We start from the raw sequence: 144,179 nt of genomic DNA on the forward strand, positions 1-144,179 counted from the left end.
ATGCTGGCATCATAGAATGAGCTTGGTAGCATTTCTTCCTATTCAATTTTTTGAAAGAGCTTGAGCAAGATTGGTATTATGTCATTTTTGAATGAGTGGTAGAATTCACCTGTGAAGCCTGGGCTTTTTTATCTTTGGGAGGTTTTTGATGACTGTTTCAAATCTCTTCACATTTGATTGCTTTGTTGAGCTTTTCTATGTTTTCTAGGTTCAGTGTAGATTGTTCATGTGTTTGTAGGAATTTGTCCATTTCGTCCATGTTGTCTAGTTTGTTGGCATGCATTTGTTTGGAGTATTCTCTTATGATCTCTCTTATTCCTATGGTGTCAGAGGTAATGCCCCTCTCATTTCTTCATTTCTGATTTTATTTATTTGCATCTTCTCTCTTTTTTCCTTGCCAGTCTAATTAAGCATTCATCAATTTTGTTGAACTTTTCAAATAAGTGAATTTTGGTTTTATTGATTGTTTTTTGTTTTTATTTCATTTATTTATTCTCTGTTCTTTATTATTTCTTTCCTTGGACTTGGTTTAGCTTAAGTTCACTGTTCTTTTTCTATTTCCTCCATGTGTGCAGTTATGTCTTCAATTTTAACTCCTTTTTTTAATGTAAACATTGAGGACTATAAATATCTCTCTTGGCACTGTCTTTGTTGTATCCCACAGGTTTTTTTTTAAGATTTATTTTTTATTTATGTCTCTCCCCTTCCCCTGCCACCCCCCAGTTGTCTGCTCTCTGTGTCCATTTGCTGGGTGTTCTGGGTCCACTTGTATTCTTGTCAGCGGCACCCAGAATCTGTGTCTCTTTTTGTTGTGTCATCTTGCTGCGTCAGCTCTCCGTGTGTGTGGTGCCATTCCTGGGCAGTCTGCACTTTTTTCGTGCTGGGCAGCTCTTCTTACGGGGTGCACTCCTTGCACGTGGGGCTCCCTATGCGGGGGACAGCCCTGTGTGGCACAGCACTCCTTGGGTGCATCAGCACTGCGTGCGGACCAGCTCATCACATGCGTTAGTAGGCCTTGGGTTTGAACCTTGGACCTCCCATGTGGTAGGTGAATGCCCTATCCGTTGGATCAAATCCACTTCCCTCCCATAGGTTCTGATATGTTTCATTCTTGTTTTCATTTGCCTCAAGATATGTACTGATATCTCTTGCAATTTCTTCTTTGCCCACTGAGTATTTAAGAGTGTGTTGTTTAATCTCTGTGTATTTGTGAAATTTCCCCTTTTCTGTCCATTATTGAATTCCAGCTTAATTCCATTATGATCAGAGAAAATGCTTTGTGTAATTTCAATCTTTTAAAATTTATTGAGACCTGTCTTGTGACCCAGCATATGTTCTATCCTGGAGAACGATCCATCTGCACTTGAAAAGAATGTATATTCTGCTGATTTGGGATGTAATGCTATATAAATGTTAGGTCTAGTTCATTTATTATGTTATTCAAGCTCTCCATGCCCTTATTTATCCTATATCTTATAGTGTAGATATTCTGTCCGATACTGAGGGTGGTGTAGTGAAGCATCCAACTGTTATTGTAAAGACATCTATTTCTCCCTTCAGTTTTGTCATGTGTCATGTGTCATGGCTTAGTATACTACTAAGCAGAAATACTTAGTATAGTTAATAATTCTTCTTGGTGAATTACTTAGTACTTAGTATAATACTTAGTATACTTAATAATTCTTAGTATAGTTAGAAATACTTAGTATAGTTAATAATTCTTAGTATACTTAGTATAGTTAATAATACTTAGTATAGTTAATACTTAGTAGAAATACTTAGTATAGTTAATAATTCTTCTTGGTGAATTGCCCCTTTTATTAATATATAATGAACTTCTTCATCTCTTTTAACAGTTTTGCATTTTGTGTGATATTTGTATCACTATCCCAGATAATTTTTGCTTATATTTGCATGGAATATCTTTTTTTTCCAACCTTTCACTTCTAACCTGGTTGTGTCCTTACATCTGAGGCGAGGCTTTTATAGACAGCATATAGATGGTTCATAATTTTTTAAAGACTTATTTATTTATTTATCCCCCCCTCCACGTTGTCTGCTCTCTGTATCCTTTCACTGTGTGTTCTTTCTGTGTCTGCTTGTATTCTCATTAGGCAGCTCTGGGAACTGATCCTGGGACCTTCTGGAGTGGGAGAGAGGTGATTATTCTCTTGTACCACCTCAGCTCCCAGTTCTTCTTATTCTCTCTCCTCTGTGTCCCTTGTTGCATCATCTTGCTGTGCCAGCACTCCTGCTCAGGGTGGCATTCCTGTGTGGGGCAGCACTCCTGCATGGGCTCTGAATGGGCCACCTTGGTGCATGGGTCAGCTTGCCTTCACCAGGAGGCCCTGGGCATTGAACCTTGGACCTCCTATATAGTAAACAGGAGCTCAACTGCTTAAGCCACATCCGTTTTCCCAGTTCTTAATTTTTTAATCCTTTCTGTCAGTCTATGTCTTTTAATTCTGGAATTCAGTCCATTAACATTAAGTGTTATTACTGTAAAGGCATTACTTACTTTGTCCATTTTATCCTTTGACTTTCTATTGTCATATCTACTATTGTCTAACTTTTTTACTCTTTATGTTACCCTTACTAATAATTTTCACTTCTACACTCTTCTCCAAGTCTCTCACCCTTGTTTTTCCCTTTCAGTTTATAGCACCCCTTTAGTATCTCTTGTAAATCTGGTGTTTTGGTAACATGCTATCTCAGCTTTGGCTTGTCTGTAAAGACTTTAAACTCACCCTCATTTTTGAAGGACAGTTTTGTGGATAAAGAATTCTTGACTGGCAGTTTTCTCTTTCAATACCTTAAAGACATCATACCACTTTCTTCTAATCTCCATGGTTTGTGGAGAAAGATCAGCACTTAGTCTTATTGAGGTTCCCTTGTATGTGATGCATTGCTTTTCTGTTGCTGCTCTAAGAATCCTCCCTTTATCTCAGGTATTTGTCATTCTGAATAGTAAATGTCTTGGAATAGGTCTGTTCACAAATATTCTGTTTGGGGTGCGTTGTTTTTCTTGGATGTTGATTATTATGTCTTCATAAGGGTTGGGAAGTTTTTGGTCATTATTTCCTCAGATATTCTTTCTGCACTTTTTCCATTCTCTCCTCCTTCTGAGAACACCAATAACACATATGTTTGTGTGTTTCATGTCATTCAATTCCCTGAGACCCTGTTCCATTTTTTTCCACTCTTTTCTTTCTGTTCTCCTGTCTTTTCCAGTTCAGATGTTCTATCCTTGATTTTACTAATTCTGTCCTTCATCAATTCAAATCTGCTGTTATGTGCATTCAATGTATTTTTTTATTCCCCCCCCCTTGTGGCTTTTTGCTTGCTGTCTGCTCTCTGTGTCCATTTGCTGTGCATTCTTCTGTGTCTGTATTTATTTATTTATTTATTTATTTATTTATTTATTTATTTATTTATTTATTTATTTCCTCCACTGCCTTGCAACTTGCTTGTTGTCTGGTCTCTGTGTCCATTCACTGCGTGCTCTTCTGTATTTTTTTTGCTTGTCTCCCTTTTATGCTGTGTCACCTTGCTGAGTCAGCACTCTGCGGTGCTTGTGGGCCTAGTGGCATTCTGCGGTGCCCGGGCTTGTGCCTTCACAAGGAGGCCAGAGGATGTGAACCCAGGGCCTCCCATATGGTAGACAGGAGCGCAACTGATTAAGCCACAGCCGCTTCCTCATTCAATGTATTTTTTTAAAGATTTATTTATTTATTTATTTCTCTCCCCTTCCCCCACCCCAGTTGTCTGTTCTCTGTGTCTGTTTGCTGTGTCTTCTTTGCCTGCTTCTGTTGTTGTCAGCAGCATGGGAATCTGTGTTTCTTTTTGTTGCGTCATCATGTGTCAGTTCTCTGTGTGTGCGGCACCATTCCTGGGCAGGCTGCACTTTATTTTGCGCTGGGCAGCTCTCCTTATGGGGCGCACTCCTTGTGTGTGGGGCTCCCCTACGCGGGGGACACCCCTGCTTGGCAGGGCACTCCTTGCGCGCATCAGCACTGCGCATGGGCCAGCTCCACACAGGTCAAGGAGGCCTGGGGTTTGAACCACAGACCTCCCATGTGGAAGATGGACGCCCTAACCACTGGGCCAAGTCTGCTGCCTCAATGTATTTTTAATCTCATCCACTGTGTGTTTCATTCTCATAAGCTCTGTCACTTTACTGTCTTTCTAATTGTTCTTTATATTCTCAGAGTCTTCTTAATATCCTTTATTGCTTTAGTCATAATTTCCTTCATCTGCTTGAATTAATTTAGGAGATTTGTGTGATTTTCATTGATTATGTGTCTTAAATCCTGTGTCTTGTCAGGATTTTTGGTTTGTTCATTTGGCCTGGACATATCTTCCTTTTTTCCTGGTATGACTTGTAATTTTTTTGCTGATGACTAGGCATCTGAATATGTTGATGTATTCATTCTGATGGTCAATTTTTCTCTCATGCCTACTTGTATGTTTCATGGCTCTTCTTTGAATTTTGGTGCAACTTACTCTAGGTCTTTGACATTGCCCAGCTTAAGTTATTAAAATAGGGTCAAAATAATTGTCCCAAACTCCTAGGGTCAGATCTGCCCCCAGGAGTTTGGGACAAGAGACACCTAAAAGCGTTTTTTTGTTTTTTTTTTACCTTGCCATTTCCTGGCCAGCAAGAGGATGTTGTTCATCAGTGACTCTTTCCATGGAGGTTACTCTATCAGCCTCTATTTGCCTATGTTTTTGGTCTGGCCAGAGCAGAGATTCAAAGTGGGCTCTGCTGGCCAAATTCAGCAAGTTAAGAAACTACTCTCTACCCTCTGCTGCACTGTCCCCTTTCCCAGTGAGGAAGATGTCTGTTCCCCTCTCAGTTGGCTATAGTGAGCCATGAGCTTTATTCAGGCTATTCGCCTGGAGGGTGGTTGATGGATGCCCTTCCCAGCTGTAGGGGTTAGCAACTCATGGCTTTCATTTCAGCCTCTTTATCTCTCTGTCTCTTGTTCTCTTGGGTGCTGTGCTGCATTCCTCTGGTCTGCAGAGTCCCATAGCAGTTCCCTCAGACAGCATTTTGCCCTTCCTCCATTGTTTTTGTGAGAGAATTGAGCCCTGCCTGCCTATTCTGATGCTATCTTCCCAGAAGTCCTGCCTCCCATTTAAAATCTCTCTTCCCATAGCTTCACCCTTCATCCCCTTGAAACCATTGATTAAATTTTTAAAAACTTTTTATTGTAGGAATATATATCCAACTTAAAATTTCCATTTTGACTACTTCAAGTACAGTTCAGGGGATTAATTACATTCACAATATTGTGCTACCATCACTAATATCTGTTATTCCAGAATTTTCATCACCTCAAACAAAAACAATGTACCCATTAAACAATAATTCCTTCCACCTCTCTGGCTCCTAGTAACTTGTAATTTACTCTCTGTCTCTATGAAATTTGCTTCATTTAGATATTTCATATAAATAAGGTCATACAATATTTGTCTTTTTGTGTCTGGTTTTATGATTCATCCATGTTATCACATCCATCAGAATTTCATCCCTTTTATAGTTGAATAATATTCCATTGTATGTATATACCATATTTTGTTTATCCATTCATCTCTTAATGTATACTTGGGTTGCTTCCACATTTTAGTAATTGTGAATAGTACTGATGTGAACATTGTTGTATAAATATCTATTTGAGTCCCTGCTTTCATTTCTTTGGGATATACCTTAAAAAGTGAGATTTCTGGGTCATATGGTAATTCTATGTTCAAATTTCTGAAGATCTACCAAACTGATTTCCACAGTATATGCTTCATCTTACAATGCCTCCAGCAATATACAAGGTTTCCATTTTTTCTGCATCCTTGCCAACGTTTGTTATTTTCTATTTATTTAATAATAGCCACCCTAGTGGGTAAGAAGTGATATAAAACTTGATGTGATATTTGAAAGAAAGTAAATATAAGAAGATAGGAAGAAATAAGCAAGGAACTAGCTGGAAGGTCAATCAGAAGTGGTTTTTCCTACTTAGAGTGGGAAAGGGAAATTAAAACCATTGAAAGAAGAATGCTTTTGGCTTTCTTGCATTCTTGCTCTGTTGCTTTCCTTCCCTATCTCCATCCCTAATCTAGTTTTTGGTTTTTGTTTGAAAAACAAATCCATTTTATTTATACGATTTAATTAAGAATACAAATCATCCAAAGTGTACAATCAATGGTATTTGGTAAAAATCACATGTTGTGGATTCATCACTTGAATAATTATGAGAGCATTTTCATTATTTCAATAATAATAATAAATAACAAAAAAACCCAGTCAAACAGACAGATAAGAAAATTCTTCACCTCTCAATCTCTCTGTTTCCTCTGTTGTATATAGTAGTTATTTCTGACTATTTTTGCACATTTATTTATTAAGCAGTTTTAGTGAGATGTATTCACATACCATACAATCTAGCCAAAGTGTATAATCAATGGATTTTAGTATAATCACAATGTCTTCATTTATCACTACAAAAAATTTTAGAACAATTTCATTATTCCAAAAAGAAAAACTCCACATCCTTAGCATTCCTTCCTCAGCCCCATAAAACCACTAATTTAATTTCAACTTTATAAACTGATTTTTATTTACATTTCATATAATTGGAATCATATATTATGTAGTACTTTGTGTCTGGTTTCTTTCACTTAGAGTAACGTTTTATTGTCTGCTATTAACATCTTGTAGTATTAACATTCATTTGTTCAGCTTCAAAGATAAATGGTCTTATATACGCAATTTTACCCATATTCATATTTCACATGTGGTTTTACTATGCTATACAGTTCCATGTTACAATTTTTGGCTTTCCTTTTAGTAGTATACATGATCTTAGACTTTTCCTTTAAGCCACTTTCATATCCACATAATAGTACTGATGGTTACAAACATTATGTTGAGCTTTCACCTTTTCTATTCATTTCCAAAGATAAATACACATCCTTTTTACCAATTCTGCACAAGTAACCCTCAGCTTTCTATTCTCTAAATTCATTCTATTTTCTGGTGACCCATACTCAAGTTAGTAACTCCATGAGATTCTATAATATATTTAGTTCTTAGAAGCACAATTATACAGTATGTGTCCTTTTGTGTCTTGCTTGCTTCACTCAATATAATATTCTCCAAATTCATCCATGCTGTCATATGCTTTAAAACTTCATTTCTTTTTAGAGCTGCATAATTTCTGTTTGTGAATACACCACACTTGGTTTATTCATTCTCTGGTTGATGGATGTCTGGGTTGTTTACAATTTCTGGCAAACCTGAATAATACCACTATGACATCAGTATGCAGATGTCTATTGGTGTCACTGGTCTCAGTACTTCTGGGTATATACCAAGTAGAGGTACTGCTGGGTCACATAGCAAGTTTATATTCAACTTCTTTAGAACTGCCAAACATTTCTCCATGACATGTCTACCATTCTACATTCCCACCAACAGTGAATAAGTGTTCCTATCTCTTCATATCCTCTCCAACACTTGCAGTTCTCTGTATCGTTAATAGTTGCCATTCTGATAGGTGTGAAATGATACCTCATTGTAGTTTTGATTTGCATTTCCCTAATCACTAGTGATGTTGAACATTTTTTTCATGTGTTTTTTTGCCATTTGTATTTCTTCTTTGGATAAATGTCTATAGAAGTCTTTTGCCCAGTTTTTAATTAGTTTGTCTTTTTTTTTTATTATCCCCCCCGCCCTTTGTGGCTTTTTGCATGCTGTCTGCTCTCTGTGTCTGTTCGCTGCACACTCTTCTGCATTTTTGCTTGTCTCCCCTTTTGTTGGGCACCTTGCTGAGTCTGCTCTCTGTGGCACTTGCGGGCTGGTGACATTCCATGGCACTTGTGGGCTGGGCAGCACCCCAAGGTGCCTGGGCCGGTGACTCTCCACAGCGTGTGGGTGAGCCTGCCTTCACAAGGATGCCCCAGGATGCAAGCCCAGGGCAGCCCATATGGTAGATGAGAGCCCAACTGATTGAGCCACAGCCACTTCCCTCATTTGTCTTTTTATTGTGAGTTGTATGATCTCTTCATGTATCATGGCTATTAAACCCTTATCAGATATCTGATTTCCAAATATTTTCTCCCGTCTAGTCAACTGCCTTTTCACCCTTTTGACAAAGTCCTGTGAGGTGCAAAAGTGTTTAATTTTGAGGAGGTCCCATTTATCTATTTTTTCTTCTGTTGCACATGCTTTGGGTATAAGGTCCAAGAAATCATCATCCATCACAAGGTCTTGTAGAAGTTTCCCTACATTTTCTTTTAGTAGTTTTTTGTTTCTGGCTTTTATATTTAGGTCTTTGATCTATTTTGAGTTGATTCTTGTATAGGGAATGAGATAAGGGTTCTCTTTTATTCTTTTGATAAAGGATATCCAGTTCCCCAAGTACCATTTATTGAAAACATGGACTTGGTAGGTTTGTCAAATACCAGTTGACATAGAGGTGAGGGTTTATTTCTGGACTCTCAATTCTATTCCACTGATCAATGTGTCTATCCTTATGTCAATAACATGCTGTTTTGAACACTCTAGCTTTCAACATGTTTCAAGACCAGGAAGTGAAATTTTTCTCATATTGCTCTTTTTTTTTAGAATGCTTTTGGCTATTCAGGTGCACTTTCTCTTCCAAATGAATTTGGTAATTGCCTTTTCTATTTCTGTAAAGTAGGCTGTTGGAATTTTGATTGGCATTGCATTCAATCTATAAATCAGTTTGCATAGGATTGATATCTTCATGATATTTAGTCTTTCAATCCATGAACATGGAATGTCTTTTTATTTGTTTACATCTTCATTGATTTCTTTCAGCATTGTTGTTTAGTTTTCTGCTTATAGGTCCTGTATTTTTTTTTTTTTTTTTTTTTTTTGAGTTACTGGGGCCAGGAACTGAACCCAGGACCTCATATGTGGAAAGCTGGCACTCAACCACTGAGCCACATCTGCTTCCCTGAGTTGATTTTTGTTTGTTTGTTTTGCTTGTTGTTTTTGTTTTTTTCAGGGGGCACTAGGAACCAAACCTGGGACCTCCCATGTAGGAGGTAGGCACTCAACCTCTTAAGCTATAACCACTTCCAGTCCTATACTTCTTTGGTTAAATTGATTCCTAGGTATCTGAGTGTTTTTTGTGGCTATTGTAAATGGAATTTTTTCCCTGACTTCCTCCTCAGATTGTTTAATGCCAGTGTACAGAAACATTACTGAGTTTTGCATGTAGATCTTGTATCTGTCACAAATTAATTTGCTAGCTCAAGTAGCTTTGTGGTAGACATTTCAGAATTTTCTAAATATGGATCATTTCTCCACAAATAGTGAGAGTTTTACTTCATCTTGTTTTTTGAGTGCTTTATTTATTTTTTCTTATCTTATTACTCTAGCTAGAACTTCTACTACAATGTTGAATAATACTGATGACAGTGGTATCTTGTCTTGTTACCAATCTGAGAGGGAAAGCTTTCAATCTTTCCCCTTTGAATATGATGTTGGCTGTGGGATTTTCATATATGCCTTTTATCATGCTGAGGAATTTTCCTTTTATTCCTCTTTTTTGAAGTGTTTATTTTTTATCAAGAAAGGATGCTGGATTTTGTCAAATGCCTTTTCTTTATCATCTAATCTATTTTTAAGCAGCTGACCCAAATGTATTTTTAAAACAACCAAATAACATAATTATATGATCTTTCCCCCAAGTTGGCAATTTTTGTTTGCTTTATCTCATTTTTCTACCCTATCTCCCAGTCTTTGGTCTCTGGTGAAAAGGTGCATTTCACAAATTCTGGTTAAAATCTGTTTCAGTCATTCAGAAATTGGGGGTTGGTTAATTATCTTCTTTTATGAGGAATTAAGGTTTTAACTCTGAGTTTTCTCCTGAACTTCATCACACTTATTAATCACACCAGTGTTTACTGAGAATAATTTCTAGGACTCATGTTTGTGTACTGCACAACCCTAACTTGGCAGCTATGAATAAAACACTATCCTTGCTCTCATAGAGGTTACAGATTGTACAAGTTGTATTTCCAATGGCCTATTTGGATGTCTCAAACACCTGAAATTGAGTGTGTTCAAAACCATACTCACTCGCATATACCCAGCAATCCAAGCCATGGTCCTGGGAGTCATCTTAGATATATATCTCTGTTGTCCTGCTACTGACATTCATTTACTATCTCCTGTTGTTTCTCCAGGAATCCACCCTCTTTCCATCACTACTGCCACTACCCAGTTCAGGCCCATATATCAGGGTCACCCACAGATCTGTGCACTCCGTGCACTTACCTCCTGACCAAGTGGGTAAATGGGGCCGAAAACTACTAAGCCCTGCTTCTGGCACAAGTCTACCTCAGATGGGAGAAAGGGTGATCTGTTGCTTTACCAAAAGGAACTCTTTCAAGCTGTGAGCTTGTGAGGGACTCTGTTGCTCAGAGGTGTTTCTCTCCTCTCATTTTTCAATACAGAAGGGGGTAACTTGGTGACTTTTTCTAATTGGCACAAAGATTTCTTAAAGAATAGTGGCTAAGTCTCTTCTGAGTCAGTGCGGTTACTTCCTAATTATTCTTCCTGTTCCCTTCTCTCTTCTAATCTACCTTCAAATGCAGCAGGTTAGGGTGCTTTTTATAAAACCCAATCGACCACAGTATGCCCTGCCAAAAAATCTTTACTTGGCATCCCATTGGCCTCAGAATAAAATAAAAATTGCTTTAACAGCATATAAGATTGTTCTTAATGTGGCCCCAGTTGCACTACTACCAGAACTTTGTTTTATACCCTACACCCATTTTACATCCTGTCCTCCATCCTTGAATGCTCCATGTTGTCTTTGCCTCTATCCCTTTGCAGGTGCTATTCTCTGCACCTTAAAGAGTCCTATGCCTTGTTCACTTGGCTCACTTCTTGTGTTTCAGGACCTTGTCCCTGTGTGGTTTGCCCCTAGCATTATTCCTGTCATATAGTTGATTGCCTGACCTCCCTGGAACATCATAGATCCTCAAGAAATGTGCTTTAAATGAATGCATTGGCTTTACACTCAAAATGTTAAAAGAACCTAGTCCAGCTTCTTCTGAGCTCCTTGCAGAGAGGGCAAGTCTCCAAGATGCTGTTCCAAAGAAAACATTTGCAGTACAATTTACCAAACCAATCAAATGATAAACATTTGGTAGAATCCCCAAAAGGTAAGCTGAACATGTACTTAGAAAACCAGTAAATAGGGACTCACATGAAAAACAAATTTAAAATATTTGATATTTTCAGAAAATGCATTGTATTATTATCATGGTCGATGTCCAAACTTTGTTGAAATTCCTTTTACTTATTTCAGGGTTTACATTAAAAAAATTGTTTTGCAAATAGTGGTGGAGATTGAGTGTATAAGCATAATCTCTTTAGAGGACAGGACTTCTAAAGCTCTTCCTTCAGTCCCAGTTGAGTGATGCATCAAATCTGGGTCATATTTTAATCTCCTAATTTACAATAAGTCTTCTGTCAGTTTCTAAGTCATAGAGTTGGCAAAATGTCATGATTCTAGAATGGAGTTTGAAGCGTGGCTGTTTAAGTGGGTAGGGAGAGTAAACACTTACATTGGGGCAGAACATTGGCTCTAAGCTTTAGGCTAAGTAGCCCAAGTGTTATTGGTAACTGGTGATCTCCTGGGATGCAGTCCCAATGGAGAGGAGCGGAAGGGCCGCCGTCAGCGCCTCTCACGCTCGAGGCCTGGATGAATAGTCTTCCTCTTACCACACGCCCCTCTGATAGCAGGTTATCCCCTCCTGACATACTTCTTTCATTTAAGACTGCTCTGGAAGCACACATTCCAGTCTAATTTTACCTTTGTAAAGAATCTAGGGAGTGGATGTATTTCAAGTGTTTGAGTGCTTGCTTCCCACATATGAGGTCCTGGGTTCATTTCCAGGTATCTCGTAAAAGCAAAACAAACAGCAAATGAACAAATGATAAAACCAGCTTGGGGGAGCCCATGTGATTCAGTGGTTGGGGGCTGGCTTCCCACATAGAGGTCCCGGCACCTCAAAAAAGAAAAAAAAAGACTCTAATGGGTGTCCCTTTAGTGAGATTTACAAAGACCCCAAAACTCTAGAGATGGACTTGATGGAATAGCTTTCTGATTCCTGTGAACCAAAATAAAAGGGGTCTGGTGATGCTGGAACAGGACAAGCAAAGGGATCAGAGGAGAAAATCAGGAAGCATTTGCAGATTCACTCATGACATCCATCAAAGGTGGAACTATTTAACTTAGAGAACAGAGAATTCAACCACAAAGACAGAAAAAAAAAAACCCAAACAAACATGGAAGGACAGCTTGTTAAATGAAGTTTTCTGCTGTTTATCAGTTTGAATATCTTCATCTTCCCTTTTACTGACAGAGACTTCTCTCTGGTGAAGTCATTTCAGTGACTAAAAAGCCTGGGTAATTTGTATCCGTTGGCCTTGTGTAGGATGAGGGCCCTGTGGGATGTCTGTCATTGTTTGCACTGCTTGCTTTGAGTGATGCAAGACCCAAGCAGCAACTTGCAACAGCACTGGCCTCTCTGAATGCCTCTGGCCTTATTCTAGACAATATTTCTTTTTGGCTAAGGGGTGGCAGGCTGCCCACACCGCTTTATTCCCAGGACCAAATGAAACCTTCCTTAAGCATTACTACATGTTAATAAACATAGTCAGTGAAACCCACTTAAAAAGAATGATCTGTTTATGAAAGAAACCTTTTGAAAAAGAGAATATTTTCCCCTGTGGGCCAAAGCTTAGGCAGAAAAACAAAGAACTCTTTCAAAGGCTTAAAACATGATGCAAGATGGATTCTGACTCTCTAACTGCAAAAATAATGATACTTTTAGCTCCAATCTGCCTTGCTCCGAAGACCTGTAAATATACTTCACAGGCAATGACTGAACCTTCCAAGTTTCTACTTTGAATGCTATTTGAACTGAGGGGGAGTGATGTTAGTCCCAGTTTATAGACATAGAAACTGAGGCAATAGAAATCTAAGTCATTTGTCCAACATCGTCTTGCAGGTGAAATCAACAACAGAACAAATGGAGGCTGAATGCTTCTATGAGACATGTACGTCTCCCACCACCAGCATTGACTGCTTTCTTTTTCTCTATTATCTTCTTTTCTCTTTCTTCCTCTTTGATTGTACTTCATGACTCATTGTTTTTTTCTTTTTAAGATTTTATTTATTTCTCTCTCCTTCCCCCCTGTTTTCTGCTCTTTTGTGTCCATTCGCTGCATGTTCTTCTGTGCCTGCCTGCATTCTTGTTAGCAGCACTAGAATCTTTCTCTTTTTGTTGCATCATCTTGCTGTGTCAGTTCTCCATGTGTGTGGCGCCACTCCTGGGCAGACTGTGTTTTTTTCATGGGGGGCGGCTCTCCTTACAGGACACACTCCTTGCACATGGGGCTCCCCTACATGGAGGACACCCCTGCGTGGCACGGCATGCCTTGCGCGCATCAGCACTGAGAATGAGCCAGCTCGCCACATGGGCCAGGAAGCCCTGGGTTTGAACCCTAGACCTCCTATGTGGTAGGCGGATGCCCTATCAATTGAGCCAAATCTGCTTCTCCCTCATTGGTTTTTAGCTCCTGACCAGCAGAGCATTGACACTTCTGTCAGAAGGTCTATGTTAGTCCAGGAGGTAAAGGATCTACAGCTTACACAGCTTGTTGTTATATCATGAACAATTCAATATTATTAGCAAAACTGATCTTGAGACGAATATATTTTAATCCTAAATTAGTTTGTATTTCTAAAGATACTCCAAAGTATTTAACTTTACATTTTAAAAATTCTCCCAAGCTTGGTTAACATTTTTCTAAAGAACCGGTGGCTAAGTAGGTCTTAATATCCATATTTGATTAGTCTCTTATCCATCAAATGTGTATTCATTCACTCATTCATTAGTAGTTTTGACAATTATGTATTCTAAATTTACATTTGGCATGATACTGGGCTTTGTAATGGATGCTGTAAAGTGGATTAAAATTCTGTCTTCTTTCCTACATGTTTCTTAAGAAGGTTATTTAGGGAACTGGAGCTGGTGTCTGGTTGTTAATTTTCTCTTAATTAGAGAATAGAAAATTAGCTTAAGGGAAATAAGTGTCATTCTGAGTGACCAACCACTATTGATGTACAATCTAAAATTATTTTGAAATGTATTAATTTGCTTTCTCTTGGACATGTCTAAATAGAAGAGTTTCCTCAGTTGAAGTATCCCATTGCCTTGGGGAGGATTACATTTCTAGAAATGCTTGAGAATAAGCATTTCAGCTTTGGCATGAAAATAGGACCAAAATAAATCTCTGAGACAGTAGTTGGAAGTGCTAAATTTTTTTATTTGAAAAGAGCTTCATGAGTATATTTTAAAAAGATTTCCCAAACAAATAAAAAATCAGAAAATAGAAATCTACACAAAAACTTGTGCATGAATATTTATAGCAGCATCACTCATCAAAATCCAAATGTAGAAACAACCCAAATGTTGGTAAGCTAATGAATGGTTAAACAAAATGTGGTATATCCATACAGTGGAATATTACTCAGCCATAAAAAGGAATGAAGTTCTGATACATGCCACAACATGGAAAAACCTGGAAAACATGCTAGTGAAAGAAGCCAATTACCTAAGGACACATATTGTGTGATTCCATTTATATGAAATGCCTCAAATAGGCAAATCCATAGAGAGAGAAAGTAGATTATTGTTTTTTGTGGGTTGGGGAGAGGAGAGAATAGAGAGGGACTGCCAATGGAAATAAGGCTTCCTTTTGGGGTGATAAGAATGTTCTGGAATTAGATAGTGGTGAACATACTAAATATACTTAAAACCACTGAACCGTATGCTTTAAAAGGTTGGATTTTATGCTATGTGAAGTGTGTGTCAGTGAATAGGAACAATCACCACAGCAAACTTGAAAATGGAGTAGATGAGGAGTTAGGTGAGGGGCCTCCATGGCCTCCTGGATCTGGGAGCTCTTCGTGTCCCACCCTTGGAGAAGGGGGTCAGCTTTGGGGGATTGCTCAGCACTGCCTGGGTGGGGCCGCTGGGGTCTGCATGAGGGAGCACTGCGGGAGCCAAGTGGACCTCAGTGGAGGGTTCACTCACCCAGCATCTGTATCTTCCCACAGGAAAGATGCCTGCTTATTCAGGACTTTGCTCAGTCCATCCAATCCCCTCCACCCTCTTTAAAAGATGAGGAGACTTGGAAGTGACCACCTCTGACTGAAAACAAATAATGAACAAAATGAAGTACATGGGGGATGGAGGTGGTTATAAAGGAAAGGACCAGACGTCAGTACTTGGGAGGAGCTTGATATAACCTACCTGAATCCCCTCTCTACTCTGACGTGTGAAAGGCTGGAGCTATCCTGAGGTTGGGATTATATAATTTACACCCGCAGCAGAGGATTCTTTTCAGGGCAATTTTCTTCTGGGTGGGGGTGGGGAACCATGCTGGGTGCCACAGCCACATTGATTCCTAAGGGGGCTTAGCTTTTCTGCTTCTTGCTGGTTCTTCAGTTACTGGTTTTCCCAAGACTGTCACTCCTTTGACCTTAGCCCCCACGATCAGGAGTTTTGAGGCCTAGTGGTGCAGTGGAAAGACATAGGATTAGAAATCCTAATCGGTGATGGTAAAATGATCTCTTATTGTCTGTGAGACCTGGACGGGAGCCTCCCAAACACAGGGCTGGGAATGAGTTGCAGTGGTGCTTCAAAGCACTGATCCTGCCCACCCTACAGGCCACTCACAGCCCGGGTGGCTGCAGGCCCCAGGCCAAGCACCTCTGCCTGTTAGCAAGCTTGTCCGGGGCTCTCAGAGGGCAGACCTAGCAGAGCGAGCCCACAGCACCCAAGGTGGGGCGTTCAGTCAGCCTTGTCAGCATTCATGGCCATTTCACTGCCGATGAGGTACTCTGCCACCAGGGCAACTACTTCAGCTGCCAGAGCCACTGCCAATCACAAACAAGTGGCCCATGGCATTTTGGGCGTTCATGTTCCAAGTGTCCAAATATGAACAGAGCTCGGCCCAAGGTGCAGATGATCAGAAGTGAGGCTATGGGCTGGGGAAGAGCTTGAGAAGGGACACTTGAAGGCCCTGGCCCATATGGAAGTCCCCAGTCACTCTTCTCATATGTATGGCACTTTGTCACTTATTGGTCATTTTGGTAGGATTCAAGCTTGCTGCAGGATGACTGCTCTAATGAGGCACACACCTTTTGCAAATTAGCGCTTCACCTTTATCTGGAAACACTTGACAGTTCTACTGGCTTCAAAGTAAATTTGCATCATTATAAAGAAATTCAATATTACCCTTGTCAAAAAAAGAAAGGGAAGATACCAAAATGATCCATTTCTCTGTGCTCTAATATGGAAAATGATTAGAGAAAAGAGAAGGCCTCAGTTTTCTTGTCTGCAAAATAAATATAAGAAGTCATAACTAATTTAGGCCAAGGCTCAAGGGAGGATTTTTTTTCCTACTTGCCATGCCCTAAATTCATTAGTAGTTTCTTTTTGTAAGACAAAAATAAAAGCTTGAGAATTCCAAGCAACAAACATCAGAAGTTTTTTGTCAATAAATGTCTGGTAATTTATGCTATCCAGTTCTAGGATATTTTTATCATCCCAAGATAATATTACTTAATAATCAGACATTGACTCTACTAGTTTCTCAGCCTTCTGCTGGTGAAATTTTTTCTTCCTCTGTTTCACATGTTGGTGAAGGGAAAATTTCCTTCTTTCCCTTCTCCAGTTTTGGAAGGCAGACATGGAAAGAGTCCTCCACTATTCAGCTCCAGGCACATAGTTTGTTTACTGCTACCTCCCAGTGAGGTGATCCACACTCAAGTCATCCTGTTTTAAATTTTTGTTTTCTCATTTGGGTTCTTGAGACATGAACTTTCTCCACACTCCTTAAGAAATATTACGAAGGAAAAATCATGTAAAAACTCTCGTGACAGAGGGCAAAATATGAAGACTGCAACAATCGCAACCTTTCAATCCCTCCCTTGTTTTATTTCTTATCAACTCTCTTGGGAATGCAACAGCCCAAGCCTTGAGGTGTCATGCCCTCAGGTAATATCAAGTCTATTCTTTTCCCACAGGGAAGGAGGATTGTCACAAGCAAATAGCTAGGGAGCCTTGGCCCACTAGGGCATGCCCCCAAGGATTCTGTGGCATGCAGCCTAATGGGAACCACTTTATGGGATTATTGTGAGAACCAAATATGGTTATATCTGTCATATATGCTTTGTACACGTCAAGTCCTGTTTGTGTGCTTTATTTTGGTGGTTGCTTTTCTTAAACAAATGTGGCTATTTCAAAGTATTAGACTGAGCTGAAATGAGAATCCTTGTGAGTGTGGCTAGAGGCCAGGCATTGAAGGGGATGGGGGGTGGGGAGCATGCAGAGTGGAGGCGGGAAGAGGTGGAAGAACTTGCCCGTCTCTCCTGCCTTCTAACTCTTCCCCCACTGGACCCAGAGGAGAGAGGTGATTTGAAAGCACAGCACAGAGCTTTTTTTTTTTTTTTCACCTAAAAACAGTTTCATTTTTGAGGACCACTGGAGCAGGATGGCTGCTCCAAAAGGAAGTGATGTTATCACAAGGCAATGGACAGTCGTATTTCAGCCAGAAACACCCACTGTGCTTGTGGTGCTCAGAGCCAAGAAGAATCCTAGAAATGATTTTCTAAACCACATTTCTTACACTGTTCTTTGGACCATATAGGCATTTTCATCAACTCTAGAAACTTGCCATCTCTTGGGGGAAATAAGGGTGGGAGCTGGGGAGAACATCTTTCAACTGAGCCAAATGAGAGTTTCAAAAAACGTTTAAGTACTCCTGCTTAAGTTCTTGGAATAACTTACATATGGGGGTCTCCTTTAAACACATCAATACCTCATAATGCATAAACACATGTTTCTTAAAAGAGGGAATCCTTATTAGGTGCTGTCATTATTCCAAATAAGTCAAGATTTGAGTCTGTAATCATCATTTCATAAAGACAAAGAAGACTGGTAGCCCTAGCAACTGAATCAAGACGTATGTATCTTCTTGAATTTTAATGATGGATAGTAGTGCCATCATATACATGTAAGTGCTGCTACACTCTGGGTAAGGAGAATGAGCCAGCTCTAGTATAATTAAGGTACTATGACCTTGATACTTCCTTCAACCAATTCATCAATAAATTGAATCCATTCTGTATGGGCTCGATCTTGGAGGTTTTCCTTTAGTTATGACCTTGGCATTTGGCTGTCCCTGGTATGGGTTCATCTATACATTCTTTCTGAGGTTGAAGAAGCATCCCTTATGCATAAAATGAAGGGGGTGCTAATTTCACTTCACAGCATAGGATGCTAGAAATGTCATGTTTCTATCTATTTCTCTAACTTTAATTTAACCTAAGTTCCAATTCTCCATGGTGGGTGGTAGATTCAATCTGTTATTGTCATTTGGAGTCTCCTTTATTGCGATCCCAGGGTCATATAAGGGCCAGATCCTTTCATTGTCCAGAGCATTTAGGGGAGGCCCTATGGTCTCTTAAGTTTACAATACTCACTTCTGATATTTAATTGTCCTGGCACGTTTCATCTCTTGAAGGCAAGAAGCTTGACTGCCTTGAGGCCAAGCTTGGACATGGGCTTCGACAAGACTAGGACCCAAGAGCTTGCCTTTATAAGTTTTATTTCGGAGACCAGCAAGGTTTTCACTGCTTTCCTGATCTTTGGAGGAAGCCCCCACAAATGCATCTCTTTCTGATAGACCCATATATTCAACTCCAGGCCCGTTTTTCTAGCCCCTCTACCTCTCAGACTATCTGGCATACTTCTCCTGCAGGAGCTAAGGTTTTCCATAAATACATAGCCACGGCCAACAGTGGAGAGGTAGGGTATTGATTTTGGGATACCAGGCACTGCTGCATTCAGCCCTGCAACACAAAACCTCTGAGGTAAGGAAAGTAAAGCCCTGACCACCCTCTTAACATAAGAAAGAGAAGAGCCCTTACCTAATGGGGACAAAATTAATTATCCTGTCAGTTGTAAATGTCACATTTGGTCCATACTCACAGAAAGCAATGTTAGATGAGACTGAGAAACATATAAACGAGTAGGGAAGGAGAACACATGAGCTTCTATTTAATCTATTTTATGCCAGATGCTGTGACACAAGTGTTTTGTGTTTCATTTAATCCTCGCAATAAGCCCATGTGGAAGGCATCATTATTCTCATTTTCAGAGAAGGAAACAGAGGCCCACAAAGATTAAATAACTTGCTGTAATAGACATTGATGACTGCTAATCCCACCTGCATTCCCACTCCGGTTTCCCTGGTGTGTCTCATAGAGGTTAGATGAGCTAAAGACTCACTTCCGTGGGATTCAGTTTTGTCTATAAGCCAAGCAAGAGGTGATGAAAACTTCTAGGGGAGGTTTTGCCACCATTTTCCCATTTCTCTCTGTCTCGAGGATGCCTGCTTGTCTTCAGGCAACTCGCACACCTGAGATGCTGAGTGGTGTTTTCCCCAAAAGTGAGTTCATTGGCTCCCATTCTCTCCGGAGTGACCTTTACTCCATCCTCACATTCCATTCCTACTGACACATCTGGGCTCAGCTCAACTATTACTTCTTTCTGTGAAACCTTTTCCAGTTACCTTGAAAAAAAGTAATTGTTCCATCTCCTGCATTTCCACAATGTTTTATCTAGACCTCCTTTATGGCTCTGAATGGAATCTTGCCCTCAATTAGATGTCTTCATGTTTGTTCTTCTCTGCTCTCATATAAGGCCTTGTGGGCAGGGCCTATATGGATATTTATTTCCCTCAGAAGAGCCTAGCATTGTGCCAGGAATATGTAGCATTCAATCAATAAACTACTGAAATATTGTCTTTTTATATTATATTCACCCTGGTTAAATGCCTTTTTAAAAGTGAAATTTAAGCCTAGGGTTTGTTTGCTATTATGAGTCTTTTATAGATCTTTTTGTATTTATTTTTTCATCTAAAAATATGGTGCACGAATACCTTCCTAACTGCCAAAAAAGAATTATCCTACTGGAAGTCTAGGGAATTCTCAGTTGGATTTTTTGTTTGATCTTGCTTTCTTGCTTATTTTTTAAAAGTAGTTCCCAACTAGCCCCAAGTCCTTTCCTCATATAATGCATCCTTCACATACCACTGCTGGATTAATCTTCCTTGGGATTTCCATCCACTGCTTAGAAACCTTCAGTGACTCCCTTGCCCTGGTACTAAAACCCTTTCCAACACATTTATCTCGTTCCGGCATCTTTACCCCAGTAATGCTGAGCTGTTCGTTTTCCATGTATACATAATGCTTTTTTATTGTGTTCCTTGGCTCAATGTTGTTTAATCTTGGAAGCAGGCTTTACTCTATCTCCTATGTCCCAATTCTCATTCATCAGCTCAACTATCACCAGCTCAACAACCAGCTCAACTATCACCTCTTTTCCTAAAACTGTCTCTGATCCCCCTGAGTTACAAGGATTGCTTTAAAACCCATATTTCTACCTGCTTAATATCTCCTTTATGGTTTTTATTGCAAGCTTGCCTTGTGGTTATGTGCATACATGTTTGATCCTCTCTGCTGTCACATAAGGCATTTTGGGCAGGGCCTACATATATATTAATTTCCTCTAAAAAGAAAAGCCCAGCAGTGTGTGACATATAGTAGCATTCAATAACTATTGTCTTTAATGAACAAATAAGTGAATACCTGAGCATCCAAGCCAACTTTGCATGTGTGTATGTGTGTCTTCTGAGTTAGAAGAGCACACAAGGTTTAGGATTCACATCTATCTATATAATACATTTAAAATATACAGAAAGCAAGTCAACTTTGCATGTGTGAGTTAGGTCATAAGGCAGCATTTGGGACTTAAAATTTTTCAGCCACAGAAATGGTGACATATGCCCAAGTGTGAGAGGCACTGGCTTAGAGGAAGTTCCAGCAGAGCTTCTTTTCAGTCTTGATCCATCTGATTTCAGGTACCAAATAGAGCTTCTATAATCACAGAATGACGGAGTGTGAATTCTGTAAGTGGCGGACTACAGCATGCAATAATGTGCCCAATCTCAGTGAATGAACCAATGGATGACAAATTACGAGCTATCTTTACCTACCACCCCCATTTGGTTCATTGTGAGAAATTGCTGTCAGGGGAAATTGTTCACTTGACAAGTGAACAAAGGTGCGTGTATCTGAACAAAATATGCTGATGCTGAGAAGCTGATATGAGAAGTAGCAGGTGCTGATTCTTCCTACCAGCTGACTAGTGAAGGTCATGGTGGGGCTAATGTCCCATGTTAAAGGAATATTCATTGACTCTGTGTTGCCTGGATGTCCCGATTCCTGATCTCCCATTTTTCAAATGTATCCTTTAATCTTTGATAGCCCAGTGCTTGGTTGTATTACTTTTCCATAGCAGACAGCACGTCTTCTTTTTCTGGCATGCTGGCAGAACCCCATTTTGTTTCAGTGTCTGCCCCTTGTGGGGGACATGAGTCAGGTTCTGTTTTGAAAAAAACCAAACAATCATGGTAGACCTATTCCCTTAACAGTGACTGGAAGAGGATTGGGCAGGTAGCCCAGTTGTGGCCAATAAAATGTGAAGGTAGGGAAGCGAATGTGGTTAAGCAGTTGGGCACCTGCCTACCACGTGGGTGCCCGCTTACCACCTGGGAGGTTCCACATTCGGTCCCTGGTGCCTCCTAAAGAAGACGAGCAAGACAGTGAACTGATGCGTTGGGCTGGCATGACGGAGTTGTGCAGCAAGCTGACGCAACAAGATGATGCAATGAGATGGACATAATGACACACAACAAGGAAACATAATGAGAGACACAACAAGCAGGGAGCAGAGATGGCTCAAGTGATTGGCCACCTCCCTCCCACATGGAAGTTCCTGGGTTTGATTCCTGGTGCCTCCTAAAAAAAAAAAAGCAGACAGAGAGAGCACACAACAAACAGAAGCAGGAGCAGACAGCAAGTGCAGATGACGAGGAGGGAAGAAATAATAAAATAAATCTTTTAAAAAAATGTGAAGGCAAGTCTTCTGGTGGGTTTCTGTGCAAGTTTCCTTCATAGTTAAGAGATGCACAAGGGGAAAATGTTTCACTTTTATGCCTTTAGGCTGTGGAGTGTGAGGAGGTGATGCTTGGAACTGCCACAGCTTTCCTGATACAACAAAGTCATTTTAGCCAACACACTGAAGACAGCAGAGTAGGAAAAGTGGAGGGAACTTGGACCTCAAATAATGTTGCTAAGCCATTGAATGAACCATTCTGGGACTTCTGTTACAGAATTTATGAATCCCCTTCTATCTAAATATTTATTAAATATTAAATATATGTTTTTCCTGTTTTTTCTCCTTATCATTGAAAAATGAAAGGGATTGATGTCATAATGCCTCTAAATTTCTTCCAGCTGTAACAGTTGATGATTCTTTCCTCAAAGGATCTATGCACGTTGCTTACAGGTAAGGCAATATTTGACAGAGGTAGAATCTGGAGGGGAGTGCAGGTAATATTGAACCTAGGGTCAAGTTGATCTGAGGTCCGGGAGCTAGCATCAGTGTGAGGCTGTGGGGCCTGCACCAGGAATTCTCAGGAAGGACAGACTAGTGTTCTAGGGAGAGCCTAAGTCCCAAAGTCTAAAAGCAAAATCAGAAATACACAGGAAAAGCCAGACCTGGAAGCTAATAGCGCGGAATGAGGGAAAGGCAACTGAGAAACATTCAAATGAATGTGTTACTTGCCTGCAGTCAGAGCTCATGGTACGTGTGAACGGCAGGGCCTTTTCAAGGTACCAAGCAGGGATGATCCACTGGCATTGAGTACTAAAGCACTGGCAATCTCCTTGGCTGCATGGGGGCTGTTTAGCAGGATCAGGAATCCTTCTGTTGTCCAGATTCATTGAATTTCCTCCCTGGCGGTCTATGCCATGAACTGCCGTTCCTGGTCTGCTATGTTTCAAGACCATCTCATGAGGCTTCTTTTCTTTCTCCTCCAGTTATCCCTTACTGATGATTTTCCAAATCTCCATCTTTCAGTTCTCAGTTCTCACTGCAAAGTAGTGCAATTTCTAACCTTTTCGGATGTCCTGATTTAAATTAGCCACAAAATAGAGTGCAAGAGGCAGGTGCTTACCTTGGTTGCTAGCATTTTCAGGTCAACATTGCCACCTAGTGGTAAAACAATCCTTAAACCCATGTGTGATATTTGATATGTCAAGGATTCTAAAATGGTGAAATTTTGAGCAAAAGGAATTTAACGATGAATAGGTTCAAAAGCATCATTTTCAACCTGAAGAAATGAAGACCCAGGGTAGATCACACGGTAACCCCTGTCCTTTAGGCGCAATTACCTAAACATTGAACCTATCATTTCTGATTCCCTTTTTCCCCAGGAATTCTTAATATCTTGCTGATGCTTGATTCTAGCAATAAAGTGGGGGAATTCTGATGTGCAAAATGCATTACTTGCTCTTAACATTTTGGTTGCTTCCTCAACTTTTCTCCCGTAAGTTTTAAGAAATTTACCTACTTCCTGGAGGTAATTACAAAATAAAACAGACAAGGGCAACAAAAATAAATTTCAAATAAACCAAGTTTACATGCTTATTTTTGCCTTTTTTTCTGAATCTTTCTCAACCCTTGCCAGGCTAATAGCACTTCTTCCTCTCTTACGTGCTCCATGACAGTAAAAATATTTTAATAATTCTGTGCCATCTGGTGATATATCTATGCATAGATCTATAGATATAAATAAATTTTCAAAAAATTTGACAAGTGAACAAAGGTGCATATATCTGAGGAAAATATGCTGATACTAAGAAGCTGCATTGAGAAGTACCCGGTGCTGACACTTCCTATCAGCCGACTAATGAAGGTCATGGTGGGGCTAAAGTCCTATGTTAAAGGAATATTCACTGACTCTGAGTTGCCTGTATGCCCCCTATTTCTCTACCACATTCTTTGTTTTATGAGGTTAAGGAAACTGGTCTGTCATGTTTGCTCTTGCATCCCAAAAACCTTACAAAAGTGCCTGACACTAAAAGAACAAAATTCTTACTGAATGAATAAATGATGGAATGGCCATAGCACGAGGGACAAAAATGACTGTAGAATTTGGCTCTTTCCATAGCTCAAGCTCCAAAAACAGGAAAAAATCTTTTGGGTAACTCAGACTCAACTTTCCAGTTACAAGCATGTTGGCTATAATATTAAAATGAACCTCATCTTAAACTGGCAGGCAACCTGCGGCTGTGGAAGGAAACCAGGCATTTTCAGTCAGCTTTGGCCATTGCAGCCCATTTTTGAAAACTCATACTCTCATACACACAGTGTCATTACTACTCATGTCCGTATTTAGAAGGGTTTTGTGCCTCAGAGGCCTTTTTATTAGTGCTTCTAGAATATGCTTACAACTTACCTGCGGGTCTTGTTAAACTGCAGGTTCTAATTCAGCAGACCTGGAGTAGGATCTGAGATTTTGCCTTTCCAGTTAACTTCCTGATGATGATGCCAGGACTCCTGGTCCTGGGATCATGCTTGAAACAGTGAGGCTCAAGAGAACAGTGAATTGCATTCCTCATAACCAAAATCTTTCTTTAGAATGGGTGGGAAAACTGCTTTGTTTCTGCATGAGGATAAAGGAAAATTATTTTGCCTTAAGCAGCACCTCAGCTCAAGCGGTTAATTCCATTTTGGCCAACATGAGAGTCATGCAACCATGTGAAACTACTACTGCTTGCACTATTCAACAAGACAAGTTCAGGAAATTTTCCACTCCAAAGAGGCCTGCACTCTGAAATAACTACTGACCCACTCTGGGGAGTCTGTGTTAACTGGATCTGGCGAATGGATTCCCAGTAGTGACCCTCAGTGGGACAGTTGTATTAAAGTTCTAAATTTGGTTACACATTGGAATCTTCTAGGAAGCTTAAAAGAATACTGACAACAACAACAACAAAATACTGGCCTAGTTTTAAAAGCTGCCAGGTGATTCTCATGTGCCTGAGTCCTGCTGTGAACCTAAAGGCCTTTAGCAGGCCAAGAGGATGCGGGCTTGTTCCTCAGTTCCTCTCTGTCCTACTCATCACCAGTTCAGACTGAAACAAAGATTTAGGAAACCCTGACTGGGGAGAGGCTTCACCTCTGAGATGCTCTGATTATTACTCATTTTCTCATGTCCCTTCTTCCCATCCGTACGCCACTGGATAAACAAGCTTTTTGAAGCAAGCCCAGCCCCTTCAGAATGTGGCTAAGGGCATGATCAACTTTGTATTACATTTTTTTTTTTCAAAGATTTATTTATTTATTTAATTCCCCCCCCCACCCCCGGTTGTCTGTTCTCTGTGTCTATTTGCTGTGTCTTGTTTCTTTGTCTGCTTCTGTTGTCATCAGCGGCACCATTCCTGGGCAGGCTGTACTTTCTTTTGCTCTGGGTGGCTCTCCTTCTGGGTGCACTCCTTGCGCGTGGGGCTGCCCTATGCAGGGGACACCCCTGCGTGGCAGGGCACTCCTTGCGCACATCAGCACTGCGCATAGGCCAGCTCCACACGGGTCAAGGAGGCCCGGGGTTTGAACCGCGGACCTCCCATGTGGTAGACGGACGCCCTAACCACTGGGCCAAGTCCGTTTCCCTACATTAAATTTTAATTTCACACTCACCTGCTCTCTTCTAGGCCAGCTGAGACCATTTGATAAGGTGGCTGCATAAGTTTGATGCATATCATTTGATAAGTGCTGGATCAGTTTTATCTCCCAGGGATTAAGAAGTGGATGGTTTGAACGCTGGCCGTAAGGCTTGTAGTGTCAGAAATGTCATCTAGGTTTTTCCTGTAGAACTTTTCATGTAGGATCCTGGAAGTTAGAACTAAATGGACTTTTGACTTTGAAGATAAATTAATTAGGATTAAATTTTTAGGCTGCTTCTGCTAGTTGTACATAGTTTTTTTAAAAAAAAGATTTATTTATTTATTTATTTCTCTCCCCTTCCCCCTGCCCCGGTTGTCTCTTCTCTGTGTCCATTTGCTGCGTGTTCTTCTTTGTCCGCTTCTGTTGTTGTCAGCGGCACAGGAATCTGTGTTTCTTTTTGTTGCATCATCTTGTTGTGTCAGCTCTCCGTGTGTGTGGTGCCATTCCAGGCCAGGCTGCACTTTCTTTTGCACTGGGCAGCTCTCCTCACGGGGTGCACTCCTTGAGCGTGGGGTTCCCCTATGCAGGGGACACCCCTGCGTGGCATGGCGCTCCTTGGGCGCATCAGCACTGTGCATGGGCCAGCTCCACACGGGTCAAGGAGGCCTGGGGTTTGAACCCTGGACCTCCCATGTGGTAGACGGACGCCCTAACCACTGGGCCAAGTCCGCTTCCCTGTGTATAGTTTTAATAAGGCAGGAATCCTTAGGCTGGAACTTTAGTGAGAAGCTGTAGTACAAATTTCCAGGTAAAGAAATTATTGGTCTTGTGGAATTGTGGTTAAAGGTCAAAAGAAAAATGACTTGTTTCTCCAATCCTGTCTTTTCCATGAGATATTTACTGACTTCAGAAAGACAGGAGAGAGGACAATAGAGGGAGGGAGAGGGAGAAATAAATTGAACTAAAAATGCGTAAAGGGAACATATGCCTAACCTTATCTTTTTGGCTCTTCTGTGTTTTTGGTCCTGTTAACCAAATCCCCTTCTTGAAACCTTTTCCCCTCTTTCCTGGTACTATGGCCTCCTGATGCCCCTTCAATTTCTCTAGATCCCCTTAAGTCTCCTATTCTCCTTCAAATGTAGAAGTTAGCAGGAATCCCTTTTTGCCTTTTTTCCCCAGCATGTCCTCACCTTCCGCTATACTCATCATTAGGTTGATGACTCTATACCACTGTACAAAGAACCTGGGTTTCTGCCAAGTATCAGACTCATATTTTCTTTGCTTACAGGACATTTCCATCTGTCCATCTTGCAGACATCTAAGATTCAACATGTCCCAGACCCTGAACTCATCACTGATTCAGTGAACTGCTGTGAATAAGACATTCTAATGGGGATAGCAACCAAAACCCAATAGAGTGTAATGTCAGGAAGGGATAAATGATATGAAGAAAAATAAAGCTGGATAAGGCAATGGAGAATGACCATGTTTGCATTTTAGACGGGAGAATCAGGGAAGCCCACTCTGAGGAGGTGGCTTGGAGCCCAGACTGTGGTGCAGTAAGTGAGAGAGCCATGGGGCTCTCAGCAGGGGAGGGGGCTAGGCGGAGGATTTCTCCAGATCTCCTCCTCTTTCTACCACCCAGTTAGTTGCTCCAGCAGGAAACTTGGTTGTACTTAAGTATCTGTTTCCTCATGCCGTATGCACCCAAAGTCATAAGACCTAAGATTTTTGTGACCTAAATAGTTCTCTTTTCATCATCTTCATTATCAGTACTTTAATTCAGACCATTGTTTTCTTTCTTTGCCTAGATAACTGCAGTATTTCCAGTAGTGATACACCTGATCCTCAACTGCTTTAAGACGAAGTGCAAACATCTCCACTGGGCACATGAGGACTTTGATGATTTAGCTCTTACTTCTTTCTTAAGGCTTATTTTCCTCTAAAGCAACACTCTATCCCAAACATTCTCAATCTCCCAGTCATACTTAGCGATTCTCCAAATAAGCCATATTCATGACTTCCAGAGTTTGTATGCTGCTACTTCTTGTTGAAAGAGTTTTCCTCTATTCTGTCTGGTAAACTCAGACTCATCCCTTTAGAAAGTCCTTCCTAACCTCTTCAACTGTTGCTAAATAGCACTCATCCTCTTAATGTACCTGTGCCTAGCTCTTTCAAAGGACTTAACTGTTTCTTGATTCATCTAGTTCAACCCTCCCCATTTTATTTATCATGGAAGCTTCAGCATATGACTAACAATAGGTCATTTAGTGAATGTATGAAAAAATAATATGCAATATGATTTAATACTTAACTTTAGATACTTTAAAAATAAAAGTCATAAAAATTACAGTACCTATTAAATGTCAGGTGCTGTTCTAAAGGGAAAGTAATCATTTGAATGTACTTGCTCTGTTGTATTAAGAAATTTATCTTACTCTTAGCAAATCTGGGATGAGTCTTATAAACTCAGACTTCCACATCAGGCTTGAGATGAATTCAATGAAATACACGGGACTGGGTCATATTTTAAGAAATGATTTATGGATTTCTTTTCTTTCTCTCTTTCTCCCTTTAATTTAAACTAGAAGCCTGGCTTTGTGTTTTATTGCCTCAGAAAAGATATCTAGAAGCAGAGAAAGCTGAAATAAACCACATTTCTTGAAATTTGTTTTCAAGATCCTAAGTCCTTAGGGAGGGAAAGGGAGTAAAAGAGAGAAGAAGAGTGATTTAGAAGAAATGGGAGAAAAAGCCGCTACTCCTCCAAAAGAGAAAAACATTCTGCTGGCCCTAGGAGGGAGGGAGGGGGGAAATAAGAGAAAATTTCTGGGGATGCCAGATCAGTGGAGACATGGCCTAGCAGCAATTTGGAGATGCAGGAAAATTTGTGGATAGATGACCAGTGACCAGAGGGTCCCTTCTACTATCCTAGGGATATTTTAGGATTGCAGAGGACCCTGGAGCTATGTCACAAATTCGGGTAGGTTTTGTGTGGACAGGAAACAACCTGATGGCTGAGTTAAATTTTCTCCCATGGTCAGATGGAAGCTTATAATAAAGTTAAATTACTTTATAGAAAATACGTAGTTGCAAAAGTTCTTGCATGCACATGGATGTTTCTATGCCCCCAGCCTGTATTGTTCTTCTCTAGATATATCTGTGCTTCTAAAAATTGCTCTTCAAAATAGTGTGTTGATTGAAGAAAGTTTTTAATAATATCTGGTCAATTCAAATTGGGTAAAGTCATCCTTAGAGAGCAATTATCATCTGACTTCTAGACTTAGAATGAGAGGGGAAAGAGGTATACACACGTAATTGCAGGCAAAATACCAGGAGAGTGTAAGCTGAATTGTTGAAGGGTACCACTACAATGAGATCCAATCTATTACTTGCCCAAGAATTGTAAAATGCTTTTGGTGCAGATCTCATGTAAAAGCAGAACCTCTTTTCAGTTGTGGTTGTCAGTAGCCTCCGGTAAAACAAAATTATTAGTTTAAGCTCTCTCAGACCATATTCCATGGTCACTGTCTCAGTAGTTATTGTGTCACTGAGTGAGGGACTAAAACCATATTTGGGGGATAAGCAGAGAGCCAAGGGGTCTTGGATTTTGACTGTGGACTATAGCGTTAGAATGTTTGTGTCCTAATTTCAGCTGGGTTATTTACTCTCTTTAGCTTCAGGCTGTTTATTGCTACAGTTGAGATAGCATTCCTATCAACCTTTCAGGGCAGGAATCGGAGGACTCTCCCATTTAATTTGTAAGTATTTAAAAAGAAGTGTTCCTATGGTTTTTTTTAGAGGCTGAATTTATTTATTCAACAAATGAATGCTCCAAAATGTTTAAGAAACGCTTATTGAATGCTACAATGGGCCAGCCATGCATGATGTAACGATGAATAAGACAGGTTCCTGCTCTCCAAGAACTGAAGAGTGTGGTGGTGGAGAGAGACATGTAAACTGGCCACTCTGAGCCAGATATGTGACAGGCTTTGTGAGTTCTCTGCTCAACAGTCATCCTCTGCATCTTACTGCTAACAGTGTATTGATTCTTAAAAATTTTATTAAATTTTTGGTATGAGACAGCAATATCCTCAAGAAAAGGTGATCCCCACTCAGGGGATGAGTCATTATTAATCTAAGCAATCTGTGTACTCCTCTTCCCATTTGTCTTGATTGATTGGAGTGGCCATGTGCCTAAGTCTGGGCCAGGTAGTAATAAGGTAGACCCTTGGGAGGCATACCTGGAAAGGAAATCAAGAGAGAGAGAAAACTAGGTAGAATGTGTCTCCTTCTCTTCCTGCTGTTAAATATGTTTTTTTTTGGGGGTAGTGATGGTTGCAACTTATAACCTAAAGCACAATTTTTCTAACTCACTGGGGATAAGGGAGTAGACAGATGAGAGTACACAGCCTTGACCATACTGGAGAAGAACGAACCAATCTTGTCACTGACTCGCTCCAGAATTCTTGTTCTGTGAGTTAATAGTGATAACAATCTCCTGATTGTTTTTAAGGCATTGAATGAGCCAGTAATTTAGACACCTGAAAAAATCTAATTGGAGTGTATTTCATTAATGTTATGTACAAATCCTTTAAAGAAGCACAGAGAACAAGAGGTAATTTGGCCAGGAGGAATCAGAAGGGGCTTCCCATGTGGACATTCATGAGGTAGGGAAAGCAGGGATGAGTGTGGCAGGCGGAAGGAGGGCAGGTGGACAGGCACAGAGGGTTGAGGGGGCATGTACTAGATTAGTACATGGTTATGAAGAGCCCAGGTAGTTTAGATGCTCTGTAGAATTGAGCCGTGGCATCTGTGGACTTAACATTAATTCATATGTGATCTTTAAAGATTTTACATTAAGAATATAGTCTGAAATGTACAGCAAGCTGTAACTTGTCCAAGACTTGTGTCTAAGCCTTGGCTTTGAGGCTGGGCAGTGGAGGGACCTCCTGGGGGCAGGGGGCAACCAAGTTGATTGCAGAGCAGAGCGCAGCTTCTGTGTTCTCTGTTTTTTCACTTTCATGAAACATTAGACGCTTTGTTCCTTTGTTAGCCCAGGTTTCTGAGAAGCAGACATCAGGACAGGATTAAGCATGCACGTGTTTTATTAGAGGAAACGCCTTGTTTTATGAGGGAGCCAGACCATGAGATAATTCTTATGCAGAAAGAAGTGGAGAGGGAGGGAAGGTTGGGTGAAGTGTCCTAGGACACTGTGCAGTCTAAGGAATGTTTGGAAAGGCCCACAGGGAGTCCCTGAGCCAAACATGAAGTTGGAAGAGTCCCCTGTCTCACAGGAACAGGCTTGCCTCAGTATCCCTGCTCTGCTTACAGCAGCCATTGGGAAGCAAAACATCACCCAAAACTTGCAAAGGATTTCAGAGCACAGCAGATGGGGACACTGTCTACTATCTTCCCTGTAGGTGGAGTTCTGTGGTATATTCTGAGTTCTTTTTTAAAAAATTGTATATTTTATTTTACTAGAGAAGTTGTAGGTTTACATAAAAATCATGCATAAAATACAGAGTTCCCTTATATTACCCCCAGTATTCCCTATTAATAACATTAGTATAGTAACTTTGTTACAATTAATGAAACAATATTATTATAATTATCATTAGGGTTCATTGTTTATGTTGCACTATACTATGGTGTTTTAAAAAAAATTATTATAGTGACACATACACACTATAAAATTTCCCCATAACAACATTCAAATATATCTCAGTGTCATTAATTACATTCAAAATATTGTGCTATCATCACTACTATCCCTTACCAAAATTTTTCCATCACCCCAAACAGAAACTTTGTACCAATTAAGCATTAACTCCCCATTCCCTACTCCCACCCCGGCCCCTGGTAACCTATATTCTAGTTTCTAACTCTATGGATTTGCTTGTTTGTTTTGTATCAGTTAGATCATACAGTTTTTGTCCTTTTGCATCTGGCTTATTTCACTCAACTTGTTACCTTAATGGTTCATCCATATTGTTGCATGTATCAGAACGTCATTCCTTTTTATAGCTAAATAATATTCCATTGTGTGTATACACCACATTTTGTTTATCCATTCATCCGTTGATGGTCACTTGGGTTGCTTTCATTTTTTAGCACTTGCAATGTCTCTATGAACATCAGTGTGCAAATATCTGTTCAAGTCCCTGCTTTCAATTCTTTTGAGTATATACCTAGAAATGGGATTCCTGGGTCACATACTTAACTTTCTGAGGAACTGCCAAACTGTTTTCTACAGTGGTTGCACCATTTTGCATTCCTACCAACAATGAATGAATGTTCTTATTTCTCACAGCCTTTTCAACAGTTGCTATTTTCTGTTTTTCTTTAAATTAAATTTAATATTTTTAATAGTAACCATTCTAATGGGTGTGAAATAGTATCTGTACTAGATTGGTATTGTTTATGAATTCCAAAAATATCTATTGGATTGTGTTTGTAAACTGGTCTGTTCCTCTGGGAGAATTAGATTGTATTAAATTCAGAGGTTTCACTTTTACTTGATTAAATTATGATTAAGGCTTTGGTTGGGCCCCATGGGTGGGGACTCACAGAGAAAACCACACAGCAGAGGAGAGAGTTGGAGTTTTGATGCTAGAGCCCCAGGAAGTAAATACACAGAGAAGCAAATGCATGAGGAAAGAGAGGAGGCTCCATTAGACACAGCAGTGGCCCCAGAAACAGAGACAGCGTGATAGTCTACAGCTGACCTTGTGGAGAGACCAGAGCAGCTGAGCCCAGAAAGAATTGATCCCCAGGGAGAGAGACAAAGACTTATCCCAGCATACAGCTGATATTGGAAGAGGCTGGGACCATGGAGCATTAAAAGGAAGAAGGAAGGCTGAACCCTTGCAGACATTGCCTGCTGTCTTGCTCCAACACGTGGTTAATGACTTTGGGTGAGAAAGTACCTCTTATGGTACCTTGAGTTGGACTCTTTAGGGCCTTGTGACTGTAAGCTTCTACCCCAAATAAATACCCTGTATAAAACCCAACAGATTTCTGGTACTTCGCATCCAGCACTCCTCTGACTGACTAATACAGAATCTAGCTGTGTTTCTTTGTGGTTTTTTTTTTTGGTTTGTTTTTAAGTCCCCAGGGCTGGGGATTGAACCTGGGACCTCCTGTGTGGGAAGCAGGCACTCAACCACTTGAGCTACATCCAATCTCTCTCACTGTGGTTTTGATTTGCTTTTCCCAAATAACTAATTATGTTGAGCATCTTCTCATGTGTTTTTTGGTCGTTCATATATCTTCTTTGGAGAAATGTCTATTCAAGTCATTTGTCCATTTTTAGCTGGGTTGTTTGTCTTTTTGTTGTTGGGTTGTAGGGTTTCTTTATATAGTGAGGACATTAACTAGATATGTTGTTTCCAAATATTTCTTCCATTCTGTAGGTTATCTTTTTACTTTATGATGTAGCTCTTTGAAGCAAAAAGGTTTTTAATTTTTCATGAAGTCCTATTTTCTATTTTGTTATTGTTCTTGCTCATTCTTTTGATGTAAAGTCTGAAAAACCATTGCCTAACTATAGTTCCTGAAGATGCTTCTCTATGTTTTCTTCTAGGAATTTTATAATTTGTTGTTGTTCTTTGAAGTTATTTTTTTTTCACTTTGAGAATTTTGTGAGTTAACAAAACAAGCATGTGTACCATACATTATTTCCATATATCACTACCACCATCTTACATTGTTGTGACACATTTGTTACAAATGATGAAATATCATCATAATATTACTGCTACCTTGCAGTCCATGGCTTATATTTGGTGTATTTTCCCCACAAACCATCTTATTATTAGATGGTGTATAATTCTTTTAATGTGCTGTTGGATTTGGTTTGTTAGTATTTTGTTGAAGATTTTTGCATCTGTATTCATAAGGAATATTGGCCTATACTTTTTTTTCCTTGTGGTATCTTTACCTGGCTTTGGTATTAGAGTGATGCTGGTCTCATAGAGTGAGTAAGAAAGTGTTCCTTCCTCTTTAATATTTTGGAAAAGTTTGAGAAGGATTGGTGTTAATTCTTCTTGGAATGTTTAGCAAAATTCAACAGTGAAGTTATTCTGATCCTGAGCTTTTCTTTATTGGGAGGTTTTTGATTCCTGATTCAATCTCTTTCCTAGTTATTGCTCTGTTGAGATCTTCTATTAATTCTTAAGTCAATGTAAGTAGTTTGTGTGCTTGTAGAAGTTTGCCCATTTCATACAGGTTATCTCATTTGTTGGTGTACAGTTCACAGTATCCCCTTGTAATCCTTTTTATTTCTGTGCTGTAAGTAGTAATGTCCCCCTTTCATTTCTGATTTTAATTATTTGTGTCCTCACTTTTTTTCTGTCAGTATAGCTAAAGGTTTGTCAATTTCATTGATCTTTTCAAAGAAAGAACTTTCGATTTTTTTGGTTTTCTCTCTTTTTAACTTTCTATTTAATTACATCTACCCTAATTTTTATTTCCTTCCTTCTGCTCACTTTGGGTTTAATTTGCTCTTCTTTTTCTAGATCCTCCTGTTGTAAAGTTAGGTCTCTGATTTAAGATCATTTTTCTTTTTTAATGTAAGCATGTAGAGTCATAAATTTCCCTCTTGTTACTGCATTTGCTGCATCCCAAAAGTGTTGATTTGTTGTGCCCTCATTTTCATTTCCCTCAAGATATTTCCTAATTTCTCTTGTGGTTTCATATTTGACTAACTCGTTGTTTAATTTTCACATATTTGTGAGTTTTCTATTTCTCCCTCTGTTATTTATTTCTAGCTTCATTCCATCATGGTTAGAGAAGATACATTGCATGGTTTTTGTAATTTTAAATTTATTGGTACTTATTTTGTCATCTTACATATGGTCTAGCCTAAAGAATGATCCATGTCACTAGAGAAGAATGTGCATTCTGCTGCTGTTTGGAGAAATGTTCTATATTGTGTTAGGTCTAATTGGTTTAGAGTATTGTTCAAGTCTTTTATTTCCTAACTGATTTTCTTTCTAGATCTTCTGTCCACTATTGAAAATGGTGTATTGATCTCCTCCTCCTATTGTATAACTGTGTATTTGTTTCATATATTTTGGAGGCTCTGCTGTTATGTACATATATATTTAAAATTGTCATGTTTTCCTGTTGATTTGATGCCTTTATCAGTATTAGTGACCTTCTTTGTCCCTTGTAACAGTTTTTGACTTAAAGTTTATTTTATCTGATATTAATATACCTACTTCTACTCTATATCGGTTACTATTTGCATGGTATATATATTTTCCAGCCTTTCATTTTCAACCTACTCATGTCTTTGTTTTTAAGTTGAGTATTTTGAACAGCATAGAGATGGGCCATGTTTTTTTTTTTTTTTCAAAATTAGTTGTGGGAGTCGACAGACCCGAGGGTATCGGGAATGAAAGATAAAGAAAGATTGGGTTCAGGGGATCTGCGAGCATTGAAGCCTCAAGCTCATCAGACAAGTTTATTAATCTCAGGGGTTTCTTTATATACCCCAAGCAGTTGTGAGAACCAGCAACTATTTTGGCTAACTATTCCCATTACCTCATTCTAAATAACACAGTGCACAGTGGATAAGATAGTTACCAAAGCTCATAATGTTCTATTATATTATTGAAACAAATATACTCATTAATCTTGTTGCCCAGGTTACTTGAAATATCAAGTCTGGGTTCTGCTGGAATGTTATGTTTTCCAGAGAGATTAGCCACCTGCACGTATATCTCTAGGGACAGCATGACCCAGTGGTCAGAAAGTAACTTGCTTCCATGGAAACAACATGCTTTTGTTTCCCACAATTAGTGAACTTTATTTCAACTTCAAAAACTAAAATAGTAGACAAAAGGCAGTTTAACAAATTATGGAGAAAATTACTTTAAATAATCTTGTCCAGGCACATTTATCTTATTTAATCCTAAGAACAAACTCAGTGTTTTTCTCCAGTGTTGGGCCATGATTTTCATCCATTTTTCCTGTCTTTGCCTTTGACTGGAAGAGTTTAATCTATTGAAATTTAAAGTAACTACTGATAATGCAGGACTTTCTTCTGCCATTTTGCTTTTTGGTCTTTTTAAGTCTTATATGTTATTTTTATCCTCAATTCTCCCATTAAGACCTAATCTTATATTTATTTGATTTTCTGTATTGTACTATTTTGAGTCTCTTCTTGTTTATTTCTGCACATATTTTTCATATATATTTTTTGTGGTTATCATAGTTCTTCAGTTAACATCCTAAATCTATAATAATGTTTGAATTGATACCTACTTAACTTCAATAACATACACATACATTGTTCCTTTACCCCTCTGTTTCCACACCTTTTTGTTTACTTGCTACAAATTATATATGTATACATTGTATATCCCAAACCATCGATTTAAAGTTTCTTTTTATGCATTTGCAGTTTAGATCCTATAGAACAATGGAGTTACATACCAAAAATACAATAAAATTTATAATTACTCATGCAGTTACTTTTACCAGAGGTCTGTATTTATTTATTTATTTTGAGGTAATGGGGCAGAGGATTGAACCCAGGACCTCATATGTGGGAAGCCAGTGCTCAACCATTGAACCACATTGGTTCCCCTGAGTTGGTTTTTTCACTTGATTGCTTGTTGACTTGGTTTGTTTGTTTGTTTTTATGAGGCAAGGGAACTGAACCTGGGACCTCCCATGTGGGAAGCAGGCACTCAATTGCTTGAACCACATCTGCTTCCAGGTCTTTATTTATTTGTTTGTTTTTTATTTTTATGACACTTTGATCCATTATCTGGTGTCCTTTCCTTTCCATCTGAAAAGTTTCCTTTAGAATTGCTTGTAGCATAAGTCTAATGGTTAGAAATTCCCTTGGCTTTTTTTTTTTAATTTGGGAATATCTCAATCTCTTCCTCTTTTTGAAAGACAGTTTTACTAGATATAAAACTCTTGGCTAGTAATTATTTTCACTTAGCACATTGATTATTTTATCCCACTGCCTTCTTTCTTCTGTGGTTTCTCATGAGACATCAGCATTTAATCTTATCAGGACTTCCTTGACATAATCTGTTACTTTTTTCTTCCTTATCCTTGGCTTCCAACGGTTTGACTACAAGGTGTCTGGGTGTAGTTTCTTTTAAAGTTTATTCTATATATGCTCTTCAGTTTCTTGAATGTCCATATTCATAAATTTCATTAAATTTGGAAAGATTTCTGCCATTATTTCCTTGAATATTCTTTCTCCCCCTTTCTCTTTCTTCTCCTCTGGAACTTCCAGTTGACAGTGTTCCATAGATCTCTTAATCTCTGTTTATTTCTTTTCAATCATTTTTTCTTTCTGATCCTCAGCCTTCATCATTTAAATTATCCTGTCTTGAATTCACTGATTCTGTGTTGTGTCAACTTGAATCTGCTTTTGAAACTCTCTGGGAATTTTTCATTTTGGTTATTGTCATTTTCAAATCCAGTATTCTTGTTTGATTCCTTTCTAAAATTTCTCTATCTTTATTAAGGCTCTCATATTGTTTATTCATTGTCTTCTTGATATCCTTTAGTTCTTTCTCTGAGTTTTATCTTTTTAGCATACTGAAGGTCATTTTAAAAAATAGAGTCTTTGTCTCGTCTTCTTCATTGATGGTTTCTAGATTTTTATATTGTTCTTTTGGATGGACCATCATTTTGTTTCTTTGTTTGTCTTGGAATATTTTGTTACATAAAATATTTTAGTATTTTAAATTGTTAACTCTGGGATTTAGTACCTGAGCTATCTGCTCCTTAAGTTTGTATCCAGCTAGTGATAGATAGTGAGAGAAATTTCCTTGAGTTCCTGTAGCTGACAAAAACAAAGAAACCAATGCAAAGAACAGCCTTCACAACCATAGCAAATTGGCTCTGCCTTGGTTGTTGCTCTCTTTCAGAGTTTAACCCTCCTATCAAGATGATCAGCCTGAGGAAAATGTGAAATGCAGGGTCCTCTCTAGTCTCTTCTAAGCATTCATCTTGTCCTAACCCTGTGCTTGCTTGAGGCTTTAGTAATTCATTCATTTACAGGAATTAGATTGACCCCTCTTCTCCCTAAGAAATAGACTGTCCTGGGTGCTCTATTCTATGACTTACAGCAGGTAATCCTTTGTTCCAGGCTGCTTTGATTTGTTTCTTACAGTGCTTTAACTTTTTGTAAAGCAACTTCCACCCACAGGGAATGTTCTGGGAGGGTAAGTCAAAGACAAATTTCTGGTTCAGTCTTTTAGAGTCCATCTGATAGATTGTCGTCAATATAGAGGCACATCAGTATGTGCATAGAGGTTATTCTGTTCCCTCTGGAGAAGGACTAGGTACCCACAGGATAGCATCAGCTGGCTATATTACATGTTGGAAAGGGGGTGGATGAAGGACTGAATGTACCATGAGCTACTCCTGTTTTCTAAATTACTGCCCAGTTATTTCAACCTTTTAAATATTTTCCAGAGTTTTGAGGAAGATGAATTTGCCAGTATTTGTAGTTTTTCAAAGATTCTGTGGGGAAATTGTACCCTGGAGTATCCTACACTGCCATCTTAGTCAACCACCCAATGTTTTTCTCAGTTTCTTTTTGAAAATATGCTTTAAAAGGAAAACTGCCTGCTAGGATTTTTATGTGGAATATAAAAAAAGAGATTATTTTATGCATGTTGTAGGTAAACTTCTTAACCCTTTCTGTATCATCATTCCCTTTGATTTCCCCTATGTCTTCTAACCCCAGAGAAGTTCACACCTACCAAGGGCTCCTGAGTTATCATGACTCCTGGGCCTCATCTTTGGGTTCCTAATCCTCCAGTCTTTCTATGACTATGTTCCTACTATCTGCCACTGCAGTGTCTATATCACTCACTGCTAACTGTCATCTGAACTTCTGCCAGTTGTCTTCCTTCTTGGATTGACACCTTAGTTCCTGGGGTTAGCAGCTAAAACCACACTTTTTTCTTGAAAGATGACTTGGCTAATAGTACTTACTTCTTGCCTTCTGTTGCCTCTCTGGATTCACCTTCCCATCTCAGAGTTGCATCCAAGTCCTCCCTAAATGTTAGTTCCTAGAATATCCAAAGTCTGTGATTGTTTCTATGGTTAGGCATTGGCCATTGTCTTGCCCACTCAGTCAGTTACATTTTCTTCCCAATTTCTTATTCTATTTGAGTCCTTTTTCTGAAATTTGGGGTTGACAACCTAAGCTGTTACCTTGACTTCATCCCTAAAATATAAGCATACTATATGCACTCTTTGTATGTACAGCTCCAACCCCATACTCTTGTGATAATAAAAGTGAAACATATAACACACATACACAAATATTTTCATACATCCAGCAGCAAAGTACATATATAAGGTTAAAAAATTTAAAATGTGCAAAAGCAGTGAAAAGTAGGTCTCCTTCTCTCTCCTGTCCTTGGTTGTTTCACTTCTCCCACCTTCCTCCACCAGTCCTCAGGAAACTGCTATTATCAATCTTTTATTTATCCTTTCAGAACCAGCCTTCATAGCACCTTGGACAAAATGCATGGTTAAAAATAGGGGATTTGAATTTGAACAGCTCTAGCTTCAAAAAAGCTCTGCAAACATGGCATCTTAGTTTCCTAAGGCTGCTGTAGCAAAGTACTACAAAGTGGGGGACTTAAAATAGAAATTGTTGTCTCACAGTTCTGGAGGGTAGAAATCTAAAATCAAAGGGTTGGCAGGACCATGCTTCAATCTAAGTCTGTGGGGAAGAATCTGTTCCATGCCTTTTCTAACTTCTGGTAGTTTGCCAGCAACCTTGGTATTCAAGGTCTATCTGTGTCCAAATATACTCTTCTCATAAGGACGCCATTCGTATTGGACTAAGGGCTATCCTACCCAGTATGACCTCATGTTAACTTGCCTAATTCCAGTGGTAATGGTCCTATTTCCAAATAAGCTTACATTCTAAAGTACTGTGAATTTGGACTTAAGCATGCCTTTTTGGGGGAGCAAAATTCAATCCAAAAACAATGGGCAAATCATGTAAATTCTGAAGCCTGGTTTCCATAACTCTAAAATGGAGGCGATACTTTTTTTTCATAGGTCTGCTGAGAGGAGAAAACAGCATCATATATGTAAAATACTTGTCTGCCAGCCATGATCTTTGCCTAGCTCCCCAAAGCCTTCTAATTTACACTGTGATTCTGACTTTCCCTGTCCCACAGCTTTGACTCACTAACATATACTCAAACTAGGTACCAATTTCAAAGGGAAGGATCTGATTGGAGGGACCTCTAAATTAATTGTAGCCACTCTATGCAGATTAGGACCTATCTTTCTAGATAGAGGACTTACTGTTGTTGTTTTTAAAGAACTGGTAAAAATCAGAGTTTAGCTTTACCTTTAGCCAAACACAGAAAGAGGAGACAGAAGGTTATAGACTAAAGGAGAAGAGAGGGGGCATTTTCTGATTCAAATAAATCAGACAACATTGCCTCATCTGAAGTACCCCATAACGCAAGTGTTCTTTCCTTCTTTAAGGTGGAAGAAGTCTCTCTAATTGGGCAATCAATTTCCCCCCAGGCAAACTTGGGGAGTCAAAAGCCTACAGAACTATGCATTCTTTTTTTTTTTTTAATTTTTTTATTTAATTCATTAAAAAAAAAATTACATTAAAAACATGAGGTCCCATTCAACCCCACCACCCCCACCCTCCACTCCCCCCACAGCAACACTCTCTCCCGTCATCATGACACATCCATTGCACCTGGTAAGTACATCTCTGGGCATCACTGCACCCCATAGTCAATGGTCCACATCATAGCCCACACTCTCCCACGTTCCATCCAGTGGGCCCTGGGGGGATCTACAATGTCCCATAGTTGTCCGTGAAGCACCACTCAGGATGACTCCAAGTCCCGAAAACGCCTCCCCATCTCATCTCTTCCTCCCATTCCCTGCACCCAGCATCCACCATGGCCACCCTTCCCACACCAATGCCCCATTTTCTCTGTGGACATTGGATTGGTTGTGTCCATTGCACATCTATGTCAAGTGAGGGCTTAGATTCCACATGGATACTGGATGCAATCCTCCTGCTTTCAGTTGTAGGCACTCTAGGCTCCATGGTGTGGTGGTTGACCTTCTCCAACTCCATGTTAGCTGAGTGGGGTAAGTCCCCCACTTACCAATAAATCAGAGTGTAGGAGCTGAAGTCTGTTGAGGCTCAGGGCCTGGCTATCATATTGTCAGTCCAGAGATTCAAATCCCCTAAATATATCTTAAACCCCAACACCAACTACAATTCCAGTAAAGTATCATGAAAGTCTTGTGAAAAGAGATCCCATCTGAGTCCAGTTCCATCACACAGAAACACCAGCTCCAAAGAAGGGTCATCTGACATGGCAGTGAACCCCATCTGCCATGACCATAGAACCCTTGGGTATCTTTATCCCTCAAAAGAACCAATACCTGGGGTTGTATCTACTTTATCTGTCTCTGAGACTCTGCTCAGGTGTGCATAAGCGCAATCCTTCTGACAACCTCCAGACTCTTTTTTTAGAGACTCATAGTCGTATAAACTCATTTCTCCTTTCCATTTCTCCTTACAGTAGGTCAAACAGCATTTTAAAGTCATGTTATTATATGTAGACAGGGATATTCTGCTGATTTGCATTGAACCTTTAATTCAAGGTCATTTTCTAGTTGCATCTTCAGCTGGTATTTGGTAGTGATCCCTCGGTGCCAGGGAGGCTCATCCCCGGGTGTCATGTCCATGCTGGGGGGAATGCACTGCATCTACATGCTGAATTTGGCTTCGAGACTAGCCACATTTGAGTAACATGAAGGCTATCAGGAGGAAACTCCCAGGCACAATGCTGCTCTAGGCCTTGTTCTTATTGCAGGCGTATAGGCTCACAAGCATAGTCATTAGTATCAGGAGCCCACTGTTGGACCCTCATTCCTTCCTGGTTCTTACCGTTGCACCTGGGGGACTGCCGCTGCTCCCCTAGGGACCACGACAGAGCACCCCCGGCCAGGAATCCAGTACCCCCCCAGCTGTTGTTTTTAATTGTTTCCACTATGAGTATATCTAAACATTACCATGCACCCTGGACATATGCCCTGTATAACTCCCTGTCAACCATATATAGCCTGTCAATAACATCCCATACCAGTATTCCTCCACCGTCATTGTTGAACCACTCTGTGATCCAAAACTTCCTGTAAAGTGAATCCCAATATAATGTCAGGTTCCCTTAGTAGTAAAATGGAATATAGCGATGAGTTTAAAGGTTAGATCTAGAGTACATTTTGATTTGGAAAAATTTCTACATCCTGTCTTTTTCTTTTCTTTTTTCCTGATTATTGAGCTTCTCTTCACAAGAGTCTTAGATCACAGTAATTCATATATACAATATACAGTACTCCCACACACCCACCATAAAACCTTTTCCCTTCCACAGCGATAATCTTTTAACTTATTCATATCATATTTACTGAAACTGATGTACAGACTCCGAAACAATAGCTTTCAAACAAGGTGACATCTGTGCTTACAATGTGGTCCATACTTTAGGATATACGCTTTTCTAAATTTTTTAGTTATCCTATGTTTTACATTACGGTTTACATTATTAGTCTGTCATCCCCTGTATGTTTTTGGTGTAATATTACATGTTTTATATTCATCCTCGTGTACTCTCATGAAACTCCTCTCTTGCCCCCACATTTACCTTGGTTCCATCCATTCAATATCCATTTTCCCCTCCCCTTGGGGCCCACAGTGACAGCCAATCTCCATTTCCTGAGGAGCCACGTCCAGAGATACTTGCAACAGTGTTCAGGGCCTGACTTGCTCAACTGCCCTAATGCCCTGGGAGCCACCCTTTCTCTTGAGAGATACAGTTCTCTCTATTTGATGGCATTAGTCCTCCCCAGGATGTGGGACCACCCCAACTCTCACTTCTTGGGTCTCTACCCAATGGTACAACCCGCCCTGGCAAAATGAGCATTCAGACATTCCCCAGGAGTCTGTCCCACATCAGGCCATCCCCTCCGAGCATCCTAAACAGGTAACCCTCCTAATTATATTTTGATACGATTTTCTCAGCATTATACTCTCAACCAACACCTGACACTCTCCTCTGTTCGTATGTTGCCCCTCCCTCCCCCCAATTTTGTGGGCAATATTACCCATCCGCCCATCCCCAGCCCCCCTCAAACCCGCAAAGCCCCACCTAAAGGCAACCCCTTGCCCCCATTTTATCTCTTCTTTGTGCTCATACTTACCGCCAGCTCATCATAGATTCCACCCCTGCAGACGTCGGCTCACATCCTTCCTCCATCCCCTGATTTCCTGTAAGCCTATTTTCCAGTCTCTAGCTCTCTGAGGCAGCTTGTTTATTTCATATCATTGAGGTCATGTAGTATTTGTCCTTCAATGCCTGGGTTGCTTCACTCAACATAAGGTTCTCAAGATTCATCCATGTTATCACGTGTGTTTGTAGTGTATTTGTTCTTACAGCTGAGTAGTATTCCATTGTGTGTATATACCACATTTTATTGATCCACTCATCTGTTGATGGGCATTTGGGTTGATTCCAACTTTTGGCGATAGTGAACAATGCTGCTATGAACATTGGTGTACATATATCGGTTTGTGTCCTTGTTTTCAGTTCTGCTGGATATATACCCAGCAGTGGTATTGCTGGGTCATATGGCAAATCTATGGTTAGGTTTTTGAGAAACCGCCAAACTGTCCTTCAGAATGGTAGGATCCTTCTGCATTCCCACCAGCAGTGGATGAGTGTTCCCCTTTCTTCACATCCTCTCCAGCATTTGTATTCTTCTGTTTTTTTCATAGCTGCCAATCTTATGGGAGTAAGATGGTATCTCATTGTAGTTTTGATTTGCATTTCCCTGATAGCTAGAGATTTGGAGCATTTTTTCATGTGCTTTTTAGCCATTCATATTTCTTCTTTGGAGAAGTGTCTGTTTAAATCTTTTTCCCATTTTTAAAATGGGTTGTTTATCTTTTTATTTTCAAGATATAGGAGTTCTTTATATATGCAAGTTATAAGTCTCTTATCAGATATATGGTTGCCAAATATTTTCTCCCATTGTGTGGGTTCCCTTTTTACTTTCTTGACAAACTCCTTTGAGGTGCAGAAGGCTTTAATTTTGAGGAAGTCCCATTTATCTATTTGTTCTTTTGCTGCTCGTGCTTTTGGTGTGATATTCATGATGCCATTTCCTATTACAAGACCCTGTAGATGTTTCCCTACACTGCTTTCAAAGATCTTTATGGTCTTGGCTCTTATATTTAGGTCTTTGATCCATCTTGAGTTGATCTTTGTATATGGTGTGAGATGGTAATCCTCTTTCATTCTTCTACATATGGCTATCCAGTTCTCCAGGCACCATTTGTTGAATAGGCCATTCTCTCCCAGTTGAGAGGGTTTGGTGGCTTTATCGAATATTATATGGCTATATATATGAGGTTCTATATCAGAACTTTCAATTCAATTCCATTGGTCTGTGTGTCTCTTCTTATGCCAATACCATGCTGTTTTCACTACTGTAGCTTTGTAGTATGTTTTGAAGTCAGGAAGTGTGATTCCTCCAATTTCGTTTTTCTTTTTCAATATGTCTTTGGCTATTCGGGGCCTCTTTCCTTTCCAAATAAATTTCATAGTTAGTTTTTCTAGTTCCTTAAAGAAGGCTGTGTTAATTTTTATTGAGATTGCATTGAATGTGTAGATCAGTTTTGGTAGGATAGACATCTTAAGAATATTCAGTCTTCCTATCTATGAACAAGGAATATTCTTCCATTTATTTAGGTCTTCTTTGATTTCCTTGAACAGTCTTATATAGTTCTCAGTGTATAAGTTTTTTACCTCTTTAGTTAAATTTATTCCTAAGTATTTGATTTTTTAATTTACTATTTTGAATGGTATTTGTTTCTTGATTTCCTCCTGATCTTGTTCATTATTGGTGTACAGAAATGCTACTGATTTTTGCACATTGATCTTATAACCTGCGACTTTACTAAACTCATTTATGATTTCTAGAAGCTTTGTTGTAGATCTCTCAGGGTTTTCGATGTATAGGATCATATCATCTGCAAATAATGAAATTTTGACTTCTTCCCTTCCAATTTGAATGCCTTTTATTTCTGGTTCTTGCCTCAGTGCTCGAGCAAGTACTTCTAAGACAATGTTAAATAGGAGCGGAGACAATGGGCATCCTTGTCTTGTTCCTGAGTTTAGAGGGAAGGATTTTAGGATTTCCCCATTGTAAACAATGTTGGCTGTAGGTTTTTCATATATACTCTTTATCATGTTCAAAAAATTTCCTTGTATTCCAATCTTTTGGAGTGTTTTTATCAAGAAAGCGTGCTGTATTTTGTCAAATGCTTTTTCTGCATCTATAGATATAATCATGTGATTTTTTTCCTTCAATCTGTTTATATGGTGTATTACATTGATTGATTTTCTTATGTTGAACCATCCTTGCATACCTGGAATAAATCCCACTTGGTCGTGTTGTATAATCCTTTTAATGTGTTGTTGAATACGATTAGCAAGTATGTTGTTAAGTATTTTTGCGTCTAGGTTCATTAGAGAAATTGGTCTGTAATTTTCCTTTCTTGTGGTGTCTTTGTTTGGCTTTGGTACTAGGGTAATGTTGGCATCATAGAAGCAGTTCGGCAATGTTCCTTCTGTTTTGATTTTTTTGAATAGTTTCAGCAGGATTGGTGTTAGTTCTTTCCAGAATGTTTTGTAGAATTCACCTGTGAAGCTTCTGGCCCTGGGCTTTTCTTAGTTGGGAGATTCTTAATGACTGATTCTATCTCTTTGCTTGTGATTGGTTTGTTAAGATCATCAATTTCTTCTTTCGTCAGTATGGGCTGCTTATGTGTTTCTAGGAATTTGTCCATTTCCTCTAAATTGTCATTTTTGTTGGAATATAGTTTTTCAAAGTATCCTCTTATAATAGTCTTTATTTCTGTGGGGTCAGTGGTGATATCGCCTTTCTCATTTCTTATTTTGTGTATTTGCATCTTCTCTCTTTTTTTTCTTTGTTAGTCTCGCTAAAGGTTTGTCAATTTTGTTGATCTTCTCAAAAAACCAGCTCTTGGTCTTTTTTATCTTTTCAAGTGTTTTCTTATTTTCTATTTCATTTAGTTCTGCTCTTATCTTTGTTATTTCCTTCCTTCTTTATCCTGTTGGGTTACTTTGTTGTTATTTTTCCAATTCCATCAAATGTGCAGTTAGTTCTTCAATTTTTGCTCTTTCTTCTTTTTTGATATATGAATTTATGGCTATAAATTTCCCTCTCAGTACTGCTTTTGCTGCATCCCATAAATTTTGGTATGTTGTGTTATCATTATCATTTGTTTCAAGGTAGTCATTGATTTCTTTTGAGATTTCCTCTTTGACCCACTGTTTTTCTAAGAGTGTGCTGTTTACTTTCCAAATCGTGGTGTGAAATCTGGGCCTCTGTCCCTTGCAAATTTCCAGCTTCACTCCACTGTGGTCAGAGATATTGTTTTGTATGATTTCAATCTTTCTGAATTCATTACGCCTTTCTTTGTGGCCTAGCATATGGTCTATCTTGGAGAATGATCCATGTGCGCTTGAGAAAAATGTATATCCTGCTGTGTTTGGTTGTAATGATCTATATATGTCTATTAGATCCAGCTCTTCTAATATACTGTTCAAATGTTTTGTTTCTTTAGTGATTCTCTTTTGAGATGTTCTGTCCAGAGTTGATAGTGGTGTATTAAAATCCCCTACTATAATTGTAGATGCATCTATTTTTTCACTTAGTTTTTCCAGGGTTTGCTTCACGTATTTAGAGGCACCCTTGTTAGGAGCATAAGGATTTATGATTGTTCGATCTTCTTGACAGATTGTCCCTTTCACTAAAATGTAGTATCCTTCTTTGTCTCTCACAATTGTTTTGCATTTAAAGTCTATTTTGTCTGATATTAATATAGCTACTCCTGCCTTTTTTTGGTTATTGTTTGCTTGTATGACTGTTTTCCAGCCATTCACTTTCAACCTCCATGAGTCTCTGGGTCTAAGATGTGTCTCTTGTAGACAGCATATAGATGGGTCATATTTCCTTATCCAATGTCCCAGTCTGAATCTTTTGATAGGTGAGTTTAATCCATTGACATTCAGTGTTATTACTTTCAAGGAATTATTTGTGTTAGCCATATTTTGATTGGATTTGTGTTTGTCATATTTTGTTTGTATTTTTTTTCCTTCTATTTTTGTCTTTTTTGTTGCTCTTACACTCTCCTCCAACTCTGCCTGTCCTATTTTTTCCTTTCTTCCTGCAGAACTCCCTTTAGAATTTCTTGAAAGGGAGGTTTCTTGTTGGTATACTCTTTCAGTTTCTGTTTATCTGTGACTATTTTGAAGTCTCCATCATTTTTGAATGCTAGTTTAGCTGGATAGAGTATTCTTGGTTGAAATTTTTTTCCTTTAGTACCTTGACTATATCATACCACTGCCTTCTTGCCTCCATGGTTTCAGATGAGAAATCAGCACTTAATCTTATGGAGCTTCCCTTGTATGTGATGGTTTTCTTTTCTCTTGCTGCTTTTAGAATTTTCTCTTTGTCTTGAGCATTGGATAATTTGACAAGTATATGTCTTGGGGTGGCCTGTTGGGGTTTATGACCAGTGGAGTGCGCTGTGCTTCTTGGATATGTACATCTGTCTCTTTCAGTAGATTTGGGAAGTTTTCAGCCATTATTTCCTGCAACACTCCTTCTGATCCCTTTCCCTTCTCTTCTCCTTCTGGAATGCCTATAATACATATGTTTAAGCATTTTGCATTATCATTCAGGTCCCTAAGTCCTACCTGGATTTTTTCTATCTTTTTATCGACCACTTCTACTATCTTTTTGATTTCCGATGTACTGTCTTCCACATCGCTAATTTTCTGCTCTGCCTCTTCTAGTCTGCTGATATTTGCTGCAAGTGTATTTTTGATTTCGTGAACTGTGGTGTTCATTCCCATCATATCTGTTATCTTTTTGGGTATGTCTGCTATTTCCCCTCCAAGTGTTGTCTTCATGTTGTTAACCTCTTCCTTTACTTCATTAAATTTGTTGGTGATAAATGTTCTGAGATCTTTAATTACTTGTGCGAAGTTCTGCTCTCCTTCTTGGTTTTTAGTTTGTTCATTGGATTCAGCCATGTTTTCCTGATTACTGGTTTGGTTTGTAGATTTTTGTTGCGGTCTGGTCATCATTTTATCTTGACAGGTTTAATCAGTTCCTTAGCTTCTTTGTATAGTCTTGGGAATTAATTAGCTGCTGTTTTTGCGTAAGTGTTATATCTTCTCTTTGTCACTTTGTTCTTCTTATTCTAATTTCTTATTGCTGGTTGAGTTCTCTTTAAAGGAAAGTATTAGGGCCAGGGAGAGGCAATTGTGTAAGCAAGGAAAAAGTGTAAAGTAGTATTGGTGATAAATGTTAACAGAGCAACAATATGAGATCTGGGAGGATGGATATTAGATTCATGTAAGTTGTGTAGAGTTATAGCAGAAGGTAGAGTACCTATAATGAAGTAGTAGACTGAATATGGGAGGAATATGGTATGAATTAAAAAGCTAGTGTTTTTGTGAGAGAGGGAAAGAGAAAAGAAAGGCAATAGTTTCAAAAGTGGATAAAAGACAGAAAACAAAACAAAGGTATTAGAAATTAAGAGTTAGACACTTTGGGGATCAAAGAAAGGGAGGTGGAATATAGGAGAGACAGTAGATGATGGAGGATATCAAGATGTAGGGGAAAGGGGATAGTGTAGGTAGCCAAAATCAATTCACACAGAAATGAGGCAGTGAAGGATGAGGAAACCCAGCAAATGTGAGGTGTTTCCTGCAGCACCTGTTATATAGTTAAGATAAAATAGAATAAGAAGAAGATGGGGGACAAGAGCGAGAGAGAGAGAGAAAAATGACTTTGGGGGATACACTGGGAGAAAAGACTAGGGGATAATGCAATGTTAGCAATCAGAACATTAAAAAAATAAAATAAAAAATTAAAATAGAGTAAAAATAAAAACAAAACAAAAGAAAAAATGCAAACGTTGAGGGCTAGGACATTCAAGGACCTCAGATGGACCTCAGGGCGTGATGGATTCAGCGATGGAAAGTCTGAGATATTGAGGACTCAAGAGGTGTGAGTCTCTGGGGTGTGGGCCACCAGGGTTTAGGGGACTCAGACCTGGCAACCTCAAGTCCGGTTAACAGGAAGCCTGGGAGCACCACAGTGCATCACAGCCTTCAGGGATCCCCAAAGGTGGGTGCCAGCCCTATGGGTGAGGTCACAGCCACAAGCTCTATCCTGTGTTCTGTATCCCAAAATTCACTCACTTACTGGGGTCTATTCTGTGGATATATCACCAATTGACTTCAGGACCCCTCCCACCCTGTGATCCCCTGGAACAGCCACCTGGGGGCGCCTCTAGGCTGCAGTCAATTTAATGACTCAGATCAATAGCCAGGTCTGGGGAGGGGCTCCAGCCGGAAACGCTAATAACAGAGTCCAAATCCGAAATTCCCACGCTTCGCAAAATATTCCCCTAATCAGCTTCCAAACGTCTCCCACCCTACCAGACCCTGCTGGCGTCTCTTTATTGCTATCACTTTAAGTCCACTGTAGATCGGCAGCCGGGCTTGGGGGAGGGCGTGGTTCTAGGCAGAAGCGCTATTGTTTGTGTCCGCAATCAAAAATTCCCCCCCGCTTTGCCATAAAACTCCCGTTTGTCTCCCCAAATCGGTCTACAAGTGCCTCCTGTCCTATTAACCCCCCAATAGGCCGCTCAGGGCTTATGAATTCCCCAGTACAGCAGAGCCTCCAAAAAAAAAAAAAAAACGCCTCCGCCCACCCAAGGAGGGAACTTTCCCCTTGCAGCCGGGACCTCTGTGTTTATTTTATAGACGTATTTTCTCTGTTACCTTCCCACCAAATCATTGTCCAGATACCTCCTGACCCGCAAAAATCCCGGAAGAGCCTGTCTGGAAGAGGCTCCAAGGCTGCCCAGCCGCTTCCCTGCAGGAGATACTATCAGGCAAGTTCACTCAGCCACCATCTTGCCCCGCCCCTCCCAGAACTATGCATTCAGATTTTCCAAATAAATTTCAGACACTGATCCTGCTTGAAATGGTTGATGTGAAATTGATTCCCTTGAAAGTATTAAAGAGCTTTATTTGAGCAATTGTAATTATTTTTTTTCACTTACACATAGATGCTCACTGACTAGATGTGTCACAGCTGACAGAGACTGTTAGGATTTAACATATGAGCAACCACTTATTTAAAGAAAGGTAGTGTTGCATTTGACTTAGATCTTTCATGCAATCAGCCAGCATATAAATGAATGTAAAAATGAAAGAAAAACCATGTCATGGGGAAATGAACCTATTTGGATCCTTTATCTAATTTATATTCTTGGGCAGAGCTTCCTGGAGCTCCCTTGTTCCTGTGGGAGATAAGGATACTAGTATTTCTGTCCTTTGTATATGGTTGAGATTTAGTTCTACTGACTTCAAAGGGAGAAAAAGGTAGCATGTACATTGTTTCTCTTTTACTTAGGGCTTCAGAAGCTTGTCAGCCCCCCCCTTTTTTTAAAGATTTATTATTTATTTATTTCTCTTCCCTTCCTCCCCATTGTGTGCTCTCTGTGTATATTTCCTGTGTGTTTTCTGTGTCCGCTTGCATTATCCGGCGACACTAGGAAACTGCGTCTCTTTTTGGTCGCATCATCTTGTTTTGTCGGCTCTCTGTGTGTGCGGCACCACTCCTAGGCGGACTGCACTTTTATCACCTGGGGCGGCTCTCCTTGCGGGGTGCACTCCTTGCATGTGGGGATCCCCTGCATGGGGACGCCCCTGCGTGGCATGGCACTCCTTGTTGGGCCAGCTCACCACACAGGTCAGGAGGCCCTGGGTTTGAACCCTGGGCCCTCCGTATGGTAGACGGATGCTCTATCAGTTGAGTCAAATCTGCTTCCCTTGTCAGCCCTTTTAAAGAAAATAAAAGCCTTTGTGTTTCCTCAGGAGCTATTGTCATAAATGTAAACTCAAATTTCTCATAGTGTTATGTTTTAAGTTAGGAACAGAATATCTAGAACGTGCCTGTGCTTTTTCTGTATCCTTTAGCTATTTGTAACTATGTAACCCAAGGTGCCTGAGTTATTATAAGTAAAATTTATTTTGGCCATTTAAGTAATTTAACAAGTCATTCCTTTTTTCCTATTTTGGAGTCTTAGCTCTGGGCCCATATTTGGGAGGGTGGAAACTTCTTGTTGCCTTGCGCCCTAGAATTCCAGAGCACAAATATTACTGTTCTATTCCAATAACATTCTAATAATGTCTAATAAATATTCTAATAATATTACTTACTGCTCACGCCTCTACCTCCATACCTGGGTCTAGGTTTGGAAAAAGCTAGTCATTAGATGATACCCATAAATTAATTTCTTCTGGCCTGAGGACATTCACTAATGCTAATTCTTTGTTAGCAGTCTGTAAGCTCCATCATAATTATTCACAAATACTTTCCCACTCTTTGAAAATCTCACGGAGATGAAGGGGAAATTCTCACTTTATCATATAGCTTGTTTTATAATTTCAGAAAATTAATAGGTAAGGTATTTTTAAAAATTTCTCCATGTTTCAAAAAATGTTTCTATTACTATGTGCTCTTCAATGTCCCTTAATGGGGGAAAAATGTCGCCTACCTGTACCAAATGATGACTTATTCTAATAATATGAAACTTAGCTGGGATCAATATATGGAAAAGGGAAATATGTTTCTCTGTTTCTTGGGATGCTGACAGTTTGGCTGTTGAGAACACACATGGAATTGTTTGTGATGACAAAGAAGTGTTTGATGTGGTTGTGATTTAGATAAGTATTTCTGAATCCATTTTTATGCCACTGGACATATGTAAATTGAAGTTCACATATGTGACACATAGCTGTGTGTGTTATCATGGTTAAATTCTTTTGGAAGTAGCTATAACTGCACCATTTTCTCTCCTGTTCAAGAAAACAGAATGCAGGTGAATGAACATACTAGTATTTTAAGGATTTCCTTGAAATTATTCCAATTAAATTTTTAAAATTTATTTTATTTCATTCCCATTTGTTTTTATTTAAAAATGCCAGTTACTTAAAAACTTTGGTACTTCATCATTGGTAATGAATTATTTACAACATACTTCACAACTGAGTACCCACACAGTTCAGAAGGTGAAAGAAGTTTTTATACACTAATCACTACTGGGGTTCCTACTGCTATCCTTGGATTGGACTCCACAGACACACAAATAGAAGGTTATCAAAGAACTTATGAGGGCCTCTGCCTCAGAATTCCACACTCTACACCGGTAGAGTGCAATCCCCAAACCTAAACATACCCTGGTACAACGAACACTGTTGAGGCTCCAGAGAAATGCGATTCCACAGCTCCAGCCCAATGTCCTTGCTGTCCTGTGTCTGAATGCCATGAAGTTTTGCAGGTGCTGCTGCTGGTGTCAGAAGCTGGCAGTACTTCAGAGTATAAAGGATTTTAGCAGCAGAAATGCTTAGGTATGCCAATTCTGCTCACTTAGGAGAGAAGAATGGCTCCTTAGTTGCACTCAAACAGCAGGCTGGTCATTCAACTTGCTTTGTCACCTTAAACAGGGAGCAGAACTGACATACCTCACTCCCAAGTGGAAGCTTTGGGAGCTGAGCATTTCCATCATTGCTTTTTTCTCCTTTGCCGCAAGAGCAACAATCACTGCCCAGAATAGGGGCTATTCTGGAATGAAGAGGACATGGAGTTCAGTTAAAACCTACTTGCGACAAATATTACAGTAAGCAAGAAACAAACCTTTCAGCTGTAAATCACTAAGACTGTGGGATTGTTTTTAACCAAGCACAACTCAGTCAACTGATGTACAGTGTCATCAAAACACCACCAATTTTCCTTAGCGTTAAGTTAGTGCCTTCTTACTCTAGTGGGCTTCCAAAAGATACATCCAAAAAGATATGTCCTGCGAATGGGCCCTTATTTGGGAAAAGGGGCTTTGCAGATTACAATTAAACTAAGAATCTTGAGATGAGATTATCCTGGATTATCCAGGTGGGTCCTAAATTCAGTGATAGGTGTCCTTAAAAGAGAAAGACAGGGAGATTTGAGGCAGGGAGATGAGGAGAAGGCCATGTGAAGACAAAGGCAGAAATTGGAGTTACGCAGCCACAAGCTAACGAATGACTGGAGGAGGCAGGTAAGGAGCCTCTCCTAGAGCCTTTGGAGGGAGCATGGCCTGCCGACACACCTTGAGTTCAGCTTTCTGGCCTGCTGAACTGTGAGCTATTAACATTTCTATTGTTTTAAGCCAGCACATTTGTCTTACTTGTCCTGGCGTTCACTTGTGCATGAACACATTTACCATGGGCACATTCCTTAGCCTCTCTGAACTTATTTCCTCATCAGCAGTAATAGGAGGTAATATTTTACTGCTGCAGTGAGGATCAAGTAGGACACTGAAAGTCAAAGTGCATTGGGAACTTCAAGGAAGGACCAAGGTAAGGAGGCAGCTAGGTTCATCTAGTTTCACCTCTGCTCCTAACTTGCTTTGAGATCTTGCCCTGAGATGTAACTGAAGTGGGCCAACTTCCTAAGATGGAAAAAGTGAATCTGAAAATTAAGCAAGCTTGCTGAATAGTTATTGTTTGGAAAGTGTCTATCTCAATGCCTAGCATATAGCAGAAGCCTAAACCTGTTCTAAAGGCCTGATGCCAGAGGCAGTGGTTCGGGCAGAGCTTTGATCTCAGGTGCAGCGTTTCCTGAGGGGGTTAGGGTTAGGGGTCAGGGAGAAGGAGGAGGGGGGATGTGCTGCTACAAATTTTCTAATTCCCAACTGTGTTGACTCTTTCCCTGCCTCTCCAGACCCTACTCTGATGCCAAATGGGTTTGAGGGATGTGTAATTAGTGGAGGGAGAAGGCTTGTGTGCTTGGATGAATTTCTGTACATTCTTCATCAGAAAGGCAGGAAGGAGAAATGATGTTAAGAACTTGAGCAAAAGGTTTGAGTCATTTATACTTTGAGAGAAGAAATCCCCAATTTTGTCCCAATTCCTGAAGGACAGCAGCTTGCTCAGTTGGTGTGTTTTTTAGTAAAAAAGGGGGATTTTTACCTTGTTGTAATAATCACAATTTAAAAAAAATCCTGTACATACTATTTTAGTTTCCCAGCTGCTAAAACAATGCCCTTCAATGGGTTGACTTAAGCAACGTGGTTTATTGGCTCATGGTTTTAAGGCTGTGAGATGTCCAAAATTGAGGCATCAGAAAGGTGATGCTTTCTCCCCACATGCTGTAGTGTTCTGGGGCTGGCTGCCTGCGCTCCTTCGTCCTTGACTTTTCTGTCACATGGCAATGCACATGACAGCTTCTTCTTTCTCCTTAGGGTTCCATTGACTTCAGCTTCTGGCTTCTCCCTGTGGCTTCCTCTTCCATGTCCACTTTCCTTTGCTTTTATGGACTTCAGCCATGTTGTATTAAGGTTCACCCTCATTCAGTTTGGCCACACCTTAACTATTTAATAACAACTTCCAAGGTCTTGTTTACAAATGGGTTCGCACCCACAGGACCAGGGGTTGGGACCTGGACATGCCTTTTGTGGGGCACATGATTCAATGCCTGATACAGACCCATAACATTTATCACATTTTTAAGGTATTGCCATTTCTAGGAACTGAACTTGGCATTAAAAATAGGAGGAAAAAAAAAGACAAGATGCCTGTGCTCAAAGGTGGCAGTGGAGAAGCCGAAAAATGTACAGGTAATTATGATGCAGTATGTTGACAATACAGGAAGAATACTATCCAGTTTCTATTCACTTACAATAGCAGTTCCAGTTAATATAATTTATTTTAATTAATCTTCAGAACCTCTGCAAAGGATGTGTCATCATTTCCATTTATAGTGGCTGAAAATGAAACTCAGCAAGGTTAATCAATGTGCCCAAGCTAGTAAGTGAGAGAAGGAATTCAATCCCAGGAAGACTTGGTTTCAAGTCTGCACCCTTTTTTGAGAACCCAGCTGTCAGATGGGCAGCCGTGAAGGTTACTGCAGTGTCCTCATGGGTTTTGCAACCAGCCCTTGCTCTCGCCCAGTCACATGCCCAGCGCATGGTGACACTGCCAGTGCCATGCTTGTCCTTGAGACATTTGGTGGTGGTAGTGTTGGGGGAGCTGTTGGGGGGCAGTTTCATTGGCTGATTTCCATCCTTCCTGGGCCCAAGCACCCGTGAGCATGACCCAGTGGCCTTATTGGAAGACAGCAGCGTTGCAGGATATGGGATGAGGAGAGGGAGACCCGATGGGGTCCAAGGTGCCAGAGATGGGGCAGCTGACAGAGAACCATCCTAGGAAGGAGAGAGTGGGCGGGCAGCAGGGCTGTGCATGAATTGGGGCTCCAGATCCCCAGTGAAAATTTGAGGCTAAACTTAAGACATTCAGGACGGTGACTGAAGAATATTAGGCTCCTCAAAAGAGGCCCTTGTGGGGGATGGACTGGTAGCCACCCAAGAATAATTAGCCACCCAAGCTAATACTAGAGATGAATCCTTCTGCTTCTCTTTTATAGACACGAAGGGAATTTTGGGGTACTAAGCTTTCAACAGGTGTTAAGGAGTGCTCTTGTTCTTACATGAATGAAGCAGAACAACACTTTGGTCCAAAATAGTACTACAAATCAGTATACAATTTTATCCTTTTGGTTTTTAAGTATAATCTTTGTATGTACGGTGGTGAACACTGATTGTGAAGTGCTATGGAAAGTCCAAGTAACTATTCCCTTTCTGTGGATCATTTCAGGATTTTTAAAATGACTCTTGCTAGTCTTAATTACCATATGCCCACAGGATCACCATGGTCTAATTCTAGGAAAATTACATCGTTTTCTAAGGGAGAGCACATTCACATTTGATGTGGATATATAATATTTTCCACATGTGAGCACAAAACAACCCAAATCCTCCATTACAGGAGACATGATTGATTTAAATAAACTCAGGGCAAATAGCAGGTGATGAGGGTAAATAAAACTATGGTGAGTGCTCCTTACTGTCCAGTTTCCATTTAATAATTAATACAATCTTAGTAGCCACTTAGAGATACTCTCTGGGGAGTATACTGATAAGTGCAATAAGATGTACTATGCATGTCACCACTGCTTTTCCTTGTGAACTTGAGTCTACTTTGTGTGCTGTTTGTTGCAGTCAGGGCAGCGTTATGCTCTCACTTCTTTGCAAGGGCATGTGGCTAAGTGGTACAGTTGACAATCAGGGGTCCTAGGTTTTTGGGAGCTTTTCTTATGAGTGGAGTCAAAAGAACAAAGATTGTGTCTGATGATGTGTTCCATGTTGTACTTTTTAAACTGGAGTGTCTTGAAACTACTAGCATACAAGGTAGATGTACAGAAGGATATGCTGAATGTCACCAATGATCTTTTCAGGGAAAATAAATAAAAGCAATTTTACCAACCCTCAGAAGCCCCTAAGACTTAGCAGAGATTTCTTGCAATGTATCCTTTTCTTTTGCATTAATAAAGGAGGCAGAACAATTCTGTTCTGCTTTTTGAGGTTGGGGATCTGACGTGTTAGAGAAGGATATCTGTTTTCTTTCTATTAGTCATGTTTCCCTTCTTATTTCCTCAATGTAGACTCATTTCATTTAATTTCATATTCCTCTGCATTATTTATATTTTACTTAAAATTTGAAATACGTTTAATTGATTTTTTTGCTTTTTGCCTGCTGCCCTTACAGAATATAAGCTTCCTACAACAGGAACCATGTGTTTTTCCTCTTCTGTGTACCCAGCCCTAGCCCAGTGACTAGCAGATAGTGACAATCTACATTTATTGCTGACAATAGCTAACATTTATTGAATATTTATTATGTGCTTGACAGTGCTCTAAAACACTTGGCATTCATTATTTACTTGATCCTCACAACAGCCCTTGGCGATAAACAGTATTTTTAATTCCCATTTTATAGATAAGAAAACTAAGGCTTGGGAAAATTAAGCAAGTTACCCAAAGTCACACAGTCGGAAGGTGACAGAGCCATGATTCAAACCCAGGCCGAGTGGCTCTAGCATTTGCAACTAATGATTAGGTTATACTTCTCTACAGGGAGCAGGAACCTTGAATTTCTTGCTTCATCTTCAGCCCCAACACATACTAGGCTCTCAATAAATATATTTTTAAAGGATGAGTCATCAGCTTGAGGTGTGGTATTCCTGGTAGATGGGATACTGGCCATCAGAGATAGAGATAAAGATGAGGTAAGTCAGGGACTCTTTCTTCTCAGGCAGGTGGGCTAACACGGAGGCTGTACACCTCCCTCAAGCCTGTGCCTACCCCTTCTTCCTTTTTCCTACTCCCTTCTTCACCAATATGTGGGGTGCTGGCAGCGGGGGCTGCTCTAGATTCAAAAGTGTCAGCTCTGGGAGAGGCCTCTGGCGCAGGTCTGCCCATAAAACCAGGGATCTGATTCCTCCAATGCACAGCTGAGTCCTGGGTCCCTGTAGAGCCAGTGCGTCCCAGCCTAGTCGTCTGTGTCCAGGATCTCATCCTGTGCTGCACTAGTTGTTTAGCCCAAGAAATGTATGGACCCTATTTGACTATGATGTTTTCATTTGATGTCCTTCATGAGGAACTCTCTCTGGAGACAAGTCTTTGATTTCCTGTTCTCTTGTCAAACTAAAAGTGCTCAGAGATGTGTGTGTGGGTGGGGGTGGGAGTGGGGGACAGAAAACATTTGTATCAGCTTTAGAGACAGTTAAATCTAAAACAGTCTATTTATCTTGTTCTCTCTCATTGCTGCCCAGCTGCTAAGTTGTAAGAGAGTCCAACGGCAGCTATGGAAAAGAACATAACTCCTACTGAGTATGTGTGTGTATGTGTGTGTAGGCTTGTGCACCCTGGTGGGAAGGAAAGGGCAAGTGGGTGGAGGTACAGCTACAGGACCAGGTTTCAAGTATCAAAACACAAATGTGTTGCTTCAATTGGGACTGTTAAGCTTTGCAGCCCATTAACACACACAGTGGGGAATCTTTGCCCTTCCTGTACTTGGAGGTAACACATTCTACCCCTCCTTGGACAATCGGCTGCCTTGGGAATGCGGTTGCTAACCACAGCTGAGGGAACGCCTTTCAACTAAGAAGGAAATGAACAGAATAAAAGAGGCCTTTATTTGCCGGCAACTGACAAGCTGAATCCTGCTTCTGTTATTAGGGAATTGTTTTAGGATCAAGGCGTGATATACCTATAAAAACACTGAAGAAACAGAATTACTGTTTAATCATCAGGTTTCTGATAAAATTAAGGAAGCCTTGGGACTATTTCATACTTCTATACAACAAGGCAAGTAAGTAACAGTATAAAACTCATTTGGCAGTCAAATATCCTTAGCTCCTATCACATATTCTCATATGGGAGTATGTGAGCTTTTATTTTAAAACATCTGGTAAAGAAATTGCATTCATGCTTTTAGTTTATATAAGGACTTCTGTGTGTGTGTGTGTGTGTGTGTGTGTGTGTTTAACTATCTTCCTCTTTATAATTCTAAAGTTCCAAAGCTTTGAAAGAACCCCCTTGGAAAGATGACCACAGCAAACAAGGTTTTCCTTGTCTTGTTTGATCACTGTGCATGCCACCCTGGCACTGCTAAATCTCACTGGCACACCAAAAATCTTGAAAACTGTGATGTTGAATAAAGGGTAATAATAATGAGTAAAGTATCCAATTTGGATACATATTAACTATTTTTGCATGCTAAAAGAGGATTATAATGATCTTCATACAGGAATAAACTCTAGATTATTATTGAGAGAAGGGTACTTCATTTAATCATTTGCTAAAAAAACAGGGGAATAAAAGATGAAGGTCTCTTTCCTCTTGGAACCTACATTTTGCCAAGGAGAGAGTCAAGAGACAATTGACATGATAAATAAATTTAAAAATGCACTAAATTAAAAGGTGATGAGTGCTATGGAGAAATTGAAGTAGAATGGGAAAAGAGAGATCAGCAGTTAGGGGTGGGGAATATGTGGCAATTTACGACATGATGGTCAGGGTAGGTCTCCTTGAGAAAGTGGTATTTGATAAAACATTTGAAGGAGGCAAGGAAGTTAAAAGTGTGGCTGGGGGAAAAGCATTTCAGGCAAAGAAACAACTATTGCAAAGGCCAGGGTGCGAGCACAAACAGCATGTCTGAAAAAGAGCAAAGGAGCTGGTGGGGCTGGAGCAAAATGAGTGCAAAGGAGAGAGTCACGGGGTTTGAGGTCAGAACAGAGGGTTTGTAGGACCTTTTAGGTCATGGAAGGACTTTGCCTTTTACTCTGAAAGTAAAGGGAGCCATCACAGGGTTATGGCTTGAGGAATGACTTGATCAGACTTGTTTAAAAGAACTAGTCTGGCGCCTCGGGGGTGATCACCGGACATCGTGGATCCTCACAGGGCCCACTGGATGGAATGGAGGAGAGTATGGGCCATGATGTGGACCATTGTCTATGAGGTGCAGAGGTGCCCAAAGATGTACTTACCAAATCCAATGGATGTGTCATGATGATGGGAACGAGTGTTGTTGGGGGAGGAGAGGGGGGGTGGGGGGTGGGGTTGAATGGGACCTCACATATATATTTTTAATGTAATATTATTACAAAGTCAATAAAAAAAAATAAATTGGTCAAAGGAAAAATAATATTATATGTAAAGAATACAAAAAAAAAAAGAACTAGTCTGGTGGCTCTCTTGATGGTCAAAAGTAAGTTTACCAATTAGAAAGCTATTGTAGTAATCTAGGTGTCTTAGTTATCTACTGCTGTGGAACTGATTACCTCCAAATATAATGGCTTAAAACAACAGACACTTATTTTCTTATAGTTTCTGTAACTCAAGGAATTGGAAGTGGTTTTACTGGGTCCTCTGGCTCCAGGTCTGTCACAAGGTTGCAGTTAAGGTGTCAGCCCAGACTACAGCTATTTCAACCTTGATCAGGGGAGGAGTCACTTCCAAGCTTACTCACATGGAATTCAGTTCCTTGTGGGTTGTTGGACTAAGGGCACTGGTTCCTTACTGGATATTTGTCAGAGATCATTCTTAGTTCCTTGCCATATGGACCCCTCCATAAGGGAGCTTAAAACATGACAGCTTACTTCATCAGAGTGAGAAAGCAAGAAGAGTCAGAGACTATAAGACAGAAGTCAGAGTCTTTTAAAATTTAATCTTGGAAGTGATACCTCATTGGTTTGTTATAGTCTATTAATTAGAAAAAGTCACTGAGTCAGCCCACACTCAGGGGGAAGGGATTATACAAGGGCATGAATACCAGGAGATGGGGATCATTTAGGAGCATTTCGTAAGCTGCCTGACACACTTGGCAAGAGATGATACTATTATATTGGCAGTAGAAGTGGTGACAAAATCTTGGAGCTGTAATCCATGATCTATTATTCTACAGTAGATGATTTCAGGTACCTTGTTTAATACCTCTGGGTTTCATTTTTCTATTTATAAGTATTACGTAGAAAAATGAGAATCTGTTCTACTACTACCCCAAAAGTAGTTGAGCCTTAGTGTTAAATAACTTTCCAAGGTTTACATGTATTAAGTAATAGATCTATGTTTAAACCTTGGCAGTCCGATTCCACAACCTATGCTCTTAATCCAGAGAGGACACCTTTCTGGTCCTGGATGAATTGGCTGAACTTATTTTAAAATATGCAAAGTGCTATACAAATTCAAGTAAATTATGGTTACCAATATGAATTTTGTTTATTCCAAAAGATGATGCTGATGTCAATTTTCCTGGGTGGAGAAATTGAGGAGTGCAGGGGAAAAGATGGAGCCCTTCTGTCTTTCCGTGTGTCTCTCATGCGTTTCCATGGAGGTGGAAGCTGAAATGAATTCCTGCTTTAGCCTGTTTCTACACAGTATGACAGCACGTAGATGCTACCATGGCTAAATTACACGGATTTTGACCTAGAGCTCAATGTCTGGAGCTGGAGAAGAAAGGATAATTGGGAACAGATAGAAAATTTGACTTCTGTGGGGCTGGTCTGTTTTTTTTCTCATTGTGGAATAACCTCCATACAGTAAAATACACAAATCTTAGATATACAGCTTAATGAATATTTACAGTTGTATACATCTATTTAAACATCACCCAGATCAAGATAATGAAGATTTCCAGTACCAAAGTAGGCTCCCTTATCCCCCAATCAGTCTATATTACCTTCTTCCAAATTATTGACTCTTCTGAACTTTTATATAATCTTCTTCCAAATTATTGACTCTTCTGAACTTTTCATCATGGATTAATTTTGCCTGTCCTAAACTTCTTACAAAGGGAATCATAAGGTATGTAGTCTGATGCGTCTGGCTTTTTCACTCAACAATACGGATTGTTGCATATAGCAATGGTTAGTGTTCATTGTTATTTAATATTCCATTATTTGAATAAGCATATATCATTTTTTAAAATTGTGGTAACATTTATACAACACAACATTTCCCATTTTGACCATCTTCAACCAGTATTATGAAAAAATGAATAGAAGAATTATAGGCTTATAGAAAAATCATACAAAAAGCATATATTTCCCATATACCCTCTCCCTACTCCCCACTACCTACAGTTTTCCTTAGGGCTGGTTCTGTTTTTAACCATGAAGGCATGTGTCCCTGACAAAGGCAGAATTGCCTCATAGGACCCTGCAGTAGTATGAGGTCTGGAGTGAAATGAAATCCATGAGGTGTAAAGGAATTTAAGGTGGAAGTTTAGGAGATGGGCCAACCTAGCTAGTTGCAGTGTGGGTAGAAGCAAGTGATTCTACATAGTTACAGCAATAAAACAGAATGAGAATGTCCCAGAGACTTAAATGTTAGGTCTGTTCATGTGTCAGTTGAACCCTGAATCTTAGCAGAGTTGCAGCACTTACTCTCCAGTTCATTGGACTTACACAGGACAACTAACAAGATGATAATGGACAACCCCTATCCCAAGGAACAGAGTGTCTGAAACTGTAAGCAAGATAATTAGAAACAGAGTGGGTATCACCATCCTAAAATCCTCAAGATTGGGGAATGAATGATGGACTAAAATAGACATTATTTTTCTACTATAGACTTATTATTATTCTAGCAATGGAAGAATTTTTCTCATTGATATTAAGGCAGTGGCCACCAGAGGTTCTGCGGGGAGGAAGAGGGAAGAATAGGTGTAAATGGGGGCATTTTTGGGGTGCTGGAATTGTCCTGCATGACATTGCAATGATGGATACAGGCCATTACACATTTTGTCAAAACTTAGAAAATTGTGTGGGGCAGAGTGTAAAGTATAATGTAAACTATAGTCCACAGTTAGTAGTAATGCTTCAATATGTGTTCATCAACTGTAAAAACTGTAACTGTAACAAACTAATGAGAGACATTGTTAATGTGGGAACGTGTGGGAGGGGTAGGGAGTGGGGCATATGGGAATCTCCCATATATATATATATTTTAAAGATTCATTTTTTATTTCTTTCTCTCCCCTTCCTCCCCCTCCCCCCCGTTATCTGCTCTCTGTGTCCATTTGCTGCGTGTTCTTCTGTGTCCACTTGCATTCTTGTCAGCGGCACCAGGAATCTGTGTCTCTTTCTGTTGCGTCGTCTTGCTGCGTCAGCTCTCCGTGTGTGTGGTGCCACTCCTGGGAAGGCTGCACTTTTTTTGCACAGGGCGGCTCTCCTTGCAGGGCGCACTCCTTGCGTGTGGAGCTCCCCTATGCAGGGGACACCCCTGCATGGCAGGGCACTCCTTGCATGCATTAGCACTGCACGTGGGCCAGCTCACCACACAGGTCAGGAGGCCCTGGGTTTGAACCCTGGACCTCCCATATGGTAGGGAGAACCAAATCTGCTTCCCTCCTGTATTTTTGATGTAACATTTATGTAATCTAAAGCTTCTTTAAAATAAAAAATAAAAAACAAAAAACAGAATGAGACAAAAGCCTTAGTGACTACAGTGAGAGCTGTTCTTATATTATTATAGCAATTCCAGGTATCTCATGAGTAGCTTTATTGAATTATGTTGTTTTTTGTTTGTTTGTTTTTTGTTTTGGCATGGTAACTCTTTCCCCCTCATTTCATTTTACACTATCTGTGTCTTTATATTTTAAAGGCATTTCTTGGTATCATATAGTTGGATCTTTTTAAAACTATCTAGTCTGACAATTGGCCTTGTAGTTGCAATATTTAGGCTGTTAACAATCTAAATAGCAATATGACTGGTTTTGAATACACCATTTTGTCTTTTATTTGTACAATTTATTCTTTTCCCCCTTTTTCCTGCCTCCTTTTGAATTAATTTTTTTTTCAGGATTTCATTTTAGCTCCACTATTGGCTTATATGTTATATCTCTGTTTTATATTTTTAGAAGTTAGTCTAGGATTCATAATATGCATCTTTAAGTTATCACAGTCTACTTTCAAATAGTATTATTTTATTTCACATATGATGTCTACATCTTGCAGCACTATACTTTCATTTCTACCTGCCAACCTTGGAATTATTGTTCTAAATTTTATTTATAAAGATCCCACAATATAATGTTATTGTTTTTGCTTTAAACAGGCAATTTCCTTTAGGAGCAGTTAAAAATAAGAAAGAATGGTTTTTTTAAAAAAATTCCTATGTATTTACTGACTTTTTCATTCTTATTCCTTCGAGTGGCTCCAAATTTCCACCTGGTACTATTTTCCTTCTGTCAGAGGACCTACCTTTAATGTTTTATAGTATCAGTCAGGTGTTGATGAATTATCTTAGCTTTTATGTGTCTAAAAAATACCCTTTATCTTTCCTTCATTAATTTTTTTTTTGTTAGATCAGTGGTGGGTCTACAGAAAAATTGTGCAGAAAGTAGAGTTCCTATGTGCTCTCCCATCTCACACACACAGTTTTCTCTAATTATTAACATTTTGCTTTCATGTGGTACTTTTGTACCATTGATGAAACAATGTTGTTATAATTTTTGACATTAACGTTAGCCCATTATTTACCTTAGGGTTCATTCTTTGTGTTGTACAGTTCTTTGGATTTTTCACAAAAGTTACATATCCAACCAAAATTTCCCTTTTTACCCCTTTTTACATTTGCCATTTAGTGGTGTTCATTAAATTCTCAAAGTGGTGCCTCCATTGCCATCATCCACTGCCAAAACTTTTCCATCACCCTAAACAGAAACTCTTTACCAAACAGTAAATACTCATTCCCCTCCTGACCCAGCTCCTGGTAACCTGCATTCAAGTTTCTGACTTTATGAATTTTCATATTGTACTTATTTCATATAAATGAGATTATACAGTATGTTTCCTTTTGTGTCTATCTTACTTCATTCAACATGTGTCTTCAAAGTTCGTCCATATTGTACCATGCATCAAAACTTCATTCCTATTTATAGCTGAAAAATATTCCATCTTATATATAGCACATTTTATCCATTCATTCGTTGATGGATACCTGGGTTGCTTCCACCTTTTATCATTTGTGAATAATGGTGCTGTGATCATGGGTGTGCAACTATCTGTTCAAGACCCTACCTTCAATTCTTTTCAGTATATAAATAGAAATGGGATTTCTAGATCATATAGTAATTCTATACTTAACTTTCTGAGGAATTGCCAAGCTGTTTTTCACAGTGGTTGCTCCATTTTACATTCCCACCAACAAACAAGTGTTTCTATTTCTCCAACCCTTTATATTTTCCATTTAAAAAATACTAGCCACTCCTGTGGTTGTGGTTGTGATTGGATTTCCTTAATAGCTAATGATGTTGAGCATCTTTTCATGTATTTGTTGGCTATTATATATCTTCTTTGGAGAGATGATTATATATTCTAGATATTAAACCCTTATGTAGTTTCTAAATATTTTCTCCCAATCTGTGTATGTTGCTTTTTTTCACTTTCTTGATAAAGTCCTTTGCTGTACAAAAGCTTTAATTTTGATGAAGTCCCATTTATGGGACCTATGAGGTATTTGAAATTCTTTTTGGTACTGTCTTTGAAATCTAGTATGTATTTTATTCTCAGAAAACCTCTGAATTTGGACGAGGCACATTTCAAGTACTCAGTAACTGCATACTAGTGACTACCATATTGAACATGCTGTTTTGATGACTATAACTCTGTAATAAGTTTTAAAATCAGGAAGTGTGGGTCCTCCAACCTTTTATTTTTTCAAGGTGTTTTTGACTATTTGGGGATTCTTTTTATTTAATTTAATTTTAAAGAAGCTTTAGATTACATTAATGTTACATCAAAAATATAGGGGATGCTCGTATACCCGACCCCTTCCCCCTCCCACACTTTCCCACATTAACAACATCTTTCATTAGTGTGGTACATTTGTTACAATTGATGAATGCACATTGAAGCATTGCTACTAAATGTGAACTATAGTTAACCTTATAGTTTACACTTTGTCCTACGTACTTTTATAGGTTTTGACAAAATGTATAAAGACCTATATCCATTATTGCAGTGTCAAACAGGATAATTCCAATGCTATTTGGGGACTCCTACCCTTCCATATAAATTTGATGATTGGCTTTCCCATTTCTGTGAAGTCTGTTAGCATTTTGATTGGAATTGAGATGAACTAGCATATCACTTTGGGTAGAACTGACATCTTACTATTTAGTCTGCTAATCTAGGCACATGGAATGTCCTTCCGTTTATTTAGATCTTTACATTTCTTTCATCAATGTTTTATAGTTTCTATGCATTAGTCCTTTACATCCTTGGTTACATTTATTCCTAGATATTTGATTCTTTTAGTTGCTATTGTGAATGGAATTTTTTTCTTGATTTCCTCTTCAGAGTGTTCATTACTATGTATAGAAACACCATTGATTTTTTCATGTTGATTTTGAATCTGTCACTTGCCTTCACTTTTTAAAAATATTATGAACTTTATTTTTAAAGAGATTTTAGATTACAGAAAAGTTATATCTAAAGTGTAAGGGATTCCCATATACCCTTCCCCTTCCCCCTTCCACATCTTCCCTTTTTAATAATGACTTACAATAATGAGGTACATTTGTTACAATTGATGAATAAATATTGAAGCATTGCTACTAACCAAGGTCTATAGTTTATACTGTGGTTTACATTTAATTCCAGTGCCCTATGTCCCACCTAATATTCCTTCCCTCTCCCCTCAGAACCTCTGGTAATCACTATCTTTTTATCAGTGCTACATTGTTCTTCTGTTACTTCAATATTAATAAGTTTACTTTGTCTATGGTTGCATTTCCCCCTTATGTTTGTTTATTTCTCAACCTTGAGGATTTTGGGATGGTGTTGCCTTCTCTGCCTTAGACTGAGAGGGGATTTAGCTCTTATGGGGCAGATGGAAGGGACTGGTTTGCTTGCAGTTGTAGATACTCTCTGATTTTTGGGACAGGGGTTGTCCATCATCATCATTTTATTAGCTGTCCTGGGCCATTCCGATAAACTGGAGAGTAGGTGTTGGCAGTAACTCTTCTGAGATTCAGGGCTCAACTGACATATGAACACAGAAGATTTAAGTCTCTAAGACATATATTTAATGAATATAATGCTAATTATAGGTTCAAATAAAAGAGGTAGAAGAATCATATGTAGGGAAATTATAAATGAGTCTAACTCTTTGGGGAAGTAAGTTGTTATACATTGTTTTATACTCCAAGGTAAGGCCTACCGACAGGGTGCTGATTTCAAGGGGTTTGTACCTTGCCTATAGTGTCTGGATGGCTCTGGAGCTCTCAGAAACAACCCTATTTGAGAACATAGCAGGATTACCCAGGAAGGGAGTTTAATATTTTGTTGTTTATCACGAGGGTCTCCACCAACAGAGATAACACCATATGACAAGATGAACACATTCATATTCCATAGATGTCCCAGGTGCACCCTTTCCCATGTTCCATGACCCTCCCCTGCCATATTTGCCAAATCACAATCCCACAATTGTATTCTCAACCACAGACCTCCACATCCTCAGATTTCACCTGTTCCTTCCTCCAGCCTTTCCTCCAGTTCCATGGCTAGCCCAACCCATCTCTCATCCCTGCTACAAGCATCGACAACCCCACTCATATCCCTGCACCACCATCACCCCCATCCACTGCCAAACCACCCCCTTCCACCTTATCATAGGTTCTGTCCAGATTGAGCATCAGCTCACTACTTTGTACTCCCTTTCTGTCTCCTGGTGACCTATCTTCCAGATTCTATTTCTGAGAGTCTGCTTAATATCCTTTGGTCATGTAGGTGAGGTTATACAATATTTATCCTTTAGCGACTGGCTTACTTCACTCAATATAAGGTCTTCAAGATTCATCCATGTTGTTGCATGTGTCAATACCTCATTCCTTCTTACAGCTGAGTAATATTCCATTGCATGTATATACCACAATTTGCTTATCCATTCTTCCTTTGATGGACACTTGGGTTGCTTCCAACTTTTGACAACAGTGAATAATGCCACTATGAACATTGGTGTGAGTATATCTGTTCATGTCCCTGCTTTCAATCCTTCTGGGTATATACCCAGAAGGGGGATTGAGGGATCATGTGGCAATTTTGTAGTTAGCTTCCTGAGGAACAACCAAACTGTCCTCCACAATGGCTGCAGCATTCTACATTCCCACCAGCAGTGAGTGAGTGTTCCCTTTCCTCTGCAATCTCTCCAACACTCGTGGTTTTCTGTTTTTTTTTTTTCAAATAGCAGTCAGTCTAATAGGTGTAAGATATCTCATTATAGTTTCAATTTGCATTTCCCTGATAGCTAGTGAAGTTGAGTATCTTTTTGTGTATATTTTAGCCATTTGTATTTTCTCTTTGGAAAAGTGTCTATTCATATTTCTTGCCCATTTTTAAAATGGGTTGTTTATCTTTTTATTTTCCAGATGTAAGATTTCTTTAGGTATATTCTATATTAGACCTTTATCAGATAAGTGGTTCACAAATATTTTCTCCCATTGAGTAGGCTGCCTTTCCACTTTCTTGACAACCTCCTTTGAAGCACAAATATTTTTAATTTTTAGGGAGGCTCTATTTATCTATTTTGTTTTCATTTTGGAAAGATGTTTTCCCTTAGCATACAATTCTAGGTCGAAGTTTGTCTTTTCTTTCATCATTTTAGGATGTTCTATTTTCTTCTGGCTTGCTTAGTTTCTGTTAAGAACTCTTTAGTGATTTTCTTTGTTTCTATATTCTTAATATGTCTTTTATCCTAAGGCTATTTTTAAGATTTTGTCTTTATCCTTGTCTTTAAGCAATTCGAATATGTTGTCCCTTAGTGTGATTTTCTTTGTATTTCTCCTGCTTGTGGTTTGTTAAGCCTCTTAGATTTTTCAGTGTATATAGTTTCCATCAATGTTTGAATATTTTCGACCATTAATTACTCAATTTTTTGGTCCCTCTCTTTGTCCTTTTGGAATCACAATTGCATTTATGTTAAAGCTTTTGATATTATGTGACAAATCACTAAGGATCTGTTAATTTTTTTCAGTACTTTTTCTCTATATGCTTCACTTTGAATGGATGGTTTCTATAGCTATGCCATCAAGACCACTGATTTTATTTTCAGTAGTGTCTAATATTCTACTGATCCTATCTAATGATTTTTTTTTCATTTTAGATACTTTATTTTTCTTCTCTTTTTTATTGATTGATTTTTAAACTTAATTATAGGTCATATTTTCCTGCTTCTCATGTTAGTAAATTTTGTTTGGATCAGGTTGTGGACAAGGTTTATCCTTTGCATCATTTTAAAGAAGTTTTTTTGAGGAAGATCTAAGTCAGTCTTTATGGTAGTTTAATTAAATCCACTTCTGTGGTTCCACACATGCCCTGTGTGTTCCACAACGCCTTTGTATTCTTGCTGGTGGGAACTGAAATTATTCCTGGCCCTGAGTGAGTTCTAGGAATTATTTGTCTTCTGGACTTGAAGACTTTATGTACCTCTAAGACAGGGACCTGGTAATGTAAGACACTTAAATGATTTTTGAAAGAATTGAATTAGTGAAGGAAGCTTGGAATTAGGTTGAATCACATGAAATTGATAATATTTGGCTGAGTTTATCCTGTACGATTCATGTGATTCAACTTTACACATTTCTAATTTGAATCTGCCATGGGGAGAAGACTCAAGTAGAGGCAGCTTCATCTTTAGTGTGGGAGCTCAGCCAAAGATAGATCTTTTTATTCTAAATAAATAAAACTGGAACTGTGCATCTGGATATCTTAGGACTGATTTTTGTTGACTCTAGTCTCCCAACAGAAATTCTAGGTCTACGTGGGCTTTAGGTTTTATCTTGCTTTGGAGAGGAATATTCTTTCTCAGAATAGGTTTATAGTTTATTCAGGAGTCTCAGTTGAGCTGTGTCCCAGGACAAGATGTGTATAGGAGGAGATTTCATTTTCACCAGGGTGATCAGGCACAGTGACCCCCCTTTATGCCCTGGGTTGAGGATCCTTTAGCAGGAGTGTGGTTGAGTTCTTTGTGAGAAAAGCAACCTCACAAAGACATAATATCATTATTGGTTGTTGAGCATATGGTGTGGCTGCCAGGAGAGACAGAGGATTTGGGGACTATGATAGGGGGACACAGGACTGCATTATTTTCTGTTTGTTAAATGCAAAGAATGGAGGATTAAATTTGGTCAATACCACAGCAGAGCAAGATTAAAGAGAAAGACAAAGGTGTTGTGTTCACAGATAATTACCTGTTGTGGTTTTAGTTTCACTCTTTCAAAATATTTTGCAATAAAGAATACTTCAGATACATTTAGAAGAAAAGACACTTTATGGAAAACTAGATTGCAATAAATTTCAATTAGCATTATAGGCTAGATGCTTGTAAGGATTATTCTGTGAGCTACATCGAAAGGTGTAAATGAGCTAACATTTGACTCAATGGGGTTGACATCCTTGTTTCTCAGAGTGAAATGTATGGAACATGTATAAATCATAATATTTTAGTCAAATGTTTAGGAGTTATTATGGTCTCATGATCTACTCTCTGATTGTCTCTCTAAGTTATTGTAGCTTTTTTGATCCTCATCTTTTCACCTATTTGCTTTTTGTGTATAAAATTTTGGCTGGAATTAAAATAGCAATTATCTTAATGTACAATACAAAGGAATAAAGTCCAAATATTACCTTACTTTACAATGAGACCTTATTAATGATGGAAGTAAATAGCCCCAAGACACTCACCCAGAGAGTGAGTGAAGTGCTTAAGGGCCTCAGGCCTGTCAGGAAACTATTAGATTTGATGCCTTCCCCATACTCTGCCCAATGTATAATTTAAAACTCAGTTGGTTGGCTCATCTCGACTTGATTATAACAGTTCCCAGGCTGTGGGGAGTTTAGCCAAAGAGGTTTTCATTAATTTGCCTTCTCCCTGAAGACTTTAGGCCTGCTATTTCAAAGAAAGCTAGATACCATAATAAGCCAAGTATTTGGTGAGAAGTTTCTCCTGTGGGAGAAAGCCATTTGCTGAGATTCTAGCCTTTCAAATGTCAAATGTTACTCATCCTTGCTTTGGCTCTTATAAGCATGTGTAGTCCTTCTTTTTTATTTTAATTCAAGAATGTTTGCTTCCACTGGTAGCTCAGGGAACTTTTACTTGCTGTTTGAAATCTAACCCTAAAAACACGAAAAGTATGACTAATCCTACTTACTGGAATTTCAGTGTTTTCATCAAGGCCACAGTTTCCATTTCCAATTTTATATAATAAGGGCAAAATACCAACTGGCAAACACACTCTTTTTCTTCTTGGTTGTTGCACATCAAAATATCTACAGTGTTATAATAAAAAGGGAAGTTTCATAAGGGTTGTTTTTGCAAGTAAAAGAAAATTGTCTACGAGTGCATTTGAAGAGTTCAAGATATGATTACCCAGTAAAGGTATTTACCCAGGGAGGCACTTAATGTTTCAGCTGCTCTTCCTCTTCTGCAGCAAGGACCTTAGGTTATCTCTAGATAAGAGGAATGGTACATGCACTGGAGCCACAGCCAATGGAAAAGTTTTAGAATGGCCTACAAATACTCATACCATAACCATGACTTAGTTAATGATTGTGGTGGCCATTGGAAAGAATATCAGCTAACCAAAACCAAATTTTTGTCTTCTTTCACATAAGTCCTTTATCACTTCCTTATGTCATTAGTGCTCTAAATATGAATTTCTGTAGTGCTTTTGGGAAGTACCCATATCAGGAAGCTCTTGTAGAATTGGTATGAGACTTACTCGCCAGGCAGCTCTTTTAAGGTAAGATCTAACTAGCTTAAAGGGAATATAGATGTTAATTTGAAGTGGTCTGAAAAAGACATCCAAATCTTTCTGCACAAAAGATTTTTAAAATGTTGATCTCCAGGTTCCATTCTCAGAGAGTCTGACTCAGTGGCTCAATAAGTATTTACATTTTTTTCCAGCTGATTCTGAGGCATACTTATGATTAAGAACCTCTGGCTCCAATTGCCAGATTGGGTAACTGAGGCAAAAAAAGAAGTATTTTAAATTATGGGATCAACGATCTAGAGTCTGCTGAATTTGGCACATGAAGACAAAACTTTCTTCTCTTTGTTTGATCTATAGATCATTCTCCCATCTCTTGTTTGTATGCCTTCATTGACTTCTTATGGACTGGTATGTTTGTGGGTTAACTGATAAGCAATAAGCTGGAAACTTTCTAGGCAAAACAATGTCCTGTACCTGAATGTAGCACCTGTGGAGCTACTTAAAAATATTTTTTTTGTCCCAGATCTATTGAATCATAATCTTAAGAATGAAAGATGAAAGACCTCTATTCTTATATAAGCACCATGGTTGATTTTGATAAACAGCTAATTTTGAGAATCTGAGTTTTATTAATTGGTTGGGGAGGTTGATTGACTGGTGTTGACTATTAATTGAACCTAATTGCCTATACAAAATCATATTTATTGCATTAAAATGATGAAAAAGATTCATTTCATTCTTCTGTGATTAGGCTCTGCATTTGATCAACAGATATTTGCTGAAACACACTGTGTGTGTTAAATTGTTTGGTAATGATTATACGACCCATTGACAGGGTCAGAGGGATCTTTAACACTTGGGGTACATGAAGGCTTTCAGGTAAGGCTTATGGTGAATATTTTTTTAATTAGAGAAGTTGTAGGTTTATAGAAAAATCATGCATAAAATACAGAGTTCCCATATACCACCCTATTAACACCTTGCATTAGTGTGGCACATTTGTTACAATTGCTGAAAGAACATTCTTATATTTGTACTATTAACTATTGTCCATGGCTATATTAATGTTCACTGTGTTGTACAGGCCTACTTAAGATGAATCTTGAAGTATGGGTAGTATCTAACTAGTGAAGAGGAAAGGGAGATTTTTAGGTAGAAGGACAGAATGAATGAAGGAACTGAGAGGGAACTAGAATTCCAGGTTAGCAGGACAGTGTAAGTAGATTAAAGCATATCTAGTGGGAAATAGTGGACGATAAACTTGTGCAGGGTGGAATGAGACATGGGAAATGATGTAAAGAGGCAAGAACTTAGGAACCATTCTAATGGTTTTTTTGTGTGTGTACACAGGAGTGAAATGACACAATTTTATTTAGGCAGTGTGTGCAGCAATTTGGGAGGCAGGGCTGTGGTCGGAATGTAGAATGAGGTCTAAGATAGTGGCTGGGGAATAGGAGAAGGTCAGATTTGGCTAATATGTATAAAAGTAGCTTTAAGACAGCCTAAAGATACCTCTTTCTCTTGGAGTTTATTTAGACTTTTTGTTTGTTTGTTTGAGAAAAAACATCATACAGAAGAAGGAAAATAAATACCTCCACAATTACAAAGATAACTTCTTTGGTCAAATTGGTTGCTTGCTTAAAAAGGTCAGAGTCAGAAAGTACATTTGGATACAGTTTTAGCAAGATTTTTGGTTGTGTAATGGAAGAAACTTTTTCAATTTAATATGAATATTGAGCCATAGTTTGTTGTGCAGTCAGGTATTCAGGTATTTGAGTATTAGGAATTAAGTAAGTGAGAAAGATGAATATAATAAACTGTAAAATGTTCTAATAGTCTCTTTTCCCCCAATATGCACAAGGTTTGCAATTTTTAATGAGCCAAATACTCAGAGTGACACTTAAGTTCAAAGACAAAAATCCTGTAATTTTCCTAGCTTCCTACAATTATGCCCCTACTTCTCTTTCAAGATTCATTTCAAGATTACCTCATGGGTGAATCTTTTCTTGTCTGCCTCCTTCCCATGCCTCACCTCCCATCTGATGGCTCCAATTTGTCCTCATCCCTCTTCTCTTACTCCCAGAATCCTGAGGCCAAATCACCAAGTCAACAGAGCGCTTTGGTCACAGGCAGCAGATAGCCTATTAAAAACCAGAGGACTCTGCTGCCTGAGTGATGTAAGGGAGACCCCAGACTGGCTGGAAGCACTTCTGGAATCTGGATCTTGTGCAGAATGGGAATGGAATGAGAGTCAGAAAGGACTTAAAAAGATCTGTGTTGGGTATAGACGCATCAGGTTGCAGGATTGCAAATGAAAGTTGATAGTTCATAGGAATAGCCTTTCGTTCAATTCATGAGGAAAGTTCCACAAACACTCATGAAGAAGCTACTGTATGTCAGGCACTGGAAATATGGCACTGAATAAAGCTGAACACAGTCCTTGCTCTTAAGAATGCTTGCCTCGAAATGAGTTCAATTTATAAAAAAAGGGATTATAGAACATATACAAATCCATTTTACTCTTTGACCCTACACCAGCTATTTGAGAATAACTTTAGTCTTTCTAGAACAAAGCCCTCAGATTTAATTACATTCAATATTGTGGATTTTTTTACGCACTTAAACATGAAAATGAAGTTGAAAGGTGGACAGATGTGAACATCACAGACATGGGGCACCTGCTCTTAGATTTGAATGAAAGGACAACAGGTTTCTTTCAGCCTGGGGCCTTTTCTCAAATGGCTTGTCCAATTTCTCTTGTAATTTTAAAAAATTCATTTTAAACCCCACTCCCATGCAATGTTATTAAGTTCAGAAAATTCTTAGCTTAAATCTATTTCCAGGCACATATTAAAGAATGGACTCTCTTATTACTATGGACAATAACAAGTGAAAAAAATACAGTAATGCAAATTTGAATTTTTCTTTAATGACCAATGAAAGTTTCCATATAGTAATAAAAATCCTTTGACTGAATGATAGTTTGAAAATGTTCTTTGTGCTAATACTTCGGTTAATTGCATCTAAAGTTAACATGATCTAGAGGGGCGATTAAGTAGAATTACACTTGTTCAAATTAAAATACCTTTTGTCTTTCGAATTCATCTGTGAACTCCTACAATTCCTCCTTCATTCAGGTATCTGCACCTCCACTAGGAGAGAATGCTAGGAGACTCCACTCCAATAATGTGCGCTTTTATAGCTCAGGTTACTTAGACAGGGAAACATTTTACTCATCTGAATTCAGGCATCATCTTCTCTCCTTGAAAGCAGGTCACGAGAGTAGCTTGCCGGGGAATCCTTCCCATTGTGGTCCTTCTCTCCTGTACCTTGGCCACAGCCTCACTTGAATTTGAGCCTGAGATTAGAAGGAAGATGCTTTTCACCAGCCCTTAAGGATGTGTGGTCTAAATTTATAGCAACTATGAATAATCAAGTTCAATAAATACTTTTATATTTTTGAAAGGCAATGACAATTTTTTTCAGCATCAAACATTTCTTTGATATAGAAGCATATCCAGGAAGAATGTCATATATTTCATCCTTTCCTTTCCGGATGGAATGTTTAAAAGATGGCTGACACTGCATTAGAATGCTAAATTGTGTTTTGGGTTTGGTTTCACAGCTCAGTATCTGGAGTATATAATGGGCTTATCTAAGGGTTTAAAATTTTTTGGAAGATCATTTAAGAGATTGATTCTTGACAATGTTTTCTTCTCCCTGGGCAGTGCTGTTAATGAGATATTTTTTCCTTCCTGTGCCAGAAACGCCCAGCAGATGTCATTGTAAGGCAGATTTGTTTAGCAAGGCTTTTCTAAAATAACAAATAGAGTTGTTGCATGTAGGAGTCATGTGTGTACTGGGTAATGAATTAAGCAGCCTTCCCTGGACTACTCATGGGGCTACCCAGTTCATTACAAGGCATGACTGCTTCTTAGACACATAGACAGTAAGTAGGGTTTAAAATGAGGCAGTCTCATTGATTCTAGATCCCATGTCCTTAATACCTAAGGAAAGTACAAATAAGGTGTAAACACACAAATCTGTCATGTCCAATAGAGTACATGGCTGGTCCTCATCTGAAAAAGAAGAGGAGAATTATATTGGAACAGCCTTTTTCATTTCTTGGGTACAAAATTTAGGTGGAAAAGACAGTTTGCTTAGGGAAGGCCAGTATGCATTTGACTTATTTGATACAAATGTAAATGAAAATCAAACTATAACACTAATAGAAAAATTAATACAGTGATAAAATTTTTTTTCTATGAAGGTTCCATTCAGTTACTCTTAATATTGAAAGAGCTCTTTAGTCACTTGCTCTTTTTAAAAATTTTGACTGGATAATTTTGAGCTACAATCTACTGAGAGTCCCCTTCTAAAAAGCCAGAACAATACCTTATATGACATAGTGTTAACTAAAAGACCAATTGCTTAGAAAATGTTAATACAATGTATTGGAAACCCACTACTTTGTAAAACTGCAGGCATCAAGTAAAAGAAGGACACAACACCAAAGTTGGCAGGGTGAAGATATGACAAAATAGGTGAAAGATATGGACTTGGATATGCTCCAATCGAGTATATCCACTTAACTGGCTCACAAAATGAACCAATTTCTTCTGAAAAAACTATATTATCTGATGTCTATGCCATCCTGAAGGTAGCCTAATGGCTCCTCACACTTCTCCCAATAGAGTTGTATGCTTGCCAAGAGTCAATTGTATTTATCCTAAACCTGTTTATATGTTACATTTGCTATTTAAAGTGGATAATTATAATATTATGTAAACCAATGACGTATGACTGTAAAATATATGGGATTTTTTATTTCTATGAAAACTAAGGACACTCCTTGAAAAAGACTCAATAAATAGCAGTTATTAAAATTGCTATTAAATTGAAAGCGGATGAAACTAGTGTGAGAAGTTGGAGGGGAAGCTTAAAATCTTGAAGGAATTGGTACTTAGATTTCTACAAAAATGTCACTGAGTTCTTGCCCCACTTTGAAAAAAAAGTGAAACCAAATTTGGAGTGGATGCCTTGTGGCCTTGTGGGTATGGCTTATGCAGGAAAGATGAGGTGGATTTCTGATCAGATAGTATGCACTCAACAAAAGAGACCCTCTACAAATGATTGGTGAATAGATGTTTACTCCTGTTTTAAGTTACAATATTTATACGATGCTTGATTTTTTATTTCCCACTTTACTCAACTTTTCCAATGAACTGACCAGTTTGTTTCCCTCAGGGAATTCTGATGAAAATGTAAGAGGGTGGAAAGTGGCACTGGTCCAGGAGGGGGTCCACTTTTCTACTCATCTGTTACAGTACTCAGTTTAGTGTAGCTTCTGAAGTCATTGCAAATGTTAAGAACAGGTACATATTTTGCATAATTCTGACTTTATAATGAATAATTGAACCTCAGATACTTAGCAAAGTGATGAGAGTAGTGATGGTGGAGATGATGAATCTTTTCATTGGTTTTCTTCCATCAGGTTTAACTCTAGAGTTGTTCATGTTTAAAACAATTCTAAGGTGGAGATGGGGGTGGACTGTCTTTCAAAGGAATAAGCCTTTTGAGTGATGACAGGCTGAGGCCCCAATGGAATAGAGAAAGGAAGTTGGGAGAAGGAGGAAGAGGAAGGGAAGGAAAGCAGACAGCTCACTCCGAAGGTGAAAGAGCTTGGAATCCAGGTTTTTGCACTTTGATTTCTTTTGGGCCCTACTGGGCAGCAGACATTAGTTTATTTGCATGACTAGTTTAAGTTAAATAGAATCATAGGCACTGATTATCTAAAGTCTAGATCTATACACACCCCTCCTAGGCATTTTAAATTAAAGATTTTTTTCTTCCAGTATTTGGTCTTGTAAAGGAAAATGGCACGATCAGCTGGAGGATGATGGTTTGAGGAAACATTTATGAGAGTAAGCATACCCTGCAGTAAATAGAGCAAGTGGAAAATCAGATTTCAATTGCCGTTCATTCTCCATCAGAGAAATATAATCACCGAGGGTATATGTAGTTTACATTTCAATACGTTTCATAAAAGGATAAGAATAATTACTCCCATGTAACTTAAAGACTTTTCCATTGCTGAATTTAAGCATCTGGGAAGAATTCCCTGAGCAACTCTAAGCACATCTAAAATGGAATTGATCTTTGAGCTTTAAACCCAGATGCCAAGATTCTGACTGCTGCTTTTCTCTTTCAGTGGGATATTGTTTTGGGGTGAGATCTTACATAACCTTGGCAGAGAGCCCCTCATTTTCTGCTTCTGGGTAATTGCTGGCGCTGAATTTTTGGTGTTCCTGGACTTTGTTCCAGTTCAAAATGTAATGACCCTGGACAGCTTGGGGTGGGGAAAAAGAGTGTTAACTTTTAAAACTTTATTTTGATTGTCAGGCAGCTTGAGATAGTAAAAAGGGTGCTGATCTGGCTGTTAGGAGATTTTTGGTTCTCATCCTAATTCTGTTCTGCTTGGGTGATCTTGGTTATGAAGCTAAAATTTGAAGACCCTTTATTTAGTGCTTAGGAATCTGGGCAGAATTGTAAAATTCTGTGGAGAAAACCTGGACTTAAGTTGGATTTTCTTTCTCAGGAATTCTCTCCTGCCTTTCAGCTTGTTTTGGGGAAAAAAACATCAAAGGAATGACATCTGAAATCCACTTTATATGTTAGTTTGAATACTCTGATATTTCTGAGACTGTTCCTCGCTAGCTGCCCAACAGGTACACTTGGAATCTGCTTGGTTGATGGGGAAAGTGGGGCAAAGACTGGCTAAATTTCTAGTCCACAGTTACGACTCGAGACACTTAATAGGGCCTCAAGAGGTTTAAGCTTTAATTTTGTTGTTTCTTACTCTCTCCCAAAGAGATTCCCCATTAAGACCGAATAGAAGGTTCTGCTGTGTTTTAATGTGGTTGAAAAGATAGGTCTCCAATAATAAAGCTCTGGCTCCGTACTCAATGTTGTGACTAACCTGGTCTCTCTGTCTCCATGGAAACCTTACATAGATTTTTTTTGTTCTTTTAACTTAAAACACTACTGTTACAAGAAAGGTAGGGAAAAGGGTTGTGAAGGTGAAGATGAGTCCACATGTGTTTCTTTCTTACCTTTAGGGTTATGGGCTTTTTGATACCATCCTCCACAAATACAACTCCTGCTGCATTCAATTAAACAAGGAGAGATGATTGACTTTGGCAGCGGCAGGCGACAGCCACAGTAACACGGTATCGGACGACCCCTGTGGGAGCCAGGCTGCCCGCGCCCAGGGCGCTACACACATGGCCTTCTTTAGTTCTCACAGGGTCCCCACGAGGTCTGATTATTACCCACATTTTACAGATGAGGAAACGGGAGTTCTGAGAGATTAGGTAACTTGCTCAAAACCTTTTAAAACCACCAATCTCTTTCATCTTTTTGATGTTTCTAATCTAAATGTTACCAACACTCTTTTAAATTATATTTCTCCTACTGACTTTCTCCTTTTAAAAAATTTCTGTTTTTTTTTTTACTTTTTATTTTTTTAATTGTATTTTTTCCCCCCTTCTTCCCTTTTTTATTTGCCATCGAATGTGTTGGGCTGTGAAGTGAGAGCTGGTGTTTTCGTTTTCTGAGTTTCACGGAAGTTTATGCAGATGAACTTTATGCAGATTCTACAGTGTGAAATAGTATTTCATAAATAATTCTTCAAAATGTACTATCAGTATGATCCAGTACATGAATTCAAGTGTCTGTGGAGTCAGTTTATCACATGGACTAGGTTTTGAAAGAGTTTACTGTCCTCTAAAAAAATCCTATATGAGAAACACCACATTTACTAAAAAAAATGGAGAGGTTATTAATTGCTCACTTTACAAAAGCAACCTGTACTTAAATTACTAATAGGGACCTCTGAAATGTGATATTTCCCCAATTCATTTGCTGCTATGTGATTTGATTTAGAACCACAGTATTATGATGGAAAAAGAAAATCCATGGTTTTTCTTTCTTTTTTTTTCTTTCTAAACAAAAGAAGAAAAAAAGCAATGATTAGAATTCCAGTTCTGTGACTCATTGTTTGTACAGTTTTGAAAAGTTATTCATCTTTCTGAGTTTGTTTTTAAATCTGTAAAATGAAGATTATAATAGATTTCACAACATTAGTGAAAGGATTAATTGAACTAATATATGCAAAGCTCCTGGCTCATTAAGAATACTCAAACAAACAAACAAACAAACAAACAAACAATCTGGTTCCTTTCCCTTTTAGATTCCCTTAACTTACACTTGAGGAACAGCGTAATTTTACAGTAGAGCAGAACTGAGTCTAGGTATCAACTTAACCAGTGCATTTTCCACAAGCCCATACTCTCCTCAGAAACCCAGCTTGGTGTGCAGGCACCCCTTGCTGAACACAGAGACTTGTATGCTCTGCTATGTGGCAAGTGCTCACCGAGCAGACTGACAGAATCCATGAGTTACCTATTTGTTTTTTTTTTTTATTTTTTAATTCTTCTTCTTTATTTTTTTGAAATGTTACAGTTAAAAAATGAGGTCCCCATATGCCCCCTACACCTTGACCCCACTTCTCCCACATAAACAACCTCTTCCATCATCATGGCACATTCATTGCACCTGGTGAATACATTTTGGAGCACTGCTGCACCACATGGCCAGTGGTCTACACTTCCCCTCAGTCTGCCCAGTGGGCGATGGCAAGACACACAATGTCCAGCATTTGTCCCTGCAGCACCATCCAGGACAACTCCAAATCCTGAAAATGCCCCCACATCATATCTTCTTCCTTCTCCTTACCATCATCAGCTACTGTGGCCACTTTCTCCACATCAATGCTACAATTTCTTCCATTACTAATCACAATAGTTCCACAGCAGAACACCAGGAAGTCCACTCTAGTCCATACTCTGTTCCTCCATCCTGTGGACCCTGGGAACGTTATGTCCAGTCCCCCTCTACATCAGGAGGGGGCTTAGATCCCACATGGATGATGGATGCAATTCTCCTGCTTGCAGTTGTAGGAACTCTTGGGTCCCAGTTGTGGTGGTTGGCCTTCTTAACCTCCCTGTTAGCTGGCCAGGGTAAGTCCAAGAAACCAGAGGGTAGGAGTTGCAAGTCTGCTGAGGCTCAGGGCCTGGATATCACATGGACAGTCCAGCTGAGCCTGGAATATTTTTCAGGTCCTGTTCATTTCTCTGTAATTATTTTCAACAGCTTGTCTGTAAAGAGCTCTGTCAAGAAGTGTATTTACAAGAAATAGGTTCCCCTCATTCCGGGAGCTGAACTCTGCTCTCTAGACTGGTGAGGAGACTTGAAGCCTAGTAGTGTTGACAGGTGAAAATCTATGCACTTTAGTCATGAATGAGCCACTTCCAGAAAAGAACAACTCACTCTATCTCCTGGATGACTTAATTGCCTAACTGCCAGATGGTTTCTTCTAGCCCTTCTAATGTTATTATTTTGATTCTTCAAATCACAAGCACTTCTACTCTACAAAGCAGAATGTTTAACTCTTGGATTCAAAAATTGCTTTGTGAATCTGATGAAAGCCATGGACCTGCTCGCTAGAAAATGCATGCATACATCCATACAGCAACTATTACAAAAACATTTGAATTCGATGTTAGGGAGCTGACCTCTGCTGTAAAAACATTTAGACATCAAAAGCACCGAAACACGCACAGAACTAATATTGGAAAATAAAATAAAGTAAAATATTGGACAGTTGCCTCTATTTTTTTTAAAAAAAGGAGAACCCCTAAAAGGATCCATATTCAAGAAAAATGTTAAACCCAAAGAGTTATTTCTTACTGTAAGTAGAAAGGAGTAGGTTTAGGTTGCCCATAGATTCAATGCCCCAAGGTTAAGAAGGGTCAGCAGAAAACCGCAATTCTGATGAAGCAAAGGCAGCTACTATTTACAACGTTTATTGAAATTATAATCCTTAAATTTATTTCTTCTTTTCTCTATATCCTTTTCGGAAGCATGCTTAGAAAAAGCAGCAAAAAGATAAAGTACTTTGGGAAGAAACTTTCTTATGGGAAAAATGGAATCAATATGCTCTTTGATACATTTTGATGATGTGGAAAACTTTTGAGAGACCATTTGAGAGTGAGGGGAGGTAAAAAATCTAAAGAAAATATGACTTTCTGAAAAAATAAAACAAAAGTACGTGAAGGAAATAATTATAGCTTAATATTTGGCTTAGCAGTGAACAGTTTTTACAGAGCCATGGTAATTTAAATGAAAATAATGTAAGTAAGGAAATATCTTTTTTTCATAGTAAGAATTGAATAAATTGCACTTAGAATTGATAAATCAAGAAATAACAACATAAGCACAATTTTTAGAAATATGGAGATAAATACTTGGGAAAATACATGACATTGAAAGTGCTCACCTAAGGGACCTGAGATTACAGAGTCAGAGGGACAGGTGGGGATAGCTTTTTTTTTAAAACGACTTAAAAAAGATGTCTGTATCTTTAAAAAAATCAGGTTTTACATAAAATCCCATACTCCTGGGTTCTCGAGTAATTAGAAGATCTGAAAATTCCAGACTCCAGTTCCCCAAAGTCAAGTATGCTGTGCGTGAGAACTGGCTGCCCTCTTAGAAGGGATTTGTGTTCTGTTCTCACTTTTCCCTTCCTCAGTCAGTCTCGGCCCCTGCCACACTGGCCTCTTGTGAGCGTTTGTGTTTCCCAGCCCTTCCTTTGATGAATCTTTTGATGATACTATTTGTTAAGAAAATGTATTTGAAGTTCAATAATTCCACTCAATTTCACTTTCATATCTCTTTTAATTCAAGTAAAATTTTAATATTTTTATTAAAATAACACATGCAGTGTGCTCCTAGTTCTATTACATTTTTCTTAGCTACCTATCTCCAAAGCTACATCAAGGTGTCTGGAACTATGTTCATCAAACTTAACATGGGCTAATCGGGGAAGAGGGATGTGGAGTGATTTGTTCCTTTCTTCTATGTAATTTTCTATATTGCTTGAACTTTTAAAAATAAAAAATATTGTTTTTGTATGAAATAATAAAATCATAACTTAGAAAAAAATCCTTTGCATTGCCATATACTAAGGACACATATTCCTTGGGCAAACTGGATTTCAACCGAAGGAATAACTAATCCCTCATGGGCAGCAGGTTGCTTCTGATTGGAATCTCTGTTCCATGATATCCAACTATTCCCCTCAGCCCCTGCTCACAGATTTCTCATAGTAGGGAACAAACTGGAAATTTAAGAAGGTGGAAGTGGGAGAACCAGCTTTTGGGGGAAAAAAGTTAGCTATTAACAATTTTGAGTTTTGGTAAATATGGCATCTGAGTAGATGCATCTAGAAGATAAAGGAGATGATAATATCATGGAGAAAAAGGGTGGCTGATGATACCAAATGCTCTGAGAGATCAAGGAGGCTGAGGATAGAAAAAAGTTATTGGAATTGATGATGGTAATGCATCTGGTGACCTTTATGGGTTCATTTTCATTCCTGTGCAGAAACCATACTTAGCTATTTGAGTGTGAAGAACTCGAAGCATTAGAAGAAAACCACATGCTCAAAAAGAGGCTGAAAAGGAAACAGAGGCATAAAGTTACAGATATAAGTGTAGCAAGATCAAACAAAGATTTTATGAAAAATGGGAAGCCTGTATGGAGAAAAGAAAATGGAAGGAGACAGAGACACTGGAAAGAGCAACGAGAGAGTAAAATCTAAGAAGAAAAACGAAGGAACAAGATGGAGACACCAGGAGGTTTGTGAAGAAAATGATACCCTCTATCTCTGAACCTTGAGGGGAGGATGAAATGATACAAGGAAAATCAAACACATTTTGCAATGAGCAGGTTAATTGAGCAATTAAATCACGTTTTTATTATATAATTGTGTACCAATAAGTTTTCCATTGACTGAGATAGTACTATGTGTCAGGCATTGCATTCATTATAATTTTCATGACAATTTTCAGTATTAAAACCATTTTTCACAGGAACGAACATGAGGTCAAGGCTACACTGCTGGTAAGATGCACATTTGGGTTCACATGCCTGTTAGAGTTCTCAGCTTGCTTTTTCCGAGGGCTATGGACATCTTTGATAATCTGATGAGAGGAGAAAATTCTCTTCCCCATTAAAAAAGCTTACAGCCACATACATATCACATTTTGCTTTCAATTTCAGGAGATTCAGTGATTCTCTAAAATTCATTTAAGGATCCTTGTGGGTGTGTGGACACCCGATGAAGAGCAACGAGCCAATTTTTAAACAAAACCTTTAAATATGTGTTAGCCTTCCAAGTCATGACAATGGGATACACTTCAAAGTGAAACTCCTGTTCCATCTTCAGGACTGCTTCAGAACCTGCTTACTGGCCACAAAAGAAAATCAGTTCCAGTTATTTACTTTCTTTCCCCCCAGGCAATATTTGTTGTCGCCTTGTTCATTATACTTGGTTTCAAATGACTTTGGGCTATTTTCAAAATTGTTAACAATTCTCAAAGAGTTCCATCGTTAAAGAAATCCAAAGAGTGCTCAGTAGGCTCAGAAAGAAACTCTAAAGGGGGATTATGTGAGAGATTAAATTTTGGGATAAAGAACTATGTTCTCACATAAAATCACATCATAGATATACATGCTGTCTCTAGTTATTACTTTGAGGACAGTGTATTAGTCAGCCAAAGGGGTGCTAGTGCAAAATCCCAGAAATCTGTTGACATTTTAAAGGGTATTTCTTTAGGGTAGAAGCTTACAGTTACAAGCCATAAAGCATAAGTTACTTCCCTCACTAGTCTATTGTCACATGTTAGAGTGAGATGGCTGCTGATGTCTGCATGGGTTCAGGCTTTCTGGGTTCCTCTCTTCCTGGGGCTTGTTTCTTTCTGGGTACAGCTGTCCTGCTCTCTCCACAAGGTCAGCTGTAGACTTTCAGGTGACTGGCTTTGTCTCTCTCCCTGGGACTCTATTCTCTCTCTGCTCCTCTCTGTGCTTACTTCCCAGGCTCCAGCTCAAAACTCAAAACTCCCTTCTCTGGTGCGGTTTCTCTGTGAGTCCTGGCTCACCAAGGTGGCGGGGATGTGGCCCTATCAAAGCCTTAATCGTTATCCAGCTGAGTAAAAGTGAAACCTCTGAATCCAATATAATCTAATCTACCCAGAGGAAAAGACCAGCTCACAGACATAATCCAGTATTTATTTTTGAATTCATAAATAATGTCAAACTGCTACAGACAGTAAGACATATTTAAATATATGGGGAAGGGCATGTTTCTTAAAATATTATTTAAAAACATACTAAATTTGATGATTATGTTATCTAGTAAAAATTTACTGCCTCAAGATATATTTGATTATTGGAAATAGAACTTTTTTATTTGTTTGGGTCCAACATAGTGTCACTTCTTTTTTTCAATAGATTTTTTAAAAATTAAAATTAAAATTTCTTATTTTTTTATCCCCCTGTGGCTTTTGTTCTTCTTCTTTTTTTTCCCCGCTTATTGTCTGCTTTCTGTGTCCATTCACTGTGTGTTCTTCTGTCTGTATTTTATTTCTATTTATTTATTTATTCCCCCCTCCCCTTGCTTGCTGTCTGCTCTCTGTGTCCATTTGCTGAGCATTCTTCTATGGTTTTTTTGCTTGTCTCCCTTTTTGTTGAGTTGGCTCTCCACGATGCTTGCAGGCTGGTGGCTCTCCACAGCACTTGCAGGGGAGCCTGCCTTCACAAGGAGGCCCCTGGATGTGAACACAGGGCCTTCCAAATGGTAGATGGGAGTCCAACTCACTGAGCCACAGCCACTTCCCCATAGTGTCACTTTTACAAATCTAACCCTTCAGTGAACCTTGGTAGAAATACTATACATTTTAGTCAGTAACCTGGCTTTAAAAAAAAAGAGATTTATTTACTTATTTATTTTCCCCCCTCCCCCTCCTCCCTCCCTGCTGTTTTGCTGTCTGTGTGGTCTTCTCTTCTCATTTTCTCTCCTCTAGAACTTACTGGGATTTGATTCTAGAGACCGCTGATGTGGAGAGAGGTTCCCTGTCAATTGTGCCACCTCAGTTCCTGGTTTCTGCTGTGCTTCACCTTGACTCTCCCCTTGTCTCTCTTTTGATGCGACTTCATCTTGCTGTGGGACTCACTTGCATGGGCACTGGCTCACCATGTGGGCACTCACGCGGGCACTGGCTCACCATGCAGGCATGCTTTCTCTCCTTTTTTTTCATCAGAAGGCTCCAGGGATTGAACCTGGGTCCTCCCATATGGTAGGCAGAAGCTCTATCACTTGAGCCACACCTGCTGCCCTGACTTTTTTTGTATGTTTTCTATGATCCATTGAATTTTCTACCCTTCTGAGGATGTATACTGGTACCCAAAATTATAATTAAAAAAAATGGCTGTTATTTCTTGTGGCAATTTTTGTGGCATCCTCTTTTCTTCCAACATCTGACTGAATTGTATCCATTTTAAAATTAATTCTGTTTTGAGATATCAGTTACCTCTTAGATCATTGGAACTAGTTCTAGAGTTGTTTATCTGAGCTTGCTTTGAATTATAAGTTATCAATTGTATTGACCAGAAAATGGCTCCTTACTTACCACATATCCCCATGGTGCTGGAAAAGCCAGGGACCCAATTTCATTACACATAAATGTCAATATATAGGAGAATATTAATACATTTTCCATAATCCCATTCTGCTCTCCACCCTACTTAAATGACTGTAGACTTTACTGCTGTGGGTTTATACCAATCTCTTGGGATCCCTTTCTGGAATAGACTTGAGGGCTACAGAGTTAAGTATATTCCTCCCACTGTAGCAGACAAATACTTAAGGCAATGATTCTCACCTTTTTTGTTTGTTTTACTGCTACACACACGTGTTCACAAGTTCTTATAGGCTATCAACCCATCACTAACCAGAAACATCAGTATCACCTGAAGGGTGTGAGAAATGCAAACTATCAGGCTTCACTCCAGACTTAGTGAATGAAATGTGTGTGCTTTAACAGGATCCCCAGGTGGTTTGTATCCTCATCAGAATTGGAGAACACTGAACTAGATGCTGATACATTAGCTCACATACATAGACATTGCAGGAAATGTTTAGTTCTTTCACTTTGGATGATGAATATAAACAAAAAACAAAACAACAAATAAAAACCACAGGGAGGCTGAACAGATGAAGCTATCCAGACAGTTGACTTACTTGCTTTTAGCCGTTGGCACGTGTTTTTTTTTTTTTTTTTTGTTTTTTTTTTGTTTTTTTTTTTTTTTTCATTTCTAATGCCTTTCTCTTTGAGTTGGCTTCTGTTCTGGCTCACGTGAAGCTGAGCAAAACTCATCATCCAGGCCAGTATTTTTAATCTGCTTCTCTTGGAAACAAATTAATCTAGTTTCATCCCAACTCTGTAGCAAGGTTTAAGGATGAGAGCAACGGACACAAAGTATACGGTAAACCCAAGATGCAATTGCAAACCTGCGTCAAAAACAAAATCTTTTACCTGGGAAATAAAACATTCCATTGGAGACTCCTTAGAATCCCAGCATGTCTAGTTGGATCCCCAGGTGGGGCTTTATTATCTGTGGGCCATTACTGGGTGGGAAGTTGAAATGACTTCTCTTTTACTCTGCTGGAGGGAGAGTTAATTGGTATGTTTGTAGAAGGTAATTTTGGTCATTATGTGTCAAAAGTCTTCAAAAATGCATATCCTGTGATTCAGCAATTCCACTGCTAGAAATTTATTAAAAAAATAATTATATGTCTGGATTAGCAAGTATTATGCCATTTCTATGAACAGAGGGCTACAGAACCAAAAGAAATAGTGTGCTTGGGCCACCCTTGACACTTCCCTTCTTGCCATGCCCCCCTTCAAAAAAGGCCTCCTTTAAGTAACTGAGGATCCTTTAGTAAATCATTTAACCCCAGCTGGGTCTCACGTTCTTCATTTGAACAATAAGCAGCTTGGGATACAGGCAGTGTTTCTCAGAATATTATCTATGCAGAACACCTGAGAGAGAATCTCTTGGCTGGCCTGTATGAAATGCAGAGTCCCAGGCCTGACTCATCACAACACCCTGTGAAGGAGGTATTATCTTCATTTTACAGAGGAGAATTGAGACTCAAAGAGATATTCATTGCATGATTAGCAAGAGGTAGAATTGGGGCTTAAATCCAGTTCTACCGATTTTAATTCCAATGATGTTCATTGAAAAGACAAATACAGACCCTGCCCGTGTTAGTTCACATCCTAGCAGGGAGAATTTGAGGGGGTTATTGTCAGGGGCTCCATGCGGGTCTTTAAAAGGTTGTGTTTTATTTATTTATTTTTCTTTTTGAGGTACCAGGGCCAGGGATTGAACCCAGGACCTAGTATGTGAGAAGCCAGTGCTCAACCACTGAGCCATACTGGCTCCCCTGATTATTAATAATTTTTTCATATGTTTGCTTGTTTTTTTTTTTTTTTCTTTAGGAGGCACTAGGAACCAAACCTGGGACCTGCTCATGGGGGAAGCAGGTGCTCAGCTGCTTGAGCCACATACGCACCCCCCCCCCCCCCCCGCCTTAAAATGTTTTTTTATTGGTGAAATGACCTTTGTAAGTCATTAATAGACTGCCATGGAATTAGTAGAACAGCTAACTTTACATTTTTTGAGTTATAGAAAAGAGATATTCTTCATTCCAAATATTTGATATTCAGTACCCAATGAAGCTGCTAAATCTTACTTCTCAGTTGCAGAATTCTCTATTGGTGATACATATTGCTCTGGTTGGAAATATAATGCTGCTGGGAAATGCAATGGGACTGACTCTTGTACTGTTGGGTATTTATGTGTACACTGATTAGCTGTGCAATACACTTCTTTTTTAAAATATAAACATGTTTTTTAAAAAATATTTTTTAAATTTAAATTTAAATTTATTTATTGTACATTTAATATTTGAAAATGCAAACAATTAAAAACTGAAAAGAAAACATAATTGAATAAAAACATACATTTCTCAGTTAAATGTACTGGATATATATAAAACTTTTAAATAATCATACAATATGTTACACAATGTGTTTTGTTCATAGTAATGCAATTATACAATATTTGTTCTTTGTGTCTGGCTTGCTTCATTCAACATAATTTCCTCCAGGTTCATGCATGTTGTTACATGCTTTACAACTTCATTTCTTCTCACAGCTGCGTAATGTTCCATGTAGTGAATACACTACAGTTTGGTTATCCATTCATCTGTTGATGTACACCTGGGTTGTTTCCAACTTCTGGCAATCCTGAATAACACCACTATGACATGAATATGCAGATGTCCGTTTGTGTCACTGCTCTCAGTTCTTCTGGTTATATAACCAGTAATGGTATTGCAGGGTCATGTGTCAGGTCTATATTCAACTTTAGGGACTGCCTAACAGTCCTCCACAGTGGTTGTACCATTCTGCATTCCCACCAATAGTGAATAACTGTTCCTGTCTCTCCATATCCTCTCCAACACTTGTAGTTCTCTGCCTTTTTAATAGTGAGCATACTGACAGGTGTGAAATGATATCTCATTGTAGTTTTGATTTGCATTTCTCTGATCATTAGTGATGTTGAGCATTTCTTCATGTTTTTTTTTTTTTTTTCTTTTCTCTTTGCCATTTGTATTTCTTCTTTGGACAAATGCCTATTCAAGTCTTTTGCCCATTTTTAAATTGGGTAATTTTTCTTTTTATTGTTGGGTTGTAACATCTCTTTATATATCCTGGATATTAAACCCTTATTGGATATGTAATTTCCAAATATTTTCTGCCATTGAGTAGACCGCCTTTTCACCCTTTGGACAAAGTTCTGTGAGGTGCAAAAGTGTTTAATTTTGAGGAGGTCCCATTTATCTATTTTTTCTTTCATTGCATGTGTAAGGTCCAAGAAACTACCACCTACTACATGGTCTTGAAGATGTTTCCCTACATTTTTTTCTAGGTGTAAGGTCCAAGAAACTACTACCTACTACAAGGTCTTAAAGATGTTTCCCTACATTTTCTTCTAGTAGGTTCAAGAAACTACCACCTACTACAAAGTCTTGAAGATGTTTCCCTACATTCACTTCTAGTAGTTTTATGGTCCTGGCTTTTATAATTAGGTCTTTGATCCATTTTGAGTTGATTCTTATATAGGGAGTGAGATAGGGGTCCTCTTTCATTCTTTTGGTTATAAATATCTAATTGTCCCAGCACCATTTGTTGAAGAGACTGTTTTGTCCTGTTAACATTAACTTGGTAGGTTTGTAAAAAACCAGATGACTGTATAGGTGGAGGTTTATTTCTGGATTCTCTATTCTGTTCCACTGATCAGTGTGTCTATCTTTATGCCAGTACCATGCTGTTTTGACTACTGTAGCTTTGTACTATGATTCAAGGTCAGGCAGTGAAATTCCTCCCACGTTGCTCTTTTTTAGAATGCTTTTGGCTATTTGGGTGCACTTTCCCTTCCAAATGAATTTGGCAATTCCCTTTTCTAATTATGTAATGTAAGCTGTTGGGATTTTGATTGATATTGCATTGGATCTATAAATCAGTTTGGGTAAGATTGACATCTTCACAATATTTACTCTTCCAATCCATGAACATGGAATGTCTTTCCATTTGTTTAGGTATTTTAAAATTTCTTTTAGCATTGTTTTGTAGTTTTCTGCGTATAGGTCCTGTACTTCTTTGGTTAAATTAATTCCTAGGTATTTGAGTCTTTTTGTTGCTACTGAAAATGGAATTTTCCCCCTGATTTTCTCCTCAGATTGTTCAGTACTAGTGTATAATAACATTACTGATTTTTGTGTGTTGATCTTGTATCTGCCACTTTCTGATCTCATTTATTAGCTTAAGTAGCTTTGTTGTGGATACTTCAGAATTTTCTAAGTACAGGATCATGTCATTAGAAACAGTGAGAGTTTTACTTCCTATTTTCCTATTTGGATGCCTTTAATTTGTTTTTTTTTTTCCTTGTCTAATTGTCCTAGCTAGAACGTCTAGTACAATATTGAATAACAATGCTGACAGTGGGCATCCTTGTCTTGTCCCTGATCTTAAAGGGAAAGCTTTCAACCTTTCCCTATTGAATATGATGTTGGCTGTGGGTTTTCCATATATGCCTTTTAACATATTGAGAAATTTTCCTTCTATTCCTATCTTTTGAAGTGTTTTTTATCAAAAAAGGATGCTGGATTTTGTCAAATGCTTTTTCTGTGTCAATTGAGGTTATCATGTGTTTTTTTTCCCCCTTCAATTTGTTAATGTGATATATTATGTTGACTGATTTTCTTATGTTGAATCCCCCTTGGTCTTAATATGTAAGTCTTTTGATATGCCATTGCATTTGGTCTGCAGTATTTTGTTAAGAATTTTTGCATCTATATTCATTAGAGATATTGGTCTGTAACTTTCTTTTCTTGTAGTATCTTTCTCTGGCTTTGGTTTTAGGGAGATATTGGCTTCATAAGATGTGTTGGGTAATTTTCCCTCCTTATCAATTTTTTGTAAGAGTTTAAACAGGACTGATGGTAATTCCTTTTGAAATGCTTGGTAGAATTCACCTATGAAGCTATCTTGTCCTGGACTTTTCTTTGTTGGGAGATTTTTTGATGATGGATTCAATCTCTTTAAATGTGATTGGTTTGTAAAATTCTTGTATTTCTTATAGGGTCAGTGTAGGTTGTTTGTGCATTTCTAGGAATTTGTCCATTTCATCTAGCTTGCCTAGTTTGTCGGCATACAGTTTCTTATAATATCCTTTTATGATTCTTTTTATTTCTGTGGGGTCAGTTGTAATTTCCCCCCTTTCATTTCTGTTTGTATTTATTTGCATCTTCTCTCTTTTTTCTTTGTTATTTTAGCTAAGAGTTTGTCAATTTTATCTTCTCAAAGAACCAGTTTTTGGTTTTGCTGGTTTTTCTCTATTTTTTTCCTCAATTTCATTTATTTCTGCTCTAGTCTGTATTATTTCTTTCCTTCTGCTTGCTTGGGGATTGGTTTGCTGTTCTTTGTCTAGTTTTTCTACTTATTCATTTAAATCTTTGAGTTTAGCAATTTCTTCTTAATATAGGAATTAGGGCTATAAATTTCCTTCTCAAGACTGCCTTCACTGTATCCCATAAGTTTTGATAAGTTGTGTTCTTGTTTTCATTTGTCTCAATATATTTGCTTATTTCACTTGCAATTTCTTCTTTGAGTCACTGATTATTTAGGAGTGTTTTGTTCAGACTCTACACATTTGTGAATTTACTTTTTTCCTGTCTTACTGATTTCCAGTTTCATTCCATTCCATTTCATTCAGTTTCATTCCATCTGAGAAGATGCTTTGTATAATTTCAGTCTTTTTATATTTATTGAGAGCTGCTTTGTGCCCTAGCATGTGGTTTATCCTAGAAAAAGATCCATGGGCACTTGAGAAGAATATATAACCCGCTGAGTTTGGATGCAGTGTTCCGTATATGTCTGTTAGGTCTGACTCATTTATCATATCGTTCAAGTTCTCTGTTTCCTTATTGATCTTCTGTCTAGTTGTTCTATTTAATGATGTGAGTGGGGTGTTGAAGTCTCCAACAATTATTGTAGAGATATCTATTTCTCCCTTCAGTTTTCCCAGAGTTTGTCTCATGTATTTTTGGGCAATGTTGTTAGGTGCATAGATATTTATGACAGTTATTTCTTGCTGGTGGATTGTCCCTTCTATTAATATATAATGGCCTTCTGTATCTCTTATAACAATTTTGTATTTAAAGCCTGGTTTGTCTGATATTAGTATAGCCACCCCGTCTCTTTTCTGGTTACTATTTGTATGGAGTATCATTTTCCAACCTTTCCCTTTCAACTGGTTTGTATCCCTGGGTCTAAGGTGAGTTTCCTGTAAGCAGCATATGGATAGCTCATTTTTGAAAAATCCACTCTGTCAGCCTGTATCTTTTGATTGGGGAGTTTAATCCATTCTTATTCAATATTACTGTAAATGCCATATTTACTTCCATCATTTTATTCTTTGGTTTTCAATGTAATGTCATATTTTTGTCTGTCTAGTCTTTTTACTCTTTTGGTTATCCTTTCTGCTATTCTTTCTTCTATCTTCTCTTCCAAGCCTGTCTCTCCTATCTTTTTCTTTCATGTTTTAAGGTTTCCTTTATTATTTCCTGCAAAGGTAGATTCTTTTTTGCAAACTCTCTTAGTTTCTGTTTGTTTGTGAATATTTTATATTCACCTTCATATTTGAAGGATAATTTTGCTGGATAAAGAATTCTTGGCTAGCAGTTTTTCCCTTTCAGTATTGTAATTGTATCATACCACTGACTTCTCACTTCCATGTTTTCTGAAGGGAAATCTGCATTAAGTCTTACTGGACATCCCTTTTACATGATGATTTGCTTCTCCCCTGCTGCTCCAAGAATTTTCTCTTTATCTTTGACATTTGACATTCTGAGTAGTATGTGCTTTGGGGTAGGTCTATTTGGATTTATTCTGATTGGGGTACAGTGCACTTCTTGGACATGTAAGTTCATGTCCTCAAATACTCTTTCTGCCCATTTTCCCTTCTATTCTCTTTCTGGAATTCCCATGACAAATATGTTGTTGCATTTTGTATTCTCTTTCAACCCTCTGAATCCCTGCTCATTTTTCTCCCATTATTTTCTCTCTTTTATTTTAGTTGTACTGTCTTCAGTATCATTTATTCTTTCTTCTATCATTTTGAGTCTGTTGTTGTATGTCTATAATGTGTTTATTTTTCTATTTTTGTCTTTATTTTTTTAATATTACATTCAAAAAATATGAGGTCCCCATATACCTCCACCTCCTTCACCCCACTCCTCCCCCCATAACAACAATCTCCTCCATCATCATGAGACATTCATTTCATTTGGTGAATACATCTCTGAGCACTGCTGTACCTCATGGTCAATGGTCCACATCATAGCCCACACTCTCCCACAGTCCACCCAGTGGGCCATGGGAGGACATACAATGTCCGGTAACTGTCCCTGCAGCACCACCCAGGACAACTCCAAGTCCCGAAAATGCCCCCACATCTCATCTCTTCTCCCACTCCCTACCCCCAGCAGCTACCATGGCCACTTTCTCCACACCAATGCCACATTTTCTTTGATTACTAATCACAATAGTTCATGAATAGAATATCAGTAAGTCCACTCTAATCCACTCTATTCCTCCATCCAGTGGACTTTGGAATGGTTGTGTCCACTCCACATCTATATCAAGAGGGGGCTTAGATTCCACATGGATGCTGGATGCAATTCTCCTGCTTTCAGTTGTAGGCACTCTTGGCTCCCTGGTGTGGTGGTTGACCTTCTTCACCTCCATGTTAGCTGAGTGGGGTAAGTCCAATAAACCAGAGTGTAGGAGTTGCAAGTCTGTTGAGGCTCAGGGCCTGGCTAGCACATGGTCAGTCCAGAGATTCAGGTCCCCTGGGTATACATTAAACCACAGCACCAACTACAGTTCTGGTAAAAGTAACAGGAGAGGCTTGTGAACAAAGATCACATCTGAGTCCAGGTCCATCACACAGAAACACCCACTCCAAAGAAGGGCTAACTGGCATGGCAGTGAACTCCATCTGCCATGACCATAGAACCTATGGGTCTCTGTAGCCCTCAGAAGAACCAATACCTGGGGTTGTATCTACTTTATCTGTCTCTGGGACTCTGCTGAGGTGTGCATAAGGGCAACCCCTCTGATAACCTCCTGGCTCTTTTTGGAGACTCATAGCCATATAAACTCATTTGTCCTTTCCATTTCCCCCTTTTATTCAGGTCAAAAAGCATTTTTAACTCCTGGTATTATATATAGATTGAGCTATTCTGCTGGCCTGAGTTTACCCTTTTATTCAAGGTCATTTTCTAGTTACAGCATCAGCTGGTACTTGGTAGTAATCCCTTGGTGCCAGGGAGGCTCATCCCTGGGAGTCATGTCTCATGCTGGGGAGAGGCAATGCATTTACATGCTGAGGTTGGCTTTGAGACTGGCCACATTTGAGCAACATGGAGGCTCTCAAGAGGTAACTCTTAGGCACCCTGCAGCTCTAGGCCTTGTTCTTATTTCAGGTGCACAGGCTCACAAGCATAGTCATTAGTATCAAGGGCTCATTGTTGGGCCTTCATTCTTTTTTGGTCTTTGCCGTTGCAGTTGCTGTTCCTTTAGGGACTGTGATAGAGCTTCCCTGGCTAGGAACTCAGCACTCCCTCAGTTGTTGTTTTTAATTGTATCCACTATGAAAATGGCCAAGCATTTTTATGTGCTCTGGATATATGACCTGTAGAACACCCTGCCAACCATGTGTCCCCTGTCAATAACATCCCACACCAGTATTCCTCCCCTGCCATTGTTGAACCTCTCTGTGATCCAAAACTTCTTCAAAAGTGAAGCCCAATATATTGCCAGGTTCCATTAATAGCAAAATGGAATATAGTGATGAGTTTAAAGGTTAGATATAGAATACATATTAATTTAGAAAAATTAAGGTAAAAATAAATTGGGGTAATATTGCCCAAGAAATTGGGGGGAGGGTGGGACAACATATGAACATAGGAGATTGTCAGGTATTTGGTTGAGAGCATAATGCTGGGAAAACTTTTTCAAAAATATAATAAGGAAGCTTACCTATTTAAAATGCTTCAAGGGGATAATCCTACGCAGGACAGGCCCCTAGGGAATATGTGAATGCTCATTTTGCCATAATGGGTCATATCACTGGATAGAGACCCATATAATGAGAGTGAATGTATACCCACATCCTGAGGAGGACTGATGTTCTCGAATAGAGGGAATTGTGTCTCTCGAGAGAAATGGTGGCTCCCAGGGCATTAGGGCAGTTGACCATGTCAAGCCCTCAACACTGTTGCAAGTATCTCTGAACATAGCCCTTCAAGCAATGAAGATTGACTGTCACTGTGGGAGGGTAAAAGAGATATTAAATAGATGGAACCAATGTAACTGTTTGGGCAATAGAAGTGTTCCACAAGATTACACAAGGATGGATATAAGACATGTTAAATTACACCAAAAATATACAGGGGCCAATAGGCTAAAATGTAAATCATAATGTAAAACATAAGATAACTAAAAATTTATAAAATTGTATAGTCTAAATATAAACCACAATGTAAACACAAATATTACCTTGTTTGAAAGCTATTGTCTCAATATCTGTACATCAGGTTCAGTAAATATAGTATGAATATGTAAAAAGATTATTGCTGTGGAAGGGAAAAGAGTTTTATGTTGGATATGTGGGAGTACTGTATATTGTATATATGAATTACTGTGATCTAAAACTTTTGTGAAGATAAGCTTAATAATTAGAAAAAGAAAAGAAAAAAATATGATGTAGACACTGAGGAAAAGACGGAAGTAGTTGCCTTGCCAGTTTGCATACAGGGCAACACTTATGGCAGTGATGAAAGGCAAAACATCAAAAACAAAGCTTTTGCATTTTTAAAATTTTTGGTACCCTAATTTATTTTTACCTTAATTTTTCTAATGTGTTTTTGATCTCACCTATTGTGTCTTCCATTCCCATGAGCTCTGTTACTGCTCTGTTCAGGATTTCAAATTCTTCTTTGTGCTCACCCAAAGTTTTCTTGATGTCATTTATCTCTTTAACCATGTTGTCTTTCAACTCATTAATTTGATTTTGGAAATTTGTGCACATCTTGCTGATTAGTTTTCTCAAATTCGCCATCTCTTCTGGGGCTTTGATAAAGTCCTTTTCTTGGGCCATGTCTTCTATTTTCTTAGCATGGCTCATAATTTTTTGCTTATGTCTAGGCATCTGATTATGATGTAGTTTACTCAGATGCTCAATTTCTTTCTCTTTTGTGAGGATTTAGTGGCAGAAGACTGTGTTAGCAATGTTCTTTGATTCTTGGCTTGACCCATATTGTTAGGATTGTCCTGCTAGTTGCTCAAAACTGGGCACTGGATCCAGTAATTGGTTGTAGACTTGTTTCCAGGGCACTGGGGAGGGAGGCTAGAGTAGGTGGAAAAAGCCTTTCCTACTTCTTTTTAATTTTCTTGCATGCATTTCTTTTGTTTGGTGCTTTTTGTCAGCTCTCTGGTCAATGCCTGGTAGGAGTGTGTTTGTTCCAACACAGACCATTATCAGTGTGATAGAGCTTCCTTTCTGGAGGCTAGGAGCCTTGTAATTCAAACTTTATCAGAGACAGTTCTCCGGCCTTCTCTGGCACCCACTTCCCTTTTCCTGGGTAGGAAATATTTCCACTCCCCTCTGCATCCTCAAAAATCAATCCCAGATAGTAAAGAAGGAGATTGGGAGGGTCTTATATCTTTATCCCCTTGCTGGCTCCCAAGGCAAAGAATGGTGTGGTCCCCCCTAGCCTGGAAGGGCTCCTGGGACACAGCAGACCAAATCTGTGGGTCAGAAGCTGAGCCAGCCTTAGGCTATGTCCTGCTCTCTCCCCTTTCCTGGGGTGGTGGATCCCTGGAGCCCCCTTTTTCAGTAGCCACAGGCCCAGAGACCTGAGAATTCTAAAGTGTCTTTAGTGTGGGGGATGGTGCCAGCAGCAGCAGCAGCAGCAGCTGCTGCTGGTTTCAACTAACAGTCCTGTCCTCGTGATTTCCCTTCTTTGTCCTTCTCTCCTCTGGGCTGTGTCCAACCTGTGGTGTCCTAAGCCTAGAAGATCTTTTTCCTAGGCTGTTTCAGCCTGTCCTCTACCTATTTTTCAGGAGGAGAAGAGAGTCACGTGTCTTGTGCAATATACTCTTACCTTCTATTCCAGAAAACCCTGTTTTCATTTCTGATACTGCCTTCAGCCTGTGCTGTTTATACTTCTGTTATGCTTTCTGAACAGTCCCAACTATTGAGAAAAAAAAATCTCCTTTAAGCATTATTGTAAAAATAATGTAATTATGAACATTTATTATGTGTTGGTATTGTGCAAAGCCATGGCACCACACAGAGAACAAAGTACCCAAGAACTTGTATATTCTCAGTGATTCTGATCACTTTGTCAATAGTCAGTTTTTTTTTTTCACTTCTAAATAAAAAAAAAATTTATTTTTAAAGAAGATTTAGATGACATAAATGTTACATCAAAAACATAGGGGATTCCCGTATGTCCCACTCCCTCCTCCTACCCACACTTTCCCACACTGACAACATCTTTCCTTGGTGAGGTACATTTGCTACAATTGATGAGCACATATTGAAGCATTGCTACTAATCATAATCTAGAGTTTACATTATAGTTTACACTCTGCCCCACACAATTCATAGGTTTGGAGAAAATGTATAATGGTCTGTATCTGCCATTGCAATGTCATGCAGGACAATTCCCATGTCCCCAAAATGCCATGTTATACCTATTCTTCCCTCTCCCTCCCCTCAGAACCTCTGGTGGCTGCTGCCTTTATATCGATGATACAAATTCTTCCATTGCTAGCATAATAATGTCTAAAACAGAATAATAATGTCTACTTTAGTCCATTGTTCATTCCCCAATCTTGAGGATTTAGAGATGGCAACCCCACTCTGTTTCTGTTTGAGAGGGGGTTTAGATCCCATGAGGCAGAAGAATGGCACTATCTTGCTTGCAGGTGCAGGCACTCTCTGTTCCTTCCTTATTAGTTGTCCTGGATGAATCCAATGAACTGGAGAGTAGTTTTTGCAACTCTGCTGAGAATCAGGGCTCAACTGGCAAATGAACAGACCAAAGATTTAAGTCTTTGGGAATAGGCCACTTTTAAATCCGATCTTCCCATTTGATAAGCTAATGATCAATTGAAATGAAGTTTTGTGTATAACGTGTGCCATCCTGCATAAGCATACCATCACACCAAAAGAGGAAGGCCCACAATATGTTAACTCTATGTTAAAACTGCAATTTATTACTATTATTTATTTATTTTGGTAAATGGAGTCAAAGAATATAGTTGCTTTGAAAATCTTGCCATGCCATTTAATACTCTTTCACTGCATTTGATCTTAAATTTTATGGCTGCTTTGGTTAGACTGGTGGTAATTGCAGAGAATAATTGTAGCCTTGAGGAGGATGAAAGGAGGGATGGAAATGATTTTAAAAACAAAGTTAGCTTTTTCATGTAGAGGAAAGAGGAATTGTGAGGAAGCAACAATGCATTCTTAAAATGATTAAGTCATTTATTGGGGGCATTTTGAAGTTTCATTAAAAATTAACAAATTAATTTCAATATAGCTCATATTGTTTTGTTGGCAGGTTGCCCAATGCCTTGAGGTTCTGGTTAATGGGCTTAGATGATAACCTTATCCAAACGGCAATAATTTGACTTTTTAAAAACCATCTTCCCTTTCTGTTGATTACAGTGAGGCAAAGATAGAAAGAGGTGGGTTCTTTCTTATTGCACTTATCCCCAGATTTTAATTTACTGACTGTACAAAGAAATCTGCCAAGCGTTGCTACTGAATCTGGGACTCATTGGCTCACATTTTGATTATAAATGACTTTGCTGAATACCAGCTATATCTACAAAAGTTTAAAGCAGAAGCCAAATTCTAGATCTTTTTGAGCTACTTAAATTTACCATAATCGCATGGAAATAGAAAGACCAGTAAGATGGCCAGCTTTGCACCATTCATTCCTGCTTAAAAAAGGCACAGTCCTATGGGTGTTTATTTTCAGGTTAGCAAAGCAAGGAGCCTCTTGTGAATGTCCATGCCCAAATCAGTTTCATCTGCTTAGGGCATCAAGCCTCCCTTTTTTTGCATGCATCATTACTTCATATTGAAATCTCTGAAAACCAGGAATCATTGAGCTAGAAATGGAACTGAAAGCTGCTGATTCAAATCCATGCCTTTAGGGTCTTTTTCCATATCCCCTCCATTTTTTAATGGCTCAGGCCATGTAGTTTGCCTAAATACATAGAATTAGGATGTAGAAGAGTTATATCATATTTGCTCCCTTTGCTTATCACTGTTCCAACTGCAAGCATTGACAAATCCTTTCACCTTATGCATTTACTCCCCGCCCCCCCCCCCCCCCCCCCCGCCTCCTCTTCTATTTCCAGTGATTCCTTTTTTTAAAGGAGGTGTCAGGGACTGAACCCAGGACCTAGTTCATGTGAAGCAGGCACTCAACCACTAAGCTACACTTATTCCCCTACAGTGATTAATTTTTAAGTGGAGGGATAATTTGCTGATATTGAAGCAATCTTCTAGAAAAGTCCGTAAGGCAGTAAAACAATTCTTCAATATTCTTTTTTTAAATATATTTTTTTAAAGATTTATTTATTTCTCTCCCATCCCGCCCCCACCCCGGTAGTCTGTTCTCTGTGTCTGTTTGCTGCAGTCTTCTTTGTCCGCTTCTGTTGTGAGCAGAACAGGAATCTGTGTTTCTTTTTGTTGTGTCATCTTGTGTGTCAGCTCTCCGTGTGTGCGGCACCATTCCTGGGCAGGCTGCACTTTCTTTTGCGCTGGGCGGCTTTCCTCACGGGCGCACTCCTTGCGCATGGGGCTCCCCTACGCGGGGGACACCCCTGCGTGGCAGGGCACTCCTTGCGTGCATCAGCACTGCGCATGGGCCAGCTCCACACGGGTCAAGGAGGCCCGGGGTTTGAACCTCGGACCTCCCATGTGGTAGATGGATGCCCTAAGCACTGGGCCAAGTCCGCTTCCCTCTCTAATATTCTTAATCAACTCATTCATACCTCATATATTAACAGTTTTTTCCTAGTTTTATGTTTATCAGTGTTTCCAAAGCATCAAATACAGTGTTTATAGAAATGCTAAATAGCTGTCTTTTTCCTCTCATATCTCATGAGTTTACAAAAAATGTATATGATTGTACAGAATATAAGAATAATTGGAATCTAGTTTTTTTTTTTAAAGATTTATTTATTCTCCCTCCTCCCCCTTGTCTGTTCTCGGTGTTTATTTGCGTCGTCTTTGTCCACTTCTGTTGTTGACAGCGGCACGGGAATCTGTGTTTCTTTTTGTTGCGTCATCTTGCTGTGTCAGCTATCTGTGTGGGCAGCGCCATTCCCGGGCAGGCTGTATTTTCTTTCGTGCTGGGCGGCTCTCCTTACGGGGCACACTCCTTGCGCGTGGGGCTCCCCTACGCGGGGGACACCCCTGCGTGGCAGGGCACTCCTTGTGTGCATCAGCACTGTGCATTGGCCAGCTCCACACGGGTCAAGGAGGCCCAGGCTTTGAACCGCGGATCTCCCATGTGGTAGACGGACGCCCTAACCACTGGGCCAAGTCCACTGCCCTGGAATCTAGTTTTGAGAACATGAAGTGATGATACACTTTAGGAGCAGAAGCATGCAAGGGCACTGGTGCGGCATGTGCTGCCCACAAGCTCAGCTTTCCATGGGCATTAGCATGAAGCAGTTAGTTCAGTGACTTGATTAAGAGAGTAAGAGAACTGTAATAAACTGACATTTATGGGGATTGCCCTGTGCTAATTACTTCATGTTCAATCTTTTGCCTGATCTTTACTGTAACGATGAGGGCTAGGCATTATCCCATTTATATAAATGAAAAAGACTGTCCACTAAAGCAGCTTGTCTAAACCTACAGTGCTCCTAAGTAGCAGAATAAGAAAAATCCCAGATCCAGCTGTCTCCAAAGACTATTCTTAACCACCATGCTCTATTATAATAATGGATTTTGACTATCTGAAAACTGAAAGAAATGTATGCCCACAGAAGGAATGCAGATGTCACAAATGAAATCTCCATTTCAATAAACGACTCTCATTTTCCTCTTTTGGTATCAATTTGTTGCTATTCCTGTTAGAGGAATTCAGAAGAAAAGTTTTGTAAAGGATCCTGGAAAAACTTTTGGGTTCTGCACAAATGAGGATGAATAAATAAAATGTCTCCTCCTGCTTTAAATTATTGATTAGGAAGTTTACAATTTCAGTAGTGAGTGATGTCAGATTTAATATATTCCCAGGATTTACATGAGTTCAGTCAGCTTGCAAATTTCCAAGCTAGCAACATGGAGGCTTTATGACAGATGTTTGTTTCCTTGTGGTTCTTTGTACTGACACTACCCTATTTGGCTTAAATTCTTTGGTTTTGATGAAAGCTTTGATCTTTGATTAGAGAGAATAATTAGGATAATTAGGGAATGTTTGTGGTTTTTATTGGTGATTTAGACAGTTGATATGTATATGGTTAAACTGTGATATGAACTCAGTTTCATATATACAAATGTTTTTTTTCTCTTCTCCTATCTTTAGGGATTAAAGTAGGGGTTCTTAACCAGGGGTCCACGGCCCTCCAAGGGGACTGTGGAAAGATTTCAGGGGGACCATAAGCTTGACTTTTAAAAAATCAACTTATTATCTTTATTTTCTCTGACCTCTAACTGAAATCTAACATTTTCTTCCCTTACGACTGTATGCAATAAATGACAGTAGCATTCATTTCATATCACATTACAGTTGTTGCATATCTCAAAAAATCACTTATACTAATCTGTACTTTGAAATTATGGTAGTTAGACCCGACACTAGTTGAGTGGAAGAAAACTATCTGCCGCTACATTCTGAAAAGGGGTCTGTGGTTTTCACCTGACTGGCAAAAGGGTCTGTGGAACGAAAAAGGTTAAGAACCCCTGGATTAAAGGGTTTTTAATTAAATAAGTGAAAAATAGGAAATTGACCTTGATTTTTGAAATAAATTTTGGGGTAAGCCAACCATTTGTTTTGGGAAGCTCCTAAAGCTGTTGAAGAAAACTGTCTAAAAGCCCTAATCATAAATGGATCAGCTGGCTTTTTTGCTTCTCATTCTGCTTAATGGAGTCAAGATAATTCTGGGTTTTCATAGATTATCCCCCATGGCCTGTTTCAAACTACCAGCATGACATGACTAAATGCAGGATTGGGAAGAGCCATGCACAATTACTCTCTCCAGAACAGCCTGTCTGTGCAATTAATCAAGTAGCTCCTGCAGGCTCCCTTCTGAATGGAAAGAAATGAAAGCCTCAGGCAGCAGGTCTTTGCTGAGCTTCCCAGTTATTGCTTTGTAATTCCTTTACTTACTAATTCAAATGCATTTCTAAGTGAAAGATTTCATTTTAGGAATTATTTGTAGCTCTCTCTATAGATATCATATAAAATATATTTATTTTATATAAATTTATTATATATAAATATACACGAGATATATAGGTATCTATATACACACATATGTATTTTTAATTGACATCTGTTCTGCTTCAGGTCCTCATTTTGGTTGGCTTACCATGTTTTCTAGTATTTCCTACTGTTCACTGAGTATTTCCAGCACAGAGCAGGGTCTCAGAAAAGGTAGCTATATTATTATTCATGTTAAAAGGAGATCACTGCAGTGCCAACAAGTTAAGGGACATGCTCCAAATTACAGTTAATGAGTAGCAGAGCCAGGACTCTGTCAAGGTCTCTAACTTAAAATCCAATGCCTCTTGCAGAAGGCTGGGGTGTGCCCAGAGCCATGGTGACAAAACTGGTTCTTTGGACTCATTCACTGACCAGAGGCTAATGCAGCGTGGGTCCCTACAGCATTGCTAAGTGTTGCCAGGTCAGACTTATTCAGGTCAGTTGGAAAAATTTAAAAGCCAAGATTGTTTCATCCCATATGGAATTTGTTATGCTCTTATGGGTTCTTGAAAAATCTTTACAAAGGTTGGTAACACTGGACAGATAAGCAGTGAAATGAAAGATGTTGTAAACTGACTGACCCATTGAGATAAAAAAGTTGTATCCAAAGTAAGCCATACAGATTAACCTGGGAATACCTAGAATAAGAACTAATTTCCAGAACTTCATTATAATCTGCCTGTACTCTGAGGTCCTATGCTCGTTATTTTTATGGCTGGTCCTGCTGAAGGTACCCTGCTTGCCTATTTACCTGACTTAGCCCTTGCCTACCTTTTTTGAAATACAACCAGCCTCAGCCTAATTGTGCCTAATTCCACCAAGGATTTTACAGAAGCAACCCACACCTCACCCCGCCAGGACTTAATGTTTATAGCAGGAAGGACCATGCTGCACACTCCTTGACCAGCAGCTATTTTTTCTTTCTTTCATGTGCCGAGTAGCCTCTATACCTATATGTATTTGATCATTTTAAGCACCTAGACGGTTTCTACCCGATCTGGAAGGAGTATAGATTCAAAGCACTGTCCATTCCTCTCTTCTGCAATAATACAGAGATGAGTATGATTGTATGTATTTGATTGTTTTAAGCACCTGGGACCTTTTCTATAGATCTGGAAGAAGTACAGATTCAAAATACTATTCATTCCTCTTCTGCAATAATACAAAGATGAATCTGATTCACCAGTACTCACAGAAGTATACCAGTTCAACTTGGCAAAAAAGACTTAAAGGAACACAAGAAAGGTTTTCCATTGAATTTAAAATTTACTCCTGACTCAAATAACCTCACAAAACTATTTGCCAGTGGGGGTTAGTTGTCCTGCTTCACATTAGCAAGATGCCTATGCTATGAGACTCATGACCACTGAGTTTGCTTATATTTAAACTCTACTGTATTATCATCCAAAACGTGTTATTGGACATGATTATTATTCCATTCACATGGATTACAGGCTTTCTGAGGAAAGGGCAAACTTATTTATCCCTCATGGTGTTTTCAGAATACTTTTATTTATTATCAAGAAAGAAATAATGCCAGCTGTTACTATTCAACTACACGAGCAGAGACTTAAGTTTTTCAGTATCTGGACTCATCACAGACATCACTTGTTTTTGATAGCCTAGCATCCATTACATGTTCTTGTAACAACTTGATGTTTCTTGGAACTTGAAACATCTGGTCTCAGTCAGATGGACTCACCCAACCTTGAACTTCATGGGTGGACATATAATTCAGACCTGATCACTCTGAACAGTTCATCTCCTCGACCATAGCAACTGGTTCAGGGATGGCCATGTGATCCAAGTTGGTCAAGTGATACTCAGCCTTACCAATTTTACTGAAGGAGGAGAAGCTCTCTTTGCTGAGGTTGCTAAGCTTTGTGGGTTGTATAGCTGGAACCAACAGGGCCACCACATGGAGTGAGGCAGTCAGAGAGTAAGCCAGTGCAAAGGAAAGAGCCAAAAGGTGGAGAGACTTGAGTTCCTGTTGGCATCATTTGTGTCCCTGGATCCAACTGTGCCTGATGCTAGTATAGTCCCTGGACTTTACAGTTATGGGAACAAATAAATTCCCTTTTTTGCTTTAAAGAAAAAAGGTTGGTTAAAAAAAGGCAAATGCTTTTTTAAAGCATTGATTTGCCCTGACCAAAGAACAGGATTTGAGGAAAAAGTCCATTATGTAACTGAAAGACTCCCACTAAAGGACCCATAAGAAAAATTTACCTGAGAATTTAGTGCCAACAAAAACTTTGCACCCTTCTTTTTTACAATAAGAACAATGTAAAAAACCATATTTTCCTGCTTGCCCAGCCTGCGAAAAACTTAGGTTCAAAATTTATGACCAGTCACGGGGACTGCAGTAATCCTTGAGGTTGGCACATGTTCCCTTTTCATTTCCTTGGTTCTATATTTCTTTCATTTCTATTATTTTATTGACCATATAAGCGTTTTCTAAGTAAATATACCAAAAATTTTGTATTCTTGGTGGGGATCAATGGACATTTTCTCTGCTGTTGGTGGAATGAAGCCCTAGGACCTGTGACCTCTCAATTGACCTGGTTCTGATTTCAAAATGAATGCCGTCCAGCCCTTTCCCTCTAGTCTCTGTATACCTTTGTCTGCAGATCAGATAAGACACAGCTGTTTAAAGCCTTTTGGTCCCATATTTCCATTTGTCTAGATTTGCAAGGTCATCTTAGCTTTGGCTTCCAGTTCATCCACCCTCTGTCATTAGGAATTTGTTCTTGGGGACAAGAGTTATGATTACTTCTATTTTATTTACCTTTGTGCACTAAGTTGACATAAATTTTGTGCACAATAGCATGCTTTTTGAGAGGTGGCTCTTCCCTTCTATTCTCGTTGCTAAAGAGAAAGGAATACACATAAAGCATTTGGACTCAACCCTCAAATATAAATACATTTTTACCAAGTATAGCTAACAAAACAATAAAACAACCAGAATGACCTCAGCCCTCCAGCCTAGAGACACAATAAGGTCACAGAAAGAGTCATAGAGCAGGAAATTTATGCCTCAGCCCCAAGTAATGATATTGCTGCAACCCAAGGTTCTTTCTAGTTGAAGGGGTTACCAGGCACCCCACCATATGCTCATTCAGCCCCAAAATGACTTGCTCTCTTGCTGCTTTTATGGTCCTGCTGTTCTCTCTCCTGGCCCTGTTCTGTGTTTCTCCAGTGATCCTCTTCTTTGGAGAATATTGCTCCTAGTACTCCACCCCCTTTGCCACAGCCCTGCAGCCATAGTTGTAACCACAGCTCTGCTACTGTCTCATAACCTCCATGTGCCCTCTGACCAGCGTTATGGCCAGTTCTAAAGAGCAAAGCAGAGGAACCTATGTCCTCAATTGCTACGTCCTCAATTGCTTAGGAGCCCCCGGCATGACTATTCTTTCACTTGACCTGCTCATTAGTTGATTGCGTGGGTGGGGCATGCTGCTCGTTATTCTTCCATATCCTGAGGCCCCCTAACCTAGTTAGAGACTGCCTTTCCCAGTTTACCTGCAGGTAGGTGAGGCCACGTAGCTAAGTTCTCTCAAGTGGACTGGGAGTGGAAGTGAGGTGTCCAACTTTTTGCCACTTGCTTAAAAAGGAAGTGTGTATGCTGCATATTATCTTTTGTCCTTTCCTCTGGGAAACTTCAGCCGTACAGAAGAAGATAGCATCCTAGTGCAGCAGTTCTCGAAGTTTAGTGTCTTCCATGGACCCCTGGAGGTTCCTGAGGCAATTTCAGGGGGTCCATGAAGTCAAAACTATTTCCATAATGATACTAAGATGTTATTTGCCTTTTCACTATTTGGTGCAAAAGCAGTGGTGGGTAAAGCTGCTGGTGCCCTAACATGATTCACAGTGGTCACACCAAAGAGTACTGAGTCACTGCTGAGTCTGCATTGTCACAGCCCAGCACTTGCTACCAAACAAAACAAAACAAGATGAGAATGCTAGTTTCACTTAAGAATGCCCTTGGAAAAGCATTACAAATTCTTAATTTCTTTAAATCATGGCCCTTAAGTATGGATCTTTTTAACATTCTGTGCGGTGATCTAGAAAGTATGCATAAATGCTTCTGATGCATGTGGAGGTACATTATCTTGAGGGAAAGCATTCAGTGATAGCTTGAGTTGTGAGCTGAACTATTCACTTTTCTCACAGAACAGGATTTTACCTTGAAAGAATGATTTGAGAAACTGTGTTTATTCAGATAGTTGGCATCCATTTTCTTGAAAATGAGCCTGTCACTTCAAGGGAAAAATGGCAGTATTTGTTACCAATGATCAAATTTGAGCTCTGGAGTGAAAATGTGAATTTTGGAAAATATGTATCTGCCTCCATGAACTTGGCTGTCTCCCAATGTTAACACACTTTTCTGATGAGATTGGTGATGATATTAATGAATGTGAATTTTTTCTGTAGTGTAATGAAATGTGTCAACATTTGGACATTCTGCACAAATCAGTGAACCAGTGATCTCTAAAAGACTAATACATGATGTTATGAAACCATGCATGAGTAAAGGATACATTGATAGTGCAAAATAAAGAAATTTTATTTGTTTATTTACAGTCAGATTTATTGAGGTATAATTTACATACAGTAAAAGTTACCTCTTTAGGTAAATAATTTGAATTTTGACCAAGGCAATCAGTTGTGTAATCACCACCATGCAAATGGATTTTAATGTAATAGAGTATGAAAAACTTATTGATAGGTTTAAGATTCCACATTCAATCAATCTTTAAGAAACCATCACTTAGTTTTGGTATAGGATCAAAGAACAATATTCACAATTATCTGAAAAGGCTATTAAAATATTCCTGTCATTTTAAAACTGTGTATTTGTTTGAGGTTAATTTCTCTTCCCATACTTGAATTAAAGCAACTTACTACACTAGATTGAAGGTGGAAATAGGAGAATCCAGACATTGATGAGATTTGCAAAAATGTCAAATGGTGTCTCTCTTTTCACTTATTTCTTTGGGGGAAGATACAGTATTTTTCATGTAATAGGTCAACTGTTCTAGCATTCAATGGGTTGATCATTGTTATTTTAAAATAAGTGAATAAACAATTTAATATTCTAATATTAATATTCTAATTTCAAATACTCTAAATATCCACATAAACAAAATACCTTTTGGGTCTTTGATTATCTTCAAAAGTGTAAAGAGGTCCTGAGTCCACAACATGTGAGTGCCCCTGCCTTCAGTATGGCAAAGCAACATGATGGAACCCATCTGGGCCATCTGCATCTGGACCATCTGAGCTCTTAGCGACCAGCTGCCTACTTCCAGACTGGCATATGAAAGAGAAATAAACCTCTATTCTGTTTGAGCAACTGTGTCAGGGACACTTTGCCACAGCAACTTAGCTCATTCCCTAAATAATGTATTGGGGTCTCCAAAGTGATCTGAAGGACTCAATTAGATTGTTCCTCCCCTTCAATCCCCATAGTGTCCCCAAATGAGCTTCTGTATCCTCTCTTTCCCAGGTTTAGCTTGGGTGGAGGAGCAATGACTTTTTTCCTTAACTTTTTAGAAAAATTGGTTCTGAGGGCAGATGTTAGTCTGAACACATCAAGTCAATTGTCGTTCCCATGAAGGACCTCAGGACATGGTGGAATTTATAACAAGTTAACCACTGACACCCATATTCTGGGACCTTTGATACACAAGGTTTTAATCTGTATTCTATCTTTGTTCTTTTAATGGTAGTGTGTATAGTATAGGTGTTATGGTAATAATATCTTTCTGAATCAACAATTAAGGCACCTGGGGTAACAAGTACAAGGGTATCACTTGGAATAATGGAAGAATACTTGAATATGAAACTTTTCAGGAAAATTTATCATTCTTGGTCATTATGTTTGTAACAGAAGTCCCTAGAATATGGGAATCATATTTCATTGATTTTCCTTTACTGGATTTTCTACAGTAGATAATAATTGATTTACAGAGAAGCTCTTTATTAATAGTGTTGCTGTTCTACAGGTAAATTCAGGTGCATAAAGCCTCACAAATCCTGATTGTCCAAGAGATGAGAGGAAAACTCTTGGTCTTTTCCTCTGAACCATTTTTATCACTTCCTTCTTCAAAATGTCACGAATGACAACTTTCTCCAAGATCAAGTCTAACTTCCAGCCTGCGAATTCAAGGCTCCTCATAATTTGATCTCATTGTACCCTACCACCGCTACTTTTAGCAGGAGCATAAAGCCCTATCAGCTGTATTCCACAAAGGAGGAAAAGAAGCTTAGGTTTCTTGGCCCAATGCTAGAACCAATTTCTTAAAAACAGCTTTAGGAAGAGGATGTAGTTCAAGTTTCGAGTGCCTTCTTCCCACACACCAGATCCAGGGTTCCATCCCCAGTACCTCCTAAAACCAAAAACCAAAAATAAGCAAACAAACAAAAAGACCAACTTAGGGGAACCGATGTATCTCAGTGGTTGAATGCCAGCTTCCCACATAAGAGGTCTGAGGTTTAATCCCTCAAAAACAGTACCTCAAAAACAAAACAAAACAGAAAAAAACAAAACAAAAAAACCTTAAGTTCTCTCATTCCCAATTGTACTCATCTGTAGCACACCACCGTGATTAAACCCAACTATCTGCCTCTTCTGAACCTTCATCTAACAGCTGAGCATTGTTGGAGAAAATCAGGCAACTCCTGAGCTTTAAAATTGAAACCTCAAATCTCAGGGGGCATCTGGAATAGACTGTTAACAATCCCATTGACATTTCTCATACATTTACTCTCCCACTAACTTCCTCAGCTGATGACCTTGCCTTATACTTTATTTTAGAAAGAACTGATAAAACTGACATATATTTGCTCACACATATTCTACCTTCTCTCCTTTTATGTTGGGAGGATTGCCCTCAGTTCCTACCTAATCACAAACCCACTCTGCCCCCAGTCCCATGCTTGGTACTTGTATACCATCCCTGTGATACGGGAGTGAGCTTAGAAGGGGCGGCAATGGATGCTGAGCACAGGAGACAATATTTACCACACACTCCCCCATTCACTGTGCCACGGAATATTGGCCTGCTTTCTCCCTCCCTCCTTCCTCCATGCCCCCATTCCCTCTTCCCCCTCTTCATTCCTTTGTTCCTTCCTTCCTTCCTTCTTTCTTCTCCCCTCCCTTTCCCCCCTTCTAAAATTTCTGACTCAGTTCCCTTGCACTTGCCTTTTTCTCTGGTTGGAACAATGTTCAGTTAGGTCTCAGCCCAGGTATCACCTGCCACCTCGTCAGAGAAGGCTTCTAGGACCACAGCAACTAAAGTGGACTTCCCCTCCAGTACCTCTCTTCATTGAGCTAATTTTTTCTCTTAGTATTATCACTACTTGAATTTATATTATTTATCTATTTATGTATCTGTCTCCCTTGTTAGAATGTAAGCTCTGTGAATGGAGGGTGTTCATCAATCTGATTCCCCTGTGGTTAGAACAGTGTCTAATACAAAATAAAAACTCAAGGAATGTTTGTGGAATAACTGCAAAGGCAGAGTAGGGTAAGGGGTGGAATACAGATTCTTAGTTTCAACCTAAGTTTTTATTTTTAAAATTTTTAAAAAGATTTATTTTTTAAATTTATTTCTCTCCCCTTCCCCCACCCCAGTTGTCTGCTCTTTGTGTGTATTTGCTGTGTGTTCTTCTGTGTCTGCTTTCATTGTATTGTTGTCGGCGGCATCAGGAATCTATGTGTATTCTTGTTGTGTCATCTTGCTGTGTCAACTCTCCGGGTGTGCGGCCGCCACTCCTGGGCAGGCTGCACTTTTTTTCGCGCTGGGCAGCTCTCCTTAGGGGCACACTCCTTGCCTGTGGGGCTCCCCTACATGGGGGACATCCCTGTGTGGCATGGCACTCCTTGTGCAACATCAGCACTGTGCGTGGGCCAGCTCCACACGGGTCAAGGAGGCCCGGGGTTTGAACCATGGACCTCCTTTGTGGTAGATGGACGCCCTAACCACTGGGCCAGTCTGCTTCCCTTAACCTAAGTTTTGTTCTCACTTCTACACCACCGATTTTGGTTCTCTTCTTCCTAATTCTTGTATTTTCCTCTTCAAATCTTTCCAGGTTTATACCAAGACATCTTTTTGGAAATCTTCCAAAATACCAAGGCCTAGACTAATTTTTCTAGCCTCTGAATCTTCTACAGCAGTTGTTGTCTAATGAATTATTTTGGCACACCATCTAATATCACCTGGGGTTGTTCTATGTTTATATGCATGCTGTCTCTCCAGTGAGGTGATGTCCCCAAGGGTGAAAGTGTCACTGATTTATTTTGCTTCTGAGTACACTATAGAGTTCTGAGTTGGTCATGAAGCTAAATTAAACAGACTTGAATGCAATTTCCCTTCCTCATTTAACAGCAAAACAGACCCCGTGAATGGAGCTGGCATTTATCCATGTGGTGTGCATTCTACTTTAAGAAGAATCTTCTACATGGCCTACATGTTTCTGCCACATTCTTCCCTCCACATTTGTTCATAGATGCCCAAAATTCCTTTAAAGGCAACTTTCTGAAAAAACTTTTTAGGTTGTAAAACAGAGTAAGTTGGTTTAAATGTAAATATCTCCCACGGCATGTAATGCGGTAGCTATATTCACATTGACTGATTGATAACTTGTCTGTTCTAGAAAACAGGCTTAATGAAGTGTGGGAGGAGACTGGATGCTTGAGGTTTTGGAAGTGTGGAAACTAGGCTGAAAAAGAAAGCTGAGGACCTAATTTATGCTTTAGCTCCAGTCAGCCCTGACCTGGACCAGCAGGCTGAAGAATAAACTGCCGTTTTCTTTAGTTAGAATCATGTGTGACTGAATCTCTGCTCTAGGGCGCCATGGTTCAAATGTCATACTGTTAATTAGGAGCCCTATGACTTTAGGAGTATTAACTTCCTTGTTTCTGAGTACTACATCTGTAAAATGGGGCTACTTTCAGGCTTACTGTGGGGATTAAATTAATGCTTAATAGATGTTAACTCTTTATGTAGGGCTCTGTTCTTCATTTAAACCATCCTCACTGTAAGTCAGATGAAAACTCTTGTCTTGGGAGGGAGTATGGGGTGAGGGATTGGGCATACGGATTTATACTTAAGGGTTTGCCATTCTTTCCCTACATGCTTACTTATTAAGGGCAGTGACTGCAGACTTTTTGAGAGGAGGAGTTATTTTTTATTTTCCAGGAAGCTGCCAGGATGGAAAAGAGAGGGGAATGACTGGTAATGAAGAATTGCTGAGCACGCTGGGTTGGGAATGGGGTGATGGTGCTGATATAATCTCTGAGAGTGATATTGTCCCTTAGCAATCATGGAAGGAACTAGTTCTTTTACTACTGGGAAATCCATCAAGCTTTGGAAAGGAGGCTAACCCTGAAAGAAAAATAGGTCTTAGATTATTCCTGTTATAGAGTAAAGGAAAACTCAGTGAATTGACTTGAAAAAAAGTCCTGACGTCATGATGCCTTTCCAAATGCTTCAGTAATAAGAGGAATTATAAAAATGTCAAAAATCCAAAGAATCTTACTCTAGAAAGCCCATGTGGACCCTCACAGAGGTAGATTCAATCTCTATTGTAGGGTGGGGGTGAACTTGCAAATAGCTGAGAAATATGTTTCTATTACCTCAAGATTTATATAGGCCCCCCTGACTTTGAGGCCGATTTTATACTCTGGAGATACATACCACTTCCTGCTAGCTACCAAAACAGCCTTGAAGTGAGGGGCATAATGACTCATTGTCATGAAACATTCCTTTTAGACACATATCAGCATATCTATTATTACATTACTGCCCAAACACCCACAGAATCCCAGGAGGTTAAATAGGATTAATGTTGAAGAATATAGTCTTACCTACTTCTCTTTTTTCCTGAATCAAACTTTTGAAACAATCACTGTTGAAGATTAAATTTTGCTCTAAATAAGGGATAAGATAAGGATGTAAGGCCAGGCTGGCCTCAGTCCTTTGGCATGAAGTCATATTCTGGAACTATTTATTTGGAAACCACACCTATTTGTGGTAAAGAAATCATCTGATATGAATCACACAACCCAGCTTGCAGGTGTGGAACTGCAAGGGTAGCCAGAAGGTATCCTACAAAATGCTCATCAGCTAGTTCTTATTTACAGCTGAACCTGGGAATTTAAATCTAATAAAATGGTCAGATTCACTAATATCAGCCATTAATCTCATACCATAAATCATGGCCAATGACCAGACTCTTCTGTATGATTTCCCTAAATGGTCTGTAAATAGTATCAAGTATCTATACTACCTACTGTGTGCATTAGTTTAGGTAAGGGATATTTTATGTCAACCACAGGGCCCAAAAGTGCTAGCACATCGTGGGAGTCCATTACATGTGCCTTGAGAAATTTCAGAGTTTGGTAACATGCAGAAAATGCTTGAGAGGCTCCCAAAATATTTATTCTCAAATGAATATCAGTGTCGTCCACACATTAGTTCACTTTTTTATTCATTCAGGAAATATTTATTGAGTACCTAATCCAAGCTACCAACTCTAATTCTTACTAGTTGAATGACTTTCGGAAGTTACTTAACCTTTTGGCCTCAGATTCCTCATTTATAAAATTAGGAAAATAGCACTATTTACTTCCTAAGGTTGTTGTGATGATTAGATGAAGTACTTAGACTACTGACTCACACATACAAACACTTATAGTTATTATTTTTGGTATAGGAGAAACAATGATCATATCATTGTATAACAAATTGTCCTAAAGCTCCATGGCTTAAAACAACACATATTCATTATCACATAGTTTCTGTGGGTCTGGATTCTGGGCATGGCTTAGCTGAGTCCTCCACTTCAGAGTATCTTATGGTCAGCACTCAAAGCATCATCTGGACTGTAGCCATCTCAAGGCTTCACTTGGGAAAGATCCACTTCCAAGCTCACTCAAGGGATTGTTGGCAGGATTCACTTCCTTGATGACTCTTGGCGGGAGACTGTCCTCATTTCCTTGCCATTTAGGCATTTCCAATATAAAAGCTTGCTTCACCAAAATATGTAACCTGAGAGAGTCTATTAGCAAGATGGAAGTCACAGGGTTTCACAAGACTATGGTCTTCTACAAGTCATGAAAATGACATCAAATCACTTTCCCCATATTCCATTTATTAGAAGCGTTTTACTAGGCCAGCCCATAGACAAAGGGAGGGGTTTATTTAAGAGTGTGATGTAGATCAATCTGACAATTACGTGACTATTGGGGGAGACAGACATTACCCATAATCCTAGAATAAAATAGAAATAATTACAAATTATGATAAGTGCAATGAATTGGACCTAATAGTCTAATGTTTGATGAACAATTATTAATATAACAGTGGGTTCTGAGATAGAGAGCCCACAGGAATTTTCTAGACAAGGAGGTGGAAGCTGCTAGGGCAAGGTGCATGGAGTCGTTCCCACTGTATTATACTGATCAAAGCAGACACAAGCCCAGAGCGGAGGCAAGGGAAGGGGTAATAACCTCCACTACTTGATTTGAGGAGCAGCATGCTTGTACAGGGAAGAGCAGAAATGTTTGGGGTCATCTTTGGAAACTAACAATCATAGTCAGTGATATTATCAAGAGTCAGATCGACTGGAGATTGAATAAGAAGTTAGAAAGCAAAGAAAGCATGTGTAGATACCTCTTTAAGGCTCAGGTAGGGCTGGGAGATGAAACTTAGTAGGGTAACTGGAAGAAGTTGGTGGTAAGAGAGGACATTTATTAAAAAGAGTGGTTTTCATGTTGTAGGGAATTATCCTATAGAGAGAGAGTCTGAAGATCATGGTAGGTATAGGATAGCAGATGAAACATGTTTCTGAGCGATGGAAAAAAGAAGAAATTCAGAAAACAAATCTGGCAGACTGTACTTTAAAATTTTTTAAAAAAATGTATTACCTTACCATCTTTTCCTCCTTCTCAAACCTTTTCTTTTTTTATAAAGGTCCGAGTTTCTGAACTTTATCTTTTTCTTCTCTTTAGAGTAATTCATTTTAACATTTCCTGCAATGCAGGTCTACTGGTGACAAATTGCCTTAAGTTTTGTTTGTCTAAGGGAGTCTATTTCTCCACTTTGAAATACTTTTTATTGTAGTAACATATAAACAACTCAAAATTTCTCATTTTGACCACTTTCAAATGTACAATTTAGTCATATTAATAACATTCACAATATTGTGCTACTATCACCAATATCCATTAGCCAAACCTTTCATCCCCTCAAACAGAAACCCTGCAGGCAAAAAACTCCCCTTCCTTCATACCTCCTGGTCCTTGGTAACCTGCAATCTATATATCTTTATGGATTGGCTTATTCTAGGTATTTCATATAAACAAGATCATATAATATTTGTCTCTTTGTGTTTGACTTCAAGTTTCATGTATGTTATAGCATGTATCAGAACTTTATTCTTTTATTTTATGGTTGAATAATATTCCATTTCATGTCTATAGCACATTTTGTTTATTCATTCATCTGTTAATAGACACTTGGATTGCTTCCACCTTTTTGCTATTATGAATAATGCTGCTATAAATATCGATGTACAAATATCTGTGTCTCTGCTTTCAGTTCAAAGTGGGATTGCTGGGTCATATGGTAATTCTGTGTTCAGCTTTCTGAGGATTTGCCAAACTGATTTCCACAGTGTCTGTACCCTTTTACAATGCCACCAAAAATGTATAAGGGTTCTAATTTCTCCATATCCTTGCCAACACTTGTTATTTTCTTTCTTTCTTTCTTTTTTTTTTTTAATAACAGCCATCCTAGACAGATGTGGCTTTGATGGAAGAATTCTTTTTCCAAAGTGACAGGAAGTAAAGAGTGGTTATGAGCTGATACGGATGGGTTTGGTAGGAAGAAGTTGTCAAAAGCTTATTTTTTCACTAGTGTTGGGGATCCTGTGTAGTAGAGATTCAGTAGATACTTGTGAAAGAGTGAAATCCTGGGTCATAGCAACACAAGTAGAATGCAGAAAGGAAATGTGTGGGCAGGGTTGGGGGAACTCTGTGCCTTGCAACAGGGTAGGGAAGAAAGGAAGAAGGGGATTATCTCAGATACAGCTGAACCCAATTTAAGAAATGCTTTTTAGTTTGTATGCTGCTACCGTGACATTTTTTCTTCTTCTTCCCTCCCTCCCTCCCTCCTTTCCTTGGCAGGATTTATTTTCATTTTGTCTCCTGAACAGGAAATAGCCCCCGGGATGTTTTATTCAGTTGCATGATCTCTACTTTTTTCTAACAGGCTTTAATTATAAGGTAAACTGAGTGGGACAAGCCCAAGAAAAATTCCTATAGGAAGCAGAAGGACCCTGTGCTGTATGACCCAGTTGTTGCTTAGTCTTTGTGCCTTCTTGATGTGAGGGATAGCCTACAGAGTTTCAGGTAGATGCTGTGTCCTTAGCCTCAGCTGGAGGCTTTGCAAGAACAGAGATATTAAAAAGGCTGACAATTGTTTACTACCTATTATGATGGCCATTCTTTCTTTTTTTAAAAAAGATTTATTTTATTTATTTTTCTCCCCTTTCCCCCAGTTGTTGTGTGTTCTTCTGTGTTCACTTGTATTCTCGGTGGCACTGGGAATCTGTGTCTCTGTTTGGTTGTGTCATCTTGCTGTGTCAGCTCTCCATGTGTGCGGAGCCACTCTTGGGAGGGCTGTGCTTTTCTCCCGCTGGGCGGCTCTATGCAGGGCACATTCCTTGTGCATGGGGCTCCCCTATGTGGGGGGCGCTCCTGCGTGGCACAGCACTTGCATACGGCAGTGCTGTGTGGGGGCCAGCTCACGACACGGGCCAGGAGGCCCTGGGTTTGAACCCTGGACCTCCCATATGGTAGGTGGATGCTCTATCAGTTGAGCTACATTCGCTTCCCATTATTTCTTATATAAGTTCCTTCATGGTTTATTCTTTCTGATTTTGCTCACAGATGTTTTTCTCTGTTGAAGAAATCGCCTATTAAATTTGTTGGAAGTTTAAAATACTAAAGAAAACACTGTTTTCTCTTTTATTTTTTGCACTATTTGTCAGGGTCTCAGACTTAAACTTAATGCTGCACCATACTATCTAACTAACAGTGGTCATGGGATAGTGCTTAAGAACACAGGCTTTATTGGGCCAGATACTTAATTTCTCTAAGCGACAGTTTTCTCCTATGTAAAATAGATAATATTGGAAGTCAAAGTTTTCTTATCTGTAAAAAGATAATATTAAAAGCCACCTCATAGGATTATTTTGAGGATTAAATGAGTTATTACATGTGAAGTGCTTAGAATCCTCCTTGGCATTTGATTTTCAGCTCTATTGGCCTTAACTGTATACTTCAACTTTCACTGATTTGCTAATTGTAGAAATTTCCAGTTTTCTGGGCTTGCATTTTAAAAGTAGGCCCACATTTATCTGGCACAATCAATTTCTTTCCATTTCTTTCATTCAAAACATTTCCTATTTCTTTTTGATCTCTTTTTCGCTTCTGCAGAGGTTAGTGGAGATGGTCTCTAAGGAATATTCCAGCTCTTCAATCGTACCCATTTTATGACTTCTCTGTGGGAGCAGAGATGTAGCTCAAGAACATGTGTAAGGCAGCATACAATCAATGTGAAAGTTTCTAACTTAACATTGGGGGACTCTTTAGTTACTGTTGCATTGGAAAGAGGTATTAATTGAACACTTGCAATATTCTTTTCTTCATGGGAACTTTCTCCCCTAATTGGTGTGAAGGTATGGGGCTGAGCAAATAAAGGGTTTACTAGCTGATATCATCAGGGAAAAGGCAGGGGAAGAGAACTTTAGAATTCTTGAAATGAGGGGCAGAGAATCTTACACATATATAAGGAAAGAAATTATTATTTACTACTAACATGAGACAAAAACCAAGGGGATACATATCATTTGAGGTATCCAGTGATTTTACTGTTACTTCAGCACTGCATTGTCAGTTGAATAATCATTTCCTTGTTCAAACAAAGTCAACGACCATTTTAGAGAATGTTGTAGTGAGATCTGATACATTAAGTAGAAGATTGGAATAGATAAACTTTAATGTCCTGCCAACTCTTTGCGTTCATGTTTATAAAATCTTGTCTTCAGAGCACTGAGACCGGAATTCCTCTCTTCACAGGCCTCATCTGAGAATTAAAAGAGTCATTTTGATTATAGAGTGGGGCTGGGTGTCAGGGAATCCCAAACATATATAATCAGCAGACCTTTCTCTGTGTACTCTGAGTTAATCCTTCTGAGGTCAATTGTAGCTGCTACTTCAAGGTTTGACTTAGTATGCATTCTTTCAGATCACAGTATGATTTTTCTGACTACTTGTAGTTCTATCACAATATGGCTCATCAAATTGTAGTCAGCTTGGTGTACCTTTGCTTGAAATCAATGCAATTTTTGTTTCATTTCGCATCTAGCTTGGCACAAAAAGACTGGTGTACCAAAGGGTTTCTTTTATCTGAGGCATCAGGAATTCACTGGCTGCCCCCCAAGGCTTTGAAACAGGATGGAGTCTCCTCACCAGATTTGTGCTGGTTTGATAATGTGGGTGTATGCTCAAAGTTCAAGGCATACCGTGGATGGAGGAAGGCAGTTATCGAAGGTTTAATGGATGAGCATTGGGAGGCAGCTCTCCTGATACCCTGAAACTTCCAGAATGAAATTCTCATTTCAGAAAGGTGTAGGATACTGCAAGTTTATCAGTATTCTTTTCTTATACTACTCATTTATCTGAAATAGCAAGACTTATAGGCATCCCAGTCCCACCACATAGAAAGAAGACACCTGACTTAGGCCTGTCCTACATCCCAGTAGACATTATATAGGTACTAGAGAATGGTATATGGTAATTCCTAACAATTGCTTTTGATGTGTGGCATTGGTAACAACAATGTGGTTGAGGCTTTCTCTTTTATTCTTGGAAATTCTCAAACTAGCTAGGAAAGATAGGCAAATATTTCCTAGAATTCTTTTTACCAGGCTGTCATTTTTGAGTTATAAATAATCTTGTATTGTTCTATAATGGTTTAAACTATAGATTGGAAGTGTTTCAATAGCAGGCACTGCTCCTTTATACCTTAGTGCCTTACCCGGGACTAGGTGAAAAGGAAAGATTAACTCTTGAGACTTGTTCTTTTACTAAGAAGTAGGATTTACTTGCAATGTATGCATAAGAAATTGGGTTCTTAGACTCTATTTCTTTAGATTATTTTAGGTGCACTAATAATTGAATAGTGTGGTATGCACCACTTTCCCTCAGTGAAGAATTAGTATGTCAAAATGGGGGGAAGGAGAGAGGGCAAGAGGCAGAGAAGTACATGAAAGGGGTAGGGATTTGCCTCCTCAGAGCCTAGCACATTGCCTGGTATTTGGTGGCCACTTGGTAGAATTTTGCTGATGGATGGATGAATGGATGTCTGAAGGCTGAATTAATCTGGAAGACAGATATGTTGGGTTCGCTCCAAACCTTTCCTCTCTTTTCTTGGGAAAACTGAATTAAATCCAGCTGTTCTTTCAGACTGCCAAGCCACTTTTGAGCAAGTTCCTTTCTATTTCTTTCATTTCTATTTATTTTTCCCTTGGGTGCTGAAGAAATAAATGTTTCACCCATTATTTATTCTTTATAAGGGTTGGCCCTTTGTTCTTGACATTTTCTTAATTGTTCACATTCTGCATATTTACTTATTTTTCCTAATGCTGTTCCATTGCCAGTAACATTTTCGTATGTAATCTAGTGATTAAAATCCAGCAGGGCATTCTATCTGAGCTGTCTTATTTTGTCTTTTCCCTATGTCTCTGCTGGAAATTTTCCTTAATACTAATTTTCTTATCTAAGATGAGCATATTATTGATTATATAATGTCTTTGAAATTTCAAATGGCTTGCTATATTGTATTTCCTAATTTAGAATAAAATATTTCAAAGATATGAATGTGTAACTCAGCTCTTCCCCAGACAGTTTACCAGGCTTTTTAGAATGTATGCACATCAAGTAGATTCGCTGAAATAATGTGACTCCTGAGAAGCTGGGTGAGAACATATCTGTAGTAGATTTATACAACATACAATGTATACCACCTCCTGGGCACCCTAAGTTTAACAGGATATGATTATAGGAATAAGGAAGACCTGTAAAACTGAATCAGAGCATCCCCTGGCACACACAAATTTTTCACATCCTTTAGCCGCCATGACTTAGAAAGACAGTACATTAACAATCAAAGTTAATACTACGAAAAAGAAAAAAAAACACGAATGCTGTTCTAGGTTAAATTGTGTCCCCCAAAAAGACATGTTCATGAACTAACACTGGTCCATTGAAAATGACCTTATTTGGGAAAAGGGTTTTTGAAGATGGGATTAGTTAAGATGAAAATGAACTGGATTAGGGTGGGCCTTAATCCACTATGTCTGGGGTCCTTATGAGGAGAGGAAATTTGGACATAGACATAAGTAGGCATGAGGGAAGAAGGGCATGTGAAAAGGGAAGCAGAGATTGAAGTGCTGCAACTGCAGACTATAAGGAGGCAAGGAAGGATTCTCCCTTCCAGCTTTCATTTGGAGCATGATCCTGGCAGCACCTTGATTTTGGACTTCAAGCCTCCAGAGCTGTGAGACAATAATTTCTGTTGTTTTAAGCCACCCAGTCTGTGATACTTTGTTTTGGCAGTCCTAGGAAAGTGCTACAAATGTCATCCATTGTAATACCTTCCAATTCTTGTTCACGTAATACATAATTTTAAAGTAGTAAGGACTATGGAATAGACACAACTTTACATTCTGTTTATTTTCTTGACCTTACTTTTTATAACATTTTCATTGTTATATCACTTGCTTCTGCTCTCATTTCTCAGATCTTCCTCTCTCTAGTTAAATATTAGCTATTATTATTATTCCTGCTGTCTAACTTCTGAGTTACTGTGCATTCCGATAGAGAAAGCCAGTCAAGGCATAATCCTAATTCACGGTTCCTCCTTCCCTTCATTTTCTCTTCCTCCTTCTCCTACTCTATTTTCTCCCCTCTCTCTATCTGTTGCTGTATTTCTGCACAGGATTGGAAAGTTGACAAATCATATTCCTGAGTAGCAAAATATCATAATCGGTATAGGCATGGCCCTTATTATTTATTTATTTATTTTACCATTCTTTGCCTCATCCCCTTTGGTATCTCATATTATGATTAACGTACAGCCAGTCGACCCACCTTCTATAGTCTTATTTAATACATACGTATCTATGAAAAATAACTATTGCTTTAAAAATGTTTTCATAAATTGTGTTATGCCTTTCACCACACACACACACACATATAAACAAACCCATAAATATATTTATACCCATCTAGATTAATATATCTCTATAAACATGCATACTCAGACACAAATGAACACATACAGAGAGATAAAGAAAGAACGAGCAATATAATTTGCTTCTTTTAATTCAAAGCCTGCCTCTGTCTCTTACTCTTCCCATTCCTTCCCATCCTCTATTTTTCCTACAAGGGTTTTTAAATGTACAAAGCATAATATTTTAGGCTGTAAATAAGTTGTATTTTAGTCTCTGCATCCTAGGAGTTTACATTCTAGCTAATAAGAAAAATAAATACTTAAGTATGAAATCAGCAACATAGATGACAATATTGGTGTGGATTAGATCTGATTTGGGCAGGAGGTTTATCAATTATATTGATCTATTTAAAAAGTTTTTGGTTTAATTGAATTTATCTCTTATTTTTCAATTTCATTGATTTCTTCTCTCATCTTGATATTATTTCCTCCTTTGTGCTTGATTTGCCCTTTTTGTTTGTTTGTTTGTTTAAGGTGGAAACTTAGGGTATTGATTCAAGATCATTGTTTTCTAGCACTTAATATTATAAATTTTCCTGTGTTTCTTTAGCTGTGTCCTACAAATTTTGATATGTTGTGTTTTTATTTTCATTTATTTAAAATACATTCTAATTTCCCTTGTTACTTTCTCTTTGGCCCATGTGTTATATATAAGGGTATGGTTTAATGTCCAAATACTTAGGGATTTTCTAGATATCTTTGTGTTATTGGTTTCCAGTTTAATTTCATTATACAATTAAACATTCTTTGCATGATTTGAATTCTCATAAATCATTTGAAATTTATTTTATGGACCAGAATATGGTCTTTGCTAGTGAATGTTCCATGTGCACTTGAAAAGAATTTATATTCTGCTGTTGTTGGATGGAGGGTTCCATAAATGTCAATTCGGTCAATTTGCTTAATAGTGTTGTTCAATTATTCTATATCCTTACTGATTTTCTATCTGCCTGTTCTATAAGCTATAATAGAAAAATGGTGAGGTTTCCAACTGTAATTGTGGATTGTCTATTTCTCTTCTCATTTTTTATCACTTTCTGCTTCATGTTCTTTGTAGCTTTGTTGTTAGGGGCATTCATATTTATGATTGCAATACCCTTTACCTTTATGTAAAATGATTCTGAAGTCTATACTGTGTCTGTTATTAATATAGCCACTCCAGCTTTCTTTTGGTTAAAGTATGTATGGTATATACTTTCTATACTTTCACTTTTAACTTGTGTCTTTACAATTAAAGTGGGTTTTGAAAGCAACATTTAGTCGGAATTTGCTTTTATTCCCCAGTCTGATTATTTCTGCCTTTTGATTGACTGTTTAGACTACATTTAATGTACTTATTTATATGGTTGGATTTAAATCTACCATCTTGCTAATTGCTTTCAACTTGTTCCATCTGATCTTAATTGCTTTCCCCTTCATTTCCTGCTTTCTTTTTCATTAATCAAGTATTTTATACCCAGTATTAGCTTTTTAGTTTTACCTCTTTAAATAAGATTTTCATTAGTGGTTTCTGTAGGGTTTACAATATACGTCTTTAATTTATCATAATCTCCTTTCAAATAATTTGTAACACTTCACATATAAGAACCTAAGAAGAGTATGCTTACATTTGCTGCCTCCTATTCATTGTGCTATTGTCATGCATTTTATTTCTCCTTCTCTCACTATAAATATATAGTATAGATTATAAACCCTAGAATACATTGGTACAGTTTTGCTTTAGACAGTAGATTATCTTCTCAAGTGATTACAAATAAAAAATTATTTATTTGAATTGTGTTTTGAAAGCTGAGTTTTTGATAGTAGATGGGAAGAGGGAATTCTTTCTAAATGAGCAGAACAGTGTGAACAAAGGTACACGTAGAAATGAGAATGGAAATGCTACTAAATGGAAGAGGGAGACATGGAGAAGCCATGGAAGAGAAGGTGTAAAGGGAAGGTGGGTTCAGATTAGGGAGGGTCTTAGACTCCAGAATGAAGAACTTAAGGCTTTATTCAGTGCACTTTAACTTAAGAGCTGGTGAGGTAGTTTTGGAGGTGTATATAACTAAGAAATACATGTTCTTAAACCTAATCCTTTGCTGTGGATGTGAACCCATTGTAAGTAGGACATTTTGATGGGCTTATTTCAGTAAAGGTGTGGCCCAATTCAGTCAGGATGGGTCTTAATTTTATTATTGTATTCCTGGATAAGCAGAATGAAATTCAGAGGGAGCACAAGAAAACCATGGGAAGCAAGGAGCTGAAATTCAACAGAACCTGAAAGAGAATGGAGAGGCCAGGAGAGGATGCCATGTACATTGCCATGTGACAGAAGACTCCAGGACCAAGGACCATCTGCAGCCAACCCCAGAAGGCCTTCAGGAAGAAAGCATAGATAATTTGCATGGACCAAAATCTCTCTTTTACGGGTGGATGGGAAAGGGGAGGTCTGCTTCAGCTGAAAAATATCTTGAGGTTGAAAACACCTCTATTCCAGAGTTGGGTGAGCCAAGTGGATCAGTGGAGTTGGCCATTAATCACCTGTGTCATGGGACACAGAACAGGCCCATTCTAGTGTCAAGTGTATGAAACACCATTTTTCAATTCCCTGCTGGATTTTCAAACCCTTCAAGGTAAGCTAACCATCTCCTTCACTCTCAACAAGCTCAGAACAACAAACCACAGACACTGGAAAATGTTGCAATTTCTTTTAACTGTCTGGGTTAGCTTTCATTATCCTAGTTCTAGATTATTGGCCCTGTATCTTGGTTTGTATGTTTATGAAACTACCTCTGGCCTCTTCAGTTGGCCAAACCTCAGAAATTCCCTCGTGGCTTCTTGGATGGATCTCCTGTTTTCCACAAATTGGCACATAAATCCCTTGGGAATTGGTGTTTCCTGTTTTACTGGGTGAGAAACTTTGATTTTGGCCATTTGCCCTAGAGAAACACATCCAGAGCTGGACCTGACCCTAGGTATACTCTTCCATTTGCCAAAAAATTATGTTTAATTAGAAAATTCTTATATTTAGTTGAGACATATTCTTTTCCTAAGATCCTTCTTTCAATTATGGAATTAAAATCTATGGCAGGACTAGGTGAGGTTACTGAGGCACTCAGTTCAGGCACAAAATTTAAGAGGTGCCCAAAATCTCAGTAATCAAAATAGATAACTTTTTTTCTTTTTATTAGAGAAGTTACAGGTTTACAGAAAAGTCATACAGAAAATACAGAGTTCCTGTGTACCCACCTCATTTTTAACATTTTGTACTACTGTGGTACCTTTGTTACAATTGATGAGAGAATATTATTATAATTATATGATTAACTATAGTCTATATTTTACATTAGGGTTTACTGTGTTGTGCAGTACTAAAGCTATTTTGTTTTAAACTTTTATTCTAGAAACAGATATTTTATCTTTAATGTTTTGAAATAAAAATTAAGCAAAAAAATCCATTATCTTGACTAGGGTTCCATTCATATGGCATGTTCAGGTAGTTATTTTGGGCATCCCTTGACTGATCAGATACTGCATTCTTCCTGGGAAAAGCCTTTCCTTCTTTTTTTGAAAAGAGGACATTTCCACATATTTTCACATTCATTTGCTTGAACATGCTGGTATCAGTAATGAATAGAGTAAGCAGGGGTTTCTGAATTTTAGTGTGCTTTAGTGTCACCTGGAAGGCACATTAAAACAGATCCTCAGAATTCCTGGTCCAGGGTGGGGTCCAGCAATTTGCATTTTAGATGATGTTTCTAGCCATGTGCTACCACTCTTTGACTTTTTTTTTTTTTTTTTTAAAGATTTATTTTTCATTTATTTAATTCCCCTCCCCTCCCCCGGTTGTCTGTTTTCTGTGTCTTTTTGCTGCGTCTTGTTTCTTTGTCCGCTTCTGTTGTCGTCAGCGGCACGGGAAGTGTGGGCGGCGCCATTCCTGGGCAGGCTGCTCCCTCCTTCGCGCTGGACGGCTCTCCTTATGGGTGCACTCCTTGCGCATGGGGCTCCCCTACGCGGGGGACACCCCTGTGTAGCAGGGCACTCCTTGCGCGCATCAGCACTGCGCTTGGGCCAGCTCCACACGGGTCAAGGAGGCCCGGGGCTTGAACCGCGGACCTCCCATGTGGTAGACCGACGCCCTAACCACTGGGCCAAAGTCTGTTTCCCCACTCTTTGACTTTTAATCAAAGCACAAGTGAGAGAGAATTGGAGGTTATTTAAGGAGAACAAGTTGTCTCAGTTTAGAAACCCAAGGATTTATCCAGCATACATGTTGTTTGTTATGGAATGAATTGTGTCCCCCAAAGAGACATACTCAAGTCCTAACCTATATTAGGACTGTTAACCTATCTGGAAATAGGATCTTTGAAGATGTGATTAGTTACTATAAGGTCAGACTGCATTAGGGTGGACCCTAACTCAATATGACTGGTGTCCTCATTAGAAGTGGAAATTAGGATACAGAAAAAGAGAAAGAAACCAAGAAATAGATTGCCATGTGACAAGTAGACACACAGTTATGCTGTCAAAATCCAAGAAACATCATGGATTGCTGCCCTCCAGAAGCCAGGGGAGATACATGAAACAGATTCTCTCCTTTTAAAGGAAGATTTGCTGACTTTTATTTTGGACTTCTAGCCTCCAAAACTGTGAGATAATACATTTCTTCTGTTTAACCAATTAATCTGTATTTGTGACAGCAGTGCAAATCCTGCTATTTGGCACCTCTGCTATCCAAAGCTATTAAGTCATGTTTAGTCAATACAGGGAGGACATGTGTACTTTTATTGTTTATTTAGCAATGAGGCTAGGTCTGTCCTTTTATTTATGAGGTATAGTAAAATCCTACCTTAACACTATAAGAAAGTTCAAAAGATTAATTGCATAAAACATGGGAGTCCATTATTTCCAGGTTACTGAAAGAGCTGTGCTGAGCCATCTCTGTCAGATAGGAATCAATGACCAGTGCTATGTTAGTGCAAGCTGGTAATCTGGGAGCTTCACTGTAACATTTTAGTTATTTGCAATCTTTAGCCTTTTTTAGATTGGAGTGATCAAAAATTAAAAAAAAAAAAAAATTTTAGGTGGGTTGCAAAAACCCAGCTGATTTGGGCCAGGAATGGATAAAACAGAGTAAGGGACAGTATTAAGTTTCACAAGATAGCACAAGATACAATTTTGGGAAGAGTAAAGAAATGCTCACTCACCTGTCTCCTTTTCTTTCTTTTTCTAGCTGTTTCTTTCCTTTCTTCCAACAAACACGTATCAATATTGAAAAAGTGAATGCCAACTTAACCTAGGGCTAGGTACATAGTAGATGTAAATACATGTTGGATAAATGAAAAAAATGAATGAAAGGTAATAGACACAAAGTTCTGAGGGAGTGAAGAGTAGGTTGATGACCATACTATTGAGTAAAATTGTCAGGGCCTGAAGGGAATTTAGAGATTGTCCTGTCTTAGGTATTATTGTAGAAACATTATCCCACATTCCAAACTCTTGTGATTAGGTCTAAGTGGTGGAATGCTAAGGTACACTGAATCATTAGTATCTTGGTGCAAATTCATGTTTCCCACTAAATGTGATGTGTTGGGTCCCTTCATGGAGAAAGGGGGATTTGGGTGCTCAAGAGAGGAAAGGGTGAGATTGGGACCTGGGGCACTTCTGGGCTGGCATCACAGAGTCCCGCAGTACCTATGTTCATAGAGAAAACCCTGGATGCTTAGAGATAAGATTTGTCCACCTCTCAAGACAGCAGCTTTACCCTTAGGATTCCTTGTGTCAGGAGTTGTCAGATCACCTAAGGGACTTGTTAAAACACAGATTGCTGGTTTCCATCCCCAGAGTTTCAAAATTCCATAGATCTGAGCAGCCTGAGAATTTGCATTTCTAACAAGTGATGCTGGTGATATTTGTCCGGGGACCACAATTTAAGATCCACTTCTTTAGTCATTTATGAGTGGGATGTGAACATCTCAGTTAATATCTTATCTTCAGTTAAGAGGATGAAAGCTTAGAAATGGCTACAATATTATATTTTGAAGAAATAATTTGGCTTTGATTGACTTAAATTTCCTGAAAATGTATTAGAGACTTTCTATTTTTCCCAGGAAGGCATATAATAAAACAAACTTAATTTTAATCAGACCCAAATAACAAATTTAAAAAGTAGGGTTATTTTAATTGGGAAAGATTAACATATGTTATATATTGGGGGGAAACCTGTGGCTATATAGTTTGGACTCTTTATTATCTTTCAGGTTTAGTACGCAGTTATTTTCCTACGCCATTGAATTTCACTGGAAAAGGAAAACCAGTACCTAAACCTGGAGATAAAAATGAAAGGTAAAAAAAATGTGGCTGGCTTTACAATAATAACATTGAAGGTTAATGAATTGAACTCCCCAGTCAAAAGATATGGACTGATAGAATGGATAAAAAAATATGAGCCTGCCTATAGGTTGTCTATAAGAGACCCACCCCATATGTAAGGACCAACCAGATTAAAAGTGAAAAGTTGGAAAAAGGTACTCCATGCATATAGTAAGCAAAAAAGAGCTGAAGTAGTGAGAATAATATTGGACAAAATAGATTTTAAATGCAAAACTGTTATAAGGAATGAAGAAAGTCATTATATATTAATATTATATTAATAAAAGGGGCAATTCACCATGAAGAAATGACTGTATTAAGTATTTATGCATCTAACCTGAATGCCCCAAGATACATGAGACACACACTGGAAAAACTGAAGGGAGAAATAGATGTCTCTACAATAACAGTTGGAGACTGTTACTCTCAGTATTGGATAGAACATCTGGGCAGAGGATCAATAAAGAAACAGAGAGCTTGAATAATATGATAAATGAACTAGACCTAACAGACATCTGTAGGGATTGTACCCCAAAACAGCAGTTTTGGGTGCATCAGCTGATGGACACCTGGTTGTTCATCCATTCATCAGTTGGAAACAACCCAGGTGTCCATCAACTAATGAATGGATAAACAAACTGTGGTGTATACACAAGATGGAATATAACAGCAGCAGTAAGAAGAAATGAAGTCATGGGAAGTGGATGTGCCTCAACCGATAGACCATCCACCTACCATATTGGAGGTCCAGGCTTCAAACCCAGGGCCTTTTGGTCCATATGGTGAGCCAGCCCACGTGCAGTGCTGCCGCATGCAAGGAGTGCCATGCCATGCAGGGATGTCCCCCGTGTAGAGCCCCATGTGCAAGAGGTGCACCCCGCAAGGAGAGCTGCCCTACATGAAAAGTGCAGCCTGCCCAGGAGTGGCACCACATACATGGAGAGCTGATGCAGCAAGATGACGCAACAAAAAAGAGACACAGATTCCCAGCACCATTGAGAATGCAAGCGGACACAGAAGAACACACAGTGAATGGACACAAGAGAGCAGACAACGGGGGTAGGGGTGGAGAAGGGGAGAGAAATAAATAAAATAAATCTTTAAAAAGAAAAAGGAAATGAAATCATGAAGCATTTGACAGCATGGATGAACCTGGAAGACATTATGATGAGTGAAGCAAGGCAGGCAGAAAAGGACAAATACTGTATGATTGCACTATTGTGAACTTAATATATTGTGTAAACTCATGGAGTTAATAATTAGAATATATGTCACAGAAAATAGAAGGAGGATAGGGAATGGAAAGCTGAGGATTAATTTGTACAGAATTATTAAAAAAGATTATAAATCTTTGGAAATGAATAGAAATGGTTAAAGCATATTCTGGTATTTGTAACTAGCAGTGCTCTTGCATGGGTAGACAGTGGTTGGAAAAGGAAAGTCTAAGGTCATGTATATTACTAGAAGGAAAGCTAAACACTATAACATGGAAATGTATAAGATTGTAAAACCTCATGTAAAAACTGAATGTGGGTGATATTGCATATATGACTGTTTTTTACAAAATATACAAATATACTACAGAGAAGGAAAAAGAATAGCAGCTATGTGTGGCAGGCAAGCCATAGAGAGATTGAGAGTGAAGAGTTTTGTTTGTTTTTTGTTATTATTGTTGGAATAATGAAAGTGCTCTGGGAGTGAGTGGGGTGATGAATGCACAAGCATGTATTATACCAAATACCATTGATTGTACTCTGGATGGATTTATGCTTTATTAATACGTATCAATACAATTAAAAAAGCTTAAGAAAAAAATATGAATGTACAAAATGAATTAGACAGAAATGAAATAGCAGCTATGTATTGTAGAAGAAGCTTAGAGAGATTGAGAGGTGGATATTAAGGGGTACAGTTATTTGTCTTTTTTGTTGATTATTACTATTGTTTAGAATAATGAAAATACTATAATGGTGAATGAATTGATGAATTCACAACTATGTGATTATACCAAATACCATTGATTGTACATATTGGATAGATTTTATGCTTTATTATAATATGTACCAATGAAACTGACAAATTAAAAAAAATGTGGCTGGTATATGTGTGTGTGTGTATACATGATCACAGAGGAAAAGGAGACTTGTTGTAAATGTTTCAATAGTGTAAGTATAAAAAATATTAAACATTTAAAATTTTCATCTTACATTGAGAAATCCAGTACACAATTACCAAAAGTTCCTGTAATAGTAAACATCTTATCTTTTACATCCCTTTTGTGCTTTAACAATAGTTTCTTAAACGTGACATTGACTCAGTGATTTTAATCTAAGTAGAATCAGTCTTATATTTATTCTCTTGTTAATAATCACATATGAGGAGGGAATACTTTACATGAGTTTCATGGCAGTTACAAAAAACCTTAATCATAATTTATATTTCCTGTTTAATCATTCAGGGCATAGTTTCATCTAAACTCTTGTTTCTTCTGATCACTGTAAATAAATCAAGATGCTGATATCAGCTTACTAAGGCTATAGTCACTTTGAAGTACTCACAAAGCAAATATCATCATTTCTATGTTATTGGTTCTATATTCGTTCCAGGGATCCTGGGTAATAAAATTGATTCCCTATACTCCCTCAGGATGAGTAAATATAACATAAATCATTAAATCAAAGAGTAGGTGATCCACAATTTCAGCCATCTTCATGACCAAAGCATGTTGATTGCATGGGTAATCAATATGCAGAAATAGGTAGGAGATAGGCTAATAATCCAAATCAACAGAACAATATTGTGGGTAAAATGATCAATTCAATCCAAATCAATTGAGTATCATTTTGGAAAAAAAGCAATTTAGTGTACTATGAGGTCACCCTAGCCTGTCTACTTTAAACAGACATATTTTAATATGTTAAGGATTACAGCCTACTTAGGATCATAATTAACTTTTATAAAAAGCACTTTGGAATTACCTGAAAATCCTTATGGCTTTTAGTAGGGAAAATTTCCCTGATGTATACGTTTAAATAGAAGGTTATCACTTAATCAGCTGCTTATGTTGAGGAGGAACATAAGAGAGTTAAAGAATTTAATGTGGATTTAAAAGCTAAAATAAATCCCATTAAAATAATAGAAATCATCATAGAAAACGATTTTCATGCCAAATTATTTCAAACAGACTAAGAATTTTAGAGGCTTTTAGGGTAGAGGAAAGGAAATATGACCAGAGTCAAGAGGGGAAGTGAGATATGGCTTTAGAGAAGGGGTGCTTTTTGGATTGGTGATACGGAGGGCAGAACATTTCCACAACTGTCCATCTAGAGGGGACACATGACCGAAAAACCTCCTCAGCCTATTGGCCCACTGTAGAAAGTTGTGGAAGCTATAGTAATAATTACAGTTATCTGCCTCGAAAGCTTTTCTACTTCCTTACTCTAAAACAGGCCCACTTTCTCTGATTACAGAAGTGTGTATGTGCGTGTGAGTCAGGTGTGGCCACTTACCATATCCTATCCCTGCAGCCTGACCACAGCCTAAGGTTGAGCATGTGATGCGAGCGCCAGTGAGACTCCTGCCCTGCGGCTCTTGGGGGTGGCACGGAGCCAGGGCTGCTAGCAACGATGTCTCCTGCCCGGTGGAGATGGCCAGCTTCCAGAAGGAGAACGAAGACAACACACGGCACAGCAGAGATGAGCAGATGTGAGGGGTGAATGGAGAGAATCCAGGGGGCAAAGTGTCCTTGCTGACTTGGTCTCTACAGCAATTTCTTCTCTCCTGAGCTTACTCCAATAGACATCAGTAAGTTTAAATTTTACTGAAGTTAGTTTGTTTTGGGTCTCTGCCACTTAAGGGAAAACAAGTCTTAACCCAGGTGTCCTTCCTAACTCCAAACTCTCCTTCATTACATTAGCGAACTTTCTTAAATGTTACCTTCTGGATATTATTTCCTTTCACAAAAACGTCCATGGTACTTTTTCCTACCATATGGAGTCTACATTCCTTTGGCTTAACTTCAGAGCCAAAAAGGATATTATTGATCAGTTTCCAGCATTTCAAATCACTCAAAAGTTTCGGCCATATTCTAGGAATCACTAAGCCTCGGATGCCCTAACCCATTTTGGAGGTTGTGATGAGGTTTTCTCTGGGAGTGCAACTTCTTAATGTTGTGTAATGGGAGCCGATTATCATCACTTGTGAAATCTGGGCTGAATCTGAGTTTAAATTTTGGACTGATAAGAGCTCAATCTACAGGAACTTCCTTGGAGAGGATCAGGCGTCTCAAAAAAACTGAAACCAGTTCAGTTCTTTTGTTTACCAAAAACTGCTACAGACCAGAAAATGGACTAATATGATAAATCTCAGAGTTATTTTATGAGTGAATTTCCCAGGTCAGTCAGGTACTGTTTTCTGAGAACTTTAATATTCCCTGGACTTCTTTGCAGTACAATATAGTTTCCAAATGCTCACCTGGTTTTAAGGGGTTTGGTTGTTTAGTAGTATTGGGAATTTCCTCTTTAACAAAGGGGTAAATCCAGCATGTGTTGGGTTAATGGACTGTCCTGATTTATTGCTTAAATATCTGGGAACTGATAGAATGTTTTCCATTAAACATATTTTCCTTTATTTTTTGGAGCCAATGAGTTTTATTTGAATGTATTAGAATTCACATGCTTTTCATTAATTCTCAATTAACTCATATCAAGATGTTATTTTATAAGCGCAAGTTAACATCCATTGAACCCTTTGAGTATTTTTTTTATTACGCTTTAAGTTCCTTTTTAACCTCAGGAGACATTAGGCAATGGTGCCAAAGGCAGTAGACTCAAAAGTGAAGACACAGATTTGGCTCAAAGGAGAGAGCAGATCAGAGTAAGTATTGAATGAGGAGCCAATAAAGTTAACTGAGGAGTACGTATCTAGAAACTGGAGACCTACATTCTAATTTAGCTAGTTGTGAGATGATGGACTGTCATTGCCTTCGTTTTCTTATCCCGTGTAATGGGGAATGAAGCTCTCCTCTCACAGGATATTGTCCTGAATTAAAAGGTGATAAAAGTAGAAAAACACTTTGAAAGATGGGGCACAGCTCAATAAAAATTAACATGAATGCTTATATTCCATCAAACCTGTCTGTCTTCAACAGTCATGTCAGATTTCCTTGATATTGAAATAAATTTCGTCTCTGCAGGTAGTCCCCAAGTCATAAAGTAAGATGGTTCTTGCTTCTCAAACACTTCCCAGTGCCTCTATATTAGCATCAATAAAAATGTTGTGGTCCACTTGAATAAATGCAGTGTTTTGAGTCAGTTTCTATATGTTGGAGAGACAGAACTGAAAGCAAGTCAGTTATCCTGTTTCTTCCATGTTTTCCTCTCTCCTTGGAGGAGACTTGTGGGGAATTTGTCTGTGAGGCATTGTGGGACTTTGTTCATCTTCCTGCCTGAATCAATAAAAATTGGAATATTTTCTGTCTTGGAGATGCATATTTGATGTATAAAGTAACATACCAATGTAGAACTGTATTAAGGATGCAGTTAAATATAAATGTATTATGTTTAATATAATTTAATACACATTGATTGTATTGGTATAATTTCCAATGGAAGTTGTTAGGGTAGAAATCATTTAATGCACTTTAGTTTTATCCCCATTACTCTGTTTGAAGTAATTTATTCTTAGGCATCACAAGGATTAGGCTGTTCTTTTCTCTCTGAAGTAGGAAGATTCTCATGATGCCCTTTCCCTAGAATCTTCAGAGTGGATAGAGGTGCTCATAGTACCAGGGAGGCTATGCCTGGATCGTATCTCACTTCTCATTTGTACTCCTGTATGAGTTTTTTGTTTTTTTGTTTTTTTAAATTTTCCTTTCCCTTTCCGTCTTGCTCTTGATTAGCCTAAAGGCTGCTACCAGAATTTTCCTTCTAAATTACGACTCTGATTATGTAATTCCATAGAACATAAATTCTGATGACTCCCCAATGACTATTAAATTAAACAGAAATATATTAACTTATATTCAGAATTCCCTAAAATACGATTCAAACTTTTCTAGATTTGTGGTAAGGCCCTTTAGTCTTTTTAGACTATGTCGTATTAGATAACTTGCTCTTTAGATTACAGCTCACCTCCTTGTCTTGGAAAGTCATTTTTTCAAATTCCTTCTGTTCAATTCCTTTATCTAATTTAAAGCCTGTCTCAAAAGCTACCCCTTCCATGAAGCCTGATGTGCCTCCCAACAGCTATTTGTGTAGGTGCTGAATACCTGTACACTGGTGTGTGTTCATGTGAGCTCTTCAGGGGCGGGTCCAGTGCCTAGCCTCTTTGTCTTCCGCCATATTAATTACTACACCAACGATCATGAGACAGATCCCCAATGAATATTTCTTGAACTGAGAATTGAGTTTGAATGTTCTCTTCAATTCTCCACCCACCTCATCCTTGCTATTCTCTAGGGCCAAGCTCTGGCCTCTTCCACAAATTCTTCTCTAATAAGCTCAGTCAGCAGTTTCCCTCCCTTACATGACAAGACTTCCTATTTCTACCATTGTTTGACTCCAAACTCTTATATCCTGACTTTCCCTACTGCTTTTTTTCTGATGGGTTGGCTTCCCAAATTGCATTTTAAGTTTCTTGAAAACACAGACTAGGATGGATGCATAGCTCCTCTCAAAACACCTGGAGACTGCCCCGTTATAAGAGGTGCTTCGTTGCTGTTGTTTGACCAACAACAAAAGGAGGAGAAATGGCCTACAAGGAAGTGGTCAAGTTTGTCATTTGTTGTGATGGGGCATGTATAGATGCTGTAGATCACTGGGAAAAAGCTCTAATGAATTCAAGGCCAGAATCTAGTCCTGATTAATTTACAGTAAATAATTATTGAGCAAAATCACTTCCATGTACTTTTTTTTTAAAGATTTATTTATTTTTATTTATTTCTCTCCCATTCCTCCCCCTGCCCCACCCCAATTGTCTGTTCTCTGTGTCTATTGGCTGTGTGTTCTTCTTTTGTCTGCTTCTATCCTTATCAGCAGCACGGGAATCTGTGTTTCTTTTTGTTGCATCATCTTGTTGTGTCAACTCTCCGTGTGTGTTGTGTCATTCCTGGGCAGGCTGCACTTTCTCTCACGCTGGGCAACTCTCCTTATGGGGTGCACTCCTTGCGCGGGGGGCTCCCCTATGCAGGGGACACCATGCGTGGCAGGGCACTCTGCACGCATCAGCACTGTGCATGGGCCAGCTCCACACGGGTCAAGGAGGCCCGGGGTTTGAACCGTGGACCTCCCATGTGGTAGACGGATGCCCTAACCACTGGGCCAAGTCACTTCCCATCTATGTACTTTTAAAATTATCCAGTTCCAGTGATTAAAGAGTACAAATCCTGATGGACTTGATGATTTCTTAGTTGGCAATAACCAAATGATACCCAACTGGTCATTTTATGTTTCTTGACCATAAGTTGAGGGAAATGGCTTTCCTTATAGAAGCCTTCTACTGATTTAACTACTAACTTAAGGTAAGCAATCTGGTAGCAATATGTCTTTTGGTAAAGATGAAAAATTAAGTAATTAAAAATTTTTTGGTTAAAAGTTTGCTACATTTGCCTCAGAATTTTAAAAAATTCTTACATATAGGGAATTAACAATTACATTCTATTAAGATTAGCTTCTGAGAAAGGGAAGAGTTTTTTGGTGGAGGGTGAGGCTGGGGTAAGAGTGCCCATCCTAGCTGGAGTGCTTCCAATGGAATCAAGGCAGAGGATGTTTTTCTGTCTGTTCACCAGTAGTGGTGATGAGGGCATGGTTAAGACAGAGAAGAGAAGAGGGGCCAGTGCCACTGTGCTAGAGAAAAAGGGTCAAACCAGCAAAACCTGAAGGATAACAGGAAGATTTTGGGAGCACAAGAGTGCAGTCCAGTAGACTGCATATGGGATAGGCTGGTTCTACACATAGGGCCAGACTACAGGAGGGAAGCATGTGTTTTTCATTTCTTAGTGTTTTCACAGGAACCCCGTTCAATTAAATTTATAAGTGGATTAACAACATATATTCAGAGATAGGCCATTTTGAATCTAAATAAATTTGAATTTGAAATGTGTGTTTTGGGAACTTTTTGTTTTTAAAGATTTAGTTTTAAAATTTATTTCTCTACCCTTCCTCCCCACTGTCTCCTCTCTGTGTCCATTTGTTGTGTGTTCTTCTGTGTCTACTTGCATTCTTGTCATGGAGCACTGGAAAACTGTGTTGCTTTTTTGCATTGCATCATCTTGCTATGTCAACTCTCCGTGTGTGCAGTGCCACTCCTGGGCAGGCTGTGCTTTTTTCACACAGGGTGGCTTTCCTTGTGGGGTGCACTCCTTGCGTGTGGGGGACCCCTATGTGGGGGACACCCCTGTGTGGCATGGCATTCCTTGTACGCAGCAGCACTGTGCACGGGCCAGCTCACCACAGGGGCCAGGAGGCCCTAGATACTGAACCCTGGACCTCCTATATGGTAGGTGGACGCTCCATCAGTTGAGCCACAACCACTTCCCTGTTTTGGGAACTTTTGACCCTCTCAAAGAAGAAAGATATATAGACATATTATGTATGTAAAATAGTTTTAAAGCCTTTTGACTCATTGTCTTAGCATTCTCTAGGGAAACAAAATCAACAGGAGATATCTGTAAATAGATTTTATAAAATTCTTACACGTGACCATGGGCATGAACAAGTCCAGGTTCTGCAGGCAGTTTGCAAACCAGGGACTCCAAAGAAAGTCTGATGAAGGTCCTTTATGAGTTCCTGGGAGATGTTGGCTGTCCAAAGACAACCTGGAAAATTCTCTCTGAATGCTGAAATCACTTCCCCTTCTAAGGCATTCAACTGATCGGATAAGTCACTCATTGCTTATGACTGATCTCCCTGGTTGATCGTAGATGTAATGTAGCAAATTAACTGATGACTAAAGTCCATAAATGTCCTTGTATTACAATTAGCCCAGTGCTTGCTTGATCAAACTGGGCACAATTACCTGGTCAAGTTGATACATTAGCATAACCATCATACCATTGTACCAGTAAGTGAGGAATCCACATATATATATATGGATTTCCCATATAATTATGGGAAATCTAGTTGTTTAAGAAAGAATCATGTTTACACACACAAAGACAAAAAAGACAATTCTTCAGTTTGTCATCCCGGGATATTGAATTCCTAATAAATTCAGCAAGGGCTCCTTTATTTCTAAAAAGGTTCAAATATACTTGGACTATATTATTTAAACAAGACAAATTAGAATTGTCCAGGCTGGTTTGCCAAAAATTGCTAAGTGAAACATGAGGTGGTCCTCAGCTCTGTCATGATAGATGAGAACAGGGATGTATGGGTAGGTTACATATCTTCTGGGGGCAATGCCAATAAATTGGGTAGCTGATACCAGCTGCATAGCGATGGCTGTTGGTTATAATGGGAGGTGCACACAAGGCATCTTCTGGAAATTTTAAATAATACTCATTCTTGGACCTCTTGTACTCCAAAGCTCTGATTCAGATGGTTTGAGTTGGGAACCAGGTATGTGTCTTTTGGAAAACACTCAGATGAGTCTGCTGTATGTCTATGGTTAGAAGCCATTGGCTTGGAATTTGGGTTACCTGGATGCCCAAGAACAGGTTTTCTTGAGGTAAAGATAACTGGAACCAAGGAGAGGAAGCAAGATGTACCTCACTTTGCTTTTTCTATAAAATATAATTATTAAGAGAATATGTTTATTAATTAGCTCTCCTTTCCCCTACAATATCTAATCTTTGACTCAAATAGAGTCAAAGAAATGCACACTCCTCAGTATAGGATACAAGAGGTATTTTGCAAGTAATAAATGAGCATTTCAGAATTACCTTTTTATCCTATAGAAAGGTTATTAGCATTTTCTTGGGACTTCTTTAATACCTTTTCATGGCTCCAGTTTCCATTCCAGTTATTTCTAACTCCTATTCAAAGGAAAGGTGTGATTTTTTTTCTCTTGGAAGGTTCCCAGTTGCTACACAATCATTAATTATCTTTGATTACTCTCAGCCTTTGTACTTATTTGATCCATAGACTGCTGCCTGGTTACTGAGCCCCTGGATTCATTCTCTCTCTCTACCTTCTGGCTTAGAGTGCCTTCTGAGAAGAGAAGTGATACTTTTGGACCTATACTTGTTACTAAGTCCTTCATTCAGAGCTGTTCTCTATTTATTTATATTACTGTCTTAAAAGGGAGGCAATTTTAAATCTGAATGTTTAAAAACCATCAAACAAAACTGGTTTTAAATAAGATTATGTAGATGATGTATGGCTCTTATTAGCATGAACTGTGATTAAACACTTCCCAGGAAACCACTGGGTGGAAGTAAGATACCAAGTGTCTTCAGATCTTTGCCACTTGAATTCCTTCATTGTAAAACAGTCTTTTAACAAATTCTTTTTGGTACTTAAGTCTATTTAAATGGGGTTGGTTAATTGAAAGGAGTTTTACTCTAGAAAAGTATTTAACAGAGCTGATATTCTCTAAATGTTTACTGCACAGCTTCATGTGCCAGTTATTGTTTTAGGCACAATGGTAACATTACAACCCTATGAGCAGATGTCAGTCATGTTGTGCATATGAGAAAATTGAGGTGGCAGGAGATAAGTAATGAACACAAGGTCAGTATAGCTGCTTGGTGTGCAGTTTCATCCCTCACACACTGCAGCTGAGTCAGTATCCACTTGAACGATTAGCCTCTGGCACTGAAGCTTGAGACAGAGATTCAGAGCATCCGTCCATGGTGCTCCTCCATTCCATGTAAAGGATGCTAAAATAACACATTGATTCCATTCATTTGTGAACAAAATTAGTCAAATAACACCAACTGATGTGTTATTTAGCGAACACACTTATCTACTTTGCACAGAAATAGACTGCCTCTGGAAAAATGGGTAGGCTCCCACAAATATAATAGGTTTTTTTGAGGACTCTCAATTCAATGAAAGTGTAATATGACTTTTTGTTCCCCTCCAATTTTGCCTTTGACTTGGTTGAGTAGGATACATCTAGTCTTCCTTCAGACAACATCTTAGGGGGATTCTATACATTTCCTGTTAATTTTGTTTACTATAACTCAGCCAAGTTTCCATTTTTTTGAGTTTACATGCAATCCAAAACTCCACATTTCTCTCACTGCATCTTTCAGGCTGCAGCTCCTCTGGGGAATGGAGGGAGGAGAGAAAAAGGGCAGAGCATCTCTTCATTCAACTGACCTTGAATTGGGTTTCTCTGAGTTCATTGCTACTGCTAATTTACAGGCCTTTAGTGCCTCTGTGTAACAGCTGTCTAAGTGTCGCCCTTCTCTTGGGCTCATCGGTATGGCTGCCCCACTGCTCAGATTTCTGATGTTGAGTCCCATATTTTCCAGGTCCCATAACCCCCACCTCTGGGAGTCTTGCCATAGACTCCGCTGACAAAGCCCAGCCTTCATACAGCACCCGGTAAGCAGCTTTCTTGGGTAAGCAACCCTGAAAGACAGCTGGAGGACAGCTAATTTCTCCATTATCCATTTGGTCCTCAGGAGCTCAAGGATATGTGCCACATCAAACAATTTACTCATTTTCCCATAATGTCATCCTGGTTTTCTTTTCCTCTGCTCATGTAGGCAGAGGCTAAGTATACCCACACAGATTGTCCCTTATTGTAGGAACAGTCTCTTGAAATTGTCCCCAACCATCCTCCCATTCTTTAAGCTACTGGAAAAGGACCCCTTCCCCCTGACTTGGAAGAGGGCACTCCTTGGTCACATTACACCCTTCCCAGGACTAGTGTTTGAAACTTTCCCTCCTCTCCTTGCTTAACACTCATTTTCCACTTTGCCTGCAATTAGAATCACCTGGAGATCTTTAAATTGTCTCATTGCCCAGGGTGGCACCAGAGACCAATGAAATAATTATCTCCAGCATCAGTATAGTTTAAAGCTCCCAGGTGATTCAAATGTACAGCCAATGCAAAGAACCAGTGTCTATAGCGTGTAAGTGGGGATGAGAATAATTGTGGGAAGCCTAGTTTTGCCATCTCTTAATAGGCCCAGGTGGGTGGGTGAGGGGCATTACCTGCAGATGTTGACAGTTCTCTTTAGAATGCGCGGTACTTCTCTCCAGTTTTTTCCAGCAGTGCAACCTCATAGAGTATAGAAAGTGAAGTCAAAGAGGGCTAGCTGTTTTCCTCAGTCATGGTTCATGAAAGGGAAGTGATCACAAGTATTTGTGTTGTGATGAATTATATGGACATGTGCCAGCAGCTTGCTTTTTATTCCTTCATTTCCAGGACAAATAAAATCAGACAGCTGCATGTGGTTGCGTTTTTCTTCTCGCTCGCTCTCTGTTTGTTTAAGGAATTCATAATACTGAGATGGTTTTGTTGTGATTTAACTACTCAGAGTTTGGTTTAGTGGGATGCTAAATGAGTGTAGCTGAGCAGAGAGAAAAAGTCCATTTGAGAAAAAAATAAGAAACACAATCAACTCTAAAATTTGAAGAGAAAATGAACCATTTTTGATGCAGATCCATGCTAAAGCCTCAGTGACCAGAATTATAAAAATTTGTCTTGGCTGTTTAGTAAAAGAAAGTTTAGAGTGGAAAGAATAAGGGATTTGACATTGAGAATCTTCTCTTCTGACCTTGACTCTCTGACTGGTTTAGAGTAGCAGCTAGAGCAATGGTTAGTGACCCAAAGCGGCTGGCCTACATCCACCTGGTAACTGATCCTGGGTTTGCCGCTGTCATGAGGAAGTCTCTTCTCTGTGCTTCAGTTTCCTCATCCATAAAATGAGGATCCCAGTTATACCTACATCAAGGTATTTTATGACTATTAAGTGAGTTAATATTCTAAAATGTTCTATATAAGTAGTTATTAAAATAAATTTGGACAGTCTTTGGGATTTTCAAGACTTTAGTTTTCTTGTCTCCTAAGGATAGAGGCTAAATCTCTCATTTCCCTTCCCATATCACAATTCAATGATCGTACATTGTATTGGTATTTTTCATTTTCCTAGGTACTTTTCTTGTTTATTTGTATTCAGTATAAAACAGCTTTGGAACTATACCTAAAACAGGTCTTTGCCAGTAGCATTAATAATATACAAGAACTTTTACTTATTTAAAAATATTGTGGTAATAATTATTAAATAACAATGATTTGATATTCAGGTAGACTAGTTCCTGAGACTGTCAAAAGCAGTTCGTTTTAACTGGTATACCATGACATTAGAGTATTGGATACCAGTGAAGAGTCCTCACTTCCCCACTGTCCTTTCTCTCTGAAATGCCATTGCTCCAATAGCATTGACCAGCTCAAATGTCCCTTCGTGATTTCTTTGGTACCCCTGGTTGGAAATGACTATTACCCTTCCTGAGCTCCTTCATTAATCTGAATCAACCTCTCCTGAAGCAATTTGTGCATTATACTTGACCTACAGTTATTTGTGTAGTTGTCTTTGACCTTTATGTTAGATTACAGAGCTCATAGCTTCCTGGTACAGTGCACTATATCATAACACATGGACATTCAGTGAATGAATTTGTAGGGAAGAACAATTTGTGTTCTTTCAGCTTACCTTCATGCCTTGAAAATGAATTGCTATATATTAGTGATTTTACTTTTTGTAATTAAGATGCCTCTTTTCTATTGCTTGTGTTATTTCTGGTTTATAACTAGGTGTTTCAAATTATTCAGTTATTTTACTGTAGGTTTTACAATAAATTTCTCCAAATGGTTCTTTGAAAGGTCTTGTCTAATGTACCTAGCATAATATATTACAGAGCATACTATTATAGCTAGCATTATATATGTATATACACACACACACAAACATTGAAACATATAGTTTTAGTTTTCTTGGCTGCTCAAGCAAATATCTTGCAGTGGGCTGACTTCAACAATGTGGATTAGCTCACAGTTTTGAGGCTATTTTAAAAGTCCAAATCAAAGCAATACTATCTTTGAGAAGACTGGTGTTCTGGGGCTGGCTGCTGGTGAGCCTTGGTCCTGGGCTTCTCTGTCATATGACAATTCTGGCATCTCCCTTCTCTTTTGGGTTCTGTCGACCATAGCTACTTGCTTCCTGTGGCTTTCTCTCTGTCTGAATTTCACTGTACTTATACAGAACTCCAGTAATAGAATTGGGTTATAACTTCACTGAAGTAACCTCATCAGAAGGTCCTACTTACATTCACACCCATAGGAATGGGTTATGTTAAAGAATACGTGTTTTGGAGGTACATACCATTCCAAACCAGCACATATTAGTGTATAATTATTCTAATAAATGAAGGTAAAGTATGATTTTAATGTATTTTTCTTATGCTTAATTTTCCTTAGAAATTAGATAAATTATATTCGTGCTTGGGCAGGAAATTGGAGCAATTTTCTTTCTGAATAATGTTTATGTATCTGACTAAAAAATAAATTTTACCACATTCGTTTTGTAATTTGACTAATGTTTCTGAAATCCAAAAACGATGTCAGTTTCAATCATGCAAAAAGTAATTTTTTTATTAGTCATAGAGATCAGAATGTAATTATATATATATTTTTTAGTCAACGGAATTTAGTTGCAAGGGAGAATAAATGGTAGACATGTAAGAAGGTTTTGGAGACTCTGTAAAAACATTGATATTTCTCTACTGCTATATTTACTTATAGATCCATATGAAAACTGGGGCAAAATTCCAATAGAAGATTATTTGCTTACATTAATCCTCCAACTAGTTTCGATCTTAGGTGTGAAGTTTCATTTTATAGCTGTGAAGAATAATTTTCCAGCAGAAGAGCAAAAAGTAGTGAGCTATTTATTTTCTCTACATCTCATCATTATGAAGATGACACTAAAACCCTGAGCTAAGCAACTTGGCAAACCGATTGGATACTGATATGTTTTCTAGAATGCTGATCTTTAACATACATTTCTTAATTTAAGCTGCCTTTTTAAAAGAAGAATTTAATCAGGCACCTGGTAAAATATGCAAACACTGAAATAGGATAAACAATGAAGTGTAAGTCTTTTTATTTCCCTGGGTTTTCTTTTACCCTCAATGCCCCCAGTCACCTGGCAGCATTGTTACTGGTATCTCAGGTCTGAGTTCAATTAAGTCAGTTTTCCAGCTGATTTAATGTTCTCCCAATGTATCAGAATACATTGTTTTATTTATCGCTAAATAAATTTATCACTACTTGAGATTTTCTTGTTTATTTATTTTCCATGTTTGTTTATAATCTGCTCTTCTCCCAATCCTCCTCTAGAACTTGGCAGTTCCTCTAGAACAAGGCAGTAAGGACTTTCTCTGCTCAGTGCTGCATCTTTTTTCTCTTAGAAATGTGCCTGAAATGGAGTAGACAACCAAGTAATGTTTGTTGAATATTAAATCATTTTGTCATCTTTATTGAGGTATAATTTATATACAATTATATTTACCAATTTAAGGGTACAATTTGATAAAGTTTTAGCAAACGTATACCGTTTCATAACCACCACCATGTTTTCACCAAATGCAACGCTCCCATCCTCTTAAAACCCTCCCCATACCCCTTTACACTCAACTTTCTCTCCCCATACCTAACTCCTGGAAACCACTGATTTGCTTTTTATCACTATAGTTTTGCCTTGCATTTCATCTAAATGGAATTACACAGTATTTAGCCTCTTCAGTCTGGTTTCTCTCACTTAGGATAATGCTTCTGAAATTCATCAGTGTTGGTGTACGTATCAGTAGTTTAATTTTACTGTTGAGTAGTATTCCGTTTTTTGAATATACCACATTAGTTTGTCCATTCATCATTTGATAGCCATTTGGTTTGTTTCCAGGGTCAAAAACTGTGACTGTGCTGAGATTTTACATACCTGCCAGCTAATCAGCTGTCATAGTTTTATGGAAGCTGGTAGAAAGCATGAGACTCTTGGGTTACAACCTGAGGACAAGTTATGACTCACTGCAATAGAATAGCCTGGGCATTAGCATTTGTGCCAGTTTCCTGAGCTTCAGCTCCGATAGGGTAACTTGAAGAGGGCCTGGTGATGCTTGCACAAGCAATGAGTTTTATTACAGGAGAGAATCCCTGAGAAAAGGGAACTGGGATCTTTCATAATGGGGCAGTAAGCTTGCCTCAACATTGCCCCAGAGGGAGAAAATCTTTATTATACTGCACAGCAAAACAAACCTGCCCTTTTTCCAGAGGGCAATGTTATCTCTGTCTTTTAAGACTGTTTGTTAAACACACGTTCTTTAAAAAAAAAAAAGGCAGCCAGGCCTCAGCTAGTAAGACATTTTGCAGAATTGCAAGAAACTCATGGAGAATTAACTCCCAATGTCTAGTCTTTGCCTATTATTAATAAAGTTTCTATGAACATTAGCATATAGATTTTTTTTTAAGGTTTTTAAAGTAACATTTATTTTTTTTCAAACTTTTAATTGTGCAATATAGAAAACTGAAAAGCATAAGAAGCAAAGAACACAAAAGTCATCCAGAATCACAAGCAGTTTAGTTTGACATAACCTTTAGGTCCTGTGTGTTTATAGACACAACGGAGCATACATTTTTATCTAGTCAAGATCTCACAGAATGTATCATGCTTTATCACACATCATGAATATTTACCAACTCACAGCCCCAAAGCCATGAGATATTGTGATGACCAAGAATATATGACACCATCTCAGCGGGAAAAAAATGTATTCCTTTCTTGGGGACAAAAATATCAACAGGCCTCTATAGATACTGGCAGAATTACAAATACTGTGCTCCCTTAATAATGCTCAAGTTAAAGTGGGACAAAAGCAAGAGTACAATAAGTATAATGCTTCTAAGAAAATTCATTATCAGATCTATATTGAATTATTAGCAAGAACATATAGATTTTTGTGGGATAAATGTTTTCATTTTCCTTGGGTAAATACCTAGGAGTGTATTTCTATGTCAAATGGTTAGGGTGTTTCTAACTTTAAAAAAGTACTAAATTGTTTTTCAAAGTGACTATCATTTTGCATTCCTGCCAACGATTTATAAGATTTCTTCTTGTTCTAAATCTTCACCAGCACTTGGTTTCATCAGCCATTCTAGAGGGAGAGTGTGGTGGAGTATCGCATTGTGTTTTTTTTTTTTAATCCCTCCCCCTTGTGGCTTTTTGTTTGCTGTCTGCTCTCTGTGTCCATTCGCTGAGTGCTCCTCTGTTTTTGCTTATGTCCCTTTTTTGTTGCGTCACCTTGCTGAGTTGGCTCTCCGTGGTGCTTGCGGGCTGGGCAGCCCTCTGCAGCGCTTGCAGGCTGAGTGGCTCTCCGCAGCATGCGGGCAAGC

This window comes from Dasypus novemcinctus, chromosome 5 (genome assembly GCF_030445035.2).
Source record: "Dasypus novemcinctus isolate mDasNov1 chromosome 5, mDasNov1.1.hap2, whole genome shotgun sequence".
In the NCBI taxonomy this organism is placed as follows: domain Eukaryota; kingdom Metazoa; phylum Chordata; class Mammalia; order Cingulata; family Dasypodidae; genus Dasypus; species Dasypus novemcinctus.